General features: G+C 41.6%; 11 protein-coding genes across 19 annotated transcripts; 6 read left to right on the top strand and 5 right to left on the bottom strand.

Moving 5' to 3' along the window:
• The first annotated feature begins 591 nt into the window (after window positions 1-591).
• Window positions 592-11,331, top strand: phf12a (PHD finger protein 12a). Its single transcript, XM_072659106.1, has 15 exons — window positions 592-1,386; window positions 2,063-2,244; window positions 5,009-5,081; window positions 5,206-5,623; window positions 5,860-5,980; window positions 6,594-6,726; window positions 6,893-7,057; window positions 7,168-7,311; window positions 7,677-8,385; window positions 8,477-8,581; window positions 8,878-9,030; window positions 9,151-9,249; window positions 9,331-9,413; window positions 9,563-9,701; window positions 10,009-11,331. The coding sequence occupies exons 1-15, from the start codon at window positions 1,321-1,323 to the stop codon at window positions 10,434-10,436; spliced, it is 3,018 nt and encodes a 1,005-aa protein (XP_072515207.1). The 5' UTR covers window positions 592-1,320; the 3' UTR covers window positions 10,437-11,331.
• A 2,587-nt stretch (window positions 11,332-13,918) lies between these two features.
• Window positions 13,919-17,228, top strand: dhrs13a.1 (dehydrogenase/reductase (SDR family) member 13a, tandem duplicate 1). Its single transcript, XM_072658739.1, has 5 exons — window positions 13,919-14,103; window positions 14,309-14,427; window positions 15,575-15,698; window positions 15,785-16,111; window positions 16,503-17,228. The coding sequence occupies exons 1-5, from the start codon at window positions 13,977-13,979 to the stop codon at window positions 16,760-16,762; spliced, it is 957 nt and encodes a 318-aa protein (XP_072514840.1). The 5' UTR covers window positions 13,919-13,976; the 3' UTR covers window positions 16,763-17,228.
• Window positions 17,229-18,835: 1,607 nt separating this feature from the next.
• Window positions 18,836-22,289, top strand: dhrs13a.2 (dehydrogenase/reductase (SDR family) member 13a, tandem duplicate 2). Its single transcript, XM_072658360.1, has 5 exons — window positions 18,836-18,962; window positions 20,372-20,490; window positions 20,617-20,740; window positions 20,825-21,151; window positions 22,030-22,289. The coding sequence occupies exons 1-5, from the start codon at window positions 18,836-18,838 to the stop codon at window positions 22,287-22,289; spliced, it is 957 nt and encodes a 318-aa protein (XP_072514461.1).
• Window positions 22,290-25,103: 2,814 nt separating this feature from the next.
• Window positions 25,104-54,198, bottom strand: LOC140536517 (F-BAR and double SH3 domains protein 2). Its single transcript, XM_072658373.1, has 20 exons — window positions 53,894-54,198; window positions 51,882-51,979; window positions 48,876-48,921; window positions 40,983-41,059; window positions 39,653-39,797; window positions 39,291-39,424; window positions 38,078-38,132; window positions 37,840-37,968; window positions 36,924-37,046; window positions 36,089-36,184; window positions 31,807-31,923; window positions 31,362-31,460; window positions 30,997-31,149; window positions 30,735-30,866; window positions 30,543-30,626; window positions 29,987-30,203; window positions 29,370-29,590; window positions 28,365-28,584; window positions 28,162-28,229; window positions 25,104-26,785 (listed from the first exon to the last, which is right to left on the bottom strand). Exons 1-20 carry the CDS (start codon window positions 53,912-53,914, stop codon window positions 26,696-26,698), a joined length of 2,325 nt encoding a protein of 774 aa, XP_072514474.1. The 5' UTR covers window positions 53,915-54,198; the 3' UTR covers window positions 25,104-26,695.
• A 1,067-nt stretch (window positions 54,199-55,265) lies between these two features.
• Window positions 55,266-79,496, bottom strand: LOC140536345 (myelin-associated neurite-outgrowth inhibitor-like). Of its 4 annotated transcripts, XM_072658066.1 has the most exons (9): window positions 79,242-79,328; window positions 78,182-78,238; window positions 72,757-72,873; window positions 69,831-69,922; window positions 67,276-67,356; window positions 67,045-67,187; window positions 64,946-65,117; window positions 63,934-64,068; window positions 55,266-62,500 (listed from the first exon to the last, which is right to left on the bottom strand). In XM_072658066.1, the coding sequence occupies exons 3-8, from the start codon at window positions 72,825-72,827 to the stop codon at window positions 63,953-63,955; spliced, it is 675 nt and encodes a 224-aa protein (XP_072514167.1). In that variant the 5' UTR covers window positions 72,828-72,873; window positions 78,182-78,238; window positions 79,242-79,328; the 3' UTR covers window positions 55,266-62,500; window positions 63,934-63,952. The 4 variants fall into 4 exon arrangements, with proteins under 4 accessions (XP_072514167.1, XP_072514170.1, XP_072514169.1 ...); XM_072658069.1 differs by lacking the exon at window positions 72,757-72,873 and having other exon boundaries at window positions 78,182-78,227; window positions 79,242-79,496; XM_072658068.1 differs by lacking the exon at window positions 72,757-72,873.
• Window positions 79,497-83,678: 4,182 nt separating this feature from the next.
• On the top strand, window positions 83,679-91,846 carry plekhb1 (pleckstrin homology domain containing B1). The gene is made up of 6 exons (XM_072659096.1): window positions 83,679-83,731; window positions 88,952-89,104; window positions 90,106-90,208; window positions 90,313-90,352; window positions 91,301-91,394; window positions 91,486-91,846. The coding sequence occupies exons 1-6, from the start codon at window positions 83,695-83,697 to the stop codon at window positions 91,620-91,622; spliced, it is 564 nt and encodes a 187-aa protein (XP_072515197.1). The 5' UTR covers window positions 83,679-83,694; the 3' UTR covers window positions 91,623-91,846.
• Window positions 91,847-94,618: 2,772 nt separating this feature from the next.
• rab6a (RAB6A, member RAS oncogene family) lies at window positions 94,619-112,406 on the bottom strand. 5 transcript variants are annotated; one of them, XM_072658267.1, is made up of 9 exons: window positions 112,056-112,406; window positions 105,684-105,742; window positions 105,510-105,563; window positions 103,053-103,158; window positions 101,203-101,314; window positions 100,877-100,970; window positions 100,100-100,189; window positions 96,711-96,777; window positions 94,619-96,555 (listed from the first exon to the last, which is right to left on the bottom strand). In XM_072658267.1, exons 1-9 carry the CDS (start codon window positions 112,123-112,125, stop codon window positions 96,491-96,493), a joined length of 717 nt encoding a protein of 238 aa, XP_072514368.1. In that variant the 5' UTR covers window positions 112,126-112,406; the 3' UTR covers window positions 94,619-96,490. The 5 variants fall into 5 exon arrangements, with proteins under 5 accessions (XP_072514368.1, XP_072514369.1, XP_072514372.1 ...); XM_072658268.1 differs by lacking the exon at window positions 103,053-103,158 and adding an exon at window positions 103,344-103,449; XM_072658271.1 differs by lacking the exon at window positions 100,877-100,970 and having other exon boundaries at window positions 100,100-100,193.
• A 2,320-nt stretch (window positions 112,407-114,726) lies between these two features.
• mrpl48 (mitochondrial ribosomal protein L48) lies at window positions 114,727-117,736 on the top strand. Its single transcript, XM_072658786.1, has 8 exons — window positions 114,727-114,864; window positions 115,651-115,703; window positions 115,954-115,985; window positions 116,188-116,270; window positions 116,340-116,509; window positions 117,055-117,157; window positions 117,248-117,337; window positions 117,536-117,736. Exons 1-8 carry the CDS (start codon window positions 114,844-114,846, stop codon window positions 117,608-117,610), a joined length of 627 nt encoding a protein of 208 aa, XP_072514887.1. The 5' UTR covers window positions 114,727-114,843; the 3' UTR covers window positions 117,611-117,736.
• A 601-nt stretch (window positions 117,737-118,337) lies between these two features.
• dnajb13 (DnaJ heat shock protein family (Hsp40) member B13) lies at window positions 118,338-123,711 on the top strand. The gene is made up of 8 exons (XM_072658187.1): window positions 118,338-118,491; window positions 118,616-118,719; window positions 120,700-120,861; window positions 120,946-121,103; window positions 122,047-122,160; window positions 122,393-122,506; window positions 123,036-123,112; window positions 123,370-123,711. The coding sequence occupies exons 1-8, from the start codon at window positions 118,424-118,426 to the stop codon at window positions 123,521-123,523; spliced, it is 951 nt and encodes a 316-aa protein (XP_072514288.1). The 5' UTR covers window positions 118,338-118,423; the 3' UTR covers window positions 123,524-123,711.
• Window positions 123,650-127,446, bottom strand: ucp2 (uncoupling protein 2). Its single transcript, XM_072658188.1, has 8 exons — window positions 127,335-127,446; window positions 127,039-127,188; window positions 125,545-125,772; window positions 124,935-125,151; window positions 124,618-124,815; window positions 124,373-124,474; window positions 124,093-124,273; window positions 123,650-123,992 (listed from the first exon to the last, which is right to left on the bottom strand). The coding sequence occupies exons 3-8, from the start codon at window positions 125,668-125,670 to the stop codon at window positions 123,878-123,880; spliced, it is 939 nt and encodes a 312-aa protein (XP_072514289.1). The 5' UTR covers window positions 125,671-125,772; window positions 127,039-127,188; window positions 127,335-127,446; the 3' UTR covers window positions 123,650-123,877.
• Window positions 127,447-130,830: 3,384 nt separating this feature from the next.
• On the bottom strand, window positions 130,831-136,609 carry LOC140536447 (dicarboxylate carrier SLC25A8-like). 2 transcript variants are annotated; one of them, XM_072658246.1, is made up of 8 exons: window positions 136,549-136,609; window positions 133,693-133,799; window positions 133,277-133,491; window positions 132,954-133,161; window positions 132,663-132,860; window positions 132,474-132,575; window positions 132,196-132,376; window positions 130,831-131,481 (listed from the first exon to the last, which is right to left on the bottom strand). In XM_072658246.1, the coding sequence occupies exons 3-8, from the start codon at window positions 133,400-133,402 to the stop codon at window positions 131,367-131,369; spliced, it is 930 nt and encodes a 309-aa protein (XP_072514347.1). In that variant the 5' UTR covers window positions 133,403-133,491; window positions 133,693-133,799; window positions 136,549-136,609; the 3' UTR covers window positions 130,831-131,366. The 2 variants fall into 2 exon arrangements, with proteins under 2 accessions (XP_072514347.1, XP_072514348.1); XM_072658247.1 differs by lacking the exon at window positions 136,549-136,609 and having other exon boundaries at window positions 133,693-133,825.
• Between the last annotated feature and the right edge of the window lie 4,051 nt (window positions 136,610-140,660).

A 140,660-nucleotide genomic window follows, 5' to 3' on the forward strand; every position in this document is an offset into this window, starting at 1 on the left:
AAAGTGCACCTTTGAGTCAACGATTCATACACTGTAGCTCTATTTTCACTACTACACGGGTCTACATGGTTAAAACGGCACGCATACATGAATTAAATCAGTGAATTAAAAGTATTATCATTATGTTTTTTATGTTTTTTTTAGAAATATATATATTACGTCGGGGGTGTAAACTTTGTATAAAAGCTAGCTATAATTCCGATTCAGTTCCGAGTTGGGAGTCTAGAGTCCCATAGCATAGTCCCAAGTATCAAGGTAGACAAATAATATTTAGGGGCTTCATTTCTTTTTCGATTTAAATAATAATTAATTAAATGTAAAAAAAAAAAACAACTTTGGATTTAACAAATCTTTAACTCTAATAATTAATTCCTTCAATGTCAGAAATAGACTTATTTCGTATAAAGGTCTGTTCCTTCGATTTCCTACATACAAGTGTCTTCTATAAACTTCCTAAAAATATAACGATTTAATAAAATGAGAAAACGGTTTGTTAAATCAGAACGTTTTAAATACAGTTTTTCTACCATAATCCTTTAAGGAATCGGCTCGCCTCGCTTTTATTGAAAAGAGTTGATTCAGATGAACGACTCGTTTGCGAATCGGACGTCGCTGGTGTGGAGGATGTCGCCGTTGTCGTCGGGTTTGCTTTCACACATGACAACAATGATCTCGGCCGTTATCTCCGGCGCTGTTGCCCCTCTGGCAGGCTTCGCTTAAAGCCCCGGTCTGGTTTTGTCTCCCGGTTGGGGCAGTTCGGTATTCTCGCAGTGATGGAAGCGGCCGGTCTGGCGCCTTTATCCCGCATCTTTGCTGGCCGCGGTCAGAGGAGGAGGAGCGGGCAGCGCGCTGGCTAAAGGCCTCAGTTAGGCCCGCGGCTGCAGGGATTCTCGCCGTTTGCATCCAGGCACAGCTTCTTCTGCTGCTCACCTCCGTTTTGAGACTTTGTCTACATTTACCTGCTTGGAAATACCGATTTTGGACAGTGGGCTGCTTTGTTTTGGCGGGGACTGGGCTGGGAGGCTCAGTCTGCTGGTTAGCACAACATTGGCATTGAAGCGACTGAGAGGAGACTCGCGTTTAACCCGACCGGAGGGGCTTGTTTACCGGTCGGATATGTACCTCTGAGCGGGTCGGCGTGGCCGTGTCTCTCCGGATATAACTAACGGTTTGGACTGGGTTTGGTTTTCGGGAAGGTTAACGGAGCAGGACTGCATTTTTTTTTTTCTGGACTGAGCTGGCTGGGTTAGCTTAGCTTAGCCTAGCCTAGCCTAGCCTAGCCTAGCCGACCCGAGCGCTCATTAACCTCGGCTTGTTTGAATGTGGGATAAAATGGAGACCCCGACGATCGTGTACGACCTGGACACCTCTGGTGGTCTGATGGAGGTAAGCAGAGCCGTCTTTAACGCTACAGAAAATAAGTTCACCCTTTTGCATCTTTGCTGTTTTTTCCCGTGAAGCGATTGACCGGCTGCATCTGCTAGCATAGCATGCTAGCTAGCTTAGCTTAGCCTAGCCGTCACCCGAATTGCTAGCTAGCTACTAGCTAAACGCCTGCCGTGCGAATATTACGTGCACTTAAATCACGTTAAAAATGTCCAACCATATTTTTATAAAGTATATAAACACTGCCTGTTTTTGACCCACCTCGCTTCTATGCACCGTTAGTGCTCCCTGGTGTTAGCTAGCTAGCTATTCTAGCTACCATCCGTGCTAACCTGCTAGCCTGTGTTTTTGGGCCCAACAATGGCTGACACGTCTCGACTCAGCCCGAGGAGGGTGGACGCCATAATATGGTTTTATTTTTTTGGTATTTTCCCCGCTACCATGATGGTGCTCCCTCAGAGAGCAAGCTGCTCGGATGTTGCTGCTGCTGCTGCACAGCCCCTCTCGACACCCTCACGCATCCAGTGAAAGCCAGCTTTGTTTGAGCTCGTTTGGGTTTTTTATCCCCCCGAGCAGCGAAGAGGGGCTGGATGGTTTGGCTCCAGCTCCGGCAGGAAGGCTGCTCGGACAGATAGCGCACAAAGCCCGCTAAACATGCTCCTCTCCTCCGTTTCAGCAAATCCAGACCCTGCTCGCACCGCCCAAGTCCGAGGACGCGGAGAAGAGGAGTCGAAAGCTGGACAGGAGCACCAGGAGATCGGGCCGGGCCACCAACCACGACACTTGCGACAGCTGCCGGGAAGGAGGGGACCTTCTCTGCTGCGACCACTGCCCTGCTGCCTTCCACTTGCAGTGCTGGTGTGTACACATGTCCAAAAGTCTGTAGACACCTGCTTATTCAGGGTTTTTTTTTTTTTTTACACAAGCTGTTTGCTGCAGCAGGAGCCTCTACTACATGCTTATATAGTGATGCTTCATACAGGATAGTTGATTGCATTCAGCTATAAGAGCATTCTTGGGGTCAGGTGCTAATGTTATGGAGGATTAGGTCTGCTGTCCAAGTCATGATTGAAGTATTTGGATGGACCTCCATCACTTCAGAGAGGCCGTTTTGGCCCTCTGGCCGGCGCATGGTGACCTTGTCGCTCAAAAGTGAAGGTGTCCAAACGAGGTGTGTGCTTTTGGTTCCCAGGATAAGCTTTTTCATTTCATGCGTTTCTGTAGAGGTTACATGTGCTTGATGGCACTTATTCATCATCTGATCAGCTTCTAGTCATGGTTGTGCTGCCCCCCCCCCCCCCCCCCCAGGACTACCAGTCCATTGCAGTTATTGAAGTCAGAATTCACTAATTAAGAGTCGTGTCATTAGTAAGCCGACGTTCCCAAACTATGTTTGGCACAGTTAACTTTGAGCTGTCGCTCGCCAGATGTACGCTGTTTGATGGCCGTCTTCGCTCGTTGGCGTGTTTGACTGTGTGTAATCAGTGCAGGGCTGGTTTATTTGTTTTGGAGGCCAGGCAGGGAAGACTCATTTGGTTATTGCTAGTAAAGACTGGCACAGATGTTGGTGAGCAAGGAGAGATGTTTTTTGGTAGAATCGGGTATATTGGGTCCTAACGTTGGTCGAGTTGAGCCGTGAAGCGTAGTACCCACATCATCAAAGCCGCTGATGGGTTATACGAGCAGGTTCTCTTGTGTAACTAAATGGGCGTTGTAGGCGTCTATATCCATGGGCCCAGGACGAGGGTAGCTGGACGGTAAAAATAATCATTAACCAATGCGCTTTGCGTTCCGGGCAGCCGAAAGTTTTGGCTCTAGCGTGCATTATAGAAATACCAGACCGAGTGTATAACAGGCAGACAAAGAGACAGGGCCTTCTGCCTGATTTGTGGTTTTCTGCCATAATTAACTTATTAGAAATGCAGCCAGGCTCTCTTCAGAAGGCTCTAAACAGACTCTCAAAGCAGTTTCTAAGCAGTCTCCGAGAAGTGGAGACTCCATGTCATGGCTCCAAGCGCGGTTCAGCTCCAGTAATATGGTTTTTCAAGATTCTGAGATGCTTAAGTTTCATCTTTGCAGTTGTTTATCCTCACTTGCTTAAGACAACCACTGCTGTCTTAAATGCAGCATGCAGAAAGCCTAAATGAATCCATGTGAGTTCAGAGACCTGCTCAACGTTGAACCTATCCGGCATGCATTGTGTTCAGAGGCCTCTGGCCCGGTGCCCAGATGGACTCAAAACCGCCTACGGTCTCACCTGCCTTTCATCAAGCTCGACTCTCGGGCGTCCCCACATTCAAATAGCCGGCATAGATGGTACTGATGACCTTCAGAGAAAGCTTCTCGCTGATTTTTGTATTGGAGAAAGTTGAGAATGGTCAGAAGGCCAGGTCTTGTTGAAATGCTGGGATGTATGAATCGACTAGAGCAGTGGTTCTCAGACTAGTAGAACAGTCAAACTCTGCTCTCAACACAAGGGTAGTGGAAAAAATGAACCTGTGGACTGGTTTGAGAACCACTGGGTCAGCAGAAAAAGCTGGATCAGATATCAGAGGCGGGCAGGGGGGGGAAACAAGAATGAATCTGATCTGATCCTGTAACAAATCTAGACTGAAATAGCACACACTCACACTGTGTGATGTGGTGATGTTAGCTGCGTGGTTCTTCCTGTGGGTTGGTGCAGTGTTTTAGTAGTCTGAGTAGGTTAGCCTACCTCTAGGTGATCAGTCGAAGCTCGCTTTTAATGAAAAAAACGTTATTTAAAGGGCTGGTGTCTGTGTTTGCCAACAGTTAAGGTTTTTAATGTCGGTATATAAGTGGAGAAAATGGGTATCGGTGACACCTCTAATAGAAGCGTCTCATAAAGGGACGTCTTTTCCATGTGGAACCAATGTTAGTATCCTAATCCCAAAAGGAAAGGCAGCATAAGAATGAGGTTAAGTGTATAAGTGATGGTTGTGGCTCTCATCTCTTCTCACTGATTGCTACTTTCGATGTCCTGTACCACAAAAAGGAAAGCTTTCGGGCTTTAGATGAGTGTTGGAAACCTGTTGTGGTTGGCCTGCCGGATATGGGCTCAGGATTTGAAAACAGAGACCCCTTTCTTGAAGCGCACCCCGGGTCTTCTTGCATACACAAAGCAGAGTTTTTATTTACCCTAGGAAGGATAGGGAAGGACCGTCTTGTCTAAACGCACCCTCTCTGAGCGCTTTGCGTGCATGCTGCCAGATTGACTGTAAACATGCGACATCCAAATCCAGGTTGGCTAATGTAAACTCAAGCATCTTCATTTTATGTGACTCGGAGGAGCTTTTTTTTTTTTTTTTTTTTTTTTTGCCATCAAGTAATGCGTGTATCCCAAAAAAAGATTTGTTTGGCTTGCTTGAATGTTCACTGTTTACAATTGGCAACTGGCCCATTGGTCTTGGCAGAGAATCAGTTCCACATTACAGTGCCTTGAAAACCTTCACCTTTATGTTAAAAATAAGCAGTGCATTATGGACATGGGATGTTCCTACTTTAGCTCTGTTAATTTGCTGTCCTGAATAAGTTACCATAAGGTAGATTAATGGGCACAGAATTAAGTTTTTATCCTTTGTTGTTTTATCTTTTTCCCCCTCAGTAACCCACCGCTTAGCAGGGAAATGCTGCCCCCTGGCGACTGGATGTGCCATCGCTGCACAGTTCGTAAGAAGGTAAGGTTTGAGTCGGGCTGTTTTGAGCTTTATTTTATAATTCGAAATAGGATAAGGCAAAAGTGCACCGCCAGTACTAAGAAAACCATGTTTTTGTTGCCCCCTTCCCTTCGATGCTTTGCAGAAGCGGGAGCAGAAGAAGGAACAAATCAATGGTCTCATGCTGGCAAAGCAGACCCCGTCCCCAGCAGCTGAGCTGGACCTGGGGACGCTCCGCCTGGACCCCGCCGTAGCTGTGGGTGGCACAGGGCTGCGAGCAGCAGTGGCCCAGGTCAGACTCCTGGAGAGAAGACCCAGCAGCAGGCCAGCCACCCCCACTTCCAACGCTTCTTCGACGGACACCCCCACGCCCTCAGAGCAGAATGACATGGAGGAAGACCTGCTGGACGTGGAGGACGAGGCTCAGGGCTCCGAGCCAGAGAGCGCCACCACTCTCTCTACCCTCAAGAGGCCCTTTGACCTCCTAATCGCTGCCGCCATGCAGAGGAACCCTACGCAGTTCCAGCTTCCCAATGACCTCACCTGCACTACCGCACTTCCAGGTAAAGCCCAGATGGCGTGTGGATTTACATTGCTGTTAATCTTATAGCTGCACGCTCCTCATTTTAAGTACCTTTATTTTTATTGAAACCAATCCAGTGGCAGCTACTTAAAAATGCTAGAGCCATATCACTTTATTGTACATTTGTGTAAAGTGTAATGCACGATAAGAGGCTTGAGAGACCCACTTAGGAGTTGTAATGTCCTCACTGGTCATTCTTCTAATGGTGTTTCACAGGAACCAGCAAAAAGAGAAGGAAAGAGGAGATGACTGGAAAGAACGTGAAGCGACCGCATCACGAGCTGGACCATTATGGGCTGGTCCCACTGCCGGTCAAAGTGTGTTACACCTGCAGCAGGTATCACACATTACTCTTCCTCGTCTTACAAGTGTCCTTTTCACCAACTGCTTTTCAACCATCTGCTTACAGTACATATCACCTAAAATTATGTGAGATATAAGAAATATAATTTGGTCTTCACATTTAAATGATGTACTTTTGTATTTAGCAAGTCAGTAAAGAGTAATCAGCAAAAAAATATGTATGATAACCTTTCAGAGCTGCTTGGTAAACACTTAAAATGATGGTAAAAAACACATTTCGGGTGGTTGGATTGTGATGCTAGGCGGATTCTCCAGTAATTGTGCAGTCAGATCCAATAAAACCCCATTAGCTGGTTGGCTTTGCCCACGTTTGAGTCCCAGCTAAGTACAAATGCAACTTCAGAAATGTGTAAGAGTGGAAATGTATGTTTATCAGGCAGCTACAGTCTGGTGAGGGCACCACTATTGAAATCGCGTGTGTATGTATGTATATGTGTGTGTGTATATATAATGTTATTGTGTGTTTGCTAAATTTAGATGGGTAAAAAAAAGTAAACATACAAATATGCTACATTTAATGTTATGTTATATTTTTTCTGATGTGTTAAATTCAGCATTTGGCCTCTGTTGCACTTGCTTTGTTGTAGGAGCTGCAGACTGGCTCCGTTGATCCAGTGTGATTATTGCCCCCTTTTGTTCCATATGGATTGTCTGGACCCGCCGCTCACTGCCATGCCCGCGGGCAGGTGGATGTGTCCCAATCACATCGAGCACCTGGTGGTAAGCAGAACCTCATGCTGCCTTTTGTTATTTTTCAGATTTTACAATAAGCCCACCTTATCAAACAAAAGGGTGGTAAGTAACTTAACTGATGGATAACAGTTGTGCGATGTACGACGTGCTTTGACTTATTTATTTAAACATTAAAACACCTCGTTAATTACAGCTGAACCAGAGAAGCCTCACACTGAGCAATCGATGCCAGCTGTTTGACCAGTTTCAAGACCGCATATCCCAGCATGCTGTCAAAGTCGACTTTTTGCAGCGAATACACCGGCAGCATCCTCCCACACGACGGGTAATCCACGCGCACACGAAGAAAACCCTGAAGGTCAGATTTCATCTGATGAATGTGAACCTTGTTGAAAAGTCTAGTCACCATATAAAGACTGCATGTCTTGGAAGCCCTCGTTGTAAATGGAAACCCACTTTTGCCTGCAGGTCCCAGATGCCATCAAGGCGCAGTACCACAATCCACCTGTAATGATGGCGCCAGCAGGAATCCGGGAAGGTGAGCTGATCTGCTCAGGCGTACCGGAACTCTTGCCGCCCCAGCACTTCGCCAGCGACGATGAACAACAGCAGGTATTTAACGAATAATGCCTGTATCGCTAATTCATGTAGTACAGTGGTTCCTTCTTCACACTCACTTTAACTTGAAATTGGTAATTAATCAGTGATCAGTGGGAACAGATAGACTGGCGCAGGGAAGGTGAAAATTAAAGCCGGGCAGAGGTATTTTAAGACCAGGATCTACTGACTTATCCCTCTGAATCATATTCCTATAAATTACATAATTGTCAAACATAATTTGACTAACAAATCTTAACATTTCCATTTCTGGAACAGGATGCAAAGTAACCATCCAAAAGTAATACAGTGCAAAATATTGACCTAGTTCAGATCTGTGTTGGTTTGCCTGACATTTGCACTGTTTTTGCTCCTCACAGTGGCTTAGGGACGTGATCTCGCTCCAGTGTAGCATCGTGAGGCATTTGTCTGCCAAGCAGACGTCCTCCTCACCGTGGAGCTCAGATCAGACTGAAAAAACGGACACGAAGTCGTCCGTGGCAGCGGACTCCAGCTCTCTGCGTACATCTACCCACAGCACGGCCACTGCAGTCGCCGGCAAACCGTCGGATGCCCTCAGCCTTAACTCCACGGGAACCAGTGAGGAGCACAGGGCATGTGGCTCTTGTACAGACAGGCCCTGTCAGAACTGTGGAACCACCAATGGTCCTATAGACAGGCTGACCCAAGCCAATGGCAGGCAAGTCTGCTCACGCGCCCTGGAGGATGACCTCCAGCATGGGGCAGGTAAAACTGTGGGTCCCGAAGCACCTCATTCTTTCACTTCCCCCACCCCTCCACCTTCGGGCCCGGACTTGTCCAACCATGCTGGCCGAGTGCTTGTGAAGACTGAAGACCAGAGTTTAAAGACATGTGCTGCTACAGAGCCCCTTCCCTCCGTTAAAACTGAGCCTAGCCCCCCTCCATTGCATGCTCAAAGGACTTCCCCAAGCTTGCAGGGGGGCCAGGTCACTGTGCTGGCGAAACGGTTACCGTCCTCTCATGCCTCTGGGATGCGAGCCATCACGCCGCCCCAAGCTGTCCCAGATACTGGTGCCAGCTGCCAGGTCTCTTCAGCACCCTCTTCTGGTGAGTCCCAGTACTGCGTTAAAGTCACAGGCTGATTATTGGTGCCGAAATAAAGTGGGAAATGACAAACCCTTGTTGTCCCTTTCCTCAGATGGAAAGCTTAAAGATGCTGGTGCAACACAAGGCAGTGGTTCAGAGCTCTTCAATTTGGGAGACCTTTCCAGCTGCCTGAAGAGCATGATGAAGGGGGCTGGAGGTGAGTTCCTCTATGAGCTGCAATGCACTAGTCGAAAAAGCTCATGGTGATGTTCAGTCCACTCCAAGGTCGGTTTGCAGTCTTTTGCTGCTCTGTGAAGTACCAGGTTTAGCTGGATGTGTTGAAGCAGCAAAATTACAGTCCTTTGTTTCCCACCCTTGATGTTACTTTACAGTTATGTTAGTCAAATCGTGGTGAAATAAGATTCTGTGATGTATCTGCTCGTCTCTTCACTTGGACTAGACCTCAGTTTGCAGTCCTGCAGATTCATGGGAAATCGTGCTTCTCTGTTGCAGAGATTGAGCTAAACTCATTGGACGAGAAGTTCATCAAACTCCTGGCGTGGCAGCGAATCCAGCAGCTGTTTGAGCCAAAAGCACTTCCTGCGCACAGCAGTGTGGCATCTCTTGCCACCTCCTCCCTCACACAGGAGAGCCGGCACACTGAAGGTACAGCACTTCCTCTATTTCACTGAAATAAGCAGGAGCTGTACCATAATGTTAGTAGGCGGTTGTGATTTGGGAACCTAATGCACCTCCCCCCTCCCCTTCTCTCCTTTTCTCTCTCAGCACAAAATAAGGACGTACAGGCGAGAGCTACGTTTTATCCTCTTTCTGGGAAAGGAGCAGCAGTCAGCATGTGCTATAGAAGCCTTTACATTGGAACTGGTGAGTCCCACTCGGAACGGCTAATCTGTGCAGATGTGTTTGGTTCATTTGACCTGACCGTTTCTGCCCTTTTCTTCGCAGGTGCTGACATGGATGTGTGCCTTACGAATTACGGCCATTGCAACTACGTGTCAGGAAAACATGCATGCATCTTTTATGATGAGGTAACTTGAAGTAAATTCATTAAGCCATGGGTCACATGCAAATGTGTGTGTGAAATTAATAATTTCAATGGAATTTGCAGAAGTAAGCAAAGCTTGCAGGTATGCCTTGTAGTCGATGTTAATTAACGAAGCTTTTCCATGCGTTGCAGAATACAAAACAGTACGAGTTGCTGAACTACAGCGAGCACGGAACAACGGTGGACAATGTGCTGTACTCCTGTGACTTCTCAGAGAAGACGGGGCCCAGCCCATCCAGCAACTTGGTGTCTAAAGTGCAGAACATCATCCGTAAGTAGAGAGCACCTTAATGCCCTTCTTGTGTGTTATAAAAGTATAATAACAAGAAAACTGGTCTCATATTTGTCCATTGTGGCACATTGCAATACACTACAATAACCACTGGGGGGTGCTGATGACTTATTGCATTTCAAAATAATTAATCAACAAAACTTTTAAATGACATGAAGCACTTCCTTTTACCCTTGTCCCTAACTTGTATTTCTAATTAAAAACATCAAATAAAAAAGCAGCAATTTATTAAAATGAGTTATTAATTATTTCAAGATTCTTAAAAGATAAGACTGTTCATTTTCAGGTCGCTGTAAGAAGAGGAAACAGCAGCAGCAACACCAGGACAACGAGGAGCAAGGTGGCGAGACAGGCATCCTACCCGAAGGGGGCATAATGAGCAGCCGGGGAGTGAAGAGCAGCCAGGCTGAGGTGCCTCCCCTCACGCCCTGCAGCTGCAAAGCCAGTGGCTCCAGCCTGATCGGGGGCAGCGGGGCTGGCTGGGAAGGCACGGCGCTCCTGCACCACGGCAGCTACATCAAGCTGGGTTGCCTGCAGTTCGTCTTCAGCATCACAGAGTTCGCCAGCAAGCAGCCCAAAGAGGAAGAGGGCACCAGCGCCATCGGCTGCAGCCCAGCGCCCAGCCCCAGCCAGCAGGGGGAGTCGCTGGCCAAGCCCAGCCCTCAGATCCACCAGATCCAAGTGCCAGTGCTGCACCACAACCCTGTTCCTTAGCCCCTCCTTCGGCGCCTCTTGCCACTTTCAAACCAGCCTCGGAGCTCGGACTTGTACAAAACATGCGCTTCTTTTGTAACTATTTAATTGTTCATACATTTGCATGAGGTGAAGTATTTTTTTTTCTTCCCCTTTTCCTCTCTTTCAGAGGCTCTGATTTTGTGGGCAAGTTGCACATATAGGAACTTTCTTTGTGTGTGTAAATGCAAAAGTTGAGTTCATTGAACTTGCATTTTTAAAAGGGATGGGACGTCCTTGATATTCTGAGAACCAATGAGCAGGCGAGAAGTTTCCACTTGTAAAGAAATGAGAACATGTTCTATTTTGTGCCAGTAATGATAGTTTTTATATCAACATCCTCTTTTTTTCATAAACGGAAACTTTTATTTACTCATTTTTATTTAACGTACTGTATCTGGTATAGTAATGTTCTGGTGTTCCATTTCGCTACCTTCACAGTAGCCTCTCTCTCTATCTCTCTCTGTATTCAGATGTGTGCTCACACATGTGAATATGCGTACACGTTATGTATATATGTCTATGTACTTGTATCCATGTACCTGTGTGAATATGCAAATATCCACACACCAAATCCACATGAAAGGAATCCATTGTTTTAAAACCAGTGATGAGGGAAGCACTGGATTCCGTGTATATAAACCATTCTGGCTTTTATATTTGTACAGTGCTTCATTTGGTTGATGTTCTGTAGCTAAGAAAAAGTGTTAAGTCTTTTTTTTCCCCTCTTCAATACTGTAGTCATTATGTATATGTCTGTTTCAAAGAGATTTCATCAGAACAGTTTCATGTACTCTGTAATTACAATTTTGACCAGTTTCTTGTCTGTCAAACAATGTAAATATCTAAAGATTTTAAATAACATGCTTTAGAAACATCTTGACGTGTGGCATATTCTTTTAAACACTTATGGAGCTGGTGGATTGGGGTGACCAGTGCCAGAATATACCCAATTATTCATTTTTAGAAGACTGGTTCCTTGGTTTATTATGATTGATTGATTAATTATTGAATCTTGATTATGATTAATATAGGCAGTTATATGAATATAAAATGTGAATGGGAGTTCACGTAACACTCGAGGATACAATGGGGTGTTTCAGCAAAAGGAGCCAGTCAGCGGACCGACCCTGTTAGTGAGGAAAGGCTAGAGGACTATGTGGAGATCTATGCAGGTGCAGTAGCCACAACAAGCGGAAAGCCCACGTTTTTTTGCACATAATTGAGCTGAACACTAGCTACACACTTTTTGTTGTTTAAGGGATTTTCAGATATTTAAAATAGGTTTAAAAAACGTAATTCGACTTAAAGTTTCGAGTAATTCGGTAAAACTCTGGGCCCGATTACACCAGCAGTGCGTACGTTCACACGTAAGCGACCTAGCCCTAGCTGAGTATTTACAGTTATATGAATATAAAATATGAATGGGAGTTCACGTAACACTCGAGGATGCAATAGGGTGTTTCGGCAAAAGGGGCCGGTCAGATGCGTACATTCACATGTAAGCGACCTGGCACCAGCTGAGTATAATTAATTTTTAGGGAAAAAAAAGGCTTCCTGAATTTTTCTCCACATTTTCAGACTAAAAAACTCTGAATATTCCTCAAGGATCTTACACTTTTAGCAGTGACCGCTACTAAACATGTACACCTACCCTTAAGCTAAACCGACAGCAACCAAAACATGACCCCAAGTCCGGCTTTATTTATATATTACAGTTAATAAAGTTTGGATAATAAAGGGATGCATACATTTGTAGAAATATACACATAGCTAGATACCTAAGAAATCTGTGCAGGTGTTCTGTCGAGTTGCGCTACCCGTCAATATGTCCTTCTTAGAGGTTCTGCGCATGCGCGGCCAACCCAAAGGTTATCTGTTTCTTGTTTTATTTATTTATTTATTTATCATAATTCTGTTTTTCTCGTGTGCTTCAAAATAAAACGATGTCTTATACATCAGTCACATTATATTTACCCTGATATAGTGATATATGCTATCCAAACATCTTTAATATACTTCTGCTTGGAGCATCCTCTGCTATGTTGCTTTTAGCCTATCCACATATCCAAACCCACTGGCTTATTTAGGCAGCTTTACCCGTACACATACACCAGGGTAGCAGGCTTCGGCAAGGTAGCACAACTCGACGGAACACCGGTTCCTGCCCGTGTTGGCAGCGTGTTGATTGACAGGCAGGTAGCAGATCTGTTGTCGTCATGTAAAAGCGACCGTGTTTGCACGTGTTTGCGCATTAGCTGGTTGTCAGTCGTTAAGACGCTAGATTTGGGGTTTAGTAACTAGTGTTAATAAGGGCTTAGTAAAGACTTTACACACACTGAAGTCCTGGTCTCGTATGACTGGTACTAACAGGCCGGGTCGAGTGAACGGACTTGCCTATAAGGACTTTAATATTAGTCACAGCTCAGCCAGGAGAGAAGCAGGCCCTGTTCAGAATTAAATTAAATTAAATTAAATGACATTACATTAAATTAAATTACATTAAATTAAATTAAATGACATTACATTACATTACATTAAATTAAATTACATTAAATTAAATTACATTAAATTAAATTAAATGACATTACATTACATTGAATTAAATTACAATTTTTAATGTTGATTCTTGCACTTCCAAGAATGTAAACATGACATGTTAATTAAATGATAATAAAGTTAAAGATAAAATGTTATCCTGACAAATCAATAATATGATAATAATAATAAATTATAATAATGTTTCTGACACTATAACATAATATAATATACACTACACTGACATTTATACTGCAATAATAATGATTAAACTCAGTAAAATAATAGTATAAATACATTAGAATAATATCAGTATTGTGAAAACACTTAATGTTATCCTGACGAATCAACTTATCCTGAGATCACACAATAATAATAATAATAATAATATATTTCTGACACTTTAACATAATATACACTACACTGACATTTATACTGCAATAATGATGATTAAACTCAGTAAAATATTAGTATAAATACATTAGAATAATATCAGTATTGTGAAAACACTAATATTAACACTAATATTAGAATAAATACAAATAACATTCATACAAAAAGTTGAGGCTTTACATCAGTGTTCATTGAAAGATTTTATTATTAAGAAATGATTATTAAAGAGAGAAAGGTTTTTTCATAATGCCTTAAAATGTTTCTTAAAGTTGGGTAAAGGCTGTAAATGAGGTAGTACAGAGTTACACAGTTAGGAGAGCCTCCCCACTACGTTGACGTTGACATGCACCGATCAGCCAGAACATTAACACCACCTCACCATATAGGAGCACTGAGTAGTTGCAGAATTACAGTCTAGTCGACTGTACAGAGGATATCTGCTATTTCACATAATAATAAATGTCCGAATGACATAACCGGAGGGCGTGATATGACCGTGGGTGGGCAGAGCTAAGCAATCCCACTTTCACTCCCACTGTCCCCCTGCAGCTCACCAACCGAGCCGCACTCCAGCGGGTCTACAGGGCTGAGATGTTCCCTCTTCTGGTCCTCTGTGGAGCTCTGCTCGGAGCTTACCTGCTCCTGTGTCTCACGGTTTTGAGACTGCCGAGGTGCAAAAGCCCGGTGAAGCTCCATGGGAAAACGGTGGTCATCACTGGTAAGTAAGCGTGGGGGGACTTTCCGCTGCTTTGATGTTTGGACCAGCTGGACAAGCAGAACATCGGGCCAGGTCATGAGGGTTGCACCACGTTGCCACCACTGAGGCACGTGCGGGGAGCATTAGCAGCATGCCCCTGTAGGATGAGTCTGAGGCTGGTCCTGTAGATACCAGCAAGCTCTCATGTCCTGCTGCTCTCATGTAGGTGCAAACACTGGCATCGGCAAATCCACAGCGATGGATCTCGCCAAACGAGGAGCAAGAGTAATACTGGCCTGCAGAGACCAGCAAAGAGCTGAAGCTGCTGTCAGCGACATCAAGAAGGTACACAACAGCTTCACAACAGCTAAAGCTAGCTAGCTACCAGCCCTGAATACCACCGTTTACAGTACAGTGGCTGCTACAACGGCGCATGCGCAGATTCAGCGTTCATATGGGGACGGACGATACCACCGATTCTGTATCCCACCCTGATACCCAATAATATCTCGATACGTTTACAAATCAAGGGAAAGGGAGGCAAAGGGCAAGTTGGACCTGCATTAGTAGACTTGAATAAATCACCAGGGAGCATTATTCTAATTAAATATTCAATATTATTAAAATTCAAGTTGGTTGTGGTGCTTCACGTCCCTACATGGACTCTCCAAGACCTGCTGTTATTTAATCCAGGCTGTTATTCATTGTGAATAAAATAATATTAAAAGTATTAGAATAAATACTAACAACATTCATACCAAAAGTAGTGGTTTTCCGTCACTGTGTTCATTACACAAACATCTCCAAAGCTCTCCTCGAGGGAGTCTAGCATTTTTTAGTAGTTCACCCAACACCTGGTTTGGCACACTATCGCTTCATGATTTTAAATTAGGTGACTTAACCATAGTTAACCATTAATATGGTCAGTTGTAACTCATAACCATGTTAACCATTAATATGGTCAGTTGTAACTCATAACCATGTTAACCATTAATGTAAAAAGTATATTATTTAGTAAAATCTGTTTAATTTAGTTTTCTTTATCCAGCTCCTTTGGTCTTTGTTGGTTAAAATCCCAGATCATGCTGCCTGCCATCAGCAGCCAGAGCCAGGAAGAGCACAATTGGCCTTGCTCTCTCCGGGTGGGTAGATGGCTCTCGCTCTCTGCCCACATCACTTGAGTAAGATGCTGGCCAGCACAGGTGTCCAGTTGCTACCAGTGCATCAGAGCTGAGTAATCGGCACTTCCCTCTGAGCGCGGCAGTTGTCTGGTGACAGGTTTCATTGGTGGCAGCACTGGGTAAAAGTCTGAAAAGAGGTGGTGGCTGGTTGCGCATGTGCTGGAGGAGGCATGTGTCCGTCCACGGTGTCTTGGCGTGTTACATGTGATAGGAGGAAAGTACTAGCCAGTGGCTTGGGCAAATGTAAACCTTCTAGCTTCACTGTAAAACAACAAATGCGAAGATGATCTGCGTCTCCTTTTTTTACACAGGAAAGCGGAAACAATGAGGTGCTGTATATGCATTTGGACCTCGCAAATCTCCAGTCGGTGCGATCGTTTGCTGAGAACTTCCTCAAGGCGGAGTCCAGACTGGACATACTCATCAACAACGCTGGTGAGGTCTTATTCCCGTGACCTTAAGAATGATATCCTAGGCTAACAGAAGTCATGTGCTTGTTTTTTCTTTTCATCTGAATGTAGGGCTTGTGATGAGAGGCAAAACTAAGGATGGTTTTGGAATGATCTTTGGCGTCAATCACCTCGGTCACTTTCTGCTGACCGTTCTGTTGCTGGAGCGACTGAAGGCCTGCAGTCCCAGTAGAGTGGTCACTGTATCCTCAGGTGCTCACAGGGTTGGGAAAATCGACTTTGACTGCATCAACACCCACAAAGATCTGGGAGTGGGGGATTCTGCTGTGGCCCTTTTCAAGTTATATTCCAACAGCAAACTCTGCAACGTCCTTTTCACCCATGAGCTGGCCAGAAGACTCGAGAACACTAATGTCACCTGCTACAGTCTTCATCCAGGTCTGTGCAAAGCATGTAGCCTTGCTCCAGCAGGGTCAATAAAAGTTAATGAACAATGAAGATCTTGATAATTCATTGGTAGGGTGCGTGACAGTCATGTAGAGTACAGAGCCTGATAGATACACCCTGTTATATACACCCATGAGCCAAAATGTTATGATCTGTGCCTAATATGCTATTGGTTCTGCCCAGGCGGCATAGCCTTTGTTGCTCTTGCACATCAATGAGCCTTGGATGCCCAATACCCTGTCATTGGTTTGTGGTACGAGATGGTCAAAGTGGTCATCTGTGTATTCAAAGGCCCTGTCTGGTTTATTGTTCATTTCATACCAGTGGTCTAATAGAACTGTTTACTTGAGCTCAGCATCTCACCTTTGATCTCTTCCTACAGGGGCTATTAAAACTGAGATAGGTCGCCATTCCAACCTGTGGTGGAAGATGGCCCTGTTACCCATCACCACCTTGTTCTTTCTGGATGTTGAGTCAGGAGCCCAGACTACTCTCCACTGCGCTCTCCAGGAGGGTATTGAGCACCTGAGTGGGCGCTACTTCTCCAAATGTGCTGTCGAGGAGGCGTCCACCAAGGCCAGAGACGACGCAACTGCCAAGAAACTTTGGGAAGTGAGCGAAAGATTGTGTGGCCTAGCTTGACCCCATACTCACAATGTACTGTAAATGGTGCTTTAGTCAAATTCAGTTTGTAACATTTCGGTTACCGACTCGTTCTGTCAGTTTTCTAATTATTAGGTTATGTGGCGCAATAGTAACAAGACCATGCAAAGGAAGACGTGGCGTGGTGTGGTGTGGGTTTTCTCTTTTTGTGCCTGGAAGCTGTCATGTATGTGTGCTTTCTTAAGATCAGCATGTGTGAGATGTTAAATGCCTACAGCTAACAAAGTCCTACTCCACCCAGGGTGTGAACATGTCTATTGTGGCTCTTAAATGACAGCAAATAACATCAGCTTTTGTTTTTTTTAGCAAGCTTTTCTGAGGTTGACTTATTGGAAGGCCTAAATCATAGCAATCATATTGTATTATAGCTAAATGCCATTAATGTTACCTCTGAGCGTGTGAGTGGGGGCAGTGTTATAGACAAATAAACAACGATTCAGGGTAATCCAGAGTCCGTCTCATTTGTCAAGCTGCGTTCATAAATATCTGAAGTACTTGACGGTGACGGAGTCAATGCTGTGTTGTTTCCCTAAGAAAATAACTCGCACATGAAGTCACTGGCGTATGTTCAGTCTCAGCTAAGTCGCAAGGCAAAATTCCTACAATTCCTTGTAGCATATGAGGTAGTGTGAGTCACATGAGGGCTGTGGGCTTGCCTTGAACGTATTTATTGACATTCTCAACTGGGTTCCTTCTTTTAGGCCCGTTTTATAGTTCGTTTCATGATCAGATAAACACATGAATAGCACTAAAGTAGCATTTCCACAGCACAATCTATTTTGTTGCATACGTTCATCACGGACACAAACTATAAGGTAAAGGTGCACGTATTTGTCACTGTACAGTGTACAGCGAAATGTGTCCTCCGCATTTAACCCATCTGGTAGTGAACACACACTCACACACACACATGTGTTAGGGGCAGTGAGTACACACACACACACCCAGAGCGGTGGGCAGCCAACTCCAGCGCCCGGGGAGCAGAGAGGGTAAAGGGCCTTGCTCAAGGGCCCAACAGTGGTAACTTGCTGAGCCCGGGAATCGAACCCACAACCCTGTTATCGATAGCCTGGAGCTCTAACCGCTGAGCCACCACTGCCCCATATATGTATGTATATATATATATGTATGTAGGTACAACTTCCAATAAACAAGGTTAACTAATGTTTACTGTTAGTTTTGGGGAGTAAATAAAATGGCTCAATACTAAGGCCGACATTGCGACCCCTGATTCCTATGAAAGTCCAGAAAGACCACCGCACCATTCTCTTGTGATCAGCGGCTTTTTTATGTGATACAAATATACTGTAGTTGTAATCATGACAAAACAACCGGTTATCTCCAGATCATGAGAAAACCTCGGTTATCTTGAGATAACACTACAGAGGATGTGGCTCGCGCTAGCTAAATAACTCCATAGGTTTCCTCGCACCACTTAGCTACCAAACTAAACAGGGGTCACAGGAGTGCGTTTCTCTACAGTTAGCTAACTTTATTCTGTTTTAATTTCACACCCTAAAACTGGAGGATTTTCATATATCCTCATATTTAAGGGCTGTGGGAAATAGCAGAGAATGCTATTGTTAGCATGTTAGCATGTTAGCTAGCTGGCTTTGCTGAGGAACCACGTGCATTCGTCAATAATAAACAAAATAATTGTGTTTAAACTGCTAATAAATGTGGCTAACGTGTATTAAAATAAGGTTGTTATGATTAGTGACTCGTTAAAACAACAAAACTGTGGCTATGTCCTGGTGTCCTGGTGTTTTGTGATTCTCCCTGAACTCTGTCGCCGTTTGTTTGGGGGTCTTGGTTAATGGCAGGGCGGCGCAGGGGAAGCATGGCGGAGGCCGCAGGCCCGCAGGCCTGTCGTCATTTGTACTCTGTTAGCGCTTAAAGTGACACGGAGAGAGACCGGTTCGGCCACTGCGCGGAGTGTGAGGCTTAGGAAGGGAGAAACCAGTCTGACAGGCCGCTCTACTGGTACAAAAAGCCCGAGTGTGTCTCATTCTCCTCACAGGAAGACTCCCTCGTCCCCGTCCCGCTGCCACCATGTTCCAGCTCGTCGTCGGTGTGCTCGTCCTCGGGGTCGTGTACGCGCTTCTCGTAGAGACGCTCTTTAAGAAGTCGAAATGTAAAGGGGGGAGAGAAATGGCCGGGAAAAGTGTCATAATCACCGGTAAGTCTGAAAGAAAGAAAGAAAGAAAGAAATTAAAGAAACTAGCTACCTCAAGTTAGATTACAGGCTGAGGGAGGGATGCTTCAGTTTTAGTGTTATTTAGCTAGTTTAATTTCGATAAACATAGTCTGAGTGCTAACGGGTTAATGTCAGGCTCTTATTTTACTTTATTTAATTAATTTATTAATTTTTTAAATTATTATTTTTAAAGAAATGGCGTCAATCTCTTGATTGACGAGGCTTATGTTTCTTATCCAGTTTCAGATCCACCTTAAATAATGAGGAGGCTGCGCCTGATTGGACGCTCTGCCCTGTTTAAGGTGGAACTGACAGTGCTAATAAGTCTGATCAGTCCAGAGCTGTTTAAACCAGGTTATTATTTTTGATTGATTGATTGATTGATTAATTAATTAGTATAAATTTTACAGAAAAAAAAAAACAAGGTGACTTGTGTGTTTGGTGTCATTTAGTCTAAACCTGGAAGCTGCACCCCCAAAATCCTACTGAAAGGTCCCACACAGAAGGAGGAGGACATGTGTGGGAGCTCTCTTTCTTAAAACCTAGCTGGTTAAAACAGTCTGTAGTAAAAATGGAAGATTAGACTGATTAAAACAGGTTTTCCAGGGGTTTAGTGCCACACCGGCTGCCCCCGTTTCCTGTCATTCCAAGCTTGGGTGTGCTGGGAGACTCATGATTAGCTATTGATTATTTATATTTATTTATATATATATGTTTAATATGTAAATAATATGTGGAGGTTCACTGGTTTTTCATAATACAATTTCTGTATGATTTAATCATTTCGTATTGTGATTAGATTGCTGATCATTTAAAAAATATTTTCCTATTTATGTCTACCCTTATTATATTTTGGATTTTATTATTATTATTATTTATTCAATTTATTGCTCTTTGGGTGTAACTGGGACCTAAACAGATCAATTGCATTCCACTACATGTGATGCCAAAGCCAAAGTCTCCTTGAATCCTTGACACATTGGATCCACCTGAAAGGTCCCAGGCCTAAATTGTATGCCTTAATTCCTATGGCTTTTATACTATATAACAGGGTGTTGCAGACACAGTCGAAGAAATCCGAGTGACTGTTTCTCTACAATGAACCATTTTACACTCTTCTGGTTGCCTCTGTGTATGAGCATGAATGAATAAGTAGTGGGAATATAATTAATAAAGTGTCTAATGGAATCAGACAGCACATTTCAAGTCAAGCTGGGTAATAACCATCTCTAAACTGAGCGCTTAGCAGCAAGCCAGAATGCTGGACACACCCTTTTACCTTACCCCATTACCCCTAAAATAACACATACCATAACACATACCTATAGACAATTCAGGGCAGCTGGTGGAGGAATCTGTGCAACCTATCCAACACTTCATGTCTTTCTCAGGTGGTAATACAGGCATTGGAAAAGCCACAGCAATGGACCTTGCTGGTAGAGGAGCGAGAGTCATCTTGGCTTGCAGGAACCAGCAGAAAGCTGAGGCGGCCATTAGTGATATTAAAAAGGTAAGAAGACCCTGAGTAATGTTGTCTTTAAATGTTCATGGTGGGGGTTACAGTCCACTAAGAGGAGGCAGCTGTAAACTTATTTATTATTTATTTATGTATTTATTTTTTGCTTTCCCCAATCAGGCGACTGGGAGCACCAACGTAGCATACATGCAACTCGATCTAAGCAGTCTCAAATCCGTGCGTTCCTTCACTGAGGCCTACCTGAAAACGGAGTCCAGACTGGATCTTCTCATTAATAATGCGGGTAGGAGACTCCTCCCACCTTCTCATCATTAATCAAATCAATTACAGTCTCTTTAACTGATGAATCATTATTTTTGTTCTCCAGGTCTTGTAGCTGACGGTCGAACCGAGGATGGCTTCGGAATAGAGTTTGGCGTCAACCATCTGGGGCATTTCCTGCTGACCTGCCTCTTGCTGGACAGACTGAAAGAAAGCCCAGGAGCCCGGGTGATCACCCTGTCCTCGATGGCTCATCGCTGGGGCAAAATTGACTTTGACGCTCTGGTCGCTAACAGAGATCTGGGCACCGGCAGATACAGCTGGCAGTTCTTCCAGGCCTACTGCAACAGCAAGCTCTGCAATGTTCTCTTCACACATGAGCTGGCCAAGAGACTGAAGGGCACCAGTGTCACCTGCTACAGTGTTCATCCTGGTAAGTCTGTGATTATTGGAAAAGTAAATCATGGTTAATTTTAAATAACATTTATTTAGACCACAAATTTGTCAATAAGACCATGGAAACATATTATATTAAATTGGATCTATAGACAAATAAATAAAATGCAGATATTCTAGTCCAGCAATAGCTGTTCTGCTATCATAGATACAACAAAAAGTGGTTTGATTGACAGTATAATGTTTCATTTAAATAAGTTTAATATTTTTGTGTTAAGGTCTTCATCCTGTAGATATATAATTATATACTACACAGGCCTCAGCTGTGCCAAAGCACCATGTTGTTATCAACTGATAAGAGAGCACATCAGTGTGATGCTCTCTTGACCCTTTCAGAATCATCTTTAATGGTTTTGAGAAACCCAGCGTCTCCCTGTGGTTTCGCTGGACCAGCTGTTCCAGAGAAATAACAGTGGTGCCAAAAATAAGTTTGGAGCCCCCATGTTCCCTGAGATGAGGGAGAAGGCCATGAAGATGTGCATAGTGTGGCGTCCCAAAGGCTGGGATTGCTCTTGAACTGTGGTCTCCAACCCTCCTCCTGGAGAGCTACCTTACTGCCACTTTTAACACCTACCCAAATCTAACACCCCCAATTCAGCCAAACAAGAACCTCTGAAGGTAGTAGTTGGTTGGATTAGGGTTGGACCCAAAGTCAGCATGATGGTAGCTCTCCAGGAGCGGGATGCATGGAGATCATAAGCCCCTCCCCTTCCCCCACCCACTTTATTGTAATGGGATGTACGAGTTTTGGATTCCTAGTTTTGATCATGAACAGTAGTTTTCACGAGGCGACAGATGAGAAACACTTGCTGTGAAATTCAGTGTTTTCTGCATTTCGTTTTTGTGCTCTGACAGGCATTGTGAAAACCGAGCTCTCCCGTCACGTCAGTCTCTGGCAGAAGGTGTTCATTGAGCCGGTGGCCTGGCTGCTGTTCCTGGACCCGACGACCGGCGCTCAGACTACTCTCCACTGTGCCTTACAGGAGGGAATCGAGGCTCTAAGCGGCCGGTACTTCTCCTGCTGTGCTGCACAGGATGTGAATGCCAGGGCCAAGGATGATGCGGTGGCCAAAAAGCTGTGGGAAGTGAGTGAGAGATTAAGCGGCCTATCCTAAACCCAACAGGACTGACTCAGAACAGCCTCAGAGACTGCAGTGAACATGCGGTCACTCGGACAGTTGTGATTTGATGTAAAATAAGCGAAGTGTGTAATATTTAAATTCTTAAGAATGTGATGGATGCAGCTGATTGTGCTGGTAAATAGGCTACAATACATTGTATTATAAACGCACAATGAATCGCATTTGAGTGTTATTTTTTAATATTGTAATAAAATGTTTAATGTTCTCTTGGTGTCTTGCCTTCAAAATTGTATTTTACCAGTTGATGATAATGCATTATACGGTATTTTGAGAAGTGCTATTAAACTGTATTACACTACTGCTTTTACCACTGTTGATGTACAAGTGGTCTTGGATTTTAAGCTTGGGGTTGGTGAGGCTCTACTGACATTTAGAGGAGGTAATCTGACTTGTGAGGGTGTTCCAGTTGAAATTTCCTACTTGGACCTCGGAAAATTCCATTTTTAAATGAAACGCAGAATTAGCCTCGAAAGGTTTTACTCGTGGGCTGGGTGTTATGTGAGGAGTGATGGAGTCAAGATGGCTACATAAAAGGTCTGGGGTTTTGGTTTTGAAAGAAGGAGGTTCATGGAGGTTCATGGTTTGTCATGGCCATGTACTAAACTCTCATTATTCCACTAGAACCACTAGATCTGCCAAGAAAAATACAGTTTCTAGGGCCCTACTATATTTTGCATTAGAAATGCATAATTGGTGCAGTTTAGTGTGTGATGTTAAATAATAAAAAATAAATAGTATAATTTATAGTATTTTTATTATATAATTTTATTTATATGTATATTTTATGTTCCAATATTTCAAAAAATGAAATACTATACCTTTAAATTGTCTTGAAGCGTCTCAATGGTCTTTTCCTGCCATATTGCCCAACCTAAGCTAACCTTAAGTATTCTGGAAGATTTGTATTTTTCTCCAGTATTACTGAAATTATAATTTGTAAATTTTTACATTTTAAAAAATCACTTCTAATTGGCGTTTATAATTGTAATGAAAATACTTTTTCGTCTTTCAGATTTTTATATATATTCTGGCATGTTTCATTTTAATGAAAATATTCAAATGATTTTCTAGGGGCGTAACACTGCTCACGACTATGCTAATTTGTCTTGTCTAACTAGCACTGTCTTAGTCACCTCAGAATACACACCACTAAAAATATATTTGTATTTATATTATATATTTATATTATGTATTTGTATTATATATTTATATTTGGCTCCATAGCTTTCACTTCAGTACAGTTCCTCAGTAGTTTTTAGTCCACCTCTTGTTGTAACACACCCCAAACTAACACACCTCATAACACACTGCTAATCAAGGGTAATAATGAGATGGAATGGGTGAGATAAAGTCTGCAGGAGCAGGGCTGGTTTGTCCACTGCTGTAAGGCTGATAGGCCCTCACTGTTATCTCTTAGGAAAGCTATGTGTTGCTTTGTCCCCTTTTTGTCTCACTCTGCCACTTTCGAGAAACCCAGGTCATGTTCGGCAATAACCCACATTCCTCTCTGACACTCCGCTAACTTCAGCTTATCTTTGAAACTGCTAGTACAGGCCTTTCCAGTTTTGCTCAGCAGACCCATTACCTTTCAGCTACACATCCTCATTCTGGAGCGGTGTTGAAGTGCACGTCGCTGCTGTGCGAAGTCAGGAGTTCACATTTCTAAAATAATGAGGTGCATTTTCCAACTCCTATGATGAACTCCCCTGACGAAAGGCCCTCAGGCATACAGTCACACTAACAACAGCAGTTTAACGAGAATATTGAAATACTGGCTGACGTCTGGAACCTGTGGATATCACCAAATGCTTTTGGTTTCCTACCTTGAGATGCTTTACCAGGTCTTTACTGCCGCCGCTGTCAGATGGTGCTTGTTTGTGGGTCTTTCTGCTGAGAAAAGCTGCTCATTTGCGTTGAGGTCAGGTGTAACTCTTGGGTTGCTTTAATGGGATGTTCCAGATGATCCATATTTACTGTAAAGCGCCATCCTGTCAGTTGTGCAATATTTCACCACATCTGAGCATAAAGTAGAGCTCCACTCTCTCCAGAATGCATCCTCCTACTGCTTCTACCAGCAGTCACCATCATCAGTAAAAAGTAAAAACACCAGGGACATTATCCAGCTCCACTGGCAGCCATACATGCCCATGGCATAACACTGCCTCCACCATGTTTGACAGATGGTGTGCTGTGCTTTGAACCCTTTCTTTTCTTCTCCATCTTGAAGCTAATCTGAGCTTTATTGGTGGTGGTTTACATCTTGCAGGCATGTCTTGAGTGTAGACCTTGTCAGTAGTACACCTACCTTCTTAAGAGTGTTCTTGACTAGATGTTGGGAAGGGGCTTTTCTTCACCAAGGAAAGCATTCTGCGATCCTCTACATCAGTTGTCTTCTGCGGTCTTCCAGGTTTTTTTGCTGAGCTGAGCTCGCTGCTGGGACCAACTTGTCTTAAAGTGTCTACTCTCTCCGATAGGTTAGTTTTTTTTTTGTTTTGTTTTTTAAGCCTAATCATGCCCTCCTTCACTTACAGGCTGTGTCCCCATTGTGTACTACACACTAACACTAATAAGGTAAACACTATGTACTAATTTGACTAATTTTAATAGTGCAGGTTTGGGAGGTTAGTACACGAAATAATAACCCCTTCCCAAATTCAACACTTGCAATGAAATCCCAAATGACTGTGAGGCAAATCCACTGAGGTGGTCTACCGAGTTACAATGACAAAAACTACCAAATAAACACTCACTGTCCAAATACTTATGGACCTGATTGTAGAAATAAGAGACATTTCAGAGAGTTTTTATTATCTTACATTTTCACATGATAAATACACACGGAATTTCTCCTCTGATCCTGTTGCTAAGGCAACATTGCTGGTCTTAGCAGCTTTCAAGCGACGCTGAGACCCGAACGTCCACTCAAACGCAAGGCTGCGAGTTTTCCTTTGACACGAATGAGACGACTTACACAGGAGGTGCTACGAAACCTGGAGCACGACTACAAGGATTTCGATAACATGCAACAGATCTCAAACGTATCAACAACAGGACAGGATTTCAAGCTTCTCTAGCTAACTACTTTTCAGCTTTTCATCTTTCATCATTTAAAAAAGCTCAAAGTTCACTGTTACGTAGTGTTACTCTATGCCTCAAGCCATCTGTAAACTATCAGTTTTAAAGAACTTAGTGTTAAAGAGAGGGGAAAAGACAGGTACGTATTAGGAAACAAACAAAACACAGTCAAATCAAGCTGATGTAACTAAACTTGTGGAAATAAATTACATTAGCCAATAACGACAGGAACAGAAACTACAGACAAGGAGAAGCAGCATGAACTGAATAAAGGATTAGGAGCAGCGTGACTCCATAAGCAGTAATACTGAGATGCCCTATAACTTTTAACACTAAAGTGCTTTTTGAGCCTCGTCAAGGAAATCTGTTCCAACAGTTGACTCTCCAGCTTTGAGAGCTACAGTTCAGCATCGAGAAAAGCCGCTTCGCCAGCTCTTTCCCGAAACGTCCAACCCTTCGCACCGCCGTCTCCGTCAACATCAGACAGTCCTGATATGAAACCGTAAATGAAAGGACTAAAACAATACTGACTGACCACAGAAAGCTGACATTAGGTTCAAGATGCTCACTTTGTGTTAGTTTCGACACAAAGCAGTGTTCAGAGTGTTTACCGACAGATCTAGTCAACGTAAACATACACAATTCATAGTCATCTAAAATGCACTACCTTAAAATTGCCACTTTTCCCTTCAAGAAGTCCATTTTCTTCTGACCATGTCCTTGGCTGGGGAAGCCAGCCCCCCGCCATGCTGTGAATGTGGGTTTCCACAGGAAGTGGGCAACAGAGTTGAATGCAAGATCAGCCAATGCGCCAATGCTGTTGACCCCCTTTTTGTGTTTATTTGAATGTGCTAAATTCATCTTAAATGCCCCACTGGAAGACCTCCAATCCAGCAAAAACAAACAGGGTTCTTCTGTTGACTCTGATCCACTGGCTTCCATTGATCTTTGATCTCCCAGTGTTCCTCTGTTCTCATTCACTGGATTAAGTACGCAGTCCACAACTTCGCTGTGGAAGATCACTGTGTCTTTATAGGAGAGAGACAGATGTAGATGTAGGGGGAGGAGGAGGAGGAGGAGGAGGAGGCTGGGATTGGGTCTCATGGGGCGACAGCTGTGACTGAGCCTTTAACTTGGTTAAACTCTGCTGTCTCCAAAACGCATTCCAGATGCATCCGTCCGACGGTTCCTCGTTGCCTGGATTTGGACTTCGCTGCAATCCAAATGTTCCTATACGCAGAGTAGGCCCAGAGACCACCGCGGCAGTCTGGTCAAATCGTGATGTGACCACTGGGGCGGCGACCTCACACCAGCGTGATCTCCACCTCTTCTCTCTTCTGCACCTGGCCCTGAGCCTGCTGTTTGGGAGGAGGAGGAGGGGGAGCTGCACGCACCTACAGAGATAAAGGGTGAAAAATCCAGGCTTTGAATATCTCAATGCAGATTTATTAAAGCAATTACTTTATTTTTTAATTACTTTAATTTATTAAAGCGTTACTGTGATTTTACCACAGGTAAGAGTGTTCTTGATTAGTAAAACTCTCATACCTGACATAAAAGCACTGCAATTTTCTGCCTGAAGTGTATTTTTGCTTTTATAAAACTGTGTGACATTAAATATTATAAAATACCCAAACCTTCATTTACATATTAATGGTTATAATCATAAAAAAATATTCCTCCACCAATAATGTAGTTCCAAGCAATCATGAGGCCTGAGCACCACTAACAGTGTTGACCCTTTTCTTACACTGGGGCAAAATTTCAAATGCTTAGCTACTCACTATGTAGTGCACTAAGATGGTCACACAGCATTAACAGCACCTGCCTAATATTGTGTAGGCCCCCTCGTGCCATCACAACAGATCTGACCATTTGAGGCATGGTTTCCACAAGGCCTCTGAAGGCTCCCTGTGGCACCAAGACGTCAACAGTAGATCCTTTCATTTGTGTCCTGTAAGTTGTGAGGTGGGGCCTCCATGGATCACATCAATGTGCCTTAGATGATCATGACCCAGTTGCCGTTGTCCCTTCTGGGAGCGCATTTGGTAAATAATGACCACTGCATACTAGGAACACCTCAAAAGATCTGCCCTTTAGTTCTTGTCAAAGTGTCTCAGATTCTTATGCTTGCCCATTTGTCCTGCTTTTAACACATCGCCTTCAAGATCACTTGAAAGATGCCACTGTAGATGAAGATAATCAATGTTTTTCACTTCACCTAATGTTACTAATGTTATGGCTGATCGGTGTATGTCTAACAGGAAATAATGTGAGATCTAGGTATGTGTTCATAACAATTAAATAAAGGCGGCGATTATGGCTTCACATAATGATAGAGCACTATATAGAGATTACAGAGCAAATTGAGACGCAGCCTGGGTTTAATACTACTGGAGGCAGATCTAACCAAACCACAGACATCTGAAGCTTGTAAGACATTCAAGAATAATGATAATAACCACATTCTTACTTCTTGATTGTCCATGTGAGCAGCATAATCAGTCCATTTATTGATCTTGTGAATTAATACAGAGTTTAATTGCTGTACGGTGGTCACAATTTAGCAGTTTTATGAAAACATGAAGATTTTTTTATTAAAAACCTGATTGATCCATTGTAAAATCCTTAATACACACACTATTAAGGCTTTTACCATGGATTAATAATTCAAAAACAGCATGCCTGACAACACCTATTAAGCACTGCAGCGAGCACTGAGCACTGAGTGTGGCGTATTATTTGAGAGTTTTTATTTAAAAGTACTTACAGGTCTTAGTGTACCAGGCCCTCCATCTGCAGGATATTTGGGAGGCGGGGTGGAGTTATGAGAGTGGCCTATTCAAGAAAGTGAAGGTATATTTCAGTGCTTGATTCAATGCTTTACTATGTCTCTTAAATACAACAGGTGTCCATTCGGTACTATAAAGGACATACACTGAAGATAAACAACATTAGAGAAGTGAGTCTTACTGTGGCTGGAGGCTTTTGGGGGGCCCGGTGCTGGTCTGTGATAGCCGTTGAGGGAGCGTGGGCTCTGAAGAGGGGAGGCCGAGGCACTGGCCGGGGTGGAGAGGGGTGAGGCCAGTGTAGGGGTTGGTAGAGGACTGGAGATGGGGCTGCTGCAGGCCGTCGGCTGGTACTGGGTCATTGACAGAGGGCGGGGAGGGCGGCCCTGAGAGCTTGGAGACACCTGAACATGAGACACATTTGGTTAATATGGTTCACAAAGACATTCATTGTAAATTAGTCTATTAGGATGAACGTTAGATTAGTTTGGAGAGTGGAGTTCCTAACTGCAGTGTAAGCAATTAGACAGTGCTTGAGTTTTCGCTGCTTTAGCTCTCTACTCCAGCACATCAGATTTGAAATTAAATAGTTTTATTTTAATTTCTGAATAATTACACTTCGGTTGGGTTATAAATATTGTATAATGGCACCTTTTATTCTTAACATAAGTAAACAAACTAATATAATTAGCTTAATAAGGCAATTTAAAGCATTTTGTTGGAATTCCTTTGTAATTAACAGCTGCTTTGACCCAGGGCTGTAATGTCAAGTGCACAGTGTAATTTTAATCTTCACAGTTTGTGAGCTGTCGCAGTATTTTTAAACAGGTTAAAAATCTATGTGACCAATTCTGTAGTGTGAGAACCTCTACAACACGTAGTAGGAACAGCAGCAACCAGTATCTGCTGCAGTGATGGGACAAGGGAAAAAAGGAGAGGTAGAAACAACTACATCTAGAAAAGATATATAGACAAATACTGAACAAATCAGTTAGACGTATTCTTGGACTTCTCTATATGTGTCTGCTTAACCCATCAGTTTCATCTGGCTTCTTTAAAAATGCAGAACACAACATGCCCTGATTTAGTGTTTACATTTTCCATTCAGTTCAAATCCCCTGTAAAGTGTAGGGCCCAAACAACAAACACTATATCACCACCCATTTGTTTCATAGCCTATTTTACAGACCTGTGTTTCAATGCCCCTGTGATTGTCCTCGCCATTCGGTGCAGCCAGATCTTCCACCAATACAGCAGGGAAGACTCCAACACTGCCATTAAACTCGCCCTCCCAGAAGCCGTCGTCTTCCTGGTTGTCTTTGTTTAGAATGCGGATGATGGCTCCCTCAGGGAAGGAGAGCTCATCCTCAGTTTGAGCTTCATAATCATACAGTGCTTTTGCAAAGTTCACTGTTAGGGGTCAGAGAGGAGCAAGGGTGGTCAATTAGTGGCAATGCTTATCTACAACAGATTAAAAAAACTACAACAACTGTATTGTACATCTCCTGCATTACCACATGTAACCAGCAGGGGGAAGAAAAGAGCATTGTTGACCAGCAGGACATGTACAGACCCATCTCACTATGAGTTTGTGCAGGGTGTGTTCAACAAGTGCACTCTTTTCTGAGGTATGCAGGTTATGGGAAGCGTGTTGTACACGTGGTTCTTAAACTTTCAAGGTTTCGTTATGTTAGTACACGCAATACAATAGACTAATGAGTCATCTAATGGAGCGTAGAGGCCATGATCTAATCAATGTGTTGAGAAGGTTTGCATGTGCAGCTGCAGTGTTTACTAGCTGCTCACCGCTGTTGTCTCCGTTGGGGCTGGTTGGGGCTCCGTTGGGGCTGGTCTGTGCTTGCTCAGCGGCAGGCTCGGGCTCTTGCTCGGTGGAGTTACTGGAGGAATGGGAGCGGGTGTCCAAGGCTGCCAGGGACTGAAGCATGCTTAGTAGGCTGTTAGAGGAGGGCAGTTGCAGGTACTTTTCAGGCACATAGCCCACCTGACCCGCTCTGTTTCTGGCCTAAAGCAAAATACAGACAGAGTTTGATGTCAGGGTGCGATCAATTTTGTAATTGTTATACACAATACACTTTTATGAGTGTAAACAAACTGACCAACGTCAATTAGTGTAATTAGTTGTTGTTTAATTAATAAAGTGCAGCAGATTTTGATTAATAAACACTGTACTAATTGTGGGAGAGTTTTGGGTCAAAATATTGCAATAATTATCATATTAAAATGTCTAAATATCATGATATAATATTTTTACCATACTGTCCAACCCTAGTTTGACATCACTGAAGGGCTTATATGAATCAACCCCAAATTAAGGTGTGGACATATCTTATGTGCACTGTACCTTAACCCAGTCTTCCATATCACCATCATCTATAACTTCTAGAACTTCCTGCTCCTCAATAGTTAACTCGTCTGGCTGGGATGCCTGTTACATGCAAAAAAGAAATGGTTTTCAGTGACAGGATATTAGATGAGAGATTTCTCTGCTATGAGAATTCATGGTTTGTGCGCTGAAGTGAGAGTGAGAACAGACCTGGTATGAGTAAAGCACTTTGCAGGTGAGGGGGTAGTTCCTCAGGGTGCTAGATGGACTGGAGCTGCTGTCATCCAGTGTTTCCGTATCTTCTGTCTCCTCATCATCCTCTCTGTCCAGATCTGCTGTGCTCTAAAAGCAAACACACGTTCAAAATGGGCTTCAAAATATGAGATCCAAGGTGGTCTTATTTATTTACTATTGCTATTTACTATATATATGTGTGTTTTTTTTTTAAAAGGAAAAGTAAACTTCGACTTACAGAGAGGGAAGCATCGTGAGTAGTCAGTGTAGCCCATCTCTCGTTCTCCAGCTCCTCCATCACCTGGTTCATGGCGCTCTTCATCCAGGTGTCTACAGCCACGCCCACATCTCTTAGCAGGTTCAGACGAGCTTCAGCCTTTAGCTTCACTGTCTGCAGCAAGACCAACCTACCTTTGTTAGGCATATTCCTGCTTATGCAGAGAACACTTTTACAAGGTATCTAAATCACTGGCCAGAAGGGGGCGCCTGAAGCCTTCTAGTGTACAGTTTAACTAATATAAGAGCACCACCAAGAGGTGACATGACTCTTATCAGCCATTGTGCGCACACAAACACACACACATACACACACACACTTCTTACCTCAGCTTTACGAATGCTCTCCCTAGCTTCTTCCATCTTCAGCTCCAACTCACTGGAGTTCTGCTCCTGCTGAGGTGGTCCTTCGCAATCTGACAAGGTCTACATACACACAGCCACACAATAGTCAACAATAGAAGATGCCCTGCGTCTTAAAGCTGCATTATACTGTATAATGTATATTTTTGCCATAATTTAAATATAAATGTTGTTCTTGCCCAAATTTCAAGAAGAATAAACAAATGGAAATGCTAAAAAATGACTTGTAAACTATTTACAATCTACAGTTAAGTTCTTTCTTTAGTTAAGTGTAACAAATTGTAGACAGGCTGTTGTGATAGTGACGATATATATATATATATATATATATATATATATATATATATATAAGGAATGTTCAGTATATTTAGTATATATATGTCTATGCTATCTTATCGTACTGTCTTACCCGCTGATTATGGATAATGTTCTTGTGCTCCCGTGCGACGCGAGTGGCCCACTTTCTCGCCTCTTTATTCAGACTGTGCTCCTCTGCTGTGCCGCTATCTTTCTGTAGCTGCATGACCTGAGAAAGAGGAAAGAAATCTCTATTAGGGATACATATGAACTACCAACAATGGTTGAGAAAAACCCAGGTTATGGGTAATCTCTGGTTAAAGAAAACATGAAAAAACCGATATACATGCATCCACCATTTTTATACAATTTGAGTGTTCAATTCAAGTATTAGGACTGACACATCCACGATGCATTCAAAGTCTTATAGGCAGTCTAAGACACACCAACACTTATTTATTTACATTAATGAAAGTTGACCAGACTGAGGCCACATGACAAAGCAAATACATCATACCGGATGTCAAATGGGACAAAGTGCAAACTGTACTCTTACGATGTCACAAAGTACATTTTTATAGCTCACCTTTGCTATACAAGTTACTAAGATAATGTCACTGCTTGAGCAATATGACTAAGATGTAAGACTGGTTATCTCTAGCCAGTTACTGTAGTAGTACCATGGTGCAAATGAGGCTCTGCTATTCTACAATTTAAGCCAGGTCTACTACTAATGTCACTCTCAGTAAAGCATGTAATTCTGGCCTTTTTTCGTTTACATTTACATCGCTCGCACATTCTGATCCCAGATTTCAGTTCCATGACACACCGAAACCTGCCACCAACGTACAGTTAAATCTTAGAAATTATACAAACACACTTAAAAACACAGAAGAGAGTACATATGTACTGGAGCTTGCTTGTGGATAAATGTCTAAATATTGACTGACTAAATGGACTTTAGTGATGCAATCGGCTGAAGAATGGCACCATTGACACAGACTGGTTTATTTTGGGTGTGCGTGGTATGAAACAGTCCAGCCCCTGTTGACCAGAAACTGAATGTACCAGCTGTTTTTCTTCCAGGAAATGTTTTCAAGCCGTCTGATCTATGTAAGCCATATATCATTCACACCCATAGATGGCAACACAGTCTTTGCTTTCCTTGGTATATCCTATCCTTGGTGTAGCTGAATAATGAGAGTTCGTGGAAGTAATAAATGCTGCACCTCAAACACAGCTGTTCCTTCTTCCAAAAGAAAATCCAGCAGGACCAAAACAGAGCTGAAAACTGGGCCAACTTTTAAAACCTCCAAACTGTTATGTAACAGTCTTGACATTCAAAATTTGCATATACCCTCCCTCTTTTAAACCCTGTAGTTAAAACTGGCGAATAAGTAAAAAAACAAAGGCGACTTCGGTAGAATATGGTGCTGTTTATACTGGAGAGCAGCCCATCGCCTCCAGACTCTTGTAGTTATGGGAATACAGGTTGGTACAAGAACCAGACCTCATGACCAGTGCTTTTCCCATGCCAGTGTCCACAGAAGAAGAGCTCCAACTCGGCAGAAGGCGAAGTGAAAGTCGGAAAGGTCAACAGGGATTCATGCCAGGTAATTACCTTTAACCATCTCTTTTCTCCAATGTTGGCACCCTAGACAGCCTCAGCTGACACTGGAGCTAAAAACACTTTAGTAGGGAAAGCTACGGCTTATTTCTTATTAGTAAAACTCAAGTAAGCCAGACCCGGGAAGGTGGGACGGGGCAAGGCTAAAAACTAACATGGCTACAATCTCTTCAGCTTGCCAACAGCACATCTCGTTGAGAGGACACAACGGCAGGACAGCAGCACTATTCGGTAATAGTGTCAAAACTGCGCTATAATAGGTGGGTTCTGCAAGCCTGTTCTTGTAATGTAAACCAGCCAATAACAACAATGCTAATCTTTTTTTTTTTTTAACAAGCTCACTGGAAAAAGAAAATCAGCGTGTTTAATTGTGAGGCAAAATAACAGGGTGGTAAATAGGGTTGTTATGCCACATCTTTCCACCCCAAAAGTCACATACGTACTATTTCCAAACCCTGATCTTTCCTTTCAGACTTCTACTACAGTCTTAATACCTGTAAAACCCCCTTGCCCCCTCCTACTGTAATAGCAGATTTGGCTTAGGTTAGGAAGGTGCTACAGAGGTGCTGGGCAGGAGGGTGGATCCAAAGGGGAGGTGGTGTTGGTTCCTGCCTCAGCTGTTATGTGGCAAAAGGGGTGGAGGGACAAACTAGACTAGACTACACAACACACACTCTACCCAGCGCCCCCTCACAAAGCCCTCTTTTTACTGGTGCTCTGCCTGCAGCTCCACTCCTCTCCACTCAGGCCGTGCTTTTCCGGACTCTTCCGTCTAGCTGAAGGAAGCGCTGCATCACTAATGTTTTCATTAGGAACAGGGTGCCACTTGTTTGATTTTGAGGGCCAAAGAAAGGGGGTGTCTTTAAGCTTGAACAAATTATCCAGTGTTGGCCAGTTCTGAGGGCCACGTGGAGGGCTAGGCCTGGAGAGAGGGAGCGCAAAGGTGGACTAGGAGGGGAGAGAAGGCTAACTAATAGGTATTTCAGTGGATACTGGAGCCCAGATCAGGAATACTACTGTATTCCAACCTAACTTGCAACACATAGGTATAGAGCAAATATGTGGACCACCTGATGGTCCCTGAAGGTTTGAGATCCATAAACCACAGTCACAAACAACCACAGAGATGTTTAATCACCCATACACTTGTCAGATGATTAGATACACCTACTTTGTTCCTACATTCATTGATCAATAATCAGGTACATCTACAACATAGGCAGTAAGTGCACTTTGCACACCACGAAATGACCAGATGTTATTTTGGAGGTGGACCAACCTGAGCAGTGAACAGTGACACAACACCAAGAAAGTGTCATGATAGTATGTGAGGGCAGGCATGGCAGCATTGCTTTTCTTATGCTAAATAAGTGACATGAATAGTTTGTTCCTCTTTCTCCCTTTCCAAACATAATTGTCTTGTTTCATCAAACTGGTTCTTCTCACAATACCTTTAGATTAGGAGCTGTGGTTTAGTTATCTAGGCATCAAGTGAGAGATTAAGCTTAATTTAGTCAAGGATCCATTTTTTTGTTTCCTATGCCATCCTATGCACTCTCTAAAGTCTTCCAAGCCATCCTCTCTAATGTCTCTGTCAACACTACATTCAAATGCCTTAATGTTCTTCTTGTCCTGTTTTTTATTACCCATCTTTCACATTCATAAGGAATGTGTATAAAGTCTATAACCTGGACACTTGTGATGTTTGTTTGTAGAGACAAATCAATACATTCAGCACTTTCGTTTTTGTTCTAAGCACTGCTGTAGGTATAGCTAATAAACTGGCAACTGAGTTTATAGTGGGTCAGTGTTGTGATGCTAAGTGTTTCCCTTTGTAAGAAACTGAAGGCCAACTCATATTTCAAGACTGTGTATTAGTTTCCACAAAGGGATAGTCACATGAGAACACTGAATACATGGTGCCCAGTCTACCAGTAACATAGGCAAGTACATTCACTAAGCAATTTATTAGAAAGAACATAATATTGGGTAGGGTCCACTTTTGCTTGCCAAACAACACCAGGTCTTTCTCCACCAGCCTGGACTGTTGACACAAGGCAGGTTGGGCCAATGGATTCATGTTTCTGGCACCAAATTCTGATCCTAGCATATGTGTGAATCAAAATTCAACAGACCAGGCTATGGTTTTCCTGTTGCTGTCTTCAGCTGTCTAGCTTTGGTAAGCCTGTGCCTTAGCACTGCAGCCTCAGCTTTGTTTTCTTGGCTGATGTAGCTTCATCTTCCTCAAGGTTAGATGTGTGGGCATTCTGAGAAGCTTTCCTTCTCACCACAATCGTGTAATCGAGTGGTTATCTGAGTTACTGTAGACTTTCTGTCAGCTCCAACCAGACTAACCATTCTCTGTTGATCTCCCTCATCAACAAGACATTTCCCTGCAGAACTGCAGCTCACTGGATGCATTTTTCTTTACTGTACCCCTCTGAATAAACTCTAGAGACTGCTGTGCTGAAAATCCCAGGAGATTAGCATTTTTAGTAATACTCAAACCAACCCAGCTTGGCATCAACAGTCAGCACACTCTCAAAATCACTATGATCATATTTTGCTCCACTCTGATGTTAATACTACTCGAGGCTTCTGACCCGTATCTGCATGATTTTATGCATTGTACAGCCACACAAATGGCTGATTAGATAATTGAATGAATCAGTGGGTGTACAGGTCTTTCGAATAAATTCCTCTGTGAGCGTATACAAGTGTATTGTCGCTGTTATTTTTAACAGAGCACTGAAAGAGAGAAACTTACTGAGTCATTTTCACAGGGCTGGAACTGGAAGAGGGAACCTTTCTGTAATACAGGGTTCTCCTGAATAAAGAGCTCCTGGTGAAAATCTTGCATTACCTAGAGGACACAACATATGCATACACTTGTAAATGCATTAAAGAAGACAAGAAAACAATACTCTATGTTAAGCTAATGCTTTGGTGATTAGTTGCAGTTGAGGACCAGAATAGCAAGAACTGGGGATTATCTTTGACCAGGCCAACAGTGCTCAGTGAGTAAGAGGACCTATGTGTGTCTTTGAAACCTGACTCTGTGTGAACACACACCACAGAGAAGACACAGCAGATCCACTACAGAGTCACGCTGAGATGAGTGGAAACAGTCTAAGGGTTGTCATGTTACATAAACGCAAGACTGGCTCCCAATCAGAACAGCTCCAATAAGGCTAAGTGTGTGAGTTCAACCTCTTGATCAATGGGTTCTAGTAGAATGCAGCTTGCAATTATAGGAAGTATGACCTTATCACACTTCAGTGTTGGTGATTAGACAGATCCACAGATAAAGTATTAATGTAATTCTACTGATATATACTTTTTACAGTGATATAAAATAAAATAGGTTTGAAGACCATCCTTTAACCTGTAACTCTATTTTAATACTCTTTGCAAATACAATAATTCACAGCCTACTTAAGACCTCATGTAACAGCCTGATTCAGGACACCAGTGCGTAGTCACTGGGATTTGATCTGCCTGCTCTTTACTGCCAGATCAAATTCCCAGCAGTACCCGTGAGGCCGCAGTGCCGGCTGTATTTTTCCAAGGTGTGTGCGCGCATGACAGCATGTTCCACTTACTCCGGTGGACTTCTCCAGCAGGAAGTTAAAGGTGTCCTGAACGGTGTGGGATGCCTCCAGCTCTGCCTGGCACAGTGAAACCAGATAGCCCTTCATGTGATCATACACACTGCCGTCCAGAATCTGGGGATGAAAACACACAGTCAGTGCTGAATGAGTACACAAAGGGCTCCAGCTGCGTCGTGCCAAAACACTGAGTAATCATTCTGCACTGCAAGTAAAATCTTGACAGACAGCACAGAGTTTAACCCTATCAGAACTAGCATCTCTGCGTCGGTACTTTAGTGGAATTTCCATCAGTTTGGTGTGAAATGCTCCATTCTAGAGAGACGTACCGAGTCACAATTGGTCACAGTGGTGGTGAAAGGATCCAGACATCTGAAGATTGCCTCAAAAAGTTTTTCAAGAGCTTTGAGGTAAGGTTTTACCACTATTTTACCATCATCAATATTATAAATAAACTCAGGAGACATGTTTGTTTTGTAGACATAATGACTCCCGGTTCATATCACCACTGCTGTAATTTACATTTTACAACTGAACTATGCTGAAACTCTTTTACTTTACATTTAAATTTTACTTTAAGAAACTTTGTTCTGTTCAACTAATACAAATCTGTCACTACAGTAGTTACGTGGTATCATACGTGGTCTCATAAATTAAATATAAAAATTAATGGAATGTACACTAAAAGGCAGATGTGCAGCCCTTTTACCTAAAAATCAAAGGATTAGTGATATTCTCATGGATCTGACCCACGTGAATGCCTCACACACGCAGTCCTTGAATAAGGCTTATCACGCGTCTTCTCTTTCAGTTACTTCAGTTTTTTCTGCTGTTTTTCCACATGTTGCTTTCTGTGTTTGTTGTGACACTACCCTGCCCTGGCCAGAAGTAAATAAGGGCCCGGTGTTACCTTAATGCAGCTGATCAGATCCGTCTCATAGTAACGGCCTTGGTGGGCGTTGGCTGCTGCCAGGGTGAGCAGGTAATCGTTTCTGGCATGGGTGGCTTTGGAGTTACATTCATTCCTCTTGGCTTTCAACTAGAGAGAAAAGGATGCCAGTTCACGTGTGGTTCAATTTCACGCAACAATCTACAGAAACGTGGAAATATTAGCAAATTAACTAATTTATTGCGATTCTTTCACTCACCTTCACGCTGGCTCTTTTTAAACTGGATCGAGACTGAAACAGACTGAGTTTTGACCTTTGGACATCGGGAAAGAAGAAACAGAACACTGGTTACACTCTGTTTAAGCACTCCATCACAAATGCAAGATGTGCAGATCCACCTCTACTCTACCACCATAGCACTGCACTCTTTCTGTAGGTGTGACTCTCCCATTTCTAACCGAACAACAACAGAGCACTGTTATCCCCTCCCTTGCTCCTCTCAAGAGAACTTCAAAGAGGTGGAACAGCTCTGCTCAGCTCAGTGACTCAGATTCAGATTTATGACTTAATTCAATACTTTTGCTAAAGCATGTTAATGAAGAATAGATCAACAAAGAAATGATGGTCATTGCTTAGCCATGATTTGCTATGGCCATTTTTACTAACACAATAAACAAAACATGAAAACTCATGAGCATTCTTGTGCATTCTGGTGAACTCTGAGGCTAAGACACAGTGCCACTTCGCATTGGAGTTATTTGCATTCAACAACATTCACTCAACATCTATGTACATTTCAGTTGTGTCCTTGTAATCATGTCTCATTGTCTCAATCATGTCTCAGACCCCATATCTGTTATAATTAAAGGCCAGTCTAAAAACATTACCCATCATTTGTTCTCTACTGGCTCTAATTGCACACAGTGCTTGGACTTTTGATGATTGCCACATAAGATATAATTTGAAGGCCCACACTCAATTCTCCTAGCAATTACAAAAGCCCATAGAAATCTACATGTTCTACATCAATTTCAGACAAACTGATTGACAAAAGAGATATTAGCTGGTTGTCTTGGTTAAATACAATTTATTTATTAACACTAATTATACAAAAATAAATGAGACTTCAATGCTTTTAAATACGGTACATTATGTTAGTTCTGATTGGCCTCTAAATTAAATACTATATCTATGGGTTTACTGACAATATGAGGAGGACTTCTCAGTTAAAGGTCTGTGCTGCCAGCAGACCTTCTCCAAAACCAAAAACTTCATATTGATCACTGGAAATGGGGACCTCAAGGCCAATAAAATTGCCTAGCAGCATGCCTTTTCAGCATATGCATGACTGGCAATAAGCAACAGGGGCAATTATATTTCATTGAAGAGAAAGAAATGCTGCTGGAGTTCGAAACCCATCAAAAAAATGGGGTGAATAATAGAAAGGATGATCAGAACTCAGAAAACATACTTAGCCTCCATGTCTGCTTTCTCCCTCACAGCCTGGGCCATCTGCTCTGTTTCTTGGTATTTCTTCCTGGACTTGGTCAGGTCCTTCACCGTGTCCTGTAGCTCAGCTTGAAGCCGTGTTAGTTGCTCAATAGACTGAATGAAAAAAGAAGTGCGGTTAGTGTTTATAGGTTAAAAATCTTTTATGAGCATAGAACAATGACCTAAATGTGTATAATGTTTACAAATAATCATACTGGTCTTCAACTGTTTACTGTATTTTGGAATATACAGTCTCTCAACATACAAAATAATCTCAATGTAAGCTTCTTTACTACAGCATCTTCTGGTTCACTGATGAAGTTCCTTAACTGAGGCACATACCTTCTTTAGTTGCTGCTCTTTGTGGACCCGAAAGGTTTTGATTGGCTCGGAGACTTGGCTCCTGTAGCTGTCGCAGCCACTGATCCGAGACTGGGTCACTTTCACAACACCCTCCAAATACGCCTTCCATACCGTGCAAACGTTCCTGCACACATACACACATGCATGCTTAACTAATGTGCTGCAGTCGCTGTTTGAGTCAGAACTTTGGGGAAATGCATACTGAAGCATTAAAGGAAAACAGGAAAAAACAGGGATGCACCCATATGGGAATTCTAGACTGACACAGATATCGATTTTTTTCATGTACAGTGGTAAATTAGGTTTATTAGCAAAATGAACAAACATTCAGCAGCAAACATCAAACCAGAACCATTTAAATATCTCAACACAACTAACAGAACAAGTGCTTTCTCCACATCCAACCGCTTCATGTCAAGCGTCTTTAGAGCTCAGTAAATCACCCTTTTGCCAGACACCAGCTTCTGGTAGCTGGGTTTGCCGCTGCAACTGCCTTCTTCAAATCCAACCACAGACGTTCTATGTGGTTCAAAACAGGCAACTGTGACGGGCACTCCAGAATCCTCCAGGACTTCTTCTGAAACAGAGCCTTGGTGGACTTTGAGGTATACTGGAGGTAAGATTCCTCAGAAACGTTGCCAGAAGCTGGTGTCTAGCTATGTGTCACATTTGCAGCTGGTCATAACAGCAGAGGGGTGATCTACTGGGCTCTACGGACGCTTGTCATGAAGGGATAGCAAACTTTTGAGACTGTAGAGAAAGCAGCACTCTGTTAGTTGTGTTGAGATATTTTAATTGGTCTTGTTATTGGACTGGTTCATTGCAAACAGCTGAAAGTTTGTATATTTTGCAATAAAACAAAATTGCAGTAAGTTAGTCATTTCAATAGCAGCTATATGTATCTACCGATTCTAATGCTGATACCAAAACTAAATCCATCTAGATTAGCAACATGGAGAAAAGTAAAGGGAAAAAAGGCAGTAAAATATAATAAATTAGAGATATTTTAGCATAATAGACCAGCATTGTCCAACCATTTACCCTTTCACAATAACTGCACCATCAAATACTGTTTAGAGTTATAGATCAAATCTACTCTTTAATACTGATTTGTCTTTAACTGTCTGCTGATACAGATACGGATCCGATACCAGTGTGCACCCCTGAAAAGAACAGTCAATGTCTTTATTCTAAATTGGTGCAATCCATTTTATTATTTTATCCATTTAAATCACGTAAATTAAATGCACAACTTTATCAGTAGACTCCAGTGACTTTCATACGCTTGTTTCACTGAACCTTCTCTTACCTGTAGTCTTTCTGCTCCTCTGATTGGACCCCAGGCCAGTCTCTCTTCAGATACTGAGAGGCCAGCTTCTGTAGCGCCTGTACAGAGGAGGAAAAAGGTTTTAAGCATTATTTAAATCATTTTACTTTTAGTCATCTTTAATTCTGTGTCAGAAAAGGTATTTGATATAAAAAGCATATGATGCAAAGCATTCAATGCAGAGCCAAAAGGTCTCAGATATTTAAGTCTGTTTGTGTAAAAGGCAGCTATTTTGACCACCTCCCATCCCGCCCAGATCACATTAAAGCTCTAGCAGTTGGGCTGAAATAGCACTGCAGGGTAAACGGTGAAAAAGTAAAAATAACATTGGCAGCGATGCGAGAGCAATAATATTTTAGATTTATTCTCTGTGGTTTGTGAACCCTGTGGAGGTTCAGCAAAGGCAGAAGTCACAGAGGACTGTATATACATATGCACTGCATACAAGGTTTTACAGCCAGGAAAAGAAGCAAGGGCAGTGATTTGGTTTGCAAAGGAAATTGCAATCATTCTTGTTATGCAAATTGTACATATGCTGGCAATAAAATATATCTTAATATGCTGCATTTAGGGAGGATATGGAATTACTGATGTATATTACTAAATTACTGAGACAAAGCAAATAATTGCAATTAATCTATCAGTCAAATTATTCACAGTTATAATTTTGGACATTGTAATGGTGCCTGCATAAATCATGAATCTCTGTGGAGAAAAGACCTTCCATTTACTGCAAACGCCTTTGCATTGGCTAAACAAATTCAGGTCGCTGCTGGCAGTAATTAAATTTTCTCTGCTACTGATACACCAACAGAACTGAACTTCTACAGGTAACCGAGCTTCCAGAACCCTATGAAGAAGCACAGGGGTGGGCAAACATGACAGCAATGTGTAGATTTGCTTTTCTTGCTTTTTTGCTTTGCATTGTTTGTGTTTCTTGCCACTAACAAATTTAGAAGTGGCCTCAGATTTATGTTTTTTTATTTTTTATTAAACGAAATATTACACACAAGTTGAATTCATATGCATTCCAAAATATCCACTATTGATAACCAAACAGAGACTCTAAGCCACCCTCCTGCCCCAGATACAGAGCCTGATTGGTCAGACATGGGACTCAAATTGTATTTAAGGGTTTTGTTAACTGTTAACTTCTGTTAAATCTAAGTAAGATGAGCTTTAATACATGACGACGATATTGAACAGAATATACCTATTCTGCACCGGAGACTTAGTCTAACAGTGTTTGGTTGGACTGTACCCTGTAATAATATACTTATAAAAAAGATTCATGTAATTGATTTTAATTGACATTAATTAAGAGTTTAGCAGAAGAAATGATTTTGAGAAGGATGTGTTGTACTGGCATGAATGCCGTTTTCCTGACAGGCAGACACAAGTTCTGTCGTTACCAGAAGTAACTAATTTGGAAACATAATCTTCAAAAGCAGAGCCACAGGTTTTGACATGTGCGTTGTTACAGACCAGTGATCTTCCTAATGATACCAAAAACAAAAACACAGACGGAGATGATCACATTATAAAACGTATTATAATGTGATACCAAGTGCTTAGCAAAGGGCCTCCCTGGATCACATCAAAAAGCCTTGAGCGCCCATGACCCTATGAGCACTTTTGGTAGGTCCTGACCACTGCACACCCGGAGCACGCTATAAGGCGTGCCGTTTTGAAGCGGCTTAAAATCAGTTGTCAAATTGATCCTTAGTGATCCTCAGATGCTTGCCCATTTTTCTTTCTAAAATGAGACTGAGTGTATGTGTGTGATTAGACCATTTGTAGATGCACATTTTCATAATCAAGTAAGCTGACATTAAAATCAATTTAATATTCTAAGGCAGTATTTTTGCCCAATTTCCCCAATTGCCCCCATTAGCCTGTAGGCTTCACAGTGCAGGGAAGGACAGGGAAGAGGCTCTGCTATCTGCATTCCTCTCTGAATAAAGAGAACAGTGTGCCCTGATCCAGTTCCAGACTTTGAATGAGCCTCAGGCCCGGGGTCAGAGCCAGGCCCGGACGCCACAAGCTGGCATTGTGAGCTAGGACTCTGCCAGTCCACCAGTCTCATCTCAATAGCCCATAGGAGGGAAAAGGACGAGGAAGAGAGAGACTCCTCTACTCGCAGGCCATTTACAACACCCAGGCCCGCGCAGGTGGTGGATCTGGAGGGTCTTAATTCAAATGAGGGGACACTGGAGTCTCTTATGTGCTTCCCCTTTCACAAAAGCATGTTTCCAGCTGCCGAACGATGACACCTGGACCTGGAAGCAGAGTCTGCATTGTGCACGTGCTGTGCATCAATTATTTCCAGAAATTTCCAGAATTACCCTACGTATACTTTAAACGAACAGTTGATGCACATACGCTATATGTCCAAATGTTTGTGGACAGCTCTTCTAATTAATGCATTCAGCAAGTTTAAGTTGAAACCATTGCTGCATGGGCTAGAGGGGTATAAATCCCCCCAACATTGAGCTGTGGAGCAGTGAAACAGGTGTCCCAATACTTTTGTCTGTAAAGTGTAGCTGACGTATGCTGGAGAAATCATTAAAAAAGCTAAATGACTGGGTTTGAGCAGTGGGATGAACAGTTCAACAGTGAGATAAACAGGAACGATACATCCAATTTCCAGCTCCACATGGTAACTTGCATTAATTAAAGGATCTGCTATAACACCTTGGTACTAGATACCACAGACACCACCTTCAGAGGTGTTGTAGAGGGAGCTGTTTTGGCAGCACATTGGAAAAACAACAGTATATTAAGCGTGTGGTAGCAAAGTGGTAAGCTCCCGCACTATGTATAGTCCTTCACACTATTACTACACTGGACTGAACCGCGTTCAAGGTCTTGTTGTTGTAATCAGCAGGTTGCAGCACGAGCCAGTGCTGATATGGAAGATGCAGGTAATAAAATAATTAACTGCTTGTCACGGCTCAAAGGGCAAGGCTGAGGGGAAAAAGGAAGTGAGGCTAGACTGAATCAGCAAGGGTACTTTGCCTGTGTGTGTGTGTGTGTGTGTACTAACAATCGTGGGCTTAATTCTTGGAAATTTAAATGCACAAATTGCCACGTCACATAATAGATTGTTACCCAAGTATTATAATAAATGACGAATACAGTAAACCAACCGCCATCTGATTAGATTATCTGGCCAGACAGGAATTTGTGATAGCATTTCTAGGATAACATTAGATAATGTAACAGTCTGCTTCATAATCCCCCCCCCCCCCCCCCCCCCATTTACACCTGGTCACTGAATGTGATTAGTATCTGGATTGTATCCTGATAAAATTTAACCCACAAGCTTTTACACTAGGTCGTCAACTGCGTTTCTGGTTAGTTAGACTGAAATCCGACAGCAGTGTGGGGCAGAATATGCAAATAAAATAGTGTTCCTAACTAAATGTTTGGTAGGTATATGCTTTTTTATGTATATATGCTAAATATAATTCATTTCTAATGAAATAAATCAATACATAAAGAAAATGTCAAGTTTTTTTACATTAATGGCATTTAGCAGACACTCTTATCCAAAGCGACTTACAAAAGTGCTTCACTGTTTACCCCCTTAACCATAAAATACCCTTAGCCAGTTTGTATAGGATCCAAAAGATACCTCTAAGCTCAGATGCCACTAAATACAAAAGTCAGTATGAGACCACAATTTTCCTGATGTGCAAGTGTGTGTTTTTTTGTGTTTTGGCTATTTAGCCAAAGGGCTACTGTGTCAAACCTGGGGCTGGGAAGCGCAATTTACCCTCTTAATGTGACATTTTGTCAATCTACATGGTACTCTGGTGTTTCATGTGTAAGATAATTCTTCACGTGACTTACAATAACAATCATTTTTGTGCAGCTTTAATGGCCATCTAAAAGAAGGTGTTTCAACAGATATAGTGATATCCCGACTTTGCCCTGAGATAAGGTGGCACCACTACAGCCAGAAACAATTAAAAAGTACAACACGCTTCAGAATCGAATGAAAAATTCAACATGTGCTTGAATGAACCAAAACAGAGAGCACATTTGGACAAACGCTTCTGTTTGTTTCGAATCAGCAAAGCATGAAAGATGGAACCCATCAAACACGAACAGGCCCAGACTGGGTAACTATTATGCCAATTAATTGACTGAGCAACGGGCCGACATAAGAAGGTCCAAGCCTAGGACCACTCGTTATACTCCTACTATGGGTACAAACACATCTTATAATCCTTTTGGACAGGCTGATCTTTGTTGCAGCCCTTCTGCTTGAACTGAAAGGCTAGTCTTTAGCTATTACTGGAGCAGACCTGTGCGGTTTCTAAAATTAGTTTACATTTACAACAATGGCATTTAGCTGACGCTCTTATCCAGAGCAACTTACAAGGTTATTGGTATTACAGAGGTGGGCCAATGTAGCTTTAGGAGTCTTGCCCAAGGACTCTTATTGGCATAGCACTGCATAGTCACCCAGTCCAGGAATCAAACCTCAGTCTCCCACATGGTGGTACGTGGTAGCTCAGTGGCAGGTAGTGGTGTTATCTGTTGCGCCACACCAACCAGCTTTGTTGCTCATTTAATTTGCCCTTTAAACTCTAAAGGCCTGTACGTGGGCCCATATACAGGAGGCCAAATTAGTGCAAAATTTGCATACACGTTTTAGAGTTTCGACCCTAAAAAAGTGATAAATTACATAAAATCCATTGACAATTAAGACAAAAGCTGGGTATTGAAACTAATCTGCATCAGTTTCTTCATCCATACTTGAATAACTTCTATTACAGCCTGTTTTAATACGAGAGTGTGACCTTACTGGACTATCAAATCTGCTTAATGTTCACTCTGACGATCACAGAGCCTGTTTGTTACATAGGTTGCTGTACTGTTCAACTGTCAAGTCACAAAGGCATTCACATCCAAGGTCTTTTTCCTTCCTTTTCATCCTCTCAATCAATCACTCTTATTCTAGTGCCTCCTTGTAATGCAGACTCAGCATTTTCAACAGGATGACATGGCTCTACAAGCGCCTGCATTCTGTCCCTGTGCGGTTAAAACAACAGGATTTCAGACTTTCCTGTGTTTTTTTTGTGTTTGTGTGTATTGTGTATCTGTTTTAGTGGACCACAGAACTAAGTGGTTTCTCTCAAGCCCCACACAATCAAACCTCGGGACATTTCCACTTACAAAGCTAAACTAAACTAACTGTAAAAACAAAGCGGCCTGCTGTGCCGGCCACAATCTAGACGTCACTGTATTGAATTCTGTTCAGACATGAGCCTCTTGGTAATTACCTCGAAATTGTGGGTCTCATGCAGGTAAATTGTGTCTGACAGGTGAAGTAAATAGCACTGGTTATTATCTGGTTAAAATGGCACCTGTCAGCAAATATACACATTCTTGAAGTCGATGTGTTGGAAGCAGGAAAAATGGTCAAACATGATGTGAGGTTGTGATGGCAAGACGTTCCTGGTATGCAGTGGTCAGTACTTACCACTACCAACAGTGGTCCAAGGAAGGTCAGTCAGTGAACCAGCAAGACTCACTGATGCTCATGGAGACCCCACCTTACAACTTACAGGACTTAAAGGATCTGCTGCCAGATACAATGAAGCACACCTTCAAATGTCTTGTGGAGGCCATGCCTTAAGGGTTTACAGCTGCATGAGAAGGTCCTACATAATACTGATATTATAATATGTTATGGATAATCTGTGTATTTGTCCAGTTATAGAGGTCATGTCTCATTTCTAGACCAGCTGGAGAAGGTCTGAATTAAACCTGGCACTGAGCTATGAAACACCAGCCTCAGGAAGAGTGTGCAGGGTCTCTGCAAAAGCCTGAGCTGTTCACTTAGCAGACGTACGTTCCACAGATATAGCAAACCAGGACAAAGTCACTGCTGAGACGGGAGAAGGGTTACACAATCCAGCTTCAAACTCAAAACATCTCAGTGGTATCCATTCATAGCTGACCGCAGTCAATAAATCCAATATGTATGCAGAAACGTTCCCAAAAGAAAAACAATTTGAGATGTCCAGCTCTTTTCTATTAAGCAAAATATGCACATTTCGTAACCATTTTTTTTTCAGTATCACTGTCGACAGTGGCGACTGAATGCCTCCTTTAACCTCACAACCTTTAAGCACATTCCACTGTGAGGCTGATAGAATGACATCATGACATTACATCACCTTTTTTCTAGAAAAGAGAAACCTATTTAACGTGTGAGCGCATGTGGTAGCCAGACCCGTCCGAGACAAATGAGAACGGAAAGACGAAATGAAAGTCAAAACATTTGGCTTGCATCAAACTGAGCAAAAGCTAAAACACAGACATTTCTCTGGTATTCTGAAGCAAAACAGCTTTTCTTGCACTTTCAACCTCTAAACAGTTTTCTGCTCTTGCAGCGGCTCCCAACACCAGACGGGCAGAATCCTACCGTGAGGCCAACAGGTCGCAAATGCACTCACACTATATACTGGAGCCGCACAATAGAAGATAAAATGCTAATCACGACCTTATACTGCTCAATATATTAATAATAAAAGTACACACAATCGTTCAGATGATTTAGGAACATAAATGGTCTTCGCTCAACGTTTTTTCTTAAATCACAGACATGAAGTCTCATGAACAGTGAATAAAGCGTAGAAAAGAAACTACGGTCCAGAAGCCAGTCCCACTGTAGTGCATTCGGGCAGCATCATTCCAAGGAGAAACCTTCAGTGATTTTAACACGAGACTACAAGGCAGGGTAACTGCTACTGAGTTTAACAACTTTGTTAAAATTTAAGTGACAGACCCCACATTCATCACAAATAGGGTTGCAACGGTACAAGATTTTCACAATATGATAACCGTCTCTGAAAATATCACGATTTTACAGCACGTTTTTTCACAACTCTTCCACTTCTGGTTCTTCTTCTTCTTATTATTTTATAATGGGTTACGTTAAAGAAATAAAAAGGATGTTGTTATTTTTTTGGTTAAACGAATGCTTTACTGTTCTTAAAACCTGAAACAACGTATTAATGAAATTACATGTAAAATGTCTCACTTTTAAAATAAACCAATCAATAAATAAGAAAGCTGCATTTGAGGTGGAGCTCTTTTTCCAGTTGTTATTACTATTTTTATTACAGATTAATCTACTGATTAATTTCTCCACTAGTCGGCCGATTGTTTGGTTTTTAAACTCTGAAAATAGTAAGAAATTGGGATTTTGGAAAGGTGGAAGGTCGGAAATTGGGAAGGTGGGATTCTCTGTTGGGTTGCATTTGTTTCAGTACTGGTATTAAGCAAATGTACCACAAACTGGTATTAAGCAAATGTACCACTGCAACCACTGCAAGAATTAATATGGTGCCATAATGGTGCTCAGTGCTTGGACCCCAATTGGTTGTCACAAAATGTGGCTATTTGTTTATTTATAATATTTGTCTTAGTTCTGATTGGTCCACAAACAGAGAAACACTATCTATTTGCTGAGTGAATAATTCTCTGCTTGTAAACTCATTAAATCTACTTCACCACACAAATGGTATTTTCAACATTAAAAACTGAATAATGTGCAAATGTACAAAGTAAAAGCCAAAATATTACAATTCTAATTAAAATACAATGTATTATGTTATCCCACATACAGAAAGCATACAGCATTTCTAGTATGATAAGCAGCCAGTCTCAGTCCGTTTCCATCAATTAATTATTTTTTAGGCTGCCTTGGAAATACCAGCACACTTATGCTTTCCAGTACACAGAACAATTCGCCATGACGTAAGCGGTACTCTGGGAATCGCGTGCAAATGATATGAAAATGAGTAAACTACACTCTTTCAGATGCAAATCTGGTAAGGGTGCAGGGAGACTTACCTGAGCGTAGTCCTTTTCTATAACTGCCTTCTTCTGACTGTACGTTCTGCAGGTAAAACACACATAGAGGAGGCCAAATTAGTACTGAATCTGCATAAACGTTATAGAGTTTTGACCCTGAAGAAAAGTGTTTAAATTACATTAAATTTACATACCAAATTACATGAAAGTAATCAACTGTGTCGGGAAGCCGATAAGCATGCCAGTAACAAAGTCCAGACAGCTGATTGGCTGTCTAAATTACATTCTCTGTGCCTCAGGGCTGTGTTTTGGCAAGAACCTGACGATATGATGTATCCTGATACAGGACTTACAATTTACTATACAGCAATACATTGCGATACTGTAAGCACAACAATACAATAAAACAATACAACAAAACAATATCCTGCAATTTTTAGAAAAAGAAAAAAAACTGACGCAGCAGAAAGTCCACACCATCATATCACAGAGGGATCTGAAGACACTATCTGCCACTAATCTTTGCATGTAGACTATTAATTAAAAATCAATACTGTGTTTTTGAGAATCAACAACAGTATTGCAAAACAGAGTATCGTGATAAATCAATATATCATTGTTTTCTCACAACCCTAGTGGGCATGTTATCGTCATCAGTGCTTCTTGATTAATTTGTTAATTCCTTGCAGTCAGTATATATACCTACGTCCATCAGCTCACACCCATTTCTGGTTTAAGACACACTCATTTACGATTTAACTTCTTAAGTTAAAGAGTATCGCTGAGGAATCGCATCGCATTCTGAACAGTTTGTTTTGAGGAAAGTGAAAACGAGCCTGGATCAGCAAGTGGCTGAACTGCATTATCATTCCGCCCTGACCTCAGCCGAGAGCTATGGACCAGAGGATTACATCACTGCAGAGCTGCACAGTGTGATCTACATGTCTTACTAACAGTGTCAATGAGGTGTGAAAACTGAACTCCTCCCTAACCCTTGTAGGTGGAATATGTGCTCCTGCAAGCCTGCGTGCATGTGGGTGTATGTATGTGAGTGTGTGTGTGTCTTCATACATTTTCAGGACAGAAATGTCAGAAATGTATAAAACCAGGGCAGAAGTACACAATTAAGGAATGTCTTTGGCTTAGAAAAGCCATTTCTAAACAACAGTAGATTCAAATAATTTTACACAAGTTATTATCGGGAGGTGCAGACACTTCGCCAACGTCGGCAAGAACACTTAAGGTGTCACCCTCTGTCCAAGAAAGAAGTCCCTGCTCTACAGCTGTACAGTCAGATGGGACAAGGATTGAGTCCAGAGGTCTGCTTACAGGAATAAAGGTAGGCATTCAACTCCAAAAACCAGCTGTTAAGCATGGTGGTGGTAACATCACACTCTGGGACAGTTCTGCTGCCAGTGGAAGTGGTACAAGTGGATGGAATAATGAAGACGGAGGGCTGCTTTCCATAAGCTAGATGAACAGAACATGGACACAGTGGCGTGTTCCAACAGGACAACGACCCCAAATACATCAATGATAGTTGTGGGTTGGATAAAGATGGCTAGCATCAAGCTTTTGGACTGAGTTTCCCAAGTACTGACCTCAACCCTATAAAAAATATGTGGATTATGCCTAAAAGTCGGGTCTACCAAGAAGAGTGGCCAATTGTCCCAACCAAATATTTTCCAGAATCTTGTTGATGGCTACCAAAAGCACCTGGTCAAGGTACAACTTGCTAATAGACATTTGGCCAAATACCAAATGTATTATAGTTACACTTTTGGCCTTATATTGATAAAAAAGGTTTGAATGTATGCACCCTTTTCTAAGATGGATGATAGAAAATCAAACAAAATGTGAATGGGAGTAACTCAGACGGGTTTCACAAACTCTGAGGTACTCCCAAAGGAGCCCAAGGTGTTTTAAGACCAACAGATCATTGACTGGGCTTGTCTGAGGCAGCCACACGGCACACTTTTGCCTCCAATGATAAATGTATAGCACAGGGGCATAAAATCACATTGCACAACATGCAGGTACATTTCAACACACCTACAATAACTTCAGACAGCGTATAGCAGCTATTAGCATCCGGATCTCTAAAGGGGTTCAATAATAAAATATATAAATCCAGTTTAATATAAATCCAAACAAAACAGAAACTAAATATATCAGACGTTTGCCCTTATATGTTAATCATATAATTGAGCTACGTCAAAGTTGCACTCATTGCTGACATAGAGGTGCAAATGCACACACATACAGTTTGTCTATTCCCCATAGAGACTGCAATCGTCCAAAATCTTTTGGAAAGCCTTCTTCCCTGGACAGTAGAGACAGTTACTCCAACAAAAGCAGGATAAACTCTTTTTAATACCCTTAATTTCATAAGAAAACAATGAATGAGCAGGTGTCCCATTACTTTATCCATATACTCTATTACTTTCATGGTCATTACTGGATAATAAGCCTTAAGATTAATAATTAATAACTGTGTAATAACCCAGAGTTTAAGGGCAGCTATTGATCTCTACATAGTTCTGATGCAATTAAATACAGACAGGTTTAAAGTATTATTAATGATTAGGGCACCATCTTAATCTGACGTGACCTGCCATGAGCTACACCCATTCATGGATGACATTCATCTGACAACATTTTGAACTCATAACTTTCCGCCAACAGGACAAGATCTTTGGTGTTTGGCGGGCAATCGAAATATAAGATAACACTTGTTATGACAAGTCATAATACCCAAATAAAAATGTATTAAATTTAATTTTTTATTTTAGTTTAAGAAGTGCAATGGAGACCTGACAGACCTATCAGTCAATAAAGCACAGCTGAAGTCACAAATTTAAATACACACTTATTGCATGTCAATTCCAGCCACAAAGAATATTCATATCGGTCATGCATTCATGTAAAAATGTAAAATCATGCTAATCTTAATGTCATTTATTTACATAAAGTCATTTTGCACCATTTCAATTGCTCTGATCAGATGTGCAGTCCAAATACCCTGATGGTGGTGTTCTCTCTTACCTCAGGTCTTCCAGAAGGTCACAGTCGGTCTGATGTTTCACATTGAGCCTGCTCAACTGCTCTGCATGTGTGTGCTTCAGCTCCTGGCTAACTTTCACCTGCAGCACAGTTTGGATATACATTTACTCCATAGGTCTACATACAGCATACTCCCATTTCAACACTGCTTCGCAGCACTTCCTACCCATAATCACACAAATGTTCCCCACAGGGCTCCTGAAGTGAGACATTCCAGCTGTGTGGCTGCATACAACACTAACCCACAGAGCCAAGATGATGATCTCCCTACTTCAAACATAGTAATTGGCCAGGACATGTCTGCCGTTCAAAGTTTCTCTAAAGCTTCTCTAAGTCATGCCTGGCAGATATGAGGCTAATGGACACAGAAAACTACCTAAACTAAAGAAACCTTATCCTTGATAAGTTTCCTCCTCTAATAACCTTAGTCTTGCCTTATTTACACTGTAATAAAATTAGTCTGCATGGAGAAGTTTTAGATGTAGTTGTTTGAAGAAGACACGTTTGGTGTCTGAAGATTCTTCATTTTCATAAATATAGCAACTACATCTAAAACGTCAAGACGTTCCTTCAAAAGCATCATGCAGACTAATTTTATTACAATGTAAATAAGGCAAGAATAAGGCTATTAGAGGAGCAAAAATAATATAAGATAAGGCTGTTAACACAGACAAAAGAAGAGACATAAGAAAACTGCTTATTAGAAAGGTTTTCTGCAAGATTTCGCAGACTCTGGAGGGGTGGTGCACTGTTCTACTGTGCAGCAACACCTGCACTAATATGACTCGGACCTTCAAGGAGAAGAGGAGAGAGTCACCAGAAGAAAAGGTGTCCTGAGACCTCACCAAAACATCCAGTGTCAGAAAGATTCGCAAAAAAACAAAGGAAATCTCTGTCAAACTCTAGTTTGGGTTCGTCTAGTATATTAGCCTCGCAGCTCCGGCACCAGCAAAACCAGGAAACCTCAGACGCCAAACACTTCACACTACTTCTGAAGACTTGAAGACTTTACTAAGATGTTATTACACTGTTATTCTTGAATAAATTAGCAGAGCACCTTTATTCAAGAATAACTGATCAAATGAGGCAAGGGAAAAGCACATGCATGCACACGTCCAGTGTTTTACAATCAGGACTACACTTTTATCACTGAAGTGATGAAGATGGTAACACCTCATCCTACTTTCACTCCAGTCTGTAGAGGTTTACCTACACTAATACAGCTGTGAATGTGTGGATTCAGTTCTGGCTCTTTCCCTATACCTATTAACCTCAAGCTCATTTAGCTAGTAAAAACACTGCAATGGTAAATGGTGATGTAATGTAATGTCTATTTAGACTTGTGCTCATTTGGGTTTAGCTAGACTTTTTTTTTTTTTTTTTTTTTTTTTGCAGGTTTACAGATTAAAAGTCCCTCTACAAGTTAAAAGTAAGGTTAATTATAACACTGACAACAACAACAACAACAAGGCTTATTTTTAATGCGCATTTTAAGCGCATCTTTTTTTTTTTTACCGGGGTTTTACAATTAGTAAAGGAGCTAATAAAATAAATATAATTATATAAATGGCGTAAAAGCAAGTAATAATAAAAAAATAAAATATATTAATAGAGTAATAGCAATAACAGCTAGCTAATTAAAAATAAAAACTATAAAAAAAAAAAAACAGTGCATAAATATAAAAATAGCTTGCTATATATATTTGTAGCTATTTTAGCTTTAGTTTATCCAAGTATTTGCTTAATTATGGGACCTGAACATGAAGGTTAGCGGACACTGGAGCCACTGTAATTCTGCGGGGAGAAAACGTTAGCTAGCAATAACATGTAGCCCCCCTTTACCCCCCCCCCCCCCCCCCAAACCTCGACAAACTGCACTTTTACTGTGTTTTCAATCAAATTCAGCACTTTTCAGATAAACTTTACCCTAAATTCCACATTAATGCATAAATAAAGAGTTTTGATACGAGAGAGAGGCGTAGGGGCAGTTTTACCTTCCTTGGCGGAGGCTGCATGTTTACAACAACAGTCCCGAGAAAAGTCCGAGAAAAAGAGCCGAGCACATCTGCACCTCCTCCGGCTCCACTGAAATAAACGGTCCGGGGGGGGTGAAAAGCGTGTGTAGGCGGTGTTCAGGGTGTCTGGAGAAGTTTACAAAGCCATATCGAGCCTCCAAAAACACCCTTTTTCCACTTATGCTGGTGCAGGCGAAAAGGAAAAGTGCAGCCCCAACTTTGTGAGCTGTGTGGGAATTGAACGGGGTTTCCGGATGGGGGGCAACTCGAACCAGAGCGCTGGATTTGTTCCCCACCCGTATTCAGGAAAGTCCCGCCTCCTCACGCTGTGATTGGCTGTAACGAAGCCGCGATCTGAATATGATTGGCTATTGGTTTGTACGCTAGAGCTGTCCGCGTATCAGCGGCCCGCTTTGGAGTACGAACTCCTGACCAATCCTGGCATAGGAGGGCGGGACATACCCGAAAAGAGGTGGGAATAAAGGAGCAAGAATGAGAGGTTTTATAGGGGCTTTGTTGGAGAGTGCCGCAGCAAAGTGTCGCCCCCCAGTGGCGCAAATGTCTTCATGCTGTGGAGCGTGTGTTCAATTTTTAACTGTTTAATTCCTGGAAATAATGATTATAAGCTAATGATTAGGGGCCCAGAAGAATATTCATTTAATATATATATATATATATATATATATATATATATATATAATTTTCTTTATCCTTTTCTTGATAAAAATATAAAAATAGTTCATTTCCATCCATGCATACAATTTATGACTGACGTGGGTCTTAAGCATCCGGGTAAGATGTCACTTAAATTCCCAAATTAGAGATTTTTCAAATGTTATGCTGAAAAAAAAACCATGCAATATCTGATATATTATATTATATGTTATGTATTATATGATATATTTTGACATCCTTTAAAATTCTTTATTTCTTGAGGCCTCAAGAGAGCTCTGGATCCCACCACGAAGATACCACTCACTCCAGTGATCAAGAGCAAACCAGACTAAATGTCTGAGGTTTAAAATAAGACTTAATTTCTTAAAAAAGACTTAATCTCCCAATAATTTAGTTTGAATGAAGATCAGAAGTCCAGGTGTTTAACTGTTAAAGACAATGGTTATGATGGGGCGTCATAACTTCTTCACACAAATTCTAGGGGAAAAGTTTAGTGAAAGCTGCTGTGTATTTTATACAGTAATGTAGTGGAGTGACAGTAAAAGTCTCCACAATGTAAAAACTTGAGTACAGTACAGATAGAAGGTACAGGTGCATGTCTTTTAGACCTGTCCACCACTGAATTGGAGTTTTACAGTTTTAGGAAGCAAAAAAATAAAAAAAGACAGGACCCAGGTTTGTTTTCAAAGATTTTAATAGTTATTGAATGATCTACGTTTTACATGTACAGCAAATATAATACAATTACAACCTTGGTCTTTACCAAGATCACTAACAGATCCTCATTACAACATAAAACAACGTAAGTGTAACAGAATTTAACTTCATTTTCACAAGCCGGATGTGAATCTTCGCCTCGACGGCAACCCCGTCTGGAGGTTACCAAAAAAAAACGAAAACAAAAAAAATACTATTGCAACGTCATCGTTTATAACTGACTGAAATGTACTGAGATAAAAGTTTCTTGTCTATCGGTTTTCAACCCTTCGATGCTGCTTAGAACCCATTATGAAATCTACATTTTGGAAGACATAACGTGTAGGCCTACGACCAACTTTTGTTATAGTGCCCGCGGTTAAGTGCCTGTACAAGAACTAGCAGATCAACACCTCCGTGGTTTACAGCAGGTAGACAGGGAACGTTCCGAAGTGATGGGAAATAACTCGTACATGTGAACACGCCCCTCAGGTTATATTTGGTTATATGAGAGATTACAATGGCTTTTACACGTTTAACTGGGGGCTGACTGTAGCCGAGACATCTTCTCAAGTGCCTGGTGGCAAACGATAAAGATGACTTGTGATAAACACGATCACTTCCTCAGTAAGAATGACTCTTCGAAAGTTACGGCCTGTGCTTTGTTTCCCCAAGTCACACATTTAACATTATTTCAACGAGTTAAAAGTCATTCTACCGTTCTATGATAATCGCTTTGCCACAATACTACTGGGAAACAACACCCACATGAGGTAAACAAGTTACGTCCCATGATATAATGAGGCCATTGCATTTGTTTCCAGCCTAAGAAGGCTGGAATTAGAAAGCAAAGTTATTATAGCTGTGAAACAAGAACCAGATTCACCTCCAAAGGGTCTCCTAATCCTTTTGCTGCCCCTTAACTCACACGGTAAAAGGTAGTTTTGCGCGCCGGTGTGATATTTGCACACATTTCTTATGCAATTTTATTACCATTAAACAACACATTATTGATTCAGTATCCCTTTACATCAGTCACTTTATGATCTGAAACCTAAAATGCTCCTCAATGGTCCCTTTTATAACCACTTTGAGTGGCAGTATTTATCCTGCTGCAGAAATACAGTTTATCAATGAAATCAGAGCTATATTAAAGGGGCATTCCGGCCGAAAACAAGCATTTGTTATGTTATTCGTCATGCTAAGTAATATTCTGTCACGCAGCGTCTGATGGAATTCATGGTTTTATAGCGTTTTCATCATGTTTGCCTCAACGTTGTCTCACTACAATACCCAGCATGCACTACGCAAATACATCATACAGCCGACTGCGCTCACTCAGCCCTGACTGCCAGCCTAGCCACTGATCTACAGGCTAAAAATACAACCAAGCCAACATTACGCCGCCCCCAAATATCCACCGCAATGTCCCTTCCACCTCCAAGATATGTCATCAGAAGTCTTTCAAACCAGAAAATCTTATTCTACAGACTTTGTGGCACCGCTGTAGGAGGTGTGTGGGCATGTTTACATACAGATGTAGCCATGGGTGCATTTTTCATTTTGGCCGGTATGTCCCTTTAAGAAAACGTTCATATGAAATGTGTAGAAGTGATCAGTACTGTTTATAATATCAACATAATATCAAAAACAAAACAAAAAAAAAACTATCTAAAAAAATTCTCTATGGTAGACCTGGGCAAAACACACTTCCCCATTATCTGAATGCTTGCAAGTACTCAAGTCTTTGAGAAAAATACATGTATTTGAAAATACATTCTAGTGCTCAAATACTCAAAATACTTCTTTTTTCTTTTTTCTCTGTATAATATTTGGATATTTACATCACAAATACTTCAAATACACGTGTGTGGAACACAGCTCTGCTCCACACACGTTCCACGCCGACCCGGACCAGCAGAACTGGCCGTGTGCATTGCTACTTGCATTTCGTTACAAATTCTAGAAGGAGAAATGGACGATACGCCAGTGGCAAACGGGAAAAAATGCTTAAAGGAATGATTCACTGGAAAATCAAACTTGCCTAGATGTAGCTGATCAGCGAAGGCATGTTTGGTGCCTAGAGTTTGCTTATTTTGCTTGGCAGTAGAGCTACAAGGCTACTGTAGCTAACAAGTAACACAAGTACTATTTAGACTGGTTTTATCTGGGTCTGAACTGGGTCTGAATCCGCTGGTCACTTTTACAAACTAGAGCATCAGAAACTATAACCAGATTACTATAAAAACCTACTGTGGAAATATAAACTGGTTAAATTAATAATTAATGAATTCAATTATCGCTTAATATTCGAATTCTACCCAATGGATAAAGAGTGTGTGGGCATTCCAGCCTACAACTGCATTTAGTGTTATCTGAATCTCAGTCTCATTCATCAGTTTAACGGTTTGATTTTGTTTCCTTTACATCCTTTTTTCCATCAGGGCTCTCTCACTACAACACCCAGCATGCATTACACAAAATCTGTCCACAACCATTGAGAACCACCAATGTATCAGTGTTGTAAAGGCTAATGGATAGCTGTGATGTTCATCATTCAACTGCATTAGCACAGTTAATGTAAAAAATCCCAACAGCCAACCCAACAAGCGACTGTAGCTTTCCAGAAGGCCCACCCACCTTCCACTTACATCATCAGAGGGTTGTTTTTTTTCTAGTAATGAAAGCAGAAAATCTTTTGAGACTATTGTAAGAGGTGAGTGGGCACATTTACAACAGATGTAGCAATGGTCACATTCTGCATTTTGGCTGGAGTGCCCCTTTAAGCACTAAGGTCGGTATGTGTTATGCTACCGGCGGTGTGCACATAAATTTGTAAAATCGAGAAAAACAAAGATAAAAGACACAAAGCGCCACAATTCATTGTACGAACTGCTTGCTTATGAGGCAATGCCTCCACAGAGCAGCTATTTCCATCTGTTATTTATATTGAGGTTTCTTACCCTGTGTGATCAGGACATATAACGGATGTATAGCGGAAGAATTAGCTGGTAAAAATGTACCCAGGTAAAACAAATCCAAATAATATTACTGACTTCGGTATCATCAGGCTTGTAGCTCCGCTGCAATGTTAATAAGCTCATAACTGCAGAATTTAGTCGTTTTTCAGTGAAACTTTGCCTTAAAACACATGGTTCCTACTGCTGTTTCAATTAGTTTGGTGGTGGTGACAGAAACATTCAACCAGTGCATAGCTTTGAACATTTGGCTAAAAAAAAAAAAAAAAGCATCTGGTTCTGACCCAAATGCCCACTGAGGACAACCTGTGCCTGTCTGTCTGAAAGAGAATTAGGCCGTGAAGTAATAGAGCGAATGGAGACAAATATATACTGGATGAATTGATGAATTAATCAACCATCGATAGATCAGCTTGAACTTATGTAACTTACGTATTGATCTAGAGTACAGTACCGGTGCAAAGTTTGGACACACCTCATTGCCTCATTGAACGTAAAGTACGATTTCTATAATCTTAGTCTCAAATATCGAATTTTTTTAATGGTGAACAAAAAATTTAATTTGTAATGAGCCCCAAACAATATTATACAGTTAAGCGCTAATTGTACGGTCATCAATTACTTTATAGCCCACTATGGTATTCCTTAGTCTCATCGGTTTGACAGAATTCACAATTTTATGTCATCAATGTTCTCTCACTACAATACCCAGCATACATCACACAAATACATCATACAACCCACTGGGAATCCCTGCAGCAATCTACAGGCTAATAAACCTAAACCTATCCTTTCACAGCTGTAGTTTATAAGGTATGTCATCAGAAGTGGTTTCCCTAGTCTTTAAAGCAGGACATCTAAATATGAAACCACTGTAGGAGCTGTAGGTGGTTATGTAGGATGTGTGTAAGAAATGTAGTGATGTATCTACATATTAGAGATATTAGAAAACCCAGCATGCACTGCTCCAACACATCATATGGCAAATGCCCTTCCTAGTCTGTGCGAGAAGCAAATGCACTATTGTGAAAAGCTCCATCACGGCAGATGGGCTTAGATACACTGGATTTGTTTTATACTGGTTCTGATTCCAAATACCATTCACCGTTCTAAAGCCTTCCTGAGGAAACAGCCAAATATGAGCTTCATGAGTTGATGTGTCCAAACTTTTGAGAAGTACTGTAAAGCAATCTCTCAGATGCAAAGAAATCAGATAATAAAGATCTGCACTCTAAGCAAAAAGGGTTCTATATAGCTCTATATAGGCTCTAGAAAGAAGAGGTTTTCCTTATATATGAAGATCCAATTTACCAGACTCTAGAATTTGCCATGGCTCTCCACAGAACCTCTGCCTTTTCTGAAGAACCCCTTAAACATCCCTTTTCTAGCTGAACCCAAAGCTGATTCGGTAAGTTCTATGTGTTTGAGCCTTTAAGCTTTAAAGCCTAACTCTCATGACGTCGTCTCCGTGTTTTATGTCCGATGTCAGTCGGTGCGTAACTGCAAAAAAACCCAACAATTAACGGAATACAGAGGATGCACACACAGACCGACACACTGCACAACCCTTCCCTAAACAAACACACACGATTCTACACTAGCAGGACCACTGTCATTCGAAACGCAGCCTGCGAATTCTTCGTTACTTTATATTTAATAAAACACAGACGGAAATCACGTTAATTTTTCTTTATAAAGTGGTTAAAATATGGAAGAATATTGCAATGACATATAGTATTTTGCATGAATCTCTTCAGTGTTTTTTTTTTTTGATCCCTGGAAGACTAGAGTACCACAATTGTAATGTACAATAAATGAATTCCTTAATAGATTATGTACTGTACCAACTACAAGCATAGATTATTACTTTAAAGAGTGCAATATTCCTTACCAAATTGTATATACTTCCATTATGAGTTGACGTATTCCTTGAAGAATGTTGGTTCTCCCATAAACCACAAGCCTCTAATCCTAGCCTACAACAGTTTTCATGTCCTCCGTGATGGACTCCTGCGTTTTTCCTCTGTGCTCTAAATGTAAGACAACTAGCATGCGTGGATGGAGAGAGTGAGCATTGCTCTTGCAGTGTTTCTTCTCTTTCTCTCTCTCTCTCTTTCGGCTGACTAGCGAGGGCTCAACAGGTGGAACTGAGCCTGAGTAACCAGTCATTGGCCAAACAGACTGACCACCACTGTCAGCAGGTCATCTGATGGTGGATGGGCTGCTGTGGTCACTAAATAAGCTAAGCAGCATGTAAAAGGTGTGGGCTTTTGAACTTTCTTGCAAATGTCATGATTATTCTGTGCTCAAATGAACTGTAGGCTTATTATCCAGTAACTACTAAGGGTGTAAAAATGCAAGAGTACGTCATAGTGCATCGCTCTGAAGGTCCAAATTCAACTGCATGGGTTGTGGAATGTAATTTTATTTGAATATAATAATATCTGATACACGGTACGCTCATTTCTTGTTGGGCCAGAATAAGGTTGTAGAGCTAAATGTGGGGAAAAAACAAACAAATAAACAAACAAAAAAGCTTGGTGCATTGTTTTATTGTCTATATTCCACTACGTCGCAAAATGGTCCCTGTGGTTACATCTGTGCATTCAGTGTGTTTATAAATCAATTCTGAATTGGACTAAACTGTAATAAACTGTAAGATTTGATTCATTTGATTCACTTTTCGTTTACAGTTCTTCAGGAATAATTTCCTAAAGAGCCGCAATCGAATCAAACTGACTCTCTGAGACCAGAGATTTACACCCCTAGTAACTACAATGAATTTTCAGTATGTAGTGAAACTGGAGAGTGATGAACAGAAGGGTGGGCCCACATACAGACCCTCAGGTGTTTAAGGCAGGGGTGGGGAACTGAGAGTACAGTTGGTCTAACACTGGAAATGACCTGGGCTCAGTTTCCCACAACAGCTTCATAGCATTAGGGCCATCTTATCTGGTAGAGAAAGTGATCAAGGTGATGCTCACTCTACCATTTTAATAAAACCTTTGTGCTAAACTGTTTTGCGAAACATAGCCCAGGTGATTCAGGAAAGGAAAATCACCAAGCTGTGTGGGAATCCTGTTCTCCAGGACTCCTGGAGTTCCCCATCCCTGGCTTAAGGGGTTAAAATATGCGTATCATAGTAGAAATGGCTGAATTAGAAAACTGTGTCTATATCAGTAGTAGAACGTCCTTAATTCACCCAATCTCAGATGCATAACTGTGAAATACCCACACTATTCTGTATTCCAACCTACAGTGAGTATGGTTTAAGTCTTGATCTGCATGTCCTAGATTAAGCCTGGACCAATATTAAATCCCAGCATCACTGCAGGCTCAAGCCTAGATGTGTTTAAACCATGATGGAAGTCTAACTTCTCTCCTCTAAATTTCAAAACAGCAGCCTTGCATCCCTTTCAAATAACTTTGCATGAAGCGTGGTGTGAGAATACGACACTGGCCAGAGGTTTTAAATACACTGAGTAAAGCCCCCCCCACCAGTGCACGATTGCATGTTTCTGTAAAACCTACAACTTCAGCTCCTCTGCTCGCTTTTACGGTATGGATAAAATGTCACTATTTGGTCACATGAAGCCGCTTAACCCACTGAAATGTCCACTAAACAGTCTGCATCTAATAAAACTGCAGTGCCTACACGCAGTGATTAGGATGATGATGATGATGAGGATGAGTCTTTGTGACAGATTCTGCTAATAAACCACCTTAAGCTGGAAGATCCTCGGTATGTGCTGGATGATTGATGATGGAGTACTCTGACCCTTTCTTAAAGGCAAATTATAAAAAGCAGGAGAAACAAGGAGCACAGTGCTTTTCCAAAAACACTGAAAATTAAACTAAAAAAAAAATCCTACGCCCAGATTTAACCGTTAAAAAGAAATGGCAGCTTGAATAAATGAGTACATTCTGACCATTAGAAAATTGTGTTGCACAGAAACCAGTGTTAACAGCAGCAGAATAGTCGCTGCTGGTCAGTGTAGTTGTGGAGAGTGTTTTTTGTGTTTTTTTTAAACTGCTGGTAGATGTTGGTCAGAGACTCTATTTAATGTAACATTAAAAAAACAAAGAAATTGAGTGAGCAGCTTTAACGAAATCACCAAGAACACATAAAGTGACCATTGCTCTTTCAGTATTTGTACTTGCAGAAGGACTTGGTGCCCCAGTGCGGACTGCTGCACCCACGTAAGACTCAAACTGTGAACTATGCTGGACTCCAGATCTACAGCAGAAGAAAAAAGGAAAGGAAAAGATGTAAGAAGAAAAACATGGTTAATCATATGGAACAAATGTTACATATTAAAGGAATAGTTGGTGGAAACTCAAATGAACAGGGCTGATCACTGACCCCAGCCAAGACACGTTTGCTTCTTTAGTTTGAAACAAGAGATGCTAGGTTAATGTTGCTAACAAACACTGGCCTTTGCTGCGTTCCATTTTTCACAGAAGTTGGATGTCGGAGTAGAGAATGATGTCACGTCCAAGTTTATTACGCTCCAATTAAAAATTCTGATAATTGTACACTATTTTAAAGCATTTCCAAAAAAAGAGTTAGCTAATTGCTATCGGTTTTATGATCCTTTGCTGGTGTTTTATGGTGAATCTAATCAATATGCCTCACACTTTCTATGTCCCAGGTTAGCACTGTTAGCAGCCATCTTGGATTTTTAACTCAGGAGTTAGTGAGGCTCTCCCGACTTTCTGAGTAGACAATCCAACTTGTGGAGGAGTCAAGCTAAAATTTCCTACTAAAACTCAGAAAATCCAACATCCCAGTTCAAATGGAAAACAGCCAATCTCATCTCTTTAAATACACAACCAAAACTGTCTCTCAACTCCAAACACATCGCACCGGATCTTCCTTTGTTGTGTGCAGTTTAGATCACAAAGTGACTTACTTCGGCAATTCCTGCACACTTTTTGCTTTTCTTGCTCAAGCACACCTGGTTCAACCCACCTGTTAATTGCCAGGTTTGGTAAGTCTGTTAGAGCTGGGAAACCAGTGGGAAACTGTACAGGAAACCATTGCCCAGCCCTGCTTTAAGTCTATAAAACACAAACTCCTAAACGGAGGGTTCTCCACATCTCCACTTTTATCTTACATGTCATGTTTATATAGATTGTCAATAGATTTTTAAAGCACATACATTTAGATATGTGCGTGTATTTAGCAAAATAGGTGATAGTCTAAGGCCAGTGTTCTTAGCAATGTTAGTCTAGCATCTCCAGTTCTAGTCCAAACAAGCAAACTAAGGGTACCACCTGTCTTGACTGATTAATTGCATTCAGGGTCAATGATTAAGCATGTTTATTTGATTTTTCACTAAACTATTACTTTAAATACAGCTTTAGTTTGTTTAAGCATGATTGACCATCACAATTCATTTAGCTATGGTATCTCCAAACCTTGTTTACACCTGGTTGTTTAAAATAACATCACAAAGCAGGTATAAAATGCATTGCTTCTGGTTTTATTACAAACAAAGAAAATTAACTAATTAGTACGGACCAATTTTACAGTCCCTAACTTGTCATATACAGTGTATTTGAGAATTTCCCCACTGTGGGACTAATAAAGGACTATGGTGGCCTCCTTCCACCATATCTGCCTTAAATACACCAATACTCTCGAGAAAGAGAGGAGGACCCACTTACATGCAGTGGACTGGCAGCTCTACCAGTGTGGAGGCACATAGCTGTACCCGGGGGTTCCTTGCTGCCGGTACGTTGGCACAGTAACCGGGTGAGCGCCGATGTGCTGTGTGTGCTGAGGCGTGGTCAGCAGAGGCCCTGTAAACACACACAAACAAAAAGTACTGTTCATACACAGGCAACAAAAGCAAAAAATACAAAAATGCTGTGCAAAAGTTTTAGTTTGGCCATGAAATCTGTTTACAGCTAATTATATCTCAGCAGTGAGTGTGTTTATGCCTGTAAAACAGGAGAAACAGTCAAAAATGACAAATAATTTCTTGTTGGTCAGTAAAGTTGTCGAGACGTTGGTTAGAAGAACACAGACACTGCATGGATTTGTTCAGTTCCACCAGCAGCTCATCTGACTTACTGAAAAGAAGAACTGACTGGATAATCTTGGTGCTGGATGGGAACCGAGCAAAGAGCTTGAGAAAGGTGTTTTCTCAAGACTTTTTCTCAAGACTTTTGCACCTATTGATATTTCAACAGTACACCAATCATGAATATTACTGCGATGATAAGAGCACTGAAATGTTTGAAAACTGACTAAAGTGATTTATTTGGGATTCTTTTTGGGCTTAAACATGGAGGCGCTACTAATGTTCTGTAATCTAGTGGAAAGCCTTCCCATTAAAGAAAGAGCTGGATGCTGTTACTGCAGCATATGGAGGACAAGCTCCTTAATAACATCTTTCACTCTAGAAGAAACTGAATATGATGTACATCTTGGCTGACCAACTACATTTGGTGTGATGACTGTGTTAAAATGAATTTTTTTTTTTAATTGAGCCATAGAATAAGGACATTTAAAAAGAAAAGCCCCTCTAAAGGCCTTCAGGGCATAAAGGAAGTATTAGAAGTGTTCTGGCTACAGGATAGGAGCAGAACACTTCTAATACCCATAGCAGATTCCATTTATGTGTAAAACGCTTCTTTATGCAGAAGACCTTTTTGGCTGGAGGTGTAGCCCTACCTGCAGACATGGCCATAGTGGAGCCAGTGAGCATGCCCATGGCCACGCTGTTGGGGCGGGCCGCGGGAACTGCGGCTGGGTAAATGGCTGACGGCAGGCTGTTGGGCTGCACCACCGTGGTGTGATGGATTACATGCGGCTGAGCGAACATCGGCTGTGAGTAGTAAGCACCCTGCATAGACAGAAAAGAGAAAATAAAGACTTTAACTGTGCACACACAACGTTTAATAATCTTCATAGAAATGCCTTGCCAGTAGAATAGGATGCTCTTACGCAGACAGAACGTAATAAAGCCTGAAGCACTGGGCTGTGCAGCAGTGGAGCAGTGGAGCAGTGTTCTCTGCAATTATGGAGCAGTATTCAACACCTCTGGGACAAGCTGGAGTGGCGTTTGTGATCCAGAACTAATTATCGAACCTCAGTACTCTCATGGCTGAAAGCAATCAAATCAAATCCTCATAGCAATGTTCCAGCATTTAGTGTAAAGCCTTCCCAGAAGAGTAGAAGCTGTTACTGCAGCAGCTGGGGGGGGACTATTAGACACAAGCCAGGGTCCCACCTCTATTTTCATGACTGATCTGACACTGAGGACTGCTCTCCTGCTCTCCTGAGGATACAAATAGCATCTGCTAGGTATTTGAACACCATGGCTCAGAATGCTTTAGTAGACCATGGGATTATTGGAAGGATTAAAGTCTTGAATTAATTTTTTTTGTAGTTTCTTAAGCTTCATAATTAGATGTAAAATGATTGTCATCTTTAAAACGCTGTAATTTGAAGTATCTGATCAGGTTCCCTGTACTGAAGCTTCCCTAGTACCTCCATATGAGATATACTATATGGACATAAGTATTGGGACACCTACAGGAGCTATAATGACATGCCATTTTAAATCTATAGGCATTATTTTGGATTTGGTCCCCCTTTGCAGCTCTGGCACTCTGCAGATATTGAGCCAGTAGAGCGCTGAAAGATGGTGGAATATCTAGGAGGGAAGAAATTTCACCAACTGACTAGGCTGGCATCCTATTACAGCACCACACTGGAATTCAGTGAGCTCTTTAGAACCATCGGTTCTATTTGTTTTGTGTGTAAAGCCAGACTGCATGGCTAGGTGCAAAGAGGTTTAAGAGTATTAAAAGATAATATTAATATATTAAGTGATGATAATAATACTTTTGTCCACATAGTATCATCAGATTTCTTGAATATTTACACTATAACATTTAACCATTTAATCAGCATCTATTGTGCTTGGGTGGATGTCGCAACATCATAAGTGATGTAGACAAGTGACAGTAGTGATCCTTGTTTTTTTTCTAAAGATGGCACACCACAGATACCCTATTTTCATTTCCAATTCCAATATTATTGGCTAATAAAGAGCTAACCGAGCTTTAAAAAGAGTTATTTTAAAGCTTCTGGTCTAATGACATTTGAAAGTTCTGTTGCAATGTTCTTCAAATCTCCATTACCCTCACAACCCAACATGCTTCACTCCTCTGCTATTGGTTTGTGACTATTTTAAAATACATATCGATCCATTTTTCTCTATTTGTGCACACATTTGCATTTATCTCACTGTAACCAATCAGCTTAGAGTGAACGTGAGTGAGTAAGTGAGTGAGTGTCTAGGACCGATCTAAACTAAAACTTAGCACAGGGTATTCATGATCATCACTCATTGACAACAGTGTTGACAACAGGCAGATGTTTAGCTTGCCAGACCAGATTTTAGAAGATGCACTTTTACTCTGTGTGACTAAAGTAGTCTTCTGAATGTTAGCCAGGACTGTCTGTATTATGCTTTAGGCTAAGCTATTATCCAGTAATTTTTCATTCAGTCAAAGGAACCATCAACTCAAGCTTAACACGTTGCACAGAGCTAACAAGCAATGAGTAATGTTGGCAGTAGCAGATCATGTTTTAAAGGGGAATTCCATCGCTTTTGTTTTTTTTTATTACCATTATTTCTGTTTAATTAATTGGCTGAGATGGAAACAAAATTCTAACCAGTCATTTACCTTCAAATTGGTACTGCTGATACTATTGGTGAATTATTTTCTCCCCAAACTGCAGCAGACAGGTTTATGGCATACCTGAGCATAGAGGTTCTGTTGAGGGTAGGCACTTCTGATGGGGTACATGGCCGTAGAGTAGGGGTTTGGGGACGCAGAGTAGGGAGGAGGGGCTCCATTGGTTTGTGTTGGGGGAACCTTGTAGGGAGCTCCTGTTGTATATCCTATAAGGAAGTGAAAGGTGTCATGATACCTGTAACACACTATATGAGGGCAATCTTAATGATAACGCATGCAGCGAGCAAGCTTTACCTGGTGGGTATCCTGGGGTGCCCGTTTGGTAGATGTTGGGCGTGTATGCAGGAGCTGTGGTGGGATAACCTGCAGGATAGCCTAAAGAGAGACGGACAGAGTGAGAATAAAAGTTAAAACTGTAAAAACTGTGGTCCTCTACATGCTGCCAAAACGGCTCCCTCTACAAGACCTCTAAAAATGGTATCTTCCAATAATATCTGCTCCATCAAATGCTTTAAGTCTTGCTAGTTGCAAGATGGAGCCACAGCTTGAACTTGATGTTCCAGTGTCCCCCACAGGTAAACAGCGATGTAAACTAAAACAGGACTCATCTCGACCTTCTTCCATCGCTCCAAGGTCAGGATGCTCAGGGGTCCATTGTAGGCACTTTTGCCAGTGGACAGGGGTTAGAATGGGTAGCTCTGACTGGTCTGCGACTACTCAGCCCAATACGCTGCAGGGGTCACTGCTCTGTATATTGTAATACATTCATCCATAAGCATCATTAAACATGTCTGTGAGCCCTTCTTGGCCCAGATGTAATATCTCTCTTTGCCCTTCAGTGCCCAACACACCATCACTTCTCGGACTACTGTTGTTACTGCCTAGGAGCGCCCGCTAGCTAGCCATTTCAGAGATGCTCTCACCAGTCATCAGGACGTAACAACTTGGTCTTTCTCAAAGTGACTCAGGTCTTCACAATGCCCAAAACAGAAAATAATGGACAGAGTAACATTTTAGGTGGAGAGTGGAGAAAAGAGACTGATTAAGGTGGAGAGAAAATCACATCCACAAATCGTAATCTAAATTGCTCTCGTACTGGGCCTGTGATGAATTTGGTCCCCAGACTGTTTTACACTCCAGAAGTAATCAGCCAGGCCAGGGCAGCCCAACCCCAGCCCAACTTTTATTTTCCTTGGAAATAACCCGACTACAGGGACTATATAAGTGGGAAAATGATTCGGCCCATCTACGTCAGTTCAACTCATGACATACATCAGTGTTTCCTGGTTCAGGTCCTTAAATACCCTGGCCTGCATGTTTCAGAGCTCTCCCTGCCCACACACACCTGACTAAGCTCATCAGCTGATGAACAAGCCCTTTTTAAGTGTTAAGTGGGTGTGTTACAGCAGAAGAACCAGAATATGCTGTGCACGAAATGAGAAACATGGATCCACAATGCTCATAGTTTATGACCCTTAGATCTGCCAAGTATTTCAACATAAAGGCTACTTTCATCACAAGTTACACAATTAATAATGAATATTTCCCAATACAAAAAGCAAGGCCAGTTATGCTCTCTGGAACTCAAGGCTATGGATGGCTATGGTGTCACTTTAGGATCAAATGGGTGATTTTCTGACAACAGGGTCAACACTTAGATAGCTGCACTCTTGGACGCCCCCGTTACCTGTTATTTAATTTGAATGTGTATTTTAACTAATGGTTTTAGTCTCTTTTTACATGCAAACCACCTCATGGACCTTGCTTGTAACTAACTAACTAACTAACTTAGGCTAAGGCAAGGCTGTCCACAAGGGGGCGCTTTTAGTGCTCAAATATTTGGTGCTCCACATCAGTGACACTGTGAGTATTTGCTTTTAGCTTTCTTTATAAAAAAAGGTTTGTTTTTGTTTTACATTATTATTTACATGTAAATAATAGAAGTAGATAAATGTGTATACAAAATAAACATGTAGAATGATGCTAATATGTTAATGTTAATATGTTAATAAATAATGACACTAAATAAAAATAAAGAAAAACTAAGAAGACATTTTAGATGTGTCCACAGTGATGAATGGAGCCAAAGAAGATTCTAACAACTTTAGAATATCATAAATGAAATCTCAAAAGTTATAAAATTAATACAATTTATGTTCAAATTTTATCTATTTAAAAAGCTGAGATCAGATGACTTGACTAAAATAGCTACACAGATGATTATAATATATTTTTTTTCAGCTTTGTGTTCACATAGTTCCTGACATTGTGAATAAGAATTGTCTCTATTAATACCTTTTTAATAATAAATATTCACATTGTCTATGAATATTATTGTATATAAAATGACAAAAATGGATTCCAAACCTTTGTGCAGTAATATTTTAACCATGGTGGTGTTCTGTATTCAGATTCACCAGTTGAGCCTGTACTACAGTCATGTAGTGGATGATTCAGATTTACTACTTGCCCTTACAAGTTTGCCCTGTGTTTAGTAGAGTGAGCTTGATTTCCTGCAGTGTGTCAAATAAAAAGCTGGCAATTATCAGCACAATAACAGTCCCATTTTTGCCAAAACCACTTATCTGTGAAGATGACTTCATCTGATATTACTGCCCAACTGCTATGTCAGTCAGGCTATTATTGTTGGTTCCCAAGCCCTGGTCCTGGAGAAACCCCTTGCTCCTCACATTTTAGTGTTCACCCTGCTCCCAACACATCTGATCCAGCTAATCAGCTAATTAACAAGCCCTTCCTGAGATGAAGGCCTAGGGTTGTTAACCACAGATCTAGCATGATCTCTTCTTGGTTAAAGGAACCCACTTCGTTCAGATGGTAGAGCAGCTCACCTGGGTACGCCATGTTCTTGGGGTTCGCATACGCGGTTCCCGGCTGCACAGGACTGTAAACTGGATTCATACTGGAAGACACTCGACCCTTACTGGATGGAAAAGGAGGGCAAGAGCAAGAGAGGGGAAGGAGAAACGGATTAAGGCGCTATCATAAATCACACAGTGAAGAGGCACTGTAAAAACAGATAACAGAGCAAAGCTGGGACAGCATCATAAAAAATACACCGTTCAGATTTTCCACTAGAGGAGGAAAAATACTGCCTCTAATGTTTCACAAACTCTGCTGTTGGCAGACGTTTATGTCTGGTTTGAATGACCGCATTTATGGCGAGAGACAAAAACACAGAAAAGCCAGAGAAACAGAACATCCGGAGCGAATTATATGAACTGCAGCGAACACCGACTGAAAGATAAGGAGATTCAGAAGATTCAGGAAATCGCAGTGAAAAACAAACGAGGAGAGAAAACAGAAATCAATCAAACACTGAATAATTAACAAAAGGAGCGCTAACACCTCATATTAAAATCAAAAGACCTGAAGCAAAGCACGGCATGATGGATGGGATAGTTAAAGGGATAGTGTGATAACGCAACACGGGGGAGGCGAACGGAGGAGCAGCTGACAGGTGGATGGGATGATGCGATGAGGAAACGTTGAGGATGGTGCCGTGATGGATGAGCAGAGAGAGAGGACTGTGATAGATGGATGCGCTGGATATTTATGACATGTCGTAAATAGACTCCCTTAGAGAATATAACAGGACACATCATGGTCCAGCTGATGGGATGGTGTAAGTCGTGGCTGTAAAGCTATCACTCGTGTCCCCCGTGCTCTGGAATGTTAAGGACGCTGCAACAGCTGAAGGGTGGAGGCCCTGTGATATGGAGCTATCACGATACCTGATCAATCTTATCGCGAGATTTAAAGATTTGTGTTATGTAAAGTACTGCAATGACCTTATTCTTACCAGAACATATAACAAAAGCTTAATGCAGGACATTCTGAAAGTCGTCTACAGAGCTGCTGCTGAAGGTAGCAGCTAAAGGGCTTTGCACTCTTAAAAATAAAGGTGCTACAAGTTATTCATGGGGCGATGCCACAGGAGAACCACTTTTGGTTCCATAGAGAACCATGTTTGTAAAAGAGATGTGAGAAGGTTCCTCAAACTCAGAGATTTATTTTACTAACATGGTTCTTTAGACTTCTAGACCTTTATTTCTAAGAGTGTGGTTTTCCCTTTTATAAGTTTGGTAAATGTACAATTTGATATTGGACACTCTGACTACTGTTTTTTGCTATGGTACTATGAGAAAACACATAAGCAAATCTATACCACTTTACTCAGCCGTGTGACACAGTTTGGGCAGCAGCGTAGGCAAACTTTCATTTTGGCGCCTGGTCACAGGTTAAGTGGGCCAGCTTGGAAGCATTCTGTATCAAAGAGTTCACTAGAGTGAGGCTGATAACCACCATCTAGCCAACTGACCTACTTGGGATTGAATTCCGAGGCCAATGTCAGCTAACAAATGAATGGAAAGGAGTGTATAGACTATTGTCTATACCCGTCTATGTCTAGGCCAAGTTTAGAAACGAGGAAACTGTGATTATCTGACTTTTATGTGAACCATTTCATTTTCTCCCTCGTCTGTAAAGTTACCAGTTCTGAAATATGAAGTTTTCTTACTAAATTATCAAACTGCCATCTGTTGTTGCACAAGTGAGTATAACATAACAGCTTATCCCAAAATCTCATTCCTCCAAAAGAGTGAAATAAAGAGAATAAATAGTGGTGTTCATTGCAATGTGCACCTAAGTAACATAGGTTTTATTCCAACATGAAAAGTTCAAGAAACAATTACCGTAAAAGTAAAACCAGTAAAAACAAAGGCTTTTTGAGGTTAACATAACAGCAATGATGAGACACACAGTATGTGTATGTGGGTTTACGCTGCAATACTGTCATCAAGACAGTTACCCACCTTCTTCTGATACCTGGATCAATGAAACAAGTTAATAAAGGTCAACAACTGCATAAACAAATGCATAAATATGGGTCTCCAACAGTCTGGGTCCTGCCTATGTCTTGCAGAATGGCATCCTCTGGTCCGGCATAGAGACCAAAGCACTCAAAACACATAGAAGAGCTTCTTATGAAGTGTAATGTAATGTACTGGAATGACTGGAGTCAATGAATTGATTATCAATATCTGTCAATTATAATAAAAACAAAACAACAGAAATACAAAATAATGTAATGTATGACTCAGAACAAACATGCAAATATCACTGACCACATCACACGATTGTGTACTACTGTAATTCTCTTTCACTGGCTGTTAAAGAAATAGTGTGGTGAAAAAATCAAATGAGCATGATTAATCGCTGACTCCAGATGTTGCCAATCAGTCAAGACATGTTTGATATCTGTAGTTTCCTTGTTTAGTTTAGAACGGGAGATGCTAGGCTAATGTTGCTAACAACCCTTGGACTTAGACTGCCACCAATCCACTCAAAAAATGCATCCAGGTGTTTAGAGAGTTGTGAGACAGTTATTTAGGATAATCATTGCAATTCCAGCTTGAATGTTTGAAGGTTTACTTGTTTACATACATTTTGAAGGTTTACAGAGATGAGACTGGTGACAATCCCAAGTCCACTATTTGTTAGCCTAGCATCTCCCATTCTGAACTTAAGAGGCAGATATCAGATGTCAAACATGTCCTGGCTGATCTGCTGCATCTGTGGTCAATGATAAATCATGCCAAATTGATTTTCCACCAAGCCACTCCTTTAATGTGGGCACAGTTCAAAACAGGGCAGATCACAAGGGCACATGTTCAATTCAATCACATTGGAAAGGAAAAAGATGGAGGGGGGTAGAAACATTGGGTGAGGAGGGGGGTCTTTGAGTATCACACTAACCTCTTCAAGTTCTGAGAGCTTTCGGGTGGGTATAAGAAAGCAAATTTGTCAATGGGGTGCCCACTTGCCATGTTCTGAGAGGGCTAGTGTAGGTGGAGTGGAAAAGCGTGTGCAAATCTGAAAAAATCAAAACAGACCATGATCACAGTGGGTAGAAGAAGCATAGCAAAGCAAAAGCAAAGCATGGCGGCAGCAGCAGCAGCAGTAGCAGCATTGGGGAAAACAACAGTAAGCTGTTTACACACACACACACACACACACACACACACCACAGGCAGATGGATACAGACAATACAGTCATATGCAGGTCTTATGATGAGCAAACATTAATAACCACATAACAGAACGACATCGCCCATAGACTACAGAGTACATACAAATACATACACACACATTCACTTCTTATTTTACTGTCTATAGCTTATTATTATACACCACTTTCTTTAGTGAATTCAGCTGCTGCTAACAGATGTTGAACAGAACAGCATGCTCTAATGGAGCTAGAGGGGTAAGACATCCCTCAGCACTGAGCTGTGGAGCAGTGGAATTAGGTTCTCTCGAGTTCAACACCAGCACCTGACCTCTCTGATGCGCACATAAGGTTGCATGCCATCAAATATTCACAGTAATGTCCCACAATGTTGTATAAAGCCTTTGCAGAAGAGTAGAGGCTGTTACTGCTGTAAATGAGCTCCATCCAGTATCTTTGGGAGGAGCTGGAGTGGCAGAACCGTCATCATCAGCACCTGACCTCACTGACATGGTGCCAATAGGTTCATGTTCATCTGCCCCTGAGAGTCCTATTCTATTGGCGACAAGCTGCATGTGTGCATTTGCACATCTGTGTCAGCAATTAGGCTTAACTTAACATACCTGAATGCATTTATTAGAAGGCATGCTCACAAACATTTGGATTAACATAAACGTAGTGTATTATAGTTTAAGGCTAGGTGGTAGAACTGATGTTCTAGATAGTACATTGATCATGAATGAACTACACTGCCACCTGTACCAAGAGTTGTGAAGGTGCTCAGATCAAACGACCTAAAACAGCTGTGCGAACATCAACACAGCACAGGACTGCGGTGTTACAGGGTAGTGAGAGAATGAATATTTTGATACTTTATTATTTGAGTGAATTAATCAATAAATAATAAATAAATCAACCTATTAAATTCATATTTGCAATTAATCTGCACCCTCAAACATTAAATAAAGAGATAGAGACGGCTCTAAGTAGAGTGTAGAGTTCACCTCAGAACAAAAACAGACCTGAAGTTACTGCAGCATGACTCAGTACAGGTCAGTGAAGTCCAGCATGCTGCGAGAAACGGCCAGCAATACCACACAAGTGAGGAAGACAGAAGTCAGTGGGACTCTAAAATTAGACTGAGTGTCTTTACAGGGGTTTGTGATGAGCAAAGAGCATACAGATGTTAAGGGTGTGAACCTCTGAGCTCACCATGACTGAATCGCGATTCTTTAGGAAACTATTCGATGCATCAAATTAAATATTTTCAATATTTTTGTCAATGCAATTCACAAAAAAATCAATATTGATTACTTGCAATACTTCATTTAAATAAAAATAATAAAGAGAAATGATTCACTCAGCTGTGAAAATGTAAAGTTTTCCTATGCTTAATTTCGATTTAGACATCTCCCAAAGCTTTTGCACTGCTAAAAGTCGTTGTCTTGGGCCGTGCTGACAGGAGCAGCCAGCTAAAGGTCAAGGCTAAAATCTACTTTACAGCAGAACATAATATCTTAACCCTGCTTTGGCTGCATCCCAGATGTTTGTGGATTTCCTGCTTGTTTTGGCCACCAAAACCATGTGGGGAAATGCCCCCTTTCCTGCACTGAACAGCGCATTCAAAACCATCCAAAAAGAGGAGGAGACTAATTTACACGTTATAGAAAAACGAGCTATTCTCTACGCTATTAAATAGTTATTTCACATCAGTAATAGCTTTTGGGGACACATCCCCAATCCCAGATTAAGACTAAACCTGGAATTAATTCAAAGCAGTGCATAGAGTCATACAGCACTTTATCATTTCATACAGAATCCGAAAAAAAATAGCGAAATACCTTATTAAAGATTATTAAAACTCCTTAAAACATCCCAAAATTCCTTTCAGCTGAATTGACAACTTCATGCATTTTTACACCCTGAACAGATACAAGATCATCTCACAAGAGCAGCTGAGCTTCAAAAAGCCATCTGTCTTCAACAAGACATTGCTTCCAGCTTTTGCCCTGCTGACCGTCGTCGCCTTGGGCAGTGCTGACAGAAACAGCCAGCTAAAGCTCAGGGCTAAAATCTCGCCCACAGCAACCACGCGTCGCAGAAACAAGAGAGAAACTGCTGGTCACAATTTACTACACTGTCGTTTTCCCTTCATGCAGCAGTGCGTGCAAAGGACGTGCGAGCTTGCTTCATGAGCAGGTAGGCCCAGGAGATTCCCGGGCGCTGCATGTAACTGGACTGTGCACAGAGACACCGTCCTCCTGCGCAAATAAAGAATTTTGTTTTGCTAAACAAGACATGCCTGTGCAAGCTCGTGGCCACATCACGTACGGTAAGAGGCTCGGAATACAGGCTGTACAGACAATGAGGTGAGATAATGCTAACCATATCTGATCCAGGCTAAAGGACATAAGAGGTGTTTAGCTTACAGAAGACATTAACGATCAATCAGTCAGAAAACAAAATCTGTAATCAGCACCATCTGCCTGCCTGTTAGGAGCCTGGCCATTCACTTTTTGAGGAGAGTTCGAAGAGAAAACCTGGCTGCCGTTTCAACTACATTCTTTCATGAAGAGTTATAGAACCCTGTCTACTCAAAGAACCATCTGCATAATTAAATGGTTCTTTGCCTGGCTGAAAGGTTTGTTGAATTGGTGGCAAACCTTTTGTAGAAGCATTTAACTCCTTAAAAAGGCTCTGGACCATTATTAGAAACTTCTATTATCAAAGAATTGATCCACTAGTTTCTACAGAAGTCTCTGTAGTTACTGAATAATACACCTTAGTGTGTAATAAGCCTTTCTGCATTAAGGGGTTCTATTAATTATAGTGTGTATATAGTGGTAATTTATCTACGTTTTTGCATCTGAGTGTCTGAGTTGCTATCCATTTACTGCTGTGACACTGAGAATTTCCCCACTGTGGGACTAATAAAGTATTATCTTATCTTATCTTATCTTAAACACGTCTCTAAATGACACCGAAACAGTATATATAGTGTAAAATAGTCAATTTAGTTCCACTATTGTTCTACTACGTTAAAGAACCCATTTTAAGCAACACATCGATCCCTTTTCACCTTAGAGCCCTAGTGTAGGGCCTGACTGATCTGAATATTTTGTGGCTAACAGTGATACCAAATTTAGGGGCAAAACAATTCTGATAACCGATAACTTGCAGTAGTTTTAGTTAAGCAGTGCTAAATTTGGATCAGGACTGGAGCCAATCCAGGCATATTTTAACAGATCAGGCCTCAACAATTGATCCAGTTCCAAACCTTTGTTTTTACCGCTGTGTTCCAGCAGAGTGCCCTCTGGCGTCCTCTAGGCACTATTAATGGATAATATTCCCAGCCCGCAGCAATGAAGAGCATTCTTTGGATGCAACAGGGCAGTTTCGAGCCCACAGTGAGGAACTATTTTACAGTTATCCGTTGATCGTTATCTTTGACTGCATTTGAGACGCTTTTCGTTTGGCTATTTTCTGCTATTTTTTTTAAACCAGCACTGACCAGCGCATTCAAAACTGAGAGGAGGAGGCTAATTCACACGTGTTATAGAAAACCAAAGTATGGCATTATAACATCCACCACGCTAAAATAGTAATTTCACATCAGTAGTCAACAGGAAAACAACAGTTATCAATGAGTATGGAGTACTTGACAGGCACACACTTATTTCACTGCAGTGTTGTAAAGGAGCTGGGAGCTGATTGGTCAGGGAGGAGAGTCAGACTGGATTATAGGATATTAAATATATATAACACTATAAAACAGTCCTTTAGAAATATGTTAGCTTCCAAACTAAATAAATCAGTCCAGAATGCCTGATTATAGAAACTGCTACTAAAAACAAAGTGCCTGTACTTCAGTATTGAACTGGATGGCTGTATTATTTATAGAAAGACAGAGATCAGATCAGATACTTGGCATTAAGGTACTCAATTATGCCAGATTTCATTAGATTAGATATCAGTTTTATGCTAAAGTTGAGGTTTGGAGCCATTTTGCATGCTGATGTTTGGTGGTGAGAGCCTTACATGTGTGCTGCTTGCAAAACCCCCTGGTTAATATTGGTTATATTGAAAGCCTAGTCATTGGTAATACCTTTGTCAATAAAACCACAGTGGTGAACCTCTCTCTTATCTGTCCGCGATTCTCGAAGTGTAGAGAGAATGGAGACCATGCCCTACCACCCAGACCAAGAGAACAATGGAGAGACTCATCCAAAGCATCCATCGTAGTGCGATCTGGAAGATGTTGGAGTTGTAGTGTAAAGGATGTCAATACTGCCCTCCGGTAGCAGACTGGGCTTTAATCCCCTGGTTGGATACGCACACCAAACTACACTACATAAGAGTGGGCAAGACCCCTAACACCACATTCTCCTACCTGTGTAACAGGACTCGAACGAACGCCGCTCTGCAACAGATTCAACCAAATGCTGTAAATGTTTAATATCCACCTACAAGATATTCACACACTCAGAGACGGCGAGTGGCTGGTGGTCAAAAACCTTTTTTTCCAGAGCCCAGAGACCACGTCAGCCTAGAAATCCCATGTGTATCCAGATAGGACTAAAATGATCATAATACCGCCTGGTAGCAGCTGTAAAAAAGGGAAATGACCACAGAATCCCTTATGAACTGGATCCCGTCTGAATTCGGCTACTGTCTGGTGTCTAAGTGTCTCCCAATCCAATTATTATCCCAATCCACTTGGTTTGGGGTTTTTGTTGCTCTAGTTGAACTGATTCAGTTCAGGATCTTGTGCCTTGTGACTGGGTGGATACAAAACCAGGAAGGTGATCAATCAGAGTCTTTGTCTTTGTCCCCTCAAACTCCATGTCCACGCTGATCTCAGTAGCATGGATCATCTTGTGGACCTGGAGCTTTCTCCCACTTCTACCACTATAGAAAAGAAGCTCCACGCTGCCCTTATTGTTGGATGCACTACGCTCGCTTCTGAATGAGCATGAAAGCCCTTTCAGGACGCGATTCAGATGGCAAAGTGCTTATTATTGGTTGAGATAAAAGCTAACTGACATTATCATTCATCAACTGACTTGGGTCCATTTTTTTCCCCCCACTTGGGTCCATCCAGTTTTTCACCATTTCTTCACAAATCAACCCGGTTCAATCACTTACATCTCCCTGAATCTTCTTGAGGCGACTTACCGAATCAGTGGCGGTGATGGGAAACAGACGTGTCCAAGCTTTCCTTCTAAAAGACACCTCAACGGAAACAATTACAAGAAATGAATATGAATATGTTATCTGATACCTGAGGCACAATTTTTATGATTTTCTTAGAAACACTTTCGGGCCCTTAAGAAATGGTGGGAGGTTGTATAAGGTATGTAGCTACAACATATAGGATAGCTTTCTTCACATTTTTCTTCACATTTCCCACAACTGTACCCTTCCACAACACCTCTGAGGACATGTTTGAGTCCACTGGTGGTTTTAAATACTGACCACTGAAGCTATATTTGCCATGTAAACACCACGACCCCTGGCTTCCACCACCACCACCACTGTAGCTGAGGAAATCTGAGTGGCTAGCTAAGTTTCCCTACAATGCAGCATTTCACACCAAACCCACCCCGGATTAGGCCACAATTCCCAGAATTTACACTGTCCACCACAGCAAACAGCCAGCACCGACATGGAGCTAGCTAAACCGCCCCCACCCCCCCGCTCCAGGCCTGAAACGCGGTGTGGTGAAAATGCTAGTCCGGCTCTTTCGGAGCACATTGGCACGGAGAGCCAGGAGGCAGCTAGCCTGCAGCTAACCCGAGCAGCTGCACAACAAAGAGCGTCCGTTTCGGGTGTCCTCACACTGCTCCAGCGACCCCCTCACGCCTGTGTCCTCCTGTGTGTTCCTCCTTCCCGTCGACATCCCATATTTTCGACCCCTCGCTCTGTAAACACGGTCCACCGCACGGTCACAGCGACGACACCATTTCGCACTGCAGCTTTCCATGGCCGGGGAGTCCGTGGCTCCTGTCACGCTCCATGATGAGCTTCGTGTTTGCGGATCTGCCCGAAACCCCGAATTCCGCTTCGGTCCAAACGGCTTTTTTTAAACCTCTCTTTCGGACAAACTGATCGATTTCCACCCCCCATCGAACAGAATTCGCCCGAAAAAATACCATTTTATTGATTGAATCTGAATTACGAGGGGAAAGTGTGCCGTAAGGGAGGTAAACACGGAGGGAAATGCTGCCTCACTCACCCCGAGATCCACTGGAACGGTTCCCGCGCTGTTTATCGTCTCCCCGGCCGGACTGCGAGTTAGCTCTGCTCGGTGAAAGTGATGCCTCTCTCCCCGCTTCGCCTCTGCACTTTTCGGGTTCGTGTTCGTAAGCAGAGCCGCTGGTGTGACATCGACATTCAGAGCGAGTGGGGGATGGGAGGAGAGAGAGAGAGAGAGAGAGGGAGAGAAAAGGAGGACGGCGGAGGGCACCGAGCCCGGAGGACCTACTTCCATGTGAAAGGCGGCTACAGACACTTTAGCTGAGCTGCGTGAATAAAAGCCCAGCGGTGTGTGTGTGTATATATATGTATATATATATATATATATATATGTGTGTGTGTGTGTGTTTTTACTCCTCACTGCGAGAGTAAATTCGGACCTTTGTCACTAAGGGCTCAGTCTGCACCGCTAAAACACACTTAGCAGCTCTCTGGGGGGAACGGGAGGGTTTTAAAGCCGGGCGCTTTTGTTATCCGGGACTCGTTTGTTTCTCTCCAGCCCGCCGCTGCTGCCGCCACCGCCACCGCCACCGCCGCCACCGCCACCGCCGCCGCCGCCACCGCTGCTGCCGCTGACTGCGCTCAGGCTCTTTGTTAATTAAGCTGATCATTAACGCTGTATGAGGCGTTATAACCGTGTAATTACTGCGAGTGCGCCTCCAATGCACCTGGTAATCGAGAGTTTAGGGTCTAAAAAGTCAAATAAATGTAGGAAAAAATATTTTTAAATAAATATTATATTTTATATATTGTTTAAAATGAGTTTTTACTTATCTGGCGTTTCAGAAGGTATTTATTTAAAATTATTTCGATTTTTTAAAAATGTTTTTAAAACAAATGCTTTGTTGTTTAAATATATTTATTTATACATTATTACTACACATATGTGCATGTTATCTTAATTATTATAATCCAGACACTAAGATATATTTGACATGTTTTCAGTGTCAGTGTTAAAATAAACGTAGTTTGGCACTGCCTCTAAATGTATTATTTTATTTAATTACGTTTTGCTTTTTTATCTTTACTTTTTGGGTTATATATTTTAATCACATTGCGTTTTTCTAAAACTATTTTCATATTCATAATCATTTTAGGAAGACACAAAGGCTATACGTTATTATTTTTATATTATATATATTTATATTTATATATATATTTATACATATATCATGTATTATATGCTTTTTTATTAGACATTAACTACTAAACAGTGCAGATTTGAATAATATAGTCATTACATTTGAGATGTTTTATTAAATATTTAATATAAAGGTTATTAAAAGGTAATTATGTACTGCAATCATATAAGCTATTTTCATGCCTATCTATTTACTACCTTAAAATTAGGGATATGAATAATAGGGGTATTAATTTTAACTTTCATTTTGTCTGTCATTGATTTTATATAAAAAAAATATTTAAAAAAATGCAATAATCTTAAAATCAATTTCTTTCAACAATAATATTCTTTCTTATTAAAAGCTTTCATGGCAAGATAACAGATCTTGCAGAGTGTTATATAACAGACAGAGACTGAGTGTATTTCACTGGAAGACTGATCCAGGCACTGCTGTGCTCCCTGTTCTTTATGGCTAAATCCAGAACCAGTGGTTGATTTGGTAAACAGCAGCTGTTTCCAGGTACTGGTTTTGTATTTTGAACAGGGTCGTAGTGGCTTCTGGGTATTGGAGGCCTGCAGTGCTAGTTAGATCTGGGCTGACTGATCTTCCCTTCAAATGAAGGATCACAATGAAAGTCTATGACTTTGATGTTAAAGCCAAATCTGTGTGAAAGTGTCGGCCAATAGAGGTGGGTCCCCCTAGTGGTAGAAATGTGCACAGGGGAGACACCAGGAGTCCTCACACTGAAGGTCAAGTGTAGAGGTGCGTTGCTGTAAAGAGCTCTGCAGGGGTAAAATCTCCCTTCACTTTGATGGCACAGGTGACTTTCCTATTATATGCAATTGCTGTACATCAATAATAATCCAATAAGCACATAAAACATTAATGCAAGAGCAGATAATCGTTTATTAATCACTAATAGCATGCACTGCTCACATGCTCCTAAAGAACAGGACCCCCCCCCCCACCCGAAAGCATGAATATAATGCATATAAGTCCACAATGAAACCCAACCGTAGTCACATAGAACTTAAATGCACAAAGAAGCCATTGTTCAGTCCCACATAAATGAAATGGACAAAAGTATTGGGACACCTGTTAGTTTGTTGTTTTTTACCAAATAAAGGGTATTAAAAACTTGATCCTGCTTTTGTTGGAATAACTGTCTCTACTGTCCAGGGAAGAAAGCTTTCTACTAAATGTTGGAGGAGCATTGCTGTGAGGTCTTGATTGCATTCAGCGACAAGAGCCCTAGTGTGGTCAGGACGTTGGATGTTGGCCCACCACCCCACCTCATCCCCAAATCTCCAACTCATCTCAAAAATATTTGGGTGCAACTTAAAGTAGCTAAATGTGTTCATTAGAAAAAGTGTCCACAAACGTTTGGACATTTAATGTATGCAAATGGACTTCATTCTGATTGGCTGCCCTGTATTGTGCCTCATTTAAAAGGCAGACTATTCGGCTGTAGGCTGAAAAGGCAGACATACTGTAGGCCAATGCAATTGTGTTGGTTTTTGTGACGTCACAAAAACAATGAATTCTAAATTGGCAGTTTGTGTAGGTTTACATATCACTTTGAACTTGTTTATTAAAAAATAAGACAGATTATTATTATTATTATTATTATTATTATTATTATTATTATTCAACATGAGCCCTTTAATTTATTTTAATAAGTGAGTAATAATGGTTTAACTGGTTACCTTCGTTGCGGTATACTGGAATAATGCAGTTTAATGGTACCTGTTTTCTTTCTGTGCCACCAGTGGAACTCTCGACTACGCCAAACAGGTGACCCACGGTTTGAGAGATGTACAGCCGACTGAAAATAGCTGTAGAGAGAACATTGGAGCGGAGAGCTTTATTGATTTCTCCTCATAGTCATTCCCTCTCACACAATGCTGCGTAAGCCGCTCTCACCTATTTGCACACACACACACACACACACACACACACACACACACACACACACACACAGCTGTGACTAAAAAAAGCTCAACTATGTCCCACACTCAGCATCAGGGTGCTGCTATGTCCTGTTACCATGGCGATGCATCGAGGAAGGGGTCGAAGTTGTATAAGCAGGTTGACCCATCTGGAGAACGCTGGCAAGAGGCCTTTGGCAAAGACCATTAGCCGAAGAACATTTGGTGCTAGCACAATGAAGTGACTTGGAGGGGCAGGGTGATGCCCAGTGACATGTCCACAGTCTACACATGTGATACCAGGGTCAGTATCACAGGTCAGTGCTGTTTACAATAAGAGTAGTAGGTCAGTTACTTACAGAATAAACTGTCAGGGTGTAAAAATGGCCAAAATATATGTATAGTTTAGAATTGGAGCTGCTAGGCTAATGTTGCTAACAAACACTGGCCTTAGACTGTCACCAATTTTAACACGCTGTGCTTTACTTCAGTGTTTACTTTTTATGCGAGTTCAGGTGCTGGCTAGGGTGTTGCTAGGTGGTTGCTAGGGTGTTGCTGGGTGGTGGTTACTTCCCAGTTGCTATGGTATCAAAAGTTGTTGCTTTTGCATTGCTAAGTGGTTGCTTCGTGGTTGATGTGGTACCCAAGTGGATGCTGTGGTGTTGCTAGGTATTGCTGTGTGGTTGCACTGGAGTCAATTAGTGGTTGCTATGTGGTTGCTATGGTGTTGCAATACGGTCACTGTGGTCTCCCAAGTGGTTGCTATGCTATTTCAAATGATGCTACAGTGCTGCTAGGTGGTTGCTATGGTATTGCTGTTGTATGCTAATCTGCTGCATCACTCCAGAGCTCTTCCCACACCGGGCTGTTCAGACCACAGTCTTCTTCACCTCACCACCCTGTAGAAGCCCCTGGTTCAGAGACAGCCAATGACCACCAGGAGGGTACAGCAGTAGTCATCAGAGGCTGTGGAGCCACAGAGAGGGCCCCTGACTTAAAAAGGATGGCAAAGTAGAATATTCCAGAGAATGGAGAGGGACAGGGCAGTGAACGAGGCGTGTAATCCCAGATTACTGTCAAGTTCACCTCCTCCCATACCCTGTTCTGGGGATTAGGGCAAAGCATCAGACAGTATAAACACACACACACACACACACACACACACACACACGCCTACTTATACACACACGCGCTTCAACATACACAATCAGGTGGCTCCTGGATTGGTTTATTAGTGTTCTCTAATAGCCGCGCTCTCCTAGCTATAGCAATAACACTGAAGCCCATCCTTCAGTGCAGACCTTTTGGGGTTATCTTGGAATATCTGGGAATATCTGGGAATATCTAGGATTGGGTGGCCACACAAGGCTGAACTGGACCCATGGCTCTGCTGAGATCCGGTTGGCTCTGGCGGCAGTGTGAGTAGACAGACTAATAAGTGGTATAAATAAGAAGTTATAGACATGGTTGTATGTATATGTGTGTGTGTGTGTGTGTGTGTGTGTGTGTGTGTAAGCACCCAGTAACCAGTATAAAGCATTCATTTTATATATTATATATACTCTATTATATAATACATGCAGGAAACCATTCTCAGGCCATTCTCAATAACGTATTGTTAACATAAAGGGTGATTTACCATTTATGGTCACTTTTCAGTTCTATATATTTATTATTATCTATAATTTTTCAGTTATATATCATGTTTTAACACTGGAGAGGGAAAATACCATGATCTTAATGAAATAACAAGCCACAATACTCGACAGACATATGCCAGTCTGAATTTAAGGGCACCTTTCCGTCCAGAAGAGGGCCAGCTGAGGTGTGAGTGATCCCACAGTAGTTTTAAGGTTCAGGTCAAAGGTTTAAACAAACAGAGCAAAATACTCTATGGTTGCTACTCCAGTAAAACACAGCAGGTAGACGGTGAGCAAAGAGATAAAGAAGCTATTAATAGGGCATGACTAAGCAGGCTGGCTAGCTCTGTAACAGCAGGTAGAGGCTTCAGTGTAACAGGAAAGATGTTACAGTATAATTTGTAAGACATGTTCACTGTTACAGTGGCGTTCCCTTAATCTTCTACCCAAACCCAATCCCTGTTCTTTTAAGACCACTAGCAAAGCCACCGCCACTAGAAGACCAGTACATGTGAAGCCAGCCACTGATACAGAACCAATACAACAGCTAACAGATGCCTGTGCTTATGTGATGCCAACAAAAACTGTGCTCTCTCTGACTCTGTCTGCTGATGGCAAGCGGCATGTTCCAAGTCAAAGGTAGTAGAAGCTCGAGTGCTGCCAGGCATTTCACACAGACAAAGAAGAGGCCTTCTTATCGTATTGAGGTCGAATTTGAGTTATTTGGCCACAATATCCAGAGGTATGTGTGGAGGAGTAAAGGTGAGGCATTCAGCCTCGAGAATACTGTACCAACTGTTAAGCATGGTGGTGGTAGCATCAAGCTCTGTGAGTGTTTTGCAGCCAGTGTAGCTGGTACACTGCTGTGATTGGATTTTTTGCCCATAAGTATAATATGTATTCTGACGTAAACAGATTGATTATGATAATGATGTGATAATGACAACTAATGATGTAGACTACTGGGTAACGTAGTTGAACATGGTTGATAATTTCCTTATTTTGACCCATAACTTCAGTGGTAGGCCTCGTCTGACTGACCATGTCCTTTTTTTAAACTTCTACTTGGACCAGAAGAGTTTAAACATTGCCCCATCTGGGTCATACACTGCATACAGGGTCTAGATGGAACTCATGTGAGATTAAGACCAGTAATCCCAGTAAAAATGCATGCACCGACCCACTCGGAGCCCATGCCCACCTGGAACCCACCTAACCCAAAGTAACGTAGTTGACAATCAATGATTATACAAATGAGAGGACCATGCCCCCAGTGTTCAACATGCCCACCACAGGGGAAATTGACATTATGGCATGCTGGTCACATGGTCTTGAGACAAATCCTTAGCAGGGAGATCTCTTTGTAACATAGTTGACAGAACATTTGCAGACATTAATTAATTAACATATTAAAATTATTTAAATAATACAAATGTTATATTTTTTAGTATAGCATTTAAAATAACTTTAAAAATGTTGTTGTTGACTTTATTGGGTTTTATTAATTATTTAGATACTAAATTTAACCCTTAAAAAGCTTATGCTGCACCAGTGAGCCAAAACTGTACAAACTTCTAATAAGCCTTGCTGCATTAAGGGATTAAAGCTTAATGAATTTATGTAAAATATGACATTTTTAAAGAAAATAGTTCCAATAAATCTAATAATCATCAATAATAATCATCAATAGGCATGAAATATACCCCAAATCACAGAATGACTCAGTGTTCGTACTGCTGAGAACACCATGTGCTCTTTTAGTTTTTTTAGGTTACTTACCAAACCTCCATCACTGACAGTACTTTCTACTGTAGAATACACAGTGTACCAGTTTCTTTGCTGTACCTTTAAAGCAGCACACTGTCCAATGCCATTCAACAAAGGGTTCCAATAAGAGCCTTGGATGTATTCAATACAAAAGAGCCACAGACGTCTCTGGAAGGACGTTCAGTTGTGTTATGAAACTTCTGAATAATCCACTTAGCTCCCAATGCTGGCTAATCAGAAGCAGTAGCAGTATGCAGTTCATGGCCATGCTGTACCCCACATGTACTGCTGTAAATGAGGTATTATGGCAGGTATTGAATGTGAAATCAGATCCAGTCATTATAATAGCAGAAATCATCCATTTCTGTGTGAACATGCAACCTGTATATTAAATAAATTATCCAGTAAAACAGTATCCAGACACTCCTTCTTTTTATGAACAGCTTATGAGCCCTATTGAAGAGCACTGACTAAAACATGGGATGCTCTGGAGCAGTGGTACTGAGTTATCTGGAGAGATGGAGCTTCGTCCAATACTTTTGGGTTTAGCTGGAGTGTCAGAACTAATCATCAAACATCAGTACCTGACCTCACTAATGCTGAATTCAATCAAATCCTCGAAGCAAAGTTCCAGCATCCAGCGTTTAGACTACACCAGACTGTTACTACACTAAAAGGGGGACAAACACCTTTTTTATATTTTTCAGGAGAAAAAAAAACATTGTGTCCACAAACCTTTGAAGTTTAAAGCATAATGAACTGCAAGCTTTCTTAAACACGAGTTTCCCTGAACAGTAAAGCTTTAGACATGAAATATTAAGACTGAGTTAATAATGCAGAAGTATTTGAAAAGTGGCCCTCCTGGGGCCTTCCATTTTTCTGGCCCTCTTCCTCATCTTCCCCATCTAAAACATTTCATTCTACTGAATCTACAGCCTTGATTAAAGGAGCAGTTTGTCGAAAAGTCAAATCCACACTTCCCTAAGCCATAAGTATTTGATCAGCCAGGTCATGTTTGTGCCTGAAGCTAACAAGTAATGGCAGATTATGATGCTAACTTTCAGGGCGGTCTGACTTTGGAGGATTGCTATTTCAGTGGTGTAAAGCCAGGGTGTACGAGTGGTGGGCTGCACGCGCCAGTGTTGACAATTCACTGCCGAGATAGCAACGAAGGTCTGACTGTTGACGTCTGCCTAGGTTGTTTGCGATCAGTGGAGCTCCTGTGTTTTCCATTGCCAAGATACGTAGCAATACTCCAGAAACTGACCTGAACGCGCCTCATTTCGAGACCACCGCTCCCATCGGCGGAGATATATTCACAAGCATCGCTGCTGTTTAAATGACAGGTGGAGAGCGTGAACATAGACGGGGTGGAAAATAGCAATGAGCATCGCCACGCGCCTTGTGCAGGGTGTAAGACAGGGCCCTAAGGGAGCGTCCCAATTGTGTACTAATTACTAATACTACATCATGTTTGAGTATGAAGGTATGTAGTACAGATAAAATGATGGACACTATTATCCCACAATGCAATGTGAAACAGAAAGGAAGGTGCTACTCACGTCAGGAACAATTATAATGCAAGTGCAGTGACAACGCGGGGCAGGAGAACTTGCAGTTATTGAGGCATGTTGGCACAGCAGCGCTTCATCACTTCCTGTCAAACCCACACTATTAAGATTAGCATAGTCTATGCCCTTTATTGCATGCAATTGGGACGCAGCCTAAATCATCACTTACTTGCCTCAAACCTCAGAAACATGTTAAAGCAGCACTATGAAGAATTGGAATTTCTTGCTCGTGGGCTCCCCCTATGGCCAGGATGTGTAATATGTGTTTCTGGACAAGCTGAGAGATACAGAACCGTAAATGAAGGTGAAGGAAGCATGACTTGGGTCACGCAGAGTTATGCAGTTCTTGTGAGCGCTGTCCTGCCTGATTCACCGGAGCATAGTGCAGTTAGCAGTGAGCAGAGCCCAAAGTAGCCACGATAGAGATGCTGTTCTCCCTACTGCAGGTCAGTGGAGCATCAACATGATTTTGAAGCTGCTATTTTTAGGTAAACGTTCTACATAGCGCTGCTTTAAGGAAATCTCAAACAGACTTGCTTGTGTGGTTTCTGAAACTATATAAGTATGGGAATCTTAAAACTTGGCACATTATTGCTAATGTTTGGGCTAATCATGATGTTTTACTGAGATGCATGAACCACCAACAGGGTTTCTTTTCTACTCTGAACCATCTAAACAACACTCCTGTGAGATTTTTAGTCTCACAAAATCCATAAATCTGAAAATCTGACCATAAAAAAAAACAAACACTCCCTCAAAGTAGCAGCATTTTGCCTATAGAATTATTTTCCACCCATAAAAAAGCATCAGCCAATACAGTATCCAGCTTTCCTAGTAATGTGTCAGATCCAATATAATGGCGCACCAGTCTTACTGGGATTTTGGCTGGTGGTTTGCATTCACTCTTAACTTTCTCTCATTAATTTCTGTTCAAATTGTACATATACAGAGTAAAATTATAAGAAGAGTGCATGTGTAAAAGTTGTGTATAACATAAAAATGGACAAACGTATGGATAGAATTCAGGAAGGCCTAAACTCTGGACACCACCTAAGGCTGTTTATGACAGTTTAGGGTAAGGTAGCCTCTTCCTGCAAGCCCCCTAGTGCCCACTTTATCAGGCGGTGCCCACTCTATCGGATTCATTTAGACTGTGTTGGGTTTCTGGGTGTGAAATGATGTGGCTCTCTGTTGAGCTGCTAGGGAGCAATGAGGGCTCAAACGATTCTCAGCTCTCCACAAAAGCTACCGTTCCCTCCAAAGGGTCAATTTCCAGCTCGTACAGAGGGAGATATTCATAAGTCTACAGTCTACCTTTTTACACCAGTTTCCAGAGTGAGTAAATAATTATTTAATAATTATGTAAAAAATGTGTCTATCAGCAGGTTAGGGGCAGATCAGAAAAGCCATGACTTCAAATGCTTGCCTGTATAACATGATTAAACTGTGAGTCGCTCTGAGAAAGATAAGAGCGTCCGCCGAATGTCGTAAATGCAAATGTAAGCAGAGAGTTCTCATTGATTCTCTCCCACAGGATCTACTCAGACCACATCCATTATCAGCATCAAGCCTGGAAACGCAGGATTGAAAAGGCACTGCTGTTACTCACCACAGCTCTAAATACCACTAAACTGTAATCGATAACTGTTCCCTCTCCCAGCCTCTTTCCTGAAGCGCTGGAAGCTGAACTGGTGTGACCTGTGGATAGACGGCAGCCTGGTGTTCTACAAGACGGACTCCAGGAGGGACTACGAGACCAGAGTCAGCCTGAAGAGCACGTGTGTTGATGTAAAGTGTGGCCTGGAGTGCGCAGGTGAGAATATCTGTGGGTGGGTCTGTGCATTCGTATTGCGATTAGCATATACCGGGTTTCTCCACAATGTTTGGGGACCCTACTGCAACTTTTAGACCGTTTATGACCTACACTTTGCTGCTGGGTTGTTAAAAAAACACTCACCAGCTTTCACGCATCCCTCGGAAGTGTATCACACCTGCATTAGCAGATAGGAAGTGGATTTTACAACCCCTCAGCTAGTTCAGCCTGAGTGTGCTTGGGCCTGGATAGCCTGGATAGTGGTTGGTTGAGCACTGGGCTAATCATGACAGCTACCAGAGAAGATCACTGTTGGTAACCAGTTAGTCACGTTACGAGTGATACCCTAAAGCCCAGATGAAACCTAAAGCCCAGCAAACTGAATATTATGGCTTGGAAATATTTAGCTAGCTGCTATGGATGTGTAAAGCTGTGTTTGCCATGGCTTGCTCAAGGGCCCAACAGTGGCAGCTTGCAGAGCCCGGGTATCGAACCCACAACCCTTTTATCAATAGCCCGGAGCTTTAACCGCTGAGCCACCACTGCCATGTATTTAACACATGTATCAACAATCAGCCATAACATTAAAACTACCTGCCCAATATTGTGTAGGCCCCACCCAGTCTCTGACCCTTCGACACATGGACTCCACGAGACCTCTGAAGGTGTCCTATGGTATCTTGGGGGTTAGCAGCAGACCCTTTCAGTCCTGTAAGTTGAGAGGTGGGGCCTCCATGAGCATTTATGAGTTTTGGGTGCTCATGACACTGTTGCCGGTTCACCGGTTGTCCTTCCTTGGAGCACTTTTGGTAGGTGCTGACCACTGCATACCAGGGGCACCTCACAAGGCCTGCAGTCATCCAGTCATCTACTCATCACAAATTAATTCTTGTCAAAGTGGCTCGGATTCTTACGCTTGCCCATTTTCCACACATCACCCCCCACATCCCATCCCCCCAACCCCCAAAATGATCTCACGTAAGTGTGTTGATTTAAAACAGGCGTGTCTCCACCTGAGAGCCACCCCAGGGAGAACCTGCTCGTGGTGCATCTGAAGGATGGCTCCACCGTGCTCATGTGCGCCAACAGTGAGGACGAGGCCCTGTAAGTGCACCTCTCCACAGCTCCACCACCAACTCGTGTGGTGTTCACTCACCTGTAGCTCTTCTGTTGAGTCATCCTGGTTTCTGTGCTCTGTTCCCTCGTAGGGCTTGGAAGCTCACGATAATGGAAGCAAGACGGAATCCTGTAAGTTTCCAAAGTATCACTGCACCCTATTAGACACACTGACCATGTATCTCCACACACTGGCCATTTGATCAGAAACATCTACCATTTACCATAGCTGCCCTTTGCTCTTGTAAGGCCTCAGGCCTGGGTGGCATGGATTCCACAAGATATCGGAGATATGCTCTTGGCACCAAATTCAGACTCTACCAATGAACAGATGCAAGCTACATCTATTGTGTTTTGGTGAGCCAGTGCCTCAAGCACTGCAGCCTCAGCTTTTTGTTCTTGGCTGAAAGAAGCGAAACCCGACGTGGTCTCCTGCTTAAGGTTGGACGTGCCATGGATTTTGAGAAGCTTTTCTGCTCACCACAGTTGTACAGTGTGGGTTTCTGTAGGGTTACTGTAGCCTTTCTGTCAGCTCCAACCAGTCTGACCATGCTCTGTTGACCTCTCTCGGTCTGCAGACATGCTGCTCACTGGATGTATGTTCTGTATTACACCACTCAGAGGATATTCTAGATATAATATTCATAATCAAATCTTTCTTCTGACACTTCTGATTATCTTCAATAATCGTGCCACACCCGAAATCACTCAGATCACACATTAGTTCCTCATGCTGATGGTTGATGTGAACAATATCTGGAGCCTCTGCCCCATATCTGTGTTATTTATGTGACAACAGCATGAAATGAATGGGTTGGACGCCTTAAGGATTAAGGATGCTTAATTCTGGTCCTTGACTTCTCTGCTCAAACACATATGCTAGGCTCAAACACATAAGACCAAGGCCTTCCCCGACTAGAGCTGGACACCCTTGGCACAGAAGAATGCCAGGCTCAAATATAGCAACAGGACATTCCGCAGAATAATCAGTCAGTGGCACGGCAAGTCAGAGAAGCATTGAGCCCTTCGTGGAACAGCACCGCTTAACTCTTCAATGTAACCCTTCCCTCCGTCCACCAGGTCCTCGTATATGATCCCTACGATGACTCCTACCAGTCTGTTCCTGTTGGTGCCCACAATGCAGTGTACATCACGCCCGGCAGCGGCAGCGGAGGTAACAACACCCAAAAAATGTCTACACCTACCCAGGTTTCCCCCCTTGCCTTAAATGTAAAAACCTTATACCTTTATTTGCACCCTTGCAGGTACGCACCACGTATGGGTGCACAGGGAGCGGTACGACGATGGAATTGGGGAGCAGATAGCACTGGGGCTGCTGGCGGGCATGGCTGCAGGGGCCGCGCTGCGCTCTTTCATGTGGATGCCTTTCTGGTTCTGCTGACAAACTTACCATCATGAAGGCGGCCACTGGGATCTCCAGCTAAAGCCAGTTACCGAGAGGCTGCGCTAGACAAAGCCTTGGCTCTCCCAACCCGCTTCCTTAGGCCTCAGTCATCCTTTTCCTCAGATCCATTAATTTCACGTAAGAGCATCGTGGACTATGAATGAATGGGTGAGGGGTTATTTATTGTACAGGAGATTAAACGTGGCAATCCAATACTTTTTTCATATGTTGTATTACATACAGTATGTTTCAGTGTACCTAATCGACTGTGTAACACAATGAATATACCTCAGGTCTTGATAGGTAAACCTGAGGACGATTATGTGGCGGAGGGTCCTGCAAATGATTTGTTTATAATGTACATACAGAGAGCAGCGGGACCAGAAATGACAACATTGACATATACACTGATCCAGGATTGCCATGTAGATCTGACACAGACACCGGACATGTACATGAATGCCACATGTAAGGGCTAGCTATGTCTTTTAAAGGGAAATTCATCCAGATTCTCAAAACTGCTGTGCACTTAAACCTCTAAGGTGTAAACAAAGTGGTTTGGTTTAAAACATGCCGTTCTCAAAAAACGCACCGAATCAGGATTGTTTACTGTGGTGGTGAATGGAACCAGGCATCCGAATGTTGCACCAAGCACCTCTATAAAGGCCCTCCCAGAAAAATATTACATTAAATAGTTGTAATTACATTCTTTTATGACATTATTTTATGATAGTTTGGCTGGTTTTAGGCCTAAAACCAAATGTCCACCAATTAATCTGTGGTGGAGAGGCACACGCAGGGCATTCTTTACTTACTACATTATGTATTAGTTCAGATTTAGCACTATTTTACACTCACTTTACATATTTATAATATACACGGAGGTTCACAATTGGTTTTGGATAACAAATAAAAAGATAATATTCACGTTAGACATTTAGACAGTGCGACCCCTGGTTCCAATCACCGCCAGGGTAAATAAAGCAAGCAGAAATCAGATGAATGATGATGTGAATGTGCTTTAATTTATGCCTGAGGTTTGTGGCTTTTCACATGACCTGTGATCGCAGAATAGACATACTGTAAGAGCTGTCTGAGAGACTGTAGACCAGCTAAAACTAAGCAGTGCAATGTGGAGAGTAATGTAATAGCAAACCCTGCCACTAGAGGGCAGCAGGGGACTCACTGCTTTTATGCAGAAATAAAGCAGCTTATTTACTGAGGCCATCACTGGGCTTCTGCTTGGTCATTTGATAACTTGTGAAGGGGTCATAGGGGGCAAAGTATTATAATGAGTACAGTAGGAGATATACAGTATACAGATGCCCTGTACTACATTTAGAGATGTATAGTGAGAGTATTTGACAGTCTACAGCACAAACTACCATACTGACAGCACAGTAAACGCGTTACTTGACCTTAAACTGCCAAAGCAAACTGCATTAAGTATTCATGTTCATGGGTGTTACATAAGGGCTTTTTTCATTATTCACTCCCAGCTCCCTCACTGCAGCTCCCCTGAGACAATCAGTCTGGCTGAGGTTGAAATGTTCAGTACTATAAGGAAACCCCCACACACCAAAACAAGCGAATCTGAGGGGCGAAATCCAGTCAGTAAATCCTAGCAAACATCAAGACTGTGCAGCAGTCTATTAAATATTGATGTATTTCATAGTTCAGTCAGTTTAGGGTGCATAAAAGATGGAGTGGAAGAGCTCATAGACAAGTTATTACTCTAAGTAATAAGACCAGTCAGGCATGAAGACACTTCATTACGAAGACCTGTCACTCAGGCAATTATCTAATCAATCAATCATGTAGCAGCAGTGCAGTCCATAAAGTCATGCAGATACAGGTCGGCAGCTTCAGTGAATATTGAGCGTGGCATAATTATTAGTAGCAGACGGGCTGGATGGAGTGTTTCTAGAACTGCTGATCTCCAGGGATTTTCAGCACAACCAGCGAGCGGCGGTTTTGCAGACGAAACACCTTGTTGATAAAATATGAGGCCAACAGAGAATGACCAGACTGGTTGGAGCTGACAGAAAGGCTACAGTAACTCAAATAAGCACTCCCTACAATTGTGAGGAACATCTCAGCATCTCAGAATGCACAACACCACGTCCAACTTTGAGGCCTGCATGAGCTGCAGCAGCAGAAGACAACATTGAGTTCCACTTCTTTCAGCCAAGAACAGAAAGCTGAGGATGCAGTGCTGAGGCACAGGCTGACCAAACACTGGACAGTTGAAGACTGGAGAAACAACGCCTGGTCTGAAGAAGCTGGATTTTCGCTGAGGCTCACGGATGGTAGTTTGTTTGGGGTCTTAGTTTGAACACTCCGCTAAAACCACCACCAGCACGTAGGGGCTGCGCTTTAGCCTGGCAAGCTCTCAGATTTAAACAACGCACTATTACAGCTGCTAAGATCTATTTATACTATTTTTATGATCCAAAACAATCTTCGGGATGAATCTTAATAATTGCGTCTGGTTGCTGTGAAAATCTGTAGATGGCGCTGCTGCTGCTGCAGCTAGGGGAAAACGAGATGATGGCCTCAAGGCAAGCTCAAATTTAACTACATATAAAGTGGTCAGGGTTCTATTTTTCTATTCTGGGTGAGTCTGGTTAGTCCAGATTGCTGTAGAGAGGTGGGCTTGCCTGACTGTGGAACCGAACCCTAGTCTGCCAGTGGTGTTATCCACTAGGCTACACCACCCAGTTCATACTGCAGGTGCAATCTGGCTTGGATGTTTATTTTCCATGCATTATAAAAAAAAAATAAAAAGCCATCTTCCGAATCATGCTGCTAGCCATCGGCTACACATGCTCTCCAGGCTCTGACTGTGTTGCAAAATGAGCAGTTTGACTGCGCCCAGTGTGCTAGTCCGCACTCACTGGTGCCGGGGGCATTGCATATGGGTTAGGTAATTGACGGATGAAATTGGGAAGAAAATGGGTGGAAAAAAACCCCAAAACAAAACAAAAAGCCAATTTCATAGTCACTAAATAAAGGTCTTTATTAGGGATGTCAATAAGACACTGATGTAGTCTAGCAGTGCAAATTATGAGCATTTTGTACACGGCATCACAGCAGCACACGGTGGTGACAGTTAAAAACCGTTCAAAAAAAACAAACAAACAAAACACAAATAAAAACAAACAAACAAACAAAAAATAAAGGAAAAACTTGGAGGTAATGTTGACCATATATGGTCTTTCCTCCGGGTAGAAAACCAAAACTCTGGGTGGGGGGAGAAAAACAAACAAACAAACAAACAAACAAACAAAAAACACCACTCAAATTGCACTGTATCTTGAGCTTGTTTAAATCTGCTGTCCATGGGAGGGTTTGTTTTTGTGGGAGTCTACAAAGCTGAATTGTGAATTATGACCACACACACACACAAAAAAAAAAAAAAGCGTCATGATCAGAGTAGAAATAAATATTACACATCATGGTTGATTCAACAAACCAATATATGAGGACAACACAGACAGCTAAAGTGTCAATATTACATTAAATCAAACTTCTTAACAATGCTAACAAAAAAAGCCTGTGGAAGCCCTATAAAAACTCTTAAAGGCATGGCTGCATATTGATATAATCAGGTGATGTCTATGATAACGTCCCTTAATATAAAAAAATAATAATTACCTACTGTTCTAACCGTACGTTTCCTACTAATGTGCTACTGAATTTTTCAACACTCTGTGTAGAAGAAAAATGGCAGCCGAGGTGAAAAAAAAATGGCCTAAAGAAAAGAGAGACTTGAGGCTGTTTCATGCTGAAAGCAGCTCCATGTACAAGAGCTTCTGTAATGTAAATAAAGGATGGGGTCTCGTTTGATGGTGTTCTCCCCATGACAAAACAGCCCTGCATAGCCGATAATTGATGATCTAGATTAAGTTCAATCCCGACCCCCCGTAAACATGCGACATGCCTTTAGTTTTAGTTTGCACTCCCAATCATACCCTGTGTAAGACAGGACCTCTGGCATATGTAGCACTCGAGTACTCTTTGGTAGGAAAAGTACTCTATCCAGTATTTTCTTCAGTATTGGTTAGAACCCATTAATTAAAGGAATAGTTTGGCGAAAAAGCAAAGACATGTTTGGTATCTGAAATTTTTCTAGGCTGGAGGTGCTAGACTCACATTGCTAACAAAGACTGCTGTTAGACTGTCACCGACTCGGTCGACACAACGCCCCCCACTCGCTCAAAACACGACCAGAGCTTCATTTGTTAAAGCAAATATTGGCTTATAATGTGAAATTTCAGATACTAAAACATGTCTTGGTTGATCAACTGTATTCAGGGTGAGCGATCCTTTGCCAAACTCTTCCCTTTAATTGTTCAGCGCTCACTTAGGACAGATACGTAAGTTTCCCAATTCCGCACCTCATCAGGTGCATTGCATCACGTGAGCCTAAATGTGGCATAAGCATTGATCTGTTCAAGGTACAGTGCCAACAAACAGAACATACAAAAAAATCGCCAAAATAATAATAATAATAATAATTATAATAATTATAATTATAATAACAACAATAAACGGAGTTCAAAACTTTGTGGGGGGGGGGACAAAAAAGAAGAAGAAGCGGCGACACCTTTCACATCCACATTGTGCTTCATAAGCTTAAGGTCATCTCAGTGAGTCAGCAGAAAGCTTGGCTGAGGACGATGGACAAGTAGTGTTCTTCTGGTTCCAGGCTTGGAGAGGGTGAGGGGGTATGTGTGTGGGGGGGTGAGGGGGCACCGATACTGCAGTTGAGAGAGGGAGGAGCGAGAAGGACCAAGAGAGAAAGAGATGGAGAAAGAGAAAGGAGTGAGGAGGGATGAGGAGGGATGAGGCGGGATGAGGCCTTAGCAAGAACAGCCGCCTTCGCTGACCGGCTGTTCCGGGGGCTTCTCCAGCTTTATGTCAATCACTGCGGACGAACAGTTAAGCAAATCAACTGCGGAGTATGTTTGTTTATGGTGTGCGCACACAGACACACAGACACGCAGATAGACAGACAGACAGACAGACAGACAGACACAAAGCAGCGTACACACTCGTCCTGCAGGGAATAGTGAAGGATACTGTCTTCTCTGCTCTTGTCCTGTGTGCTCTCCATGCCGGGCAGGGCGGCAGCCACGCGCCGGAAAAGCTGGAGGAGGGAGAATAGACAAGGCTCTATTGTTAAGGTCCACAGAGTTAATTAGTATGAAAAATATACAAATAATTAATAATAAAATAATAAAAACAGCAAGCAGCCAATCACACAAGTCCAGATGAAGCTAAAAAGCTGTGTGCGCAAGTGTGCATGTGTGCGTGCACAAATGTCTTCATCTTTAAAGCAGGAAAGCTTTTATAAAGGTGGCCACATTGTAAATTATGTAAGATGACTGCTGATAGTCTATTGACAAAAGTATTGGGACACCTGCTCATTCACTATTCCTTCCAAAATCAAGGGCATAAAAAAAAGGTTTACTGGAGTAACTGTCTCTACTGTCCAGGGAAGGCTTACTACCACATTTTAGTGTTGTGATGATGATTTGATTGCATTCAGCGACAAGTGCATGAGTGAGGTCAGGATGTTGAATGATCGCCACTCCACCCTACCTTATCATCCACAACTCATCACAAAATTATTGGATGGAGAACCACCATCTTTCCAGAGAAAACAAACCACACCTCAAAGACAACAAAAGTCACATACTTGCTATTGATCAGAGAGGGACGGATCAGTGATTATGGGGTCGATACTGATTGTTGATCGTCTTTCAGTGTGATCACTTGACCACCGATACCAATCGAGGGCGGGGCTAGATGTCACATAAATGTTTGCAGGCAACCATTTTGGTAATGCATCATCGTGCAGGGGTGCACTGTCCTGCAAAGCATGTGCTTTACTATGAGATATATTTAAAACGGTGCGAAACTCATAGCACCAGCTGAGTCGTGAATTCCTGTGCAGAGCTGCACTGTGGAGCTCAGAGTGGAAACCCAATCCAGTGATGGAAACTCCATCCCTTTGGACCTGATTTCTTGCTTTTGTGCTTTCCAACGGCTGCTGCTGCACTTTTCGTCGTGCTGCCTTTTATTTATTCAACAAATACATGAGTTTGAGTAAGATATGGTGAAAAAACACCATGCCGATGAATACAGCAGATGGAATGGAGTACAAAACTGTTTTTTGGGCTGTTGCAGTGGGCAGCTGCAGTCGTACACCAGCTTCGTAACTAGCGGTAAACCCAGTATTGCAGCATCCTGTGAGCGTCCGAGGTGCCTCATGCAGAGCTCGGCTAATTAGAGCAATATCGGGCAATCAGCGGTTGAATATTTTGGCTGACATTCGTCCAATATTGATACATAGCCAATCGATTTTCCATCTCTACTGTTTATACATTTATACTTTAAGCAACAACTTAAATACTCAAGGAACGCATTGTATTGGACTTTTGTGCCATAAAATCAATGTTATTAAAGAACTGACGATACCCACAATACACTCACTTGCTTTAAGTTAACAGATTATATCTCAATTTCGATGAAATACCATCATACTGCCAACCCCAAGTCTCAGAAACTAAATCTAATATCAGGTTTCCATTCTTTTCACTGGAATCGCTTTTAGACTTTTAGATATGAGAAGAAACACAGTGATGTTGAGGCCTGGAGTCTGGGGCGGTCAGTCTATTGTTCTGCAAAGAGCAGCAGCAGCAGCTTCTGTTGGATTTGCCCATTTTCTTTTCTCAGCAATATCCTCTTGATCAGCTCCAGATCCATTCAGACCCACATAATTAAGTCATGGACTAGACACGACCACCTGAGGATGTCCCCAGGTCAGATGCGAGAGGCAGCTTGATTTTCTCCACTGTCCAACAGCTTTAAGTGCTATTTGTCTATTTGCCCCCATCGAAAAATGCACTGTATGCTGTTGCGGCTCTCACAAAACGCACTACCCTGTGTAATCAATCAGAATTGATAGACAGCTGGAAGGAACTATGCCTTGTGCTGCTCCCTCAAAGCCAGAAGAGAGGATGAATCAGCAGACTGACAACACTGAAGCTCGGCATGACAAACAGCTTGAGCTGAGCAAGATGTCTGTTCTGCCTCTGCCCGCTTTCCGTTTCACTCCAACAATGAGGCTAATTCAGAGTCTCTAGCCAAAAAAAAGTCTTTTCTCCCCACTGAGGAGACAAAGGCTGCTCAGAACAGGCCCTGAATACCCAGCTTTCATCCAACAAAAGCCAGAACTTGTCAGAATGACAAAGGTTCGACCATGAAGAGTGGGGGCTTTTCCTGTTTCTTTTACTGTATTGTTGGGAACTGTGTTAGCATGGTACCACAACGGATCTAATGGGGTAGTGGGGACCGGCAGAATGGGGTTCGATTCCCTTTCTCATCAGAAAGACTTCCTATACCACTTTTATCTGCCACTGTAACATGAATAAAGTGGTACTTGCTCTGGATAAGAGCGTCTGTCAAATAACGTACATGTAAATGTACAGCTAGGATGTATGCATTAGTATGTAATTTTTGTCTAGTCAACATCAGCTGGGGAATTTCACATCAGCTAGTGAGGTCAACATTCAGCCAACATCAACTAGTAAAGTTAACATCCAGCCAACATCAGATACGGAACCTAATATGTAGCCAACATCAGTTATAGTTGCTAACATACAGCTAACAGCTAGAGTCTGTAACATCCAGCTAACATCAAATACAATACCTAACATCTAGCTAACATCAGTTACAGCTGCTTACATCCAGGTAAAGTAGTTAACATCTAGCTAACAGCAGCTAGAACAGTTAACATACAGCCAACATCCAGGTACAGTAGTTAACATTTAACCAACCAGTCTGAGCAGTGAACATCTAGCTACCATGAGCTGATGTTAGTTAGCTGTAAAGTACTCTAGCTGATGCTAGATAACATCCAGTTAACATGTAGCTCAAATCTTACTGGAGTACTGAAGTTTCTGTGCCTATGGTTCATGACCTTTAGAACAGTGCTTCTCAAACCGAGCGTCAGGGACGGACACACACACACCTCCCCCCTGTGTGTTTTTAACTGGTTTGAAGCACAAATCTGAAGGTCCCGAAGGACTGCTGTGAGGACCACAGCTTTAGAAGATGCAGTTGATTTGCTCCCTGATGATAAGCCAGTGATTAAGAGTGGTTTGTTCAGCACTTCAGGTGGACAATGAGAATCAAAAGCTAATGATTATGCAGGTCTTCTCTTACAGAAAAAGATGCACTGCCGGCAACCAAATCACTGAGAGGATTCAGGATTCACCCCCACCACTCACTCCCGATTAAGCCGTAAAAAACCCAAGCAGACAAAAGTGTGCAAGTGCATTAACGGAGGTACTTCTGCTAAAATCAGCGAGACACTCCAATGTGGGCATTCGTGAAGGCAGTGGACAAACCAAAGCATCAACCCCATCAACACACACACACACACACACACAAACACCCTCTACCTGTTTCACACTGTATCCTGTCTTTGCGCTCGTTTCGATAAACAGAACATTCATTTCTTTAGCTCTCTGTTCTCCCTCCTCAGTTGTTATCTGTCTGCGATAGGAGACATGCGCATGCCCATTCACACACACAGACACACACATTTCATTCACACAGATAGCCAGTACGCAGACAAACGGACAAAAGCAAGAGAAAAGAAAAAAACTAATTAAACACAGTGAAGTGAAATCGCTTTCCGCGCCTCTCCTTCTCTGCTGCTGCTGGTCTTGCTCCAAAGAGAGGCTCATTTTGGCACATCTTAATACATACTGACATCAACGTACTCCAGCATACACAGAGTTGCTATATTATCAGGTAGACTATAACTATAAATGCTGGCATGTACACACACTAGCAGAACTACACATACTGCCACCTGCTGAACTTAGACTATGCCAGTACCCACATAATGTCTGGTCTGGTGTTCGTTTTCCATTGTTGGACAAGGGAAAAGGATGACTTGTGCAATATCTGATGGGCTACAACCAGGAATTGTTAACCTACAGTATATGGATATATGGCAAAAACTCTGGACAGGTCATGTTGAGTAACTGTGTAGAAGATAATTAACAAGCCAATCAACGCTGACAACATCTTTGCAGATGAAATCAAGGCCAAATCAAAGTTTACATACATGCTGCTGGCTTGACCTTTTTGCCCAGGCTGAGGATCCCAACAGGAGCAAGAATAGCAGCAGCTGAGGAGGGCTGGAGGCTGCGGCTCACACTCAAACTCACCTGCTTAACATTGTAGCCTGCTTTAGCACTAGTCTCAATAAACATTACATTCAGCTCTTTGGCTTTCCTTTCGCCCTCTTCAATTGATACTTGCCTGTGGTAGATGGAAAAAGGTTACAGGGTGCTGGACAGCACACAGACAAAGTATGATAAGTGACGGTAAAGATGCTACGGTTAATAGAAAACACTGGTAAAGCCTTTCATTACATCTCCTTCCCTTTAAGAAGCCTAATATGGAGCACTGGCGGAACAACGCCTGGCACTAGAAGGAAATGGCAATTGTTCCCGAGTGACCTATTTTGCAACTCCACTATTAGCACACACACCTTTTGTCTGCAAGATCTGTCTTGTTCCCGACCAGCATGATGATGACGTCACTTCCTCTCTCTGTTCTGACATCGTCAATCCATTTTGTGGTCTGCTGGAAGGAGTTGACATCTAAGAACAGAAAATTACATATGTTCATTACATCTTAAAGACAAGTGCAAGTGGAGAAAAAAATCTATATATATATAAATTTATATATAAAAACAAAAAACAAACAAACAAACAAACAAGGACAAAACAGATGAACACCAAACCAAGCACAAATAAGGACAAAGGGAAAGGAAAGGGGGGGAAATAAGGTTCTCTTGGCCCACGTGTCTATAACCAGTAGTGCCCAGAAGTATTTAAAATGACTCATAAGGTGTGCTGGTGATTACAGGATTACAAGACTAACCCATTCCAGCAACTTCAATCAAAACGATGGCCTTCGACACATATCTAGCAGGAATACTGGAAATACACCAGAGTGGAATAACACATCAACCTTGCCTGACCTCAAGGCAAATATATGTCATGATATTCAATAATAAGGCAACACAGCAACACTCATCACACGCAATATTGTTACTGTGGACAGACTGAAGGTTTACCCAGACTAGCTGCAGTTGCACCAGAGGTGGTTTAGATCTGAAGCTCTGGTTTCACAAGCTCAAACTATGTTGTCACACTGACTTCATTTGATGAATGTGCCGCTGTTTTGGTGTGGTCTGACCACCTCCACAGCTCACAGTTGCAGTGCTATTCTTATATTATTGATGTGCTATTTAAGGCCCTGTCCACAAGTATGCTGATATTTTAAAAACTGAGCCTTTTCTCTCTAGGTTGGAGAGTTCTCCGGACTCTGTTTTTGTGTGGCTGGGAGAAACACAGCTTTTCGAAATGAGTATCAGGGTTATATCTGGATAAGGCCAAACCACATAGAAATGCAAGTGTACACGCACCCAAGCTGCATTTAAATCACATACTAATCTGTTGGTTATAGCAGTGCAAACACTTCATGTGACTAGTATATCTGGATTGTATCCTAATAACATTTTCACATGTTTACACTCAAATATGTCTCTGGTCAGTGAGACTGGAATCCGATTGCTGCTTAGGACGGAATATGCTAATTCACTCGTTATACTGTAATTATTACTGGTGTTTGGGTTGTACTGGGAGGGGTTCTGGTTGCTGAAAGCATCTTGGAGAGAGACAGATGTGTTTGATCTCAGATCAGACCACCTCCTGAAGTGGTTTGAGTGATCAGATGAGTGTCTAAATGGTTTAAATGCGTTTTTATGTAGCCCTAAAACACCAAGGGTTCCATCACCAAGGGCCAAAAAAACATGTTGTTTATTAATGACTAACTAGAAATGAATGCGTTGCCAAAACACACTGAAATATCATCAGTATAATAATAATCATAATAATAATAATAGGAAACCTCCCTTTCAAATGACTTTCAGAACACATTCAGAATTATATTACACATACAGTGTAAGGACATAAAATGCAGGACTTTATAATGAATTAATAAATAAATATGGAATGGTGTATAATAAGGGTCAATACCAGTTTACAACAAGAATTAAAATAAACAGAGTTAACTGCACTGATGGGTGGAACCAAAATTAAAATCCTCAAAAAAAGGGGACAACATAAAAACACAGGTGCCCAACAAAGAAATGCGTAAAAAATAAAACGATCACAAAGAAAGAAAAAGAAGGGACACTGCAGGCGGAAAAAAACAAAAAGCCAAAAAGTGTGCAGGTAAAGACGCAAAAACTCAGAAGAAAGAGGTCTGATTTTATATGCCATCTCGTGTGCTCTTCCCCAAGAGTCGTTGGCCCCAGGGCTCCGCACTCACTTGTGATGTCATAGACTACGACGGCCACGGTAGAGTCGCGAATGTAGCTGGGGATCAGACTGCGGAAGCGCTCCTGTCCTGCCGTGTCCCACAGCTGCAGCCGCACCTAGCCCACCAATCGAGCCCCAGAGAAACAGAAGGAAGAGGGAGAGAGAGGGGACGGGAAAGGGAGGAGAGACGAAGGAGAGGCAGCAGTAAGAGAGGAGGGAACTGGACGGACGGCGGGACGGGGGAGGGTTTGCGGGGAGGTTCGGGTCAGGCAATTCAGGCTGGCGGGCCTGAGGTACCTACTTGTGATGTCGTATACTACCACAGCGGCAGCAGAGTCGCGGATGTAACTGGGAATGAGGCTACGGAAGCGCTCCTGGCCTGCCGTGTCCCAGAGCTGCAACCTTATCTGTGTGGGATGGGATAAATAATAAAGGAGGGAAACAAAAAAAAAGTGGAAAGAAATGGAAAATATGTGCACAGAAAACAGCCAGAAGTAACGCTGAGATAAAAATAAAAATAGGAGCAAAAAGAAATTAGTGGCTCCACCAAAGCAAAAGTGAAGGGGTTAAACAGGAACAGGCACATGCAACAAATCTGAAAGTGAAACAGAACAAATGGGACTGACTAGGGATGAGCTCTGCAACTGTAAATGGCTGAAAAAGATTCATCAGTTAATTGATATGGGAATGAGCAGAAGGGGATTTGGAAGAAATCAGACTTGGTCAGACTTGGCCAGGGCGAGAGCGAGACAGAGAGCGAGAGAGAGAGCGAGCGAGAGAGAGAACGGTAGGTAGAGGCTGAGACAGAAAGGTAAAAGAGGCAGTCTTGATACTGGAGGGATACACAAAGGCCCAGCTTTTAAGGGCTCAGGCCTTCAGATGGAGCTGCAGTGTTTGGAGGGTTAAGGGTGTAAAAGTGGTATAGTCATTTAATAGAGATGCAGGGCAATCAATATCAGCAGGTATTTGCTTACAAAAACCAACATACAACATAGCTATACAGCCAAGAAGCAGTCCAGAAAAGGAACATGCGCAATTGTTTTTCTGGTCAGTTGTTCTAAATTTCCCTAAGGTTCCCACCACAAAATGTATTATTTATATATCTATTTTTTTTAACTCTTCAATACCTGCACGCATTTACAAACTGCTAATGTCCATGAAGAAATAAATCGGGTATAATACAAGGGTGGGCGATATGGTAATAAGCCCTTGCCTTATTACTCACATGATTCTATGCTAGGGTCTATAAAAAACTGATCCATATTACAATAGTAAAGCTGCTTCCACACTGTGGTCCAAGCTGCGGTCAACACCACTTGTCAGTTGGGCATGAAAGTGGAAGACTGACTCTGTAGCGAGGGAGGGTCTGCATATGTGAGCTGGCTAGTTGGAGACCGCATGTTAGCTGGGCAAATTTACTTCAGAGGCCACCTCTTCTTAGCTAGGTTAAACGCAAGTAACTACAAACCTGGAAGCAAACGAGGGCCAAGTTTGGATACCTGCTGCCATGCTAAACCTTTTCTTGATAGGTTATGATCTGAAAACCTGTGTCTGCGCCGCACATCCTAGTAAAAATAACATGTTTAAAAGTGTTTAGTGTGAAAGCAGCTTGATAGTTATGAGGGTGACGACCTGAGATGTAGGCTTATGTGCAGGGCTTTCGAAGTTAAACACATTTTATCGTGATATTTTGACATGCAGACAAAATGCACCAGTATTGGCTCTGCTATCCAAATACAAAGCATACTGTGTATCGTAAGAACAAAATCTATCAAAATGCAATAAAATATTACCATACTGCCCACCTCTAATAAAACATGCTCCTCTTATCACGCAATATACAAACGTTCCTCACTTCAGTGCAGCAATAAAGGCTGCTGTATCTCACCAACAATCCACTTCCATCGTATAATTACCACTAATCATTGCGTTTGAGACACATTACTAAAGACTGTCATTTTAAGGCCTCAAATGTTTGAAGGTCAGGGTCAGCCGATATGTGCGGATGATTTTTTTTTTGGCCGATATCTAGTAGTTTTTCCGCTTCATTTGCATGTAAACATGTCACACGAATAAGAACAACAACAAGTAGATGCACAACATTTCTGAACCTTGTCATTTATTGAACACGGACTTAAACCATCTTTATAAATAAAAATCAATTCAAATGAAAAAAATATAAAAAATTAAATATTAAAAAATAAATAATATTGCTGCAAACAAAACTTTCTGCATTTTCATATAAAACAAAGTCCTCAAGTAACCAACTGTAAATAAAAACTTGCCTTAGTAGCATCCAAAACCTCGGCCGTGCCTGAATTTAAATCGGCACTATTAAACATGGATATTGGCTGATGCCAATATATTAAAAAATGTCAATATCGGCTCGAAATAGTGGTCGACCTCTAATCAAAACACACATGCTGGGCGATTAAAGCAAAAGATGCAAACGAAATATTATACTCACTGTTCTGTCTTCGAGGTACATCGTTTTCGATAAAAAATCAATTCCTATTGTGGCCTGTAAATTCAAAACGTGGCACGTTAGGCAGAGAAACTGCTCAGCATTCAACTAACAGACGGAGCTCATTTCTACAGCTCTGCAGAAATCTTAAAAGGCTACAGGCTGCTTTTTACTCACCTGGTAGGTGTTATCAAAGCTGTCATACATGAATCTGGTGATCAGTGAAGTCTTCCCAACTATAAGAGAATAAGAAAGACAAAACTGTCAGTGAAACAAAGCATTCTTAAAAAAAAAAAAACAATAAGGGCCACACAAGACTGGTATTTAAATACAGTGTCGAGAGCGAAGACGGGAGCGCTGTGGTACTTATTTCACTTTTGAGACAAGCAGTAGCAAAAACTGCCCCCTGCCAAATCTGTAACAGCAGTATTTAAATTGATGGCTGTGCAGAAAACGCTGTTAAACACCTGCAATAATCTGTACAAGCCTGACAGAACGGCACACTCTGCATAAATGAAGATTTGCTTGAACAAAGCTCTTTTTAATACACAGTATGCAGCTTCACAACATAAGGAAACTTTATAAAAAGAAATGAATGTAAAATAAAAGAAAAACTTTAAAAATGTAGAACGGTAGTAATAAAAGTAAACATAAAAAATGCAAAAATTCTAGTAATAACTATTTATATAAACCTTTTTTATTTTACAATGTATGCAGCTTGAAGTGCTTCACAACATATTTATACAAAGGGTTTGTTTATTTTCCATATATTTTGTTTTATATATATTTTATTCATAACCATATCATAACTGTTTACCTATTTTTCATTTCATATTTTAACATTATTTTTATTTTACTATTCTGTTATCAATTGTGTTGTATTATAATTTGTAAACAATTTTACATCACTTTTCTTTCATTTGCCTTTCTGTTTTATTTACTATTGTTTATTACTTTGTGTAGTTGTTACCTTTGACTGCATTCTGTGTAAGTTATCTTTATTATTTTTTTATTTTTATTATTTTCTATTTAATATTTTATTATTTATATATATTATTTGGGTTTTTATCTTTGCCTTGCTGTTTTATTATCTTATGTTATGAAACACTTTGAGCTGCATACTGTGTTTAAAAGGTTATTTTTATATAATATTTTTATTATTATTATTACTACTACCACTACCATATGAACCAGTCAAATTCTGTTACAATTCAACCTTAACTGGCAACATTGAGTCTTGCACAGTCTGGAAAATAAGTCAAGCCCAGCCCTGTCCTCCCATAACTCAGGACAGTCCACCCCGTTTGTCAGTGTCTCTTGGCTGGACGTCGGGAATCTGTGGCTTTCACTCTACATATAATTAACACACTCAACAACAAGCAGTAAAACTGAGACACTGCAATGCAAGAGGATCAGACAGAGGGTTGTGCAGCTTACCATGAAATCACTCTCACAGTCACAGACTCCTGTTGCAACTACCTACACACAGGTACTCAAGCAATCAAGCATCAAAGCTGCCAATCCCTAATGTAGTGGCTAATCAACTGTAACTGATGTAAGTGATAAATCACTATTCCCTTAAAGCAATGACGATAAAACCTATGGATGGTGTCCAGATATGTTGTTGTCTCTTTAAAAGGCCTGAGGTCATTGCATGAGTCCAAAGTCCCCAACAGAAGATCTCTACTGCGGCCTCTACCCACTCATCCAACTCCTTTTGCTCTTTGCAGATGGTAATCAGGCTAGACCTTCCCTCAATTACCTCTTTACCTTGCTGCACCGAAATGGAAACGAGCACTCAGAGCATGCGTTCCTGCTAATGAAAGAGATCAGAGCTTCCAAACGATGTGTAATGTCTAATTAAGGCCTGTTTGAGGAAGCGGCCCAGTCTTCGGCTAGCTGAAAGGCTCAGCTCAGTAGAAAGGTGGGGAGAAAAACACAAGTCTAGACATTCGTAATTATTTGTAAGAAGCAATCAACTGCTTGAGTATGGACAATGGTCCACGCCCATCTGGAACTGACTGTGTTAAAAAGTCCTTCAATGGGTTATTATAGACTAGACAACTGTCTGTGCTCTATAATCATATCTGAAAGGAAGATTATTTCTATAAATCAAGTCTACAATCTAGTTTGTGTGCATATTGGTTAAGACTTGAAACAGATCGTAGATACGCAGCAGTCAGAACCCAAAAGTACAGGCCTTTGGGGACGATAGGAACTGTAATTACACTTCAGGCACTGGAAAGAAGCAACGAATGGTCATCAGAAGAGCCTCAGTAGCCTCTGAAAGAAGCAAATCCACATCACTGATTCATGAAGAACTTTGCCAGGATTATGAAGCACCATAACCTAGGAAAGACAGCCAAAGCTCTGACCCAACACTTGGGCTAATTATACACTGGGATCATTCCAGACATTCTTGCAGAGAAAACCTGCAGCAACTGCTTCCTTATGGCCTCTGCAGCCTCCTTCCCACCCATGCCTTCACCAGCAGTAGCGATAGTCACTCAATTTCAGAGAAAGTTACATGGACAAGTCAACTCGCTCTGGCTTATGTTTGAGACAAATATTTATGAGAGTCTGACCAGTGACAGAACACAATCCCATTCTGAGATCATCGTTGTGTAAGGGTGGGACTATGAACAATAATTGAACAATAACAATAAAAAAAAAAAAAGCAAACGATCACACTAAGATGCATCTGCTGAAGGTTAGCCCACATTACAGCTTTTTAAAGGGAAAAGGTGAAAGAGAAAGATACAATATTCAGCTGTAGAAAAATTATTAATGCATGTAATTATGTTACACAATCTACTACTGGGATTAAACAATAAACCAATAGTGTGTTCTTGGTGGTGCTGGTTCTTTGCAAACACGATTATTGGCACAATGCAACTGGGGGACGTCCATTTCACAATTTTTCCACCCCTCTAAAAAGTGGAAGGGATTCAGTGAATACATAAATGAAATAACATAAATAGAAATACACTGATTTGGTAATTGTGGATATCCAATAATCCATTTACATATCAATACGGATACATAAAAAATAGGGACGCATGATGACATCAGAATCATATTGGTATCAGCAAAAAAAATAGCTTTAAACAAATATACAGCACTGCTACTGCCACTATGTGTGGTATTTGTTTTACTGCATATATAACCTTAAAAATACAAATGATATTATATCTTTAATGCTAATATAGAGTCTCAATCTTGATCTCAATCCTTTTATCAGAATTAGATTGTTTATTTCTTCAGGGTTTTAACTGTGCTAAAATGAATTAAATGCAGAATCCAGCATCACAAACATTCAATAAACGTTCAATAAGCACACACAGGTTTGAAAAATCTTCAAATGATCTGTCCTATTTCCACATTCTTAAGTTTTGAAAGGCCTAATATCCATTATCTTCAGGGGTGGGGGCTTAAATACACCAACAGTAACAGACAATCAGACAGTAGCTGGACAGGGCTAGTACTGGGTATTGGTGTACACACACACAGCTTTTTTGTGTTTTTTTTAACATGATTAAGATCTCGTATCATGCCTAATATGTGATATATTGCCGTATCGATGTTCTGTACATGGCCCACCCTGGTTCACTGTTTTTTTTCACATTGCAGTTCAACAGTATTTCATATCTAGGCAGGTCAGACAAGCATTCAGCCTGGTCAAAATCAGAGCAGTGAAAAGGCGAGTGCCTGAGAGACTGCGGAACATGACTCGAGCTCCTTATGCTCACCAATCAATGCCAGCTTTTGTGTCGGCCTCTACATGTTTCTCAGTACACTGCAGGGCAAGCCGAGACAGCATTCAGCTGCTCTCCCTGTACCTGTGAGAGCGAGGTCGACCATGTTTCCACGCGTGTTTTGGGTGGTAGAACACCCGTTACTGGATGGAAAATCCAATATCCAGTGCGTTTGGGAGTGTGGTTGTCATAATCCATCTACAGCTTCATCCCCTTACTGGAATGTAGTTAACAGTTGGATTAGCTGTGACAGGACTGCCTAGTGTGGAAACAAGCAAATGCTGCCAGTCAATCATGAACACATGCAGGCAAGTAAAACACTGAAAAGGGCAACTGAAGGAAGATCCGTTTTCATACACGTCTGAGGGTTTTCCTGTATAGAAAGAAATGTGTTAGTGCCGTGTCGGGTAATACTGAGCTGCCACATCCAAAAGCTCATTTGTACTCCCTTTACATACAGAAATTAAAGGCGCCCACTTCTAATGTGTAACCGTCGCTGCCCACATACTTCTATGCGTTATTTATGTTGGCATGGATGTTCGCAATACACCCACTAGAGGGCAGTTCGAGTCAGCGTCAATTTCAGACAACTACATATACACGGCGATGTGCCTACTCGAAAAAAACAAAAGCACCGGCACTGTAAATGGCTTAAGCATTTCCACCGCTTCTGCAAGAGGTTACACTTCGCTGTGTTCATATGATAGTGGTACGGCTGCATTCTGTCCGGCCAGGGGACCAAAGGACCAAGGGACGCAGAACGGGTGTTTGGTGGTGGTGTGGTCTTGGCCTTCTAAGTCAACCTCCCTAGTCCATGCTGGGTAGCAGGTTAACCCTAGAGCTTAGATATGGCACGTGTGACTTTGGGTAGCCAGCCTTGACTGTTTGTTTGTCTGCCTAAAAAAGAGAGCCAGCGACATCAAGAAAGGTTAAGACATCCTGTGCTCTTCGGCCTAACTTAATAAATACACATATACACTGAACCACCTTCCAGCCTAACAGGACACGACTGTCACATTTGAAATGGCTAACTAACCATGGCTATTTGTCATATTTTGGTCATCTGTGGGCAGCACGGATAGCTAGAGACATTAACATTTGGCCCACCACAACCTAACTGAACTTTCAACCACCTTGGGGGTGCACTAGCACTGGAATAGCAAAAGTAGAATTTAACCTCATAAATAATACAAAGCGTCTGTTTGCAAAAATGTTCGCAGACAACCGATATGCCTAGTTTTGATCATAAACAGCAGCATCCAGAAACAATGAGACCCTCAAACAGACAGAAAGGTGCACAAATTAATTTCACGCATGTTTCATGTTTTAAATCTGATATGTCAATAAATACTAAATCCGTAACACCCTTACACAAGTCATCACACGAGGCACAACATTCATTTGCTAGTCAAAACATCTCTGAAAGCCTCAATGTGTGGCTCATCGAGCTTGTACGAGCAAGACAGAAGCATGAATCGGCCTGTGAGGTGAAGCCAGGTGTTTTACCCCAGAAGAATTAGTGCCCTACAGCATGAGGAGGTTTTCCACAGACTTAAACTCATACACATTACCTAACTGCAGCTGATCATCTGATATAGCCAGCGAGACACTGTTTACGATGATCACGGATCACGTTCCGATTTCACTTCACAACGAGAAAAAACAGACATTAAAACATCAAGAATATCAGACTTGTGGTCAGATTATGATCGCCCCCCTTTGAACCAACAAACATCTGAAGGTGGCCAGTCACGGATCTCGGTAGATGATTGACCACTGCCGGCAGTATTACGGAGTGTGTATGGTGTGTATGGTGTACCTGCTGACGTGCTTTTGACACAGGGAAGTAATATAAGGTTTCATCTGATCACACTGGAGACACATGTTTATAAAAATACAACAAAAATCAGGCTAAAGCAGAGCCAGACACTGCACAGATTTAACACGCAGGTTCATATCAGGTGTAAACAGGCTCCAAGTTTCTCTTCAATGAACCATTTCACATCAAAAATCCCTGAATGATCTTAATGACTGAAATATGAAGATATGTTTAATATCAGTGGAGGTTTAGCAGTATGGTGAGGACTAGAATAGACAGTCTTGAATCTGAACTTGGTCTCTCCGGACATATCTTACATAGCTATTTTACATATGAAAATGTGGACAGATTTTGATTTAGGCAGAAAGACACTAACAAAGCATGGCTCCTTCAATTACATTCATTACTGATGAATGAATGAATCAATAACATCATTAGATATCTTAACAGGGCCGGTATATGATCTGATCTGTCCTTCAAGGCAATATTACTGCTCCTAATTTACTAAAATACAGTACAAAGCCACATTTACACTCTTAAAATACATAATATAACTAGACTTACAGTCTGTAGACAAACCACTGCAATCAATTTGACAAGCAAGACCAAGACCAAGCAAGACCGCCTGACAACAAACGTCAAACCAACGACAACTGCGTCAAAATTATTAACGTTACCGTAAATAACTTAAGTTTACTACGCTAATTACATCAATATCAACCTATTTCAACAGCATTACAGCCCAACCTGCGTCGAAAATGCGAAATAAACTCATACAAATGCAAAAATTAACAGTATTTATCGAGGCAGGTCCTGACTGGGAGCTTAACCGGAGTCCGCTAGCCTAGCTAGCTAACATTAGCTAGCTAGCTAGCCATCAGTCTGCGGGCCGAGCGCTAGCACGGAGCTAACTAGCTAACTAGAACCAGCGGACCGCTCCGGACACCTTCAACCCACATAAAGGCTTCAACATACCGCTCTGCTCTCCGAGAAACACCAGCTTGAATTTCCTCAGAGGGTTTCCGAAGTCTCCGGCGGTCGACATGACTGCTGCGGGGAGGGAGCGGCAGCTTCGCGGGGGTTTGGTGCTCTACTGGCGGAGACTCGTCCAGCTCCGTTAACCGTCAGTTGGCAGGCGGTGGGCAGTCACTTGACGCGGTCGGTCAGAGCAGTGAAGGGCGGTCTCTGGTGAACTGATATGTGAGTATCTTAATCCGCCTCCAGTCGGAGTACAAGTTTAGTACGAATCCAAGTTTAAGCCCTAAGTTTGAGACCCTCCCGGCTCTCCGCTTCACTCCATCGCTCAGACTGACGGAGAAAGCGGCAACCAACGGTGATACCGGAGGGTGTGATTGACAGTGGGCGCTGGCCAATAGGGAGCGGAATACGAGCGGTTTAACGTTATAAATAATAATAATAATAATTTATTTATATATTTATAATTATATTTATCATTATTATTATGAGTATTGTTATTACTGTTATTAATATTATTAATAATAATAAAACATCGTTTTAATATCGCTTTTACGTTTTTAACTTAAATATAAAAAAGACACAAATACACAAATACGTTGTTAAAAGTTGAGTTAATTTAAATGACTATAAACAATGCTGGAAAATAGCATTAAACTATTACATAGTGTATTTTAAACCATTACGTTTCAATAGCAGTCAGTGTAAAAGCATTTCATTGCGACGTTTTGACACATCTGTTTTGACAACAACTGCCAGATTTAAGTGAAAATTAAGAAATATATATTTAATATATTTTTATATTTTCTAAATTAATATATAGAGGATATATTGAATGTATAATAGCCTTGTTTACAAATTGTCATTACATGTATCAATAGTATTATATTTTATAAAAATAAAAAAAAACATTAGATATGCATACATCCTTCAGAAACACATTTTTTTGAAGGAGTTAACACCACGTTGTCAGAAATACTGCCTTGTACACGGTAAGGATTTATCTCTAATGAAAACGCGTGTGAGGTTAAATCCAGCGCGTGTCTCTGTGAAGAGGCGGGATGAAGGTGAAACAGCGTTTGGTTGAGTCCGCGAGCCGCCACGTCACGGTGCCTTACGTCATCGCCTCTTTAAAAACGCCTGCATCATCCTCCTCCTCCTCCTCCTCATCATCATCATCATTATCATTATCAGGGGGTTTAAAACAGGTTACGCTCCAGTTTGGTGTGAAATAATGACACAGATATGAGTCACATCCTCTACAGAGACTCGAGCCTGCACATCCTAGAGCCCCATCAGCCCTTCACATATCGGGGGAATCACATTAAACGTAACGTATAAAAGCAATGACACATAAGGACGGTGTCTAAAATGTGCAAAAAAAATATGTAATAATTCAATTCATATTTAAGTTTGTCCTGTAAAAGGATTTATTCACTTATATAAATAAAAATTGTGTTATTGGATCAGGGGTACCTACACTTTGGTATAAGAGGTATGTGCATAAGTTATGGCACAGTGAATTTTGTTGTTTTGTTTGTTATTTTCTGCAACGTGTTAAATTTAGAAAACTAAAAAAACATTAGCATTAAAAAAGGTGTATGAATATATGTTAAAAAGTAATGTACAAAGAGCACCTTACTGCACGTTTTAATGCACAATTTCTAATTATTTTAAGGAGTAATTGTTTACTTACTATTCTGTTAGTTTAATGAATAAATAATACTATATATATAGTACTATATATACTAATAAATAATACTATATATATATATTATATAAACAAACACACACACACACACACATATATATATATATATATTCTTTTTTAATTAAATGTAGACACAGAACAGAATAGTAAGTAAACAATTACTCCATCAAATAACCAGAAATTGTGCATAATATATATATATATAGTATATAGTATATATATAGTATATAGTATACTATATAATATAATATATATATAATATTATGCACAATATATATTCTTTATATATATATTCTTTTTTAATTAAATATAGACACAGAACAGAATAGTAAGTAAACAATTACTCAGTAATTGTAAACTAGATATATAAATAGTTATAATCGTATATATAAATATATATAATTGCCCAATACATGTATATATATATATATATTCTTTTTTAATTAAATGTAGACACAGAACAGAATAGTAAGTAAACAATTACTCCATCAAATAACCAGAAATTGTGCATAATATATATGTATATATTCTTTTTTAATTAAATATAGACACAACAGAATAGTAAGTAAACAATTACTCCATCAAATAATGAGAAATTGTGCATAATATATATATATAGTATATAGTATATATAGTATATAGTGTAATATATATATATATATATTATGCACAATATATATTATTTTTTTAATTAAATATAGACACAGAACAGAATAGTAAGTAAACAATTACTCAGTAATTGTAAACTATATATATATATTTATTTATATATATATATATATATATATATATATATATATATATATATATATATATATATATAGTTATAATCGTATATATAAATATATATAATCGTCCAATACATGTGTGTATACATATATATATGTGTGTGTGTATTGGTGTAATAACCATCCCCTCCGGGTGGAGTCAGTAATGAGTCCCGTCTAATGCAGACGATCATCAGGAGGAAGTAGAAGAAGAAAACACAGTGCACACACCTCAGTTAAAGAGTAAATCTGAGGTTTATTCATCTGTGTAAACTTTACTCTGCGGAGTTTAAAGCTCATATCTGAAAGAATGAACACGTTAACCAGAAAGGTAGAGTATTTCCACAGTTTCCGCGCTGTAATGTGGTTGTGTTGTGGTAAAGGTCATATCTACTCTCATGTGTCAGTCAGCAGGGAGAGCAGTCGAGGCTGAGGCTGCTCCAGTCGCCTGTAGGACCAGCCTCACCATTAACACCCTTCATTCCTCTTCATTATGTATATTATGTATATTGAATGATATGTACACAATAGTTTGTTTATAATGTATTACAGATAGTAAGTTCTGTTTGCACTCAGTGTGCCCTCGTTTACCCTCGTGATTTACCCTCATTCACGTCCTGGAAATCCTGGATATTTAGCCTTTTTTAAAGTCAAGTTTAAAATGGCAAGGAAATATTAATAAGGTCCAGGAGCAGTTGAGCTATTGAGCCTCTGATGTCCTATATAGTGAAATTACCAGTGTTGCACTTCATTGTGGACAGATATGTCTTACAGTCAATGAAATATTAATTCAATTGATTCCTATAGAAAGTTACTACTTGTTATGGTAGTTGTCGTGATTACGCTGAACCTTGTATCTCCACATCAGCATCAGTTTACAGGGAATGAAAATATCTGCTTAACTTTTAATAGAGTCATTTTGGAGGGGTTCTATTGGTCTATTCATCCTGAAATTTTGAAACACTATTATTATAATTATGTATTATGTTAAAAAGTGAACCCCCATAAAAAAAAAATACAAATTATTTACAAAAAAATTAATCACATGTGTTAAGCCTCATGCTGAGAGGAAATCAGTCTGCACATAATAACAGGAGATGTAATATTTTGGTTACAGATTTTGATTATACAGAACACACGAGCGCTGGCCCAGGCTCTCTCTCTGATTCGGTGAGTTTGCCGTATTGCTTTAGTTCACTGGTTCTCGGCCCAGGTCCTGCAGTAGCAGTGTTTTCCCTGCTATAACACACACACACACACACACACACACACACACAGCTCACCTCAGAGTGGGCTTGTTACCTAGTGACAGTGAGAGGGACAGTGGTACTCCAGGACCGGGACTAAAAAAACAGTGCTGTATTTAATTGAATGGCTGCTATAGGATCTGGTTTTAACCTGTGTTTTCCTTTTATTACAGTGCACCTGTGTTAAAGCAACAACTGCCATTAGGTAGGACAACTTATTTGTAGAGGTTGTGTATTGATAGTGAGCAGAAATCTAGGCTGACACTGTGTGACTGTGTGCTGTTATCTGTGTGTATATTCCTATGGGCTGGTTGTGTATATAATATTGCATTGGCATTTGCATGTTATTGGCCAGAAGTCAGGAGTTGTCAGGATGGCATAAATGTAAGTTGTGTTTTTCTCTGTAGGTTTTCTATTCTCTGACAGACAGTACAGAACTATGCCTACACATGGGATAGGCCGTTACAAGCATCTACTGCTAAAGGAGGAGGTACGTTCTTCTTTCTTGTCTCTTACACTAGTTCTCTTCCCTCACTGAAACTTTTCATTATTTTTCCAGCCGAAGAAAAAGAAGGAAAGCGTTCAGATGAAGCAGATCAAGGCTGCCACGAGTACTCAGTATGGTGTCCTGAACGTGGCAGTATCTGGTTATGACATGACCCTGGTAGAACATTACTCCCAGTACATCCATAAACTCTGTAAGCGACTTGATATCAGAGTGGATGAAAGGTAGGAGTTAATACCTTAATTAAATGGATAATTGATAGCCTTGCTGAGATCGTCCCTGATCCCTGATGATGCCACAGCCCCTTTCAGACTTGTGAGCTGTATGTAGGAACGCAAATGTCCGGATTGTGGTTTTCGGACATTACCCGGACTTTATATTGCCAACCCCCCATAGTACAAAGTCTGGGTAATGTCCGAGTGAGCTAATATGTGAATAGAGAAGGTACTTTTCCGGAGTCGATAGCTTCATTCGCCATCTTTGATGCGGTGTAAACAAAACAGTGCTATTTCCTCTGCGTACTTTTTGCGTCCTGCTGTGCCCCCTGCACACATTTTCATATGTGAAACTGGCCCAAGAGAGCATGACTCGGCCCAGGCCTATCCAGTGCCAGCCTCTGCTAGCTGATATAACAGCAATGTTTATGATTTCTGGGACTGCCAGCCACGGATAGCTGTGGCATCACCAGGGGTCGAGCTTGCAATCTCCCAAAGACAGAGCAAACATTTAGACGGCTTGCATGTCTTTCTTTCCCTTGTCTTTTTTCAAGCTATGCTTTGCCAACTAAGACCACAGAGGTTATGGTCATGCCAGAGCAAGGCACCAAGATGCATGTGGATGTGGTTCTCAAGACCCATGAGCGGATTGTTCAGGTAAAATAAAGGGCATATATGTTTGCGGAAACAATTGTTTCACTTAAATAAACAAGGCTTATCAGTATCTTTATGTATTATGCTTTGCAGATAAGTCAAGTTAAGGCTTCACTGGTTCTAATATTTATGGAGGTTCTTCTGAAAAACCAACCAGAGGGAGTGCAGCTGTCTATAAAGGAGGTGAGCATCAGAGGCCATTTTCGTTCCTTTTACATTCTGATTTTTATAAGATTCCTTTTTTTTAAAGACTAAATGCTAGAAGTGCTTCCTCTGTAGTATTATCGATTAAATGTGCAATAGCCTGGCTTGTCGAATTTCTTTTTTTTTTTCTATTTTAACGCTGCTTACGATGTTCTTTTTCTTCTTCTTCGTTTTCAGCACACTGAGGCAGATTTCCAGAGCCGGTTTAAAGCACGACCAGAACTTGCGAACTTGCTATCTCAGATATCTTAAAGGATGCTTGAGGAGGAGAATATCTTAAGGAGCAAACACCCTTAGGCTACTTTCTGTTCTTTTATATGATGCAGTTTATTGTACACATTGTGTGGAAACGTGTTAATAAATGTGAGTGGGTGCGTATTACTGTGGTGGGCTGTTTTTGTATAGGTACTTTCTTTTAAATATACGTTCCGTTGATTTACTAAATTATTATTAATTAAATGATTCCCTAAATTTAATAACATGTTCGCTCAGTTTAATAAATTGTTCTCTTACTTTAATGAATCACTCCTTCTGTTTAACAATCTGATCCCTCAAATAATAAATATTTCCCCTCAGTTTAATGGATCTTTCTCTTAGTTTAACAATCTGTTATTATGTCAAATTAATAAAAAAAAAAAATATTAATTCTTACCTTAATTAAAAAATTATTGCCTGTGTAACAATCCGTTCCCCTTAATTTAAGGAATTGTTACTTTACTTTTAAACAGAGGACAATTAATGTAATTGAGAACATTTAAAATGTCTAAATATTATTTTTATAATATGGTACTTATTCCATATTCCATATAAATCCTCAAAAAGTAATGTTTCCTGAACTGTATTTGCGTTCATGAAAATAAATAAATAAATAAATAAATAAATAAATAAATGAATAAATGAATGAATAAATAAAATTGGACTACATTACCCAGCATTCTAAGCGGACCTGTCATAGCAACAGTGCCTAGCAGCAGTAAACTTGGGTCGGTCCTCGGGGGCTTCGTTGTGTTTGTTTTGGTTATATTTTTGGTATTTTTGGTATTTTTCGGGTTATTAATTTATAAGATGGGAAGAGATTATTACACAGCTTTGGAAATCAACAGAAACGCGACTGATGCCGACATTAAAAAAGCGTAAGAACTCATGGTTATGTTTTATGAGATGCTAAGTTAACTAACGGGTGTAACTAGCTACACATTTAGAAAGACAAAACTGCCTCATTGTTTTTAATAATAAACTTCTTCTCCAACTTGTCAGATATCGTCGACTAGCCTTGAAATATCACCCTCACAGTAACAGGCAGCCTGGAGCCTGTGAGAGATTCAGGGACCTGGCTGAAGCCTATGATGTCCTGAGTGACCGTAAGTGTGAGAGACTGCGTTCATATGAAGTGTCCCTGTGTTTATTTGACCAACAAACAAACAGATATGAGCTAATACTGTAATATTTTATTGGGTTTAATTGGGGTGGTTGATGTACACTCACTCATGATAAGATCAGCAAAGGGATAGAGATAATTAACTAATATATACACAATATAAATAATAAAAGTAAAAAGAAATCTGAGGAAAAACACTATTATTTACAGATTATTTACAGGTAATTGATTCAGCAAATTGATTCTTAATTGCACGTATGTGTGTGTGTGTGGGGGGGGGGGGGGGCACATATTGCACATTGCACTTTATTAGAAACACCTGTACACCCAAGCCTTTATGGGGCCCTAAGCAGATTTTCATTTTGGGCCCCCCTATACCACCACCTTAGCACCAGATGCTTGATAATTCCATAGAAAGAGAGATATTGTGTGATACGCTGAAACGCCAGGGCCTTTATCCACCACCCAAGCGGCACGTATCTGCATTGGCAGCAGCCAACAGCAGGAACTGATTTACCTAGTATAGGTGTGCCAACTATGAAAATTAATGTTTATAAAATTGCTTTTACCTGTGTAATACCATTTCAGTTTATTATTTATTGTTATTTTTTCAAAATATATATATTATCATGATATCTTGGTGCTCTTGGGGGTCCCCTGGTGGTGTTGGGGCCCTAAGTGGCCGCGTAATTCGAGTATGCCTTGGGCCGGCTCTGTGTACACCTACTCCTTTATGTAGCTAGTTATCTAATAACCCACTCTAACCCAGTGTGGCAGCAGTGAAGTGTATAACACCATGCAGATATGGGCCAGTGGCTTCAGATAAAGTTCACCTCAACCAACAGGATGGGGCAAAATGTAATCTCATTGATCTTGGGCATAGCATGACTGTTGGTGTCAGATGATCTGAACTGCTGATCTCCTGGGATCTTCAGCACCTCCAGTAACCTCCAGAGGTTACTCAGAATGGTGCAAAAGGGAAAAATATCCAGAGATCCAGATGTGCAGATGGGAACGCCTTGTTGATGAGAGAGGTCAACAGAGAATGGCCAGACTGGTTGAAGTTGAAAGAAAGGTTATAGGAACTCATATAACCACTCTGTACGATTGTGGTGAGCACCAAAGCAACACGTCCAGTCTTAAGGAGGATGGGCTACAGCAACAGCAGAAGGACGACCATGCCAGGTTCCGCTTCTGTCAGCCAAGAACAGAAAGCTGAGGCTGCAGTGGCTCAGCACAGGTTCACCAACACTGGACAGTTAAAGACTGGAGACAAGTAGCCTGGCCTGATAAATCTCCATTTCTGATAAATCTCACAGGTGATTGAGTCAGAATTTGGCACCAACAGCATGAATCCATGGACCCAACCTGCCTTGTGTCGACAGTCCAGGCTGGCGGAGGTGGTGTAATGGTGTGGGGAACGGTTTCTTCACACATATCAATCAATCATAGCTTGAATGACCATGAGCATCCCTTAATGACCACAATTTACCATCTTCAACTGGTTTCATGAACATAACAAGTCAGTTCAGTGTTCTTCTGTGGTCTTCCCAGTCAACGGATCTAAATCCAGTGGAACAGTTTTGGGAGATTGGCAGCAGTAGGAAAATCTTTAGGAATTGCATGACGCAGTGTTAGCATGGACCAGAATCTTTCCAAGATCTTGTGGAATCCATGTGATGACGTTTTAAGGCTTTGACAGCAAAGTGAGGCCCTACCCAGTATTAATATAGTGTTCCTAATAAAGTGTGAGTGCTTATTAAAATATGTGCTATTAAGTTTAATATGTGCTATTAGGTTAATATTGTTTTAGCTACAATAGCTACATCTCACTGTAACAGATGTGCTAGTGTAGGCTAATAGTTGACAATTCAACAGCTACTCATCATTCATGATTATGAAATTGCATTGCATTGTTTAAGCGGTCCGAAAAAATAAATATGAATAATTTGTACCACTGCAGTTCGGAAGAAGGCCACGTATGATAAGTTCGGTGAGGAGGGCCTTAAAGGTGGAATCCCTCCAGAATCAGCAGAAAATGGAGCATGGTCACAGGGATACGTCTTCCACGGAAACCCGGAAAAAACCTTCAGACAGTTTTTTGGAGGCGACAATCCTTTCGCTGGCAAGTCTGTTAGAAGTCTCTCACTCTGATCATCTCCTGATTATTAGATGATGCTTTACAGGACGTTTGACGTTGTGTCCTCAGATTTCTACACTGCAGATGGCCATGAAGTGGGCATAGATTTTGGAGGGCTACGTGGACGAGGGGTTAAAAAGCAGGACCCACCTATTGAGCGTGACCTGCATTTAGCCTTGGAGGACCTTTTTTATGGCTGCACCAAAAAGATGAAGATATCCCGAAGAGTAAGAGCTTTGAAAGTGAACTCTAGAGCTAAAAGGATGTTTGGAGTAAAGGTGCACGTATTTGTCACTGTACAGCGAAATGTGTCCTCTGCATTTAACCCATCTGGTAGTGAACACACACTCACACACACATGTGTGTTAGGGGCAGTGAGTACACACACCCACCCAGAGCGTTGGGCAGCCAACTCCAGCGCCCGGGGAGCAGAGAGGGTAAAGGGTTTGCTCAAGGGCCCAACAGTGGCAGCTTGCCGAGCCCGGAAATCGAACCCACAACCCTGTTATCGATATCCCGGCGCTCTAACCACTGAGCCACCACTGCCCAGTAGAGGACTGGAGACAGAACTGGAATGGTTTCTCAAAGGTTCTGCACAATGAAATGGTTCAGATTTAAGTTTGGTGAGAAAACCTCTGTTTTATCGAACCAGACGTGTGAAAGAAATTAACGCCCCAATAAGTTCCCTCAGATATGAAATGAAGTCAATGCTTGATGCCTTAAACATTCATTTAAGACAGTTTTCAGATACGTTCTTGGCCTAATACTTTTTGGTTTACGGTGGAGTGGTACATAGAGGGTGTTATAAGGCTAAATAGTCCCCAGAAAGTTTTACTGCCATCAGTATGACAGCTGGTTCCTGTCACCGCCACTGTGATGAAGTCTCAGTACTGTGAGCACACAAACCACTCTAAATGACTCATTAATGACTAGTTAGTATGTTGTATGTTGACATTTAGCTAAACTGATGGAATCCCAGTTTTATGAAGTGTAATCCAGTACAAATTACTTGAAGAAAAATGTCTAATTACAGTCTAGTTCGAGTCCCACTCTGATTACTGAAGTACTTTTTACCATCAGATTACATCATCTCTGTTCCGTATTCTGAGTTTCAACACTGGTCTGGCTTACTCTCTTCCTGTGGTGTAATTATTAAGCGTATGTCTTCAGGTGATGAATGAAGATGGCCATAGTTCCAGCATTAAAGACAAGATTCTATCCATCAATGTGAAACCAGGTTGGAATGAGGGGACACGGATAACTTTCCAGAAGGAAGGGGACCAGGTATGATTATAGAAACTGTCTAGGCCGGTTTCCCAGACAGGAATATAGCCTAGCTGTGGGCTGTATTTTCCTTTCAATTGAACATTTACATTCAGAATATCTTGTAGTCCAGGACCTGGCTTCTTCAGGAAATCTGACCTCGTTTAAGACACCTATTTTGTGAAGTCAGGTAAATCCTTATTTACCCTTTTAAATCACATTAGAGATATTTAAGCAGTTTTTTTCTCCTCAGGGTCCGAACAGCATCCCAGCAGATATCATTTTCATTGTTCGCCAAAAACCCCATCCACGGTTTAACCGGCAAAACAAAGATCTGATCTACACAGCAGATATATCTCTTGAGATGGTGAGATGCACTAGTATTATTTTTTATTTAGTTTTCTCAATGGTTTAGAATAATTCCATCATTGGGATTTAAGCATAAATGAACATGTTTATATCCTGATAAATCAGTGCCTTGTAGAGAAATGTACTGGCTTGGATTTACACCAGTGAACATACAAATCATCTTATAAATATAATTAAGACACAGACTCCACTAAAAGCTCTTAAACCTTTAGGATGTCTAATTCCCTTCACCACCACTGTTAATCATTTTAATACTGCAAGTTTCTCAAGAATGAAGTGTTTCACAGCAAACCCCTCAGAGGATTTTACATTTTAACCATTGTAAACTCATTGATTAAATGGATATAGATTTACATTTTAGCACTGTTGTAACAGCCCCTAATGCCCAAAAAGGCAACTTTAAATGTATGCCATTACACCAAAGTGTTTACCCAAGTCATTTTAGACCATTTGTATGAATATATTGGTCATTAAATGTTGCAAAGTTGAAAATAAACGGTCACAAAGATGGTCATTATGCTCCACAGGCTCTGACTGGTTTTGCAGTGGAGGTGGAGACACTAGATGGCAGACTTCTCACTATTCCCATCAATGACATTGTAGAGTGAGTGGGGCATTTCCAACCTTCTACATTCTTAGACAGCCAAGAAACAGCTGTCCTTATCCTAATCAAAACAAAGCTTGGGTTATTTTTCCCCCTAGATATGTATATAAACAGCTTAAGATGTTGCTTTTTATAAATGGAAAGTGAATCAAATGTTCTGAATTCAGCAACCCAATAGAAAGACTTAAACTGTAAAAGGATCATTATGTAAAACAAAATAAGTTTAAAACCCAATGACCCAATGATGTCTCCTGTAGCCCCCAGTACAGCAAGGTGGTGCCAGGAGAGGGAATGCCTTTATCCAGCAGCCCATCAACAAGAGGGGATCTGATCATCCACTTTAAAACTCACTACCCCGAGAAACTCACTGCTGAGAAGAAACGGCTCCTCAAGCAAGCCCTTGCCACGTAATCTACACTGCAGCCACCCTCTTAATCCTCAACAGCATAAGCTTTCTCTATTGTGAAAGATTATAACCTTGCGTGGCTAAATTCAGTGTTCTCACATCATTGCTTCCGTTTCAAGAAATAAACACCATTGTGGATTCTAAAAGCTTTATTACCATATTTTAAAAGGCTTAAAAAAAAAAAAAGAAAAAAAAAAAAGACAATTAACCAAGGAAGACCAGCTTTCTAGTCCCCGGGATATACTTGAATGAACGGGTATTTAAGGGGTTTAAGGGGCAGGGGGTGTGGGATTTTTTTTAACTAAGCAAATAAGGGCAAAAGCAAACAGAACGGCACCCCTAAATGGAAGTAGCCAAGACTAAAGAGGAGTAGCCCAGTTATGGCGAGCTGCCATCATAGCACGTTTCAGCTGCTCATAGGTGACAAACATCACCACGTTCCAAGAGCCCAGCCTCAGGAAAGAAGGCATGAATCTGTAGGAGAGATTAAGAACACCGTAAACACACAGCACATCATCCAGACAACACCTGCTAAATGCCAGTCATCCGTGAATCAGGAGAAGTATGTTTTTACCCTTTGTAGAAGGCCATAGGCCCCTCTTTGGTCAGCATGGCCACAGCACAGTTCAGGGCACCACTGTACTGGCCTTGGGCAGAGTTCATGTATCTTGTTTTCACGACATCCACTGGAGAAGCAATGACTGTGGTGCAGAAACCAGCACCGAATGCAGATGTGAAGTGGCATGGGAGATCATCTGTGAGGAACAGTTGATCAGTGAGGAGAGGAAAAACCCACAATGATAACATCTGCTGGTGCAGGATCTACACCGCTATATTAAGCAACCTTATCTTACCAGTCATGGGCGTAGAGCGCAGAAGAGCATCCTTAATGAGGTCATAGGTCACCAGTTCGGTACAGTTTACAATGGCATTGCGAGCAACGTTTGGTCCAGTTCCTGAGAAGGATAATGAAGACATTTTAGTTAAAACTGTTGACTGGGTGATGCAACCAACGGCGGTGATTGATCTTGCAAGGTTATGATCCCTCCTCGCATTAATTAAGACTGTAGGAAATAAAGCATTAGAGTTGTACACCTACCTCGCCATAGGCCACGGAACCCCTCTTCTTTAGCAATGGTCCGATAGGCATCCATGGTGCCCTGGTAACGCTTGTTAGTCGCACAACCGCTAACCTGAGCCTGAAAGCGAACCTTAACCACATCAGTGGGTTGGGCCACAGCAACAGCCATTGCGCCAGTGGTACAGCCTGCCAGCAGGCGACTGCCAATCCCAACATCTAGTGGAAGGGAAGAGAAAAATGCCACATTAGTCTAAAAGTAAACAATGGTAAAAGTTTAAAAAATAAAAAAATAAAAAAAAAAAGGGGGGGGGGGGGGGGGGTGTGTTTAAACCTACGCTCTGAGCCTTTGGTGTAGAACTGCTTGACAGAGTCGTACAGGCCGATGCGGACTGAAGCAAAGCTCATCTGACGCTGCAGCCCAGCCACCAACCCATTGTAGAGACTCCGTGGCCCCTCCGTGCGCACCATGGTGGTAATGGTGCCAAACACACCGCGATACTTCGCCACCTGAGCATGGCTCGATTTCACAGTGCTACTGGACTCCCCTTGGATCTGTACACAACAAAAGGGGCATGGAGAGACTTTACAGAAACTGAGAAGGGTGAGCGAGAGAGGGAAGGGGGATAGTCTCCAGCCACAGGGTGTCCATGCTGCACTGTTCCAGATCTGCAGGGTCTTAGGGCTTAAACATCAGCTCCTCGATCAGCTTACTCAGCTAGTGCAGGAAGGAAAAGACAAGGGGGGAAGCTAGAGTCAGTGTGGGATTCAAGGTTTAATTTAAAGTCAGTAATTCTGGCATGATGAGCTGGCCTGGCTGCTTTGGGAGGACAATCAAACAGCCATAGATCCTCCTGCAACACAGCAACTTCATTACAACACCTTCCATCTGCTGCTGGGAAAAGCCAGTCATCAGGTTTGTTTACACAGACCACTGCAGAACCTTACCTGGAGCCTAACTTTGGCGGTGTCTAAAGGAAAGGTGAAGAGGTCAGCAATGCAGGCCGCAGTTCCGGCACCAACAAACTTCACTGCAGCCGTCGGGGGCACATCAGCAGGTCCAAAGCCAACCATTTTTCCGTTTGCCGATATTACAGGAATGTATAGGTGGAAAAGTGTGAAGGATGTCTTGAAGCCCAATGAAGTGAAAACAAGATAGGTGAACTCTACCCAAATCTAAAGAGGGAAAAGGACAAAAAAAAAAATAGAAAAGGTTCATAATTAAATTACCCAAAAAAGGAAGATTAGCGATGCCACGGGTCCCGATTTTCCTGTGCATTTATAAAATGTTGAAACTGGGCCAACATACCAGGTTTAGAATTACATAGTATGACATTTAATACTGCAGTTATTACAGTTTTAAAAACCTTGAACACCAATAGGCCCTAGAAGAAATTGCCTAATTAATACAAACATTTCCCAAACCTAGTGTTTTTTTAATTTAATATTTATTTATTACACATTTTATAGAATTCTCCCCCTAAATTGGAGCTCATTGAGAGCTCAACACACTTCGAGGAGAACACTGGCTTCCATTTCTGCTACATCAGCAAACGACACCCACACTGACCAACATTGCGCAGTTCGAGGTGGGGCTTCCTACCCAAACCTACTGAAGTGGATCTTCCGATACGCAGGCATATAATTAAATGCCTGTAACACCCTAGACACCCATAGCAACTTTTTTTTACTAACATTTGGGCATTGAGCCGTTTTCAAAAAGCATCAAAAACGGGGAAATCTGATTAGAAACTTGAAACTCAAGTTGTCCCAAGTTAAAAACAAATACAGTAAAGTTGTGTGGGTCCATATTTAAACTTATGTAATTTAATACCAACTATTACTGGATACAGTACTGACTGAATAATTGATAGTTCTGTTATAAAGGGTCTTTAAATAAGGGTTTAAACAATCCTGATTGTGTGTGTGTGTGTGTGTGTGTTGTATTGTGTTTCAGTCAGATCTATAGTACTTGAACCAAAACTTGTACATGTAGCCACTGCTGGGTCAGTGAACTTTTGGGTAATCGAGACGTCAGGCTCTGTAAGAGACCCCAGCTCGGGTCTCTTGTCTGCTAGACAAACAACCCGAGAACACGATGTGCCCAGCGACTGGAAACACGTGTAGGAGGGGGAGGTGAAACCACCACAAAGCAGAAACCTCGCCCTTCACAAATTTACAGAAGTGCAGCTGCTGCTGCCTGATTGGCTCCTCCGCCTGTTGCTGTGCGCATCCTGCTCAGCTCGAGCTCGAGCTCAAACAAAAGACGCGCTGTCGTCAGTCAGATGACCAGATTAGGCTCCAACACAAAGAGCCCCCCACCACCCCACCCACCCCACCAGTCGGTAAAGGTTTTTAGACATGCCAACCGGTCGGTTTGGCAGTTTGGAGATGGCCTGGACCGTTTTAAAGGCGAGAAAATAGGCTTAACTAACTGCTCACCTTCACTCAAGAAACCCCGGGCGATGGTAGCAGGAGAGTCAGGCTTCTCTAAAGGCGTCCCGCTGGTTGAAAAGACTTTCAACTATGATCTCGTTGCCTCGGTCTTCCATAGAAAAACGCTCAGAAAACAGACACCTAAAAAACATACTCCTGAAAGAGATCAACAACAACAACAACAGGCCACAGCCGGGGGTTAGCTCGACGACTTCCTCACAGTCTCTGAACTTTTTAAGAAGTTTACACCCAAAATAAATACCAAAAAGTCTGGCTACTGACTCTAGAGTCTTTAAACTTACCGCGAAGAGGACAGAAAGGGGACTGTATATCAAAGAAAACGAGCCTGCTCTTCTCAGAAGACAAATCGGCGACGGAATCGAGTCGTGGTAGCTAAGCTAGCTAGCTTCACAAACACTGGCGTGTGATGAATGGAGGAAACAGCAGGCTTTATACCCGGCTTTTTAAAACACACCCGAGTTCGGACAAGCCCCGCCCCCTGCGCCGGAGCTGGCCAGTGAGCCTAACTACCGAGCAGTTCGCTGATTTGCATATTGCGTTAGGATTGGCCAGTTTGACCACGTAAACAGTTCACAGATTTGCATATCGAGGGCCGGTCAGAAAACGGGTGGGAAAAGGCTCCTTTGTTTTCACAGCCGAGCTGTGCTGTAGCAGCAGTGTTTAGGGGCTATAGCTGGTGCTCGTCGTGAATCTTCGTGACAGCATGATCGTTTTAGTTTAAACATCTCCAAAAGGTTTAAAGATTAAAGATTAATTCTTTTTTTTACACTTTCAACAAGATTAGTTTATTATTTTTGTTTTGTGGAATAAAAAAAGAGCTGAACCATGCAAACGTTTTGGGCACCCCCAAAATTTTCCCCCAAGGACTTAATGACTTAATGACCTAATGACCTTGTTAGGGCTATGTGTTTACAGTCATTGTTAGAAATGGCGAACTGATGCAAAGTTCTAAGCTTAACAACACTCCCGACTCCTTAACATTAGCAGCCATGGGCTCATCTAAGCAGTTGCCATTAATAAAATTAAAGTAATGACTGACTGCATAAAAAGTTTAGGAAAATTTAGCAGACTCGAGCGGTGCTGCATTGTTCTACTGCAATCCTCAAAATTCAGCACTATAAGTTTTCAAAAGAATGGCTAAACTATACTATACTACCTCACTGGACTCAATAGTATTGCACACTGCATAATTTGCACACTGCCCCTAATTATTTATTATTCTCTGTCTGTATTGTGTTGTATTGTCTGTCTGCAGTTGTACTGTGTTGTACTTGTGTTCTGTATGCACTGTGTCTAGGTTGCACCATGGCCCTGGAGGAACGTTGTTTCGGTTCACTGTGTACTCTGTATGTAGTTGAAATGACAATAAAAACCCACTTGACTTGACTTGACTAAATAAGACACATTTTGCATTTTGGAAACAAGTCCTGTGGACTGATGACGTTAAAATCTTAACGCTTTCGTCACAATGAGCAAAGGAATGTTTGGAAAAAAAACATGTGCAGAATTTCATGAAAAGAACACCTTTGCAACTGTTGGGTTTGCGCTGCAGCCAGTGGCACAGGGATCCTTTCCCTGGTGGAGGGAAGAAAGAATTCTGGAAGCAAACATTACTAATTAAGTCTTTTACAGCAGGATAATGGTCCTAAACACCCCAAAATTTACAGTGGACTCCCTCCAGTGGTGTAAGCTGAAGATTGCCATGGCCCTTTACAGTCCCTCGACCTAAACATCATCAAACAACATCGAAAATCAGTGGATAGACCCTAAAAAGAGTGGTGCAGCATACTGGACGCTTCGGACGCTTCCGTTTTTTGTTATTTTGAAGTGTAAAAGATATGAATAAAAAATAATCTTGCTTAAAACACAACTTGGTGAGGTCATCTTTTACTGAGTTTTCGCCCTACCGCTACAAAAAACATCGCAAACCAGACAGTCTTAGAAATGAACTGCTGAGTCACAATGAGAAGTCAGTATAGAAGCACATGTGTGATTAATCAGGGGTCTTATGTAGTCCCCACTGCTCCCTCTCCCTCTACTCCTTTTATGTAGGAGCATTTGTCCATTAACCTTTCCTCTGACGTGAAGGCTACCAGCTCATGGAGAGCGGAGCGGTTCATACCTCTATGGACGTACCTGGGAAATTCAGAGCTGTGTAAACTCTCCAGGAAACATCTTTGCTACTGTACATAGTACAGTATGTAAATAGTGATTAGAAGGTAAAGCAAAATTAGAAGGACCTCAGTGTTTACTGATCAGCAGAGCTGCACACTGCTGTCTGTTAGGACTGCTAATGGATCTAGACCAAGGCCCTCCATGGCTGGTCCTAGAGAGCCAGTGTCCAGCACAGTCTGGTGATTTCCCTGCTCAAACACATCTGGTTAAACTGTTTGCTAATTACCAGGTTTAGAAGGTGTGTTTGAAAAGAGTGTAATCAGCAGACTGCTCTGGACACGCTGACCTTCCAGGACCAGGATGGCACACTGTAAAACTCCTTTCAAGTAAGCATATACAATACATATATACACTATATGTTCAGATGTTTGTGGACACCCCTTCTTTAATGAACTCAGCTACCTTAAGTTGAAACAAATTGGTGATAGATGGCCGATGTGCAAATGCACAAACACACACACAGTGTAGAGAAGTATTGGCAATAAAATAGGAGTATTGGCACCATGCCTAATGCCAGGTGTGGGTGTGAGGGGTATAAAGCCCCCCCGGCATTGAGCTGGAGAGCAGTGGAACTGTGTTTTCTGGAGTGATGGCTTGGGCTCTATCCAATATCCACTTTTGGGATGAGCTGGGGAGTTGGGATGAGGTGAGGTGGTGATCATCCGACATCCTGACCCCAGTGACGCTCTCGTCGCTGAATGGAATGGAAACCCTCAGAGTAGAAAAGCCTTCCGAAAGCCTTCCCTGGACAGTACAGACAGTTACAGTCTCTACTGTCACAGCATTAAAAACTAATCAATAAAAAAAATCAATTAGACCTAAGGTATAGTACATTTTAATGAGGGTAAAATTAATTACTGCTCCTAGATATATGTTTCATAATGTGGCCTTGAAACCTGCTTAATAACTTACCATATAAAGGGATTTTACCTGGGCTCTTACAAAGGAAGGCCCAATCTCTGTCATTGCTCACCGCTGAACCAGTCTATTATGTCTTTCAATCTGAATACAGTCCTAAATAATGCGATTAGTGATTCATCCAGATAGTATCTGGATATACTTTGACCGGATTCTGTTTACACTTGGGGCCCTATCTTACACCCTGGGCAAGGCTCGTCACGATGCTCATTGCTATCTTACACCGGCCAACAGTCTATGTTCAGGCCTCCGCCTGCACCGTGTAAGAAAAATAAAAATCCTGCTCCTGGAGACTGTGACCAGTTTAGAGAGACGGTGAGGGTTCTTCTACAAGAAGAGCGGAGGATGAGATGCGGAGAACAGATGGTTCTCGTGTTGGCGTGACGGCTCTTTTGGAACATGCGACAGACTATTTAAAGCGCAAGAGAACGAACTCTGTGATACTGCTATTCTGATCACAGTGTATCTTGGGGGTGTTTACACTTGGCTTTTCATGTGAACAGGTAAAATCTGAACGTGATCCAACAGGCTCGGTGTGACAGTGATTGCTGGGTTGGTTTGGTCCTAACAAAGTTCTCAGTAGCATTAACGTTAAATCTGAGACTGCGAGAAACAAATATAGAAATTCTCTATTTTATTCATAAGAATAGACAGTGTATAAAATAGAGCTTTAAATAGAATAAATATGTGCGTTCATAATAGTTAAAAACAATTCACCAGCTATGGACCCAACCTTCATAAGGTCATAGCTCTTGTAAACAGAGCTGTGAAGCCCGAACACTTATGTAAACATGACTGTACCCTTCACTACGTTAAGAACTGCATGATAAAAAATACACCAGCTCCTCAGAGAAGACACCCTATGCAAGCTCTGCAGGAACGATATCTTTATATTTGTAGGCTCATTTGGAAGCTGTCCACAGTTCCCACTAGTTCTTGGCCTCATGACAGTCATTTGCTAGGTAACTGATCTTCTAACAGCGGAAAGCATAACCTTTGGCCTTTAAAAGTAAATCCACAGTGGGTTCTCTCCTACTGGTCTTTTTCACATCAGTCCACCTCTTGATAAGAGGTACTCCCATATAATGAATCCCCTGCATCTTCTCCTGCCATCACAGAGAGCTTTATCTTCAGCATTGTCCTCTCCGGCTAGTAAGACCTGGAGTCACAGGGAGGGATTTATGTTGTCTTTCATATCCTTCATGTCCTGAAGCAAGGGTTCAAAATGGCGACTCCCATGATTGCTGTGCTTGCGTCATGGCTCTCTTGATTTGCTCGTAGGAGACAAACATCACAATGTTCCAGGATCCCAGACGAAGGAACGAGGGCATGAACCTAGGCCGGGACGGAGAAGCAAATGCCATGATTTATGTGATTAATATTATATGTATACCTCCACCATGAACACATTTTCGACCAAAATCTTATTAGAAGTATCATGAACCAGTGTCTCAAGCTTCAGGCAGCCTATAAGTAGCTACACTACAGGGACAAAAGTATTGGGACACCTGCTTATTCATTGTTTCTCCTGAAATCAAGGGAATTAAAAAGACTCGTTTTTGTCTTGACTGTCCAGGGAAGGCCTCAGACTAGATTTTGGAGGAACATTGCTGTGTGGTTTTAAGTGTATGCAGTAACAAGAGCGATGGTGAGGTCAGGATGTTGGTGATGATCATCACCCCACCTCAACCCGAACCACCCCAATCATCATTCCAGAGAACACAGTTCCACTGCTCAATGCTGAGGGGCTTTGTACCCCTCTAGCCCACGCCTGGCTTTAGGCATGGTGCCAATAGGTTTGTGTTATGTCCTATTCTATTGGCAGTTCTATTCTATCTCTACAGGGACTACACAAGTTGTGTGTGTGTTTGTACATTTGCACATCTGTGTCAGCAATGGGTGCACCTTAAAGTAGTAAATGCTTTCATTAGAATGCAATGTCCACAATTATTTGGACATGTAGGGTATTAAGTTGAAACAACTTTATATAAAATTCTCAAGCAAGGAAGCAAATGCCAGTTTGTGAGGCAACCTGTAATTTTTTCTCACCCCTTATAGAAGGCTGTAGGTCCTTCCTGGGTCAGCATGGTAGCAGCACAGTTGATGGCATTGCTGTACTGGCCGGGACAGGAGTTCATGAAGCGAGTCTTCACCACGTCCACCGGAGAGGCCACGATGGTGGTGCAGAACCCGGCTCCAAACGCAGCCGTGAAGTGGCAGGGCAGGTTGTCTGAGGGGAAGTTTGTGAATGGCACAGTATCAGACACCATCTTCTGGAAGGCAGTGTAAATAAGCCACCTATATTAGAACCATTTTTAAAGTCATACCTGTCATAAGATTGTACTTCAGTATCAGCTCCTTGATGACGTCGTAGGTGACCAGCTCAGCACAGTTCACAATAGCGTTTCGGGTGATGTTTGGCAGGCAGCCTGTAACACATGAATATGTATAGTAAAATATACATTGGATCCCATTTAGCTGCCTGCCGAAGGTTAATGCTAGGCAGCGTAACTCACCTTTCCACAGGCCTTTTACACCTTCATCACGAGCAATGGTCCGGTAGGCGTCCAGTGTGCTGTTGTATCGCTTTGCGCCATCGGCCAAACGTACTTGGGCCTGGAAGCGCACCTTCACGACATCCGTTGGCTGCGCTAACGCTACAGCCATGGCCCCTGTCGTGCAACCCGCCAGCAACCGGCTCACAATGCTTGCATCTGGACAAAAGGTACAAACAACATGCTGACCACTCTAGTCTTCACGAAACGGGAACCATTCTAGTGTTAAAGTCCTCATTAACAACCACTCACTCTCAGACCCTCTGGTGTAGAACTGCTTCATGGAGTCGTAGAGGCCAATACGCACCGAGGCAAAGCTCATTTGTCTCTGCAGTCCGGCCACCAGACCATTGTACAAACTCCTAGGCCCCTCAGTGCGCACCATAGTGTTGATGGTGCCAAAAACACCCCGATATCTCACCTCCATTGCTCCTTCGACTGGCTTGGACTCTCCCTGGATCTGAGAAAGCAAAACAACCAAAAGGCAAAGCTGATGAGATGCACTACCAAGAGCTAATCAGTCCGTTATTAGTTTATTCATTTAATTACCCTGAAGAAGGGCAGCTGGTTCTCACCTGAAGCCTCACTTTGGCTGTATCTAGGGGAAAGGTCATCAAGTCAGCGATACAAGCCGCTGCTCCAGCGCCAAAGATCTTCACTGTGGCTGTAGGAGGCACGTCTGTGGGCTTCAGTCCAACCATCTCCGCTTCTTCGGTGAGCGGGTCAGGGGCGATATCTTATATCTGTTTCTTTTTTGGAGAGCTTATTTTAGGATATCTTGTGTAAAAACCTGCAGGAGGTACAGGACAGATACGTCAGAACTGACAGGATAAGAGAGAACAGCATTAATAGCATATTTATAGCCCTGAAGAAGACAAGTTGTCCCAGGCTAAATACAGGTTTGCCTTAGATATTGTTTTTAATGTGTGACTTGCATGACAGGTATGGCACTAGAGACCCAGAATAGGGTCTATAAAAGGTTGGCATGTACCTCAGGTTTCTTCCACTGGGATTCTTCTGTGTTGCGCCAGTCGTTTTCCAGCTTCAGAGTGTTTGGCCATAAAAACGTATGGAACAAAATCCCAATGGAGCATACCACTGTATAAGGAAAAGAGAATGCTTCTAAATGACAGCCGACAGCCCCCTGACTCTGAAGTTCACTCTGAAAAATGAATATGCTTCAAATGGTTCTTTGAGCGATGCTGTAGAAGAAGAACCACCTTTGGTCCCATAAAGAACCATGTGTGTGTAGAGTGTAAAGAATCTCTATTAGAAAGTGTTTCTTCTATGGCATCGCTCAGAGAACCTTCTGAAGCACCTTCTGAAATGCTTGACCACTAAATGAACCAAAATGCAAGAGCAAGTGAACCAATTTTCCCACAGTTTTTTTTATTTACCTTGTCATAAAATTTTCCCACTTCAAAATCCGTCTGGAAAACGAAGGAACGGTTAGTCTAGATTTTTCCCAGGAAGTATTCCAAAGCGCCCCTAGCTGAGGTTACACACTTCTGGCGGGTTGACACACGACTCCTCCAATTTATAGGAGTATGCCAGTGGCAGACGCTCAGGTTGTTCTCGTTGTCCTGATTTGCTCTAAGATTAACTCAGCTGTGTACGTCATGTCAGAGTAGGCCTGGCTGTTTACTGGCTCACATGCTCACAACATGTCGAGCCGGCTGCTGGTGTTTCCATGTTCTCTTGACATGATCTATATTGTTTTGATGTGTTGATTCACGCGTCGTTCTCTCAGGCACTTGTTATTTAGGCTCCCAAATTGGATGGAATGGGGATAAGGCAGCCTTTCCTGAACGAATGACATATTGTGTGGAGGGGTACATGTGGGATGTTCTGAGGGCCAATTAGACTTTTATTATTATATGATTTTTTAGGTTGTGTTGATTCACTGGATTATTTACCATGGATTAACATGAGGTGGAGAGGCACATGCAGGGTGTTATACTTATTTATTTTCAGATTTATCACTGTTTTACCATCATCCACATGTCAGCTAAAAACTCATAAACTGATAAGTTTAGGTTCACTGGTAGATTTGTGTAGTAAATAAAATGGCTATATTTGTGTTGGGAGTTAACACCTGGTTCCATTCACTACTACTGTAACAAAATCGTATGTTTTTTTTTAAGTTTGTATGTTTCTCTACAAGGCACCATTTCCTACCAAACCCAATGTCTAATTGACTTTGTTTACACCCTATTTGCTTAAGAAGAAATTTGAATAATTAGTGAAATTCCCCTTTAATACTTTTACATTATGTGTATGTATAATAATAAGCACAAGTCAATCTTTCATATTCTACCTTTAGCAATTACTGTCTTGATATAGTGGATTTTATTAATGTGGACATTTAAATCAATTGAAGCCCTCACTTTTTTTTCTTTCTATTTAATAAGGAACACCGTGTCACTCTTTCAGTGCTATACCTGGAGAGGCGCCAGGGGCTGAATATAACACCAAGCTCTGAAGACTGAGCTCTGATTGGCTGGTAGGTTTGCAGTGGCCTGTTTACCTGTCCCATCCAGGAGGGGGCTTGACCTGGCTGCTTCAATAGGAGCCTGTTAGAAAGGGGTGGGGCTTTTTTGGTGTTGTTTTTTTTTCTTTCAGTTTCTCGTCCTCAGTGGCAGGGGCAGGTGATTACTGTCAATATAACTGCAGTGAAGCTCCTAAATGCTTTCAATAATTTTGCATACAAACATTCCATTAAGAGCACTTTGTCTGCACTGTGTCTGAAATGTAAAAAATGCTTCATCTGCGTTCATTCTGTGTTTAGAATCACTTTTAATGTTAATATTTTTTTTGATACAGTAACAACTTAAACAATGCACATTTAAATCACCTAAATTAGTTTCAGTTAATATTTCAGTATTTTAAGAAGATATTCACAGATTAATAATATTCTACAATTATCCATTTATTAGAACTTCCATCTGCCTGGAGATGTGATTAAAAAAGAGTGAGTTATGGATGGTTTTGGATGTAAACAGTGGCCTGCAAATGTTTGAAAGCTTTGCAGTTTGCATCACCAGGCCTTTCCTAACAATGACTGTGAACAGGTCATAGCCGTAACATGCTGATTAAGGTCTGAGACCTTGGTAAATATTGAGAACTCAAATCTATTGGGGTGTCCAAACTTTTGCATGAAACTCCACTTTACTTTTTTCCACTCTGAAGTTGTACAAAGCAAAAATAATACATAATAATAACAGAAATTTGACCACGTTTGCATGCCACTACAATTGATACTACTTATTATGTAATATTATATATATAGAGAGAGAGATATATGTATATATATATATATATATATATATATATATATATATATATATATATATATATATATATATATATATATATAATAAATTCCCAACTTAACTTTAACCACTACCAGTATCTTCATATTATTTGTAAATGACAGCTAACATCCACGGTATTGATTGAGACTGCCTCTGTGACTTTATCTAATGATAAAGTTATGCCTGCCTTTGTGGAGCTCAGTCTGATCATGCTGCTGATCATGCAGCTCAGTAAAGTGGAGTGGAAACTGTCAGCACCGATCCGTTTTCTTTCCTCAACCTCATGCCTCTCCTTAAAGCCATAAACGTTGAGTAACACCTCAGTCCCGGGAAAGCAGTGCATGTTAGCCAATCCATAGAAGGCATAGGGGTGGGTGTGCATGCAAGGCATCTGCATGCAATCTATCAGGGCTCTAGGCAGTCTGGATCTGTCTGGTTCAGTGGAGAGAGTTTGAAATAAGCACTGAAGTGACTGCCCACCATGTCCGAGTTCAGAGTGTTCTGCTTTCTCTCCTGACTGCGTCACAACTCACCCAGACTCAGCACTCTCACACAGACTGCTGACTGCTGGGATGCTTTCGTCCTCTTATCAGAAAGCTGGTTGGCAGCTCTAGTTGCCAGCTGAAAACACCTTCAGGAACAAAAACATGGTCAAAAGGAAAACATGTGTTCCTTATGAATACCTGAACTTTAAAAAACAATGGCTTCTTAAATGTGGCGCCATAAAACATTCATACTTTGAAGAACTGTATTAGCAAGAACATTTACATGATATGTAGGTTCTGTAAAGATTTCTCCTAGGAACAATTATCATTCTCATGAATAAAGGATTTCATGTCACACACTGTTAATTCGTTTTGTTTTTATTTGTTTGTTTGTCAAACTATTTTTCTCCCATTTGTCAACCTACCAATCCGTAGCTCCTGCTAGCACTAGCTGTACCCTATAGCAAAGCCAACACTGTGAGGGTAAGGCCTTAACACGTCAACTGCGATACCTGTGAAGCCAGCCACAGCCTCTTTTCAACCTCCTGCCCATGCGGCATTGCTGGGCAGCCGACACGCTCTGAGGAAAGTGCCGGGTCCCCAGCTCAGAAGCCTGTGCTGGCAAACATCGCTTAAGAGTCAGTTGTGCTCTCTCGGACTCTGGTTGCTGATGGCAAAGCGACAAGGCTCGGGATTCGAACTTGCGACCCCCAGCCCTCAGTAAATGATTATTCTCAGGATCTCATAGACTTGGCTTATTACTCACTCGCTCATTCACATTTAGCAGGTTTTTGGCACTTAAAAGCTAATCAAGGTCAGAGACCTTGGTAAAAGGTGAGTGCTTAAATCTCTTGCGGTGTCCAAAAAGCTACTGCTTTTCCTTTTGTTCACTACTTAACATTGTACAAAACTGCTGTTGGTACTCAAATAGTTTTAATGCTTCACATCAATGACACTGTGTGTCCTTATTTAAACTGTAAGACCTCCACAGATACTTGGAATCTGTCAAAAAGATAGGTAGATCATTTAAGGTCAATAAATGACTGGAATTGTTACTAATAGAGACCAAACCAGGGGTGGTCACTATCTTCTGAGATTACTATTTTCAATTAGAAATGTAATTCAGTAAAATAAGTATTTAATTTAAGTATATTATCGGAGTACAGTTACAAAGCACTGGTGCTTACTGATTTTATAGATCAGTGAAGATAGTGTGTGAACATGTGATGATTTTTTTAAGATTGAGGCTAACTTACCCAAAGATCGCCACAAGCTTGGTGAAGTGAAGCACATAGCAAGAGGCTTTTATGTCCACATGACCTTTTCGCTCTGGACCTGAATAGAAGCACAAATTAATGTTATGTAACATGGGGGGGGGGGGGGGGGTAGTAGGTAAAAGAGAAGTGATCTTCTCATAGTGAAAAAGGTAAACAGTGATTTGCAATACATCCTACTTCCATGCAAAGCATTGCTCAAACGTCTTTTTCTGGAATGGTCACTGATATACACAGAAAGCAGACCGCTCAGAGTGTCCATCTGTATTTCGTAGGTCCACCCCTGCCCTAATAGCTGCCTTTCATAACAAGATCTAAAGGAACTCCTTCCCACTCACTCATTACTGCTGTCCACCGACCTGCTGTTTTCCAAGAGCTCACATTTCCCAACACAGCCCCACAAGATCTCTCTGGTGTTTAAATCTACACCATCTAAACCTTCTTCTTCCTCAATCTGCCCCATCACTTGATGCGCGGAGTGGCATCTTGCATGGCCTTGTTGGCAGGTCAAGTCATTTTTCTGTGGTTATCCCTTCAAACACCAGCGTCCTCTTTCAGTAACTTGCAAATTAGCTATAGGTAAAGCAACCCTGCATACACTCCAGACTGAACCCCTTGAACTTGTATTTGACAAAGTAGCAGCAGCCAGCTAGAACCAGTTTCCAGGCACATCTCGTGACCTTTCGGTTCTCCAAAGAGGTAAACAAGCTCCCAACGTACTCACCCTCCAGGCTCCTCCCTCAGCTCGCACAGTGAAACCAGATCCAGGTATGTCTGTATGACACAGACAAGCATCTATGTGTTAGCTGCAGGCAACAGCTGGGACCTGCCTTTCTTGTAAACTCTGAAGGAAAAAAAATCCCTGAAAAGTCCCATCAAGACCAGCCAAAGTATGTTCTCTATGTGGTGCTTGTATCTGCCTTATGTAATTATCTGCCCTGCTTAATAATACTTGTCATTTGCAGCACTCACTTAGTTCTGAATTATAAAGTCAATTATTAATTCTAACTCTAATTATTCTAAAAAGAAATTATTCTAATTCTAAAGGAAACATATCCCTTGTGTGTGTGAACATACTTGGCTAATAAATCTGATTCTGACGACCCAAAATGAGCATTCGTTTTCATCCCATACTTCTCAAGAACCTTCATCATCCAAATTAGATCCATTTCCTAGGTCAGTGGTGGTGAACCGAGGGCCTTACCCTGTTCTAACACACCGACTAAACCTGACAATCAACAGGTGAGTTGAAACCTGCAGAAATCAGGCCCTCAAACAAGGATGTTCCCTGTACCTGCCGAAAGGAGTTTTATTATCATTTACAAGACATGCAGTTCACACCATCGTTGGCATGCAATATGCATATTTTTATTCCAAGTCATTTCAGAGCATTTCTATTGGTCCATTCAGCATGAAATTCTGACAAAATGGGACTATGGCACTGCCACTATCATTCGAAGGCCACTATGATGGTTCGCATCCAGGGTCATGCTGCTTGCTCATTTCCGAGCCACTGCTTTCCATTCACAAGTAACACCATATGCGTAGACCTGGAGGGGCTGATAGCTGTGTTCTCCAAAAACTGGTCTCCATTTGACTGACCCGTGATGTTCCTTTCCAACTTTGTTGGCCTCTCTTGCCATTGTAAATGCCCAAGCTACCTTATGCCAGCCAGACCTAGAATGCCTTTGCTGGACTTAGGCCACTGCTTCGTCAGCTGAATGTAAAAGGTGACCCAGCTCTTAAACATATACATAACAGTCATTGACACACTGCATATTCAGACAAAAATAGAAGAGCAGCTGGTGGTGAGCTTTGAAGTGCCAATGTTCCATAAACGTAGCTTCACTTGTTCTCATTGAACGCTACAGGCTCACCCTCTGTGCTAGGTAGAAATGAGTGTGATTGGGCCAAACAACAGACTTGAAGACAATATATGATAGGAGACACATGGAGCAACAACTTCAGTTAGTGCTTCAACATTATTAGCTAAACAAATAGTCACTTTGTGAGTTTAAGGTGATAGTAACTTGACAGTCTCCTAAAGATGGAGTTGAACGAGGATGATTGGACTAAACAATGAATGAGCAGGAGTCCCAATACTTTTGTCCATTATGTGTGCTTGGATGTTTTAGAGGAGAAACCTGAGCTGCATGATCCTTGTCAGGTTTGCAACCTTAGAATGATACCTGGTCACTTCAGCTACACCAAGGCTTAGGTATAATGACCAGGGAGTTCTCAGATGAGATGATGAGATCACTGACAGTTGCAAGATCACTGGGAGTAGCAGTAATGAGGATTGGATGAGAACTCCTGCTCTCAGGAAGGCTCAAATGTGGTGTGGAAATCCACACTTCCAACCTATTAGTGAGAAAATCAGCTCCTCACCCATTACCAACTCAAATGTCTTATCCCCACCGACCTTAGGAAGGGTTGAACCGGCTGTTTGGTGTCCAGTACTGTAGGTTTTGTATGTTTCCAACATTACTGAGATTTTAGATGAACGTAGAGTGAGTAGGAGTGGTTCTGAAAGTGGACATCTCACAAAGAAACACTGAGCTAAGTGGGCTGAAGGACAGGGTGCTTGGTTTGGCTTCTCACAGCTGTCATCCTGAATGTTTTAAGTCACCTGTAGGATGGTTATGAGGTTTTAAGGTTGACTTCTGAACTTTCCATATCCTAACCTGTTTGGCATTTGCATTCAGAAGATGACACTGTATCTCGTGGTTCTGGGCAGAGCCAAGTTGTCTGGCATGCCCAGGCCCTGACCCCAATTCCAGGACAAGCTATGACCACCAGATAGTTTTACATGCCACGTGTGAACTGGTTACTTATACAGTTATGACCCATCACCTAGTTTGTGGATGACTTCTTATGGAATGAGTG

This window comes from Salminus brasiliensis, chromosome 16 (assembly GCF_030463535.1).
Source record: "Salminus brasiliensis chromosome 16, fSalBra1.hap2, whole genome shotgun sequence".
Lineage (NCBI taxonomy): Eukaryota > Metazoa > Chordata > Actinopteri > Characiformes > Bryconidae > Salminus > Salminus brasiliensis.

What these genes read in the sequence shown, in the direction of transcription:
- dhrs13a.1 (XM_072658739.1), top strand. Translation starts at nt 13,977, where the DNA reads ATGTTCCCTCTTCTGGTCCTCTGTGGAGCTCTGCTCGGAGCTTACCTG. An exon ending in GAAAACGGTGGTCATCACTG is followed by an intron (nt 14,104 to 14,308) that starts GTAAGTAAGCGT and finishes GCTCTCATGTAG; the next exon opens with GTGCAAACACTGGCATCGGC. An exon ending in CTGTCAGCGACATCAAGAAG is followed by an intron (nt 14,428 to 15,574) that starts GTACACAACAGC and finishes TTTTTTACACAG; the next exon opens with GAAAGCGGAAACAATGAGGT.
- LOC140536345 (XM_072658066.1), bottom strand. Translation starts at nt 72,827, where the DNA reads ATGGCAAGTGGGCACCCCATTGACAAATTTGCTTTCTTATACCCACCC. An exon ending in CAAGAACATGGCGTACCCAG is followed by an intron (nt 67,357 to 69,830) that starts GTGAGCTGCTCT and finishes GTCTCTCTTTAG; the next exon opens with GCTATCCTGCAGGTTATCCC. An exon ending in AACAGAACCTCTATGCTCAG is followed by an intron (nt 65,118 to 67,044) that starts GTATGCCATAAA and finishes CTGTCTATGCAG; the next exon opens with GGTGCTTACTACTCACAGCC.
- dhrs13a.2 (XM_072658360.1), top strand. Translation starts at nt 18,836, where the DNA reads ATGTTCCAGCTCGTCGTCGGTGTGCTCGTCCTCGGGGTCGTGTACGCG. An exon ending in GAAAAGTGTCATAATCACCG is followed by an intron (nt 18,963 to 20,371) that starts GTAAGTCTGAAA and finishes TGTCTTTCTCAG; the next exon opens with GTGGTAATACAGGCATTGGA. An exon ending in CTGCTACAGTGTTCATCCTG is followed by an intron (nt 21,152 to 22,029) that starts GTAAGTCTGTGA and finishes GTGCTCTGACAG; the next exon opens with GCATTGTGAAAACCGAGCTC.
- LOC140536447 (XM_072658246.1), bottom strand. Translation starts at nt 133,402, where the DNA reads ATGGTTGGACTGAAGCCCACAGACGTGCCTCCTACAGCCACAGTGAAG. An exon ending in GAAGTACAATCTTATGACAG is followed by an intron (nt 132,377 to 132,473) that starts GTATGACTTTAA and finishes ACTTCCCCTCAG; the next exon opens with ACAACCTGCCCTGCCACTTC. An exon ending in CCTACAGCCTTCTATAAGGG is followed by an intron (nt 131,482 to 132,195) that starts GTGAGAAAAAAT and finishes GTCCCGGCCTAG; the next exon opens with GTTCATGCCCTCGTTCCTTC.
- LOC140536517 (XM_072658373.1), bottom strand. Translation starts at nt 53,914, where the DNA reads ATGCAGCCTCCGCCAAGGAAG. An exon ending in AGCCCTGTGAAAATGACTCA is followed by an intron (nt 31,924 to 36,088) that starts GTAAGTTTCTCT and finishes CCTCTTTCTCAG; the next exon opens with GTCATGCAGCTACAGAAAGA. An exon ending in AGAGCATTCGTAAAGCTGAG is followed by an intron (nt 31,150 to 31,361) that starts GTAAGAAGTGTG and finishes GTCTTGCTGCAG; the next exon opens with ACAGTGAAGCTAAAGGCTGA.
- mrpl48 (XM_072658786.1), top strand. Translation starts at nt 114,844, where the DNA reads ATGAACACGTTAACCAGAAAG. An exon ending in TGAACACGTTAACCAGAAAG is followed by an intron (nt 114,865 to 115,650) that starts GTAGAGTATTTC and finishes TTTTGGTTACAG; the next exon opens with ATTTTGATTATACAGAACAC. An exon ending in GATATCAGAGTGGATGAAAG is followed by an intron (nt 116,510 to 117,054) that starts GTAGGAGTTAAT and finishes TCTTTTTTCAAG; the next exon opens with CTATGCTTTGCCAACTAAGA.
- ucp2 (XM_072658188.1), bottom strand. Translation starts at nt 125,670, where the DNA reads ATGGTTGGCTTTGGACCTGCTGATGTGCCCCCGACGGCTGCAGTGAAG. An exon ending in GCGCTCTACGCCCATGACTG is followed by an intron (nt 124,274 to 124,372) that starts GTAAGATAAGGT and finishes TGTTCCTCACAG; the next exon opens with ATGATCTCCCATGCCACTTC. An exon ending in CCTATGGCCTTCTACAAAGG is followed by an intron (nt 123,993 to 124,092) that starts GTAAAAACATAC and finishes TCTCTCCTACAG; the next exon opens with ATTCATGCCTTCTTTCCTGA.
- rab6a (XM_072658267.1), bottom strand. Translation starts at nt 112,125, where the DNA reads ATGTCGACCGCCGGAGACTTCGGAAACCCTCTGAGGAAATTCAAGCTG. An exon ending in GTTTCTCGGAGAGCAGAGCG is followed by an intron (nt 105,743 to 112,055) that starts GTATGTTGAAGC and finishes ATTCTCTTATAG; the next exon opens with TTGGGAAGACTTCACTGATC. An exon ending in CAGGCTACAATGTTAAGCAG is followed by an intron (nt 100,190 to 100,876) that starts GTGAGTTTGAGT and finishes TATCGCAGACAG; the next exon opens with ATAACAACTGAGGAGGGAGA.
- dnajb13 (XM_072658187.1), top strand. Translation starts at nt 118,424, where the DNA reads ATGGGAAGAGATTATTACACAGCTTTGGAAATCAACAGAAACGCGACT. An exon ending in CTATGATGTCCTGAGTGACC is followed by an intron (nt 118,720 to 120,699) that starts GTAAGTGTGAGA and finishes GTACCACTGCAG; the next exon opens with TTCGGAAGAAGGCCACGTAT. An exon ending in CCCATCAATGACATTGTAGA is followed by an intron (nt 123,113 to 123,369) that starts GTGAGTGGGGCA and finishes TGTCTCCTGTAG; the next exon opens with CCCCCAGTACAGCAAGGTGG.
- phf12a (XM_072659106.1), top strand. Translation starts at nt 1,321, where the DNA reads ATGTGGGATAAAATGGAGACCCCGACGATCGTGTACGACCTGGACACC. An exon ending in GCCTTCCACTTGCAGTGCTG is followed by an intron (nt 2,245 to 5,008) that starts GTGTGTACACAT and finishes TTTCCCCCTCAG; the next exon opens with TAACCCACCGCTTAGCAGGG. An exon ending in ACACGAAGAAAACCCTGAAG is followed by an intron (nt 7,058 to 7,167) that starts GTCAGATTTCAT and finishes TTTTGCCTGCAG; the next exon opens with GTCCCAGATGCCATCAAGGC.
- plekhb1 (XM_072659096.1), top strand. Translation starts at nt 83,695, where the DNA reads ATGGCTCTGCTGAGATCCGGTTGGCTCTGGCGGCAGT. An exon ending in TGGAAGCAAGACGGAATCCT is followed by an intron (nt 90,353 to 91,300) that starts GTAAGTTTCCAA and finishes TCCGTCCACCAG; the next exon opens with GTCCTCGTATATGATCCCTA. An exon ending in GCCCGGCAGCGGCAGCGGAG is followed by an intron (nt 91,395 to 91,485) that starts GTAACAACACCC and finishes GCACCCTTGCAG; the next exon opens with GTACGCACCACGTATGGGTG.